Genomic DNA, 110,997 nt, shown 5'->3' with positions numbered 1-110,997 from the left:
AATTCCAGGATTATTACTAACAAATATTATTATTAAGTGCAGTTTGATTTTTTGCCATTTGTTTTTAAGATTTTATTTATTTATTTGACAGACACAGACATGGTGAGAGAGGGAACACAAGCAGGGGCAGTGGGAGAGGGAGAAGCAGGCTTCCCAAGGAGCAGGAAGCCCGATATGGGGCTTGATCCCAGGACTTTGGGATCGGGACCTGAGCCAAGGGCAGACACTCAATGACTGAGCCACCCAGGTGCCCAACTTTGCCTGGTTTTTTTTTTTTTTTTTTTTAATCCTGAGGATGTGTCACACAAAAGATATATAGTCCAAATAATGAGTTTTAAAGTCAGTTACTTATTTTTCCAGGTAGTTATGTCAGTAACTCCTGATACACCTTGATTAGTGGCCTTTTTTTTTTGAGAAATGCTTTGTTATTTACTTAAAAAAAAAAATAATCAGGGCACCTGGGTGGCTTAGTCATTAAGCATCTGCTTTTGGCTCAGGTCATGATCCCAGGAGCCTGGGTTAGGGTTCAGGCTCCCTGCTCGACAGGGAGCCTGCTTCTCCTTCTCCCACCCCCCCTGCTTGTGTTCCTGCTCTTGCTTTGTCTGTTAAATAAATAAATAAAACCTTAAAAAAAAATCATGTAAGCCATTTATATGATTCCAAAGCCAAACTATAAAACACAGTATATGAAAATAAGCCTAGCTTCCACTCCCATTCCCTTCATTCTGTTTTTTCCTTCTATGTGACCATTTTTATTAGTTTGTGTTTTACACTTCCATTGCCTCTTCTTGAAAATGTGAGCAAATGCACACATCTTTGATAGAAAAAATGCAACATATATGTGGTCCTAGGCTGGCTTTTTTTTACAGTTAATGTAACCTGGAGTCCTGTGGCCTTCCACAGAGACAGGCTTCATTCTTTTGTAAAGCTGCACAGAAGTGCATTGTGTGGATGGCCGGTGGTTTATTCAGCCCATCTTCTGTGGATAGACTTGTGGGTTCAACAAACATTTATTGCATGGCTAAATCGTGCCAGGCACTGGGATAAAGAGATGGTCTCTGGCCTCAGGAAACTCAGAGAGAAGAGGGGGAGACCCCCGCAATACAAGCGCTTTGCTCACAAGGCAGTGAGCTCTTGGATCCACTGAGCACAGAGGGTGCGTGGAACAGGACAGACAGGCTCACACACAGGCAGGACACAATGACACTGTTGATTGGCATCTTGCTCTCACACGGACCTTAATACGGGAGAATCCTCACGGGAGGAACTCTTTTTTTTTTTTTTAAATCAATGTTTGAAATTACTTAGAAAATCTTGAGTGCCACCAATTGGTCAGGGAAGGCAAGGCCAAATGAAAGAGGCAGAGAGGTAGGGTCCTAACCACAGAATTTCCTTAAAAGAGGAAACGTGAATTAATATATCAGCTGTGGTTTAACAATTAACGCCGGCATTCAATTCAACACTCACCCGAGATCGCTGTAAGCTGTGGACACACGCTTAAATTAACTCCTTTATTCTTAAATAACAATTCTGAGAAGTAGGGACTATGACGCCTTGCATTTTACCGCTGAAGAAATTGCGGCACAGAGAGGTTACTGAACTCGTCCCCCAAGGGCACGCAGCGAGGGGACGAGGAAGGGGGCACGGGAGGACAGAGCAGACAGGACACTCGCAAGCGGCGCCCTCTCCCCCCGGTGGGACAAAAGTATCATGATCACCCCCTGGGGAGGAGGAACTACCGTCGACACCTCCCTTCCCAGCCCCCCTTCCCCGCCCCCCAAATCGAAAAAATCCTGCAGAGCTTTCTCTGGCCCCGAGGGACGCAGGAATCCCAAGGCCTGTAGGCCACCTGGGGGGTGTGCGGCGGCGGCCCAGCCCGCCCCGCCCGCAGCGCGGATTTGAGCAGCGGCCGTGAGCTGCGGGGTTGCCCGCCGAGGGTCCCCCTCTGACTCTTCCAGGCGGGCGCTGCGCCGGTCAACTGGACGCAGCTTTACACTCAAGGAACCTGCAGCGGGGGTACAAGCAGCGCCGACGTAGCATGACACGGGCAAGGACAAGGTGTCGCACTGGGCAGTGGCTCTCCGCCCTGCTCCGCCTCGTCTCGTCTGTCGAACAGAACCAAAGACAGGCGGTTGTTCCCCCTGCCCCCGGCTTGGGACCTGCGGATCGCCTGCGCTCGCCCCGCGGGCCCCCAGCGTGGACCTGCGGATCGCCTCGGCGCGCCGGCTCCCTGCCGGCGCCACCTGCCGCCCAGGCCCAGTACTGCGCGGGGCTGCTCCAGAGCACAACGCTCTCACCCGCGGGCCCGCTGGGAGCGCTCGGATCACCCCTCCTTTCCCGGCGGCCCCGCGTCTGGGTGGGGGTCAGGTACCACAGGCCAAGTTTTCTCCCGACCCTGGCATCTGACTTGCAGCAGCCTATAGCTATCTGCTAAATTTAGGAAGCCGGGAGCTGGTTAAAAACCTACACGGTTGGGGCGCCTGGGTGGCTCAGTTGGTTGAGCAGCTGCCTTCGGCTCAGGTCATGATCCCCGCGTTCTAGGATCGAGTCCCACATCGGGCTCCTTGCTTGGCCGGGAGCCTGCTTCTCCCTGACATTCTGTCTGCCTGTGCTCGCTCTCGCCCTCTCTTTCTCTGATAAATAAATAAAAAAAACTAAAAAAAAAAAATTAAAAAACAAAACAAAACAAAACAAACCTACACCGTTTACACACCTGACTAGTAGCCCGGTGAACTAACGCTTCTTGAAAAACCGACCACGTTGCTTCAACAACTTGCAGATCAAACCTAAAAACACCAAAACTTCTACCTTTTCTTTCCATAAAACTTGAAAAAAAAGGATCCTACAAGTTCACGTCAGATGGGTAATGTGCCGAGGTCGTAACAAGGTTTAAAGGGTGGCACATATCACACAGACGCGTGAACACCCAATCATCACGCTTATGAACTACAAAAGGATCGTAGCTGCGCCATCACTAAGGGATACTGAGGATGTCCCACAGACTTTGCAGAAAGGGTGACAGACTTATGCTTATATATTCGGTCTCAACAGTAAAATAGTGTATACTTTTAAAATATCTTCGATATTTTTCTTTTGTTTCTACCTTCGTAAATTAAAACAGAACCAAATTAGCGAGAGCATATATATATGCAAATTTCTCCGCCCCAACTCCACCTTTTGGTGGGAAGCTGGGTGTCTGTTGCTTTACGACAAGCAGGTCGTGAAATGACGGAGTGTTGCCTGAGTATTGGCGGCCGCTAGCCATGTGCTTTGCGGCAGCGAGGCGAGCTAGGTCCGGATCCTAATAGGTAGAGCGGTACTGGAGGGTTTGGAGGCTCCTTTGGAGGTGCATGTGTCATGCCTTAAGGATTTATTTTTTTAAACTCGTAGGGTTTTTGTGTTTTTGGTTTGTTTTTAATCTTTTAGGAAGGCAAGGATAATTTATCTACTGTTGGGAGTCTGAGCTTCTGTTACTTCCAGAGAGGCTCCTTTCCGTTTCCTCCATCTTTTCCTTTACGCAGAGTGTACTCTCGCGGGTTAGACTCGCACCCCCCAGTCCCCAAGTCTTGCAGTTTTATTTGGTTTTAGTTGCGTTCTTCAGGAGAATTCCAGCCTCCGGGTGATCTTTTTTTCTCCAGCAGATCCCCATCAGCGTCCCATCTTGGCTCTCTGGAGGAGACCGGCTCCGCACTGCTGCCAGCTGAGGAATGGAGCAGGACAGCTCTCGGGAAAACCCATCGCGGGAAGGCGCTTCCTTGCCGGGAGATCCGCCTTCCTCCGCCCTTGGACCGTCTTTATCCCAGGTTTTGCACCGTCTTACCAGCGAGGAGTCCCGACGGGGCAAGGCCAGAAGTGCAGCAATTAAGGACCTCGGTGCTCTAATAGAAGCCGCAGAATGTGATCAGTTATTTGAGGGGAACGACACGTCGCTCCGCGGAATGCCCGAGATGCTGGGGCAGGTGGCAAAAGCCCTGGGGAAGTATGCAGCCCCACCCAAGGAGCAGGAAGGTAGAGCTCATGGCTACTCTGAAGTGGCTGAGAAGGGGGCAGCTGTTGGGGTACTGTTTCTTAAATTAATGGGGAAAATTGAGGCGGCCAAGAATTCCTTGCTTTGTCCTACGTGGAAGATAGGCCTACGTCACTTGGCAGGACCCATCTATATTTTCGCCGTTACACACAGCTTGGAGCAACCATGGACCAGCCCAAGATCCCGTGACGTTGCTGGAGAGGTGCTCTCCTTACTCCTCCGAGTTACTCAGTGTGTTTCCGTGGCAGGATTTCTGCACGGAGAAAATGAAGATGAGAAAGGGAGATTTACTTTAGTAATGGAGCTTCTCAAACCAGATTTGAATAAGTGAGTATTTTTGTCAAAGGGGCCACTAACTCGAGCTTCATCCTAACGTTTTAGAATTGTTAGAGCTCAAAGGAACCTGAGTTTCTTTGATGGTAAGATAAAGGTGTCCTGATAATAACGGGTCTCTTAAGGCCCAGGAAGGTGGCGATTTTCTATAAATGACATTATTGGGTATTGGCAAATTCGACATTAGAGCCCAGGTCTTCAGACTCCCATTTCCTGGTGCTCTTTCCGGTTCTCACAACTGCCCTGGACATTGGAAGTTCTGTCCCATTTATTTATACTCAAGTTTCTTAAGTTAGGTGAGGATGGGGATCTGGAGAGGATTTAAACTCAGAGTTTGAATTTAAAATTAGGGATGTTGAAACTCATCACTAATTATTAGATAAGGATAGTTATTAGATATGGAAGTGATGTTTGGGATGAAAAAAACCCTTCAGATTGCTATTAGCTAAAATATTTTATGTGAGTTCCACTTGCTACTTTATATGTTACTATTAGTAGGAGGAGAGTGATGAGAAAAAACTGTGTACGTAACTGTCATTTTACCAGGAACTTGAAGTTTTGGGGTAAGCTCATACTTCTTTTTATTGCTTCTGAGTAGGACCAGGTCGGAGAGCCTTTCTGAACCTGTTTCATTTTTCTGTAATATAAAGATATTATCTATTACACAGTTATTTTGAAGGTTGAGTAACGTGGTTAAGCCCACTTTATAAGCTGTAAATTGCTTTTGTTCAAATCTCGATTCACTTGCTCCCTTGTTATACTTACAATGATACTGAAGGTATTTCTTTTACTTCCTCTCCTCCCCCACCTTTTTAAAAGATTTTATTTATTAGACAGAGACAATGAGAGAGGGAACACAAGCAGGGAGAGTGGGAGAGGGAGAAGTAGGCTGCTCACTGAGCAGGGAGAAGCAGGCTCCCCACTGAGCAGGGAGCCCGGTGGTGGGACTCGATCCCAGGACCCTGGGATCACGACCTGAGCCAAAGGCAGACACTCAACTGACTGAGCCACCCAGACGCCCCACTCCTTTCTCTCTTCTTAGCAGGTCTTCCCTGTAACCCCCCACACCATCACCATAGATTCTTTACAAGCTACTGTTCTAAATGCCTCCTTTTCATTGGATAAGCTTTAGACCTAGAGCCCTGGCTGATTGATTGTTAAATGTATTTAGTATTGGGTTTTTTGTTTTTTGTTCTTTTAGTGCAAGTTCTATAAGTTATTTTGATCCAAATTTTAAAATATATAACACCAAGAGTTACATGTGATGTATTCTTTTCAAGGACAAGAAAATGGTCTGTTTAGCTTGAAGAGGTTGATTTTCTTTGCTAGTTAACACCACGTCACTTTACTTAATGTGGTTTCACATTTCCATGTAGGGAATCCTGGAAGAATAACCCAGCCACCAAACATGTTTTCTCATGGACTCTGCAACACGTCACCCGACCCTGGCTGAACCAACATCTGGAAAGGATACTTCCCCCATCACTGCTCATCTCGGATGACTATCAAACCGAGAACAAAATACTGGGTGTACACTGCCTCCATCACATTGTGCTGAATGTGGTAAGCAGCCTTGCACTGTATCATCTGTGTAGATGGGATGGGTTGAGTCATCATGATATCATTTTATCGTTGTCTTTTTATATCTTTTATTAACTTATATTAATGTTGTTATGGCTACATTCACTTATTTATATATTTTTTTCTTTATATTTTCTTTCTGCCAACCTAGTAGATTATACCTCATAGGTAACATGTATAAGACACCTGGGCCATCATCCTGCATGTCAAACTGAATAACCAGACCTTGAGTTGACTCAAGTTGACTTCCAAGAAGCAAAAAAAATCAGAAACTGAAAGAAGTTAAATCCAAATGTGCAAGCCATTATTATATTACTCAAGTAAACTTTTTTTTTAAACTGTGCATTACGGAGTTTTTAAAATACACACAGAAGTAGAGAGTGATATAATGAATCCTATGGCATGATCAATTCTCTGTATCCATACTTCAGTTTCAAAAATTACCAACATTGGGGGGGGTGCCTGGGTAGCTCTGCCAGTTAAAGTGTCTGCCTTTGGCTCAGGTCATGATCCTAGTGTCCTGGGATCCAGCCCCGCATGGGGCTCCCTGCTCAGTGAGGAGTCTGCTTCTTCCTCTGCCCTTCCCTCCTGCTTGTGGGCCCATGCGCTCTCTCACAAAAATAAGTAAAATCTGGGATGCCTGAGTGGCTCAGTCAGTAAAGCGTCTGCCTTCAGCTCAGGTCATGATCCCAGGGTCCTGGGATCGAGTCCCTCATTGGGCGCCTTGCTCCAAGGGGAGCCTGCTTCTCTCTCTGCCCCTCCCCCTGCTCTCTTTGTCTCTGACAAATAAATAAAATCTTATATAAATAAAATAGTTTTTAAAATTACCAACATTTTGCAATGTTGGGAGACTTTTAATTGGGTAATTTGTCTGCTCGCAGCCAGCTGCTGATTTGCTCCAGTATAACAGAGCCCAGGTCCTATACGATGCCCTTTTCAACCACCTCTACACACCAGAGTACAACCTCGTTCAGGTAATTGTACGGTTTGTTTACTCCTGTGACTCTCAGTTTTCAAATTTGAGTAGAAGTTGGTATTATATGAGTAAGAATAGTTGAGACACATTTTCTTCTTTTGGAAATTGAGGATGATGACTAAGTCATCGCCGACTTGAAAGTAAAGCAGTAGCAAATGAGTAGTGGAAATGTCTCAATACTAAGTAGGCATCCACATTTCTGAGTCTCCACAGAGCCAGTGTTTTGTCTCCATCTGGGTCAGTTTTATATCCGTTGAGGGCTGCTTTGTCTGAAGTTCTGTTTTTATTAACTTGTGTCCTTCTCTGCTTCTTTGTTTCAACACACACTTGAAACTCTTTGTATGTTGGGTATTACAGTGACATTCTTCCTTCCAAAAGACACTGAATATCTGCTGTGTGTGAGTAACCATTGTGGGTTCCAGGAGTGAATGGATCAGACAGAGCTTCTGGCTTTAAGAAACCCTTTGGAAAGACGTGTAATAAATGAGTACTTATACATGTCTGTAGTATAGCGTGATAAATCTGTTTAGAAGAGGTTTGTGTAGAGTGCAGTGGGTGTCCAGCAAAGGGTGGCTAACCAGGTTCGGTGGTGTTGGGATGGTTTTGGGAGCGTTTGGGAAGGAATGATATTTGAAGGATGAACAGAAGTTTTTGAGGACGGGCAAGAACATTCTGAAGACAGAAGAAACAAGTTATATAAACTCAGAGGTAGAAATAAACTTTCTTCTTATTCCTGTCCTCCCTTCCCCACGTCTCCATCCACCTTTCTTTTTAAATATTAATTTAAGTATTAAATTGAGAATCCAGGTACTGACAGCCAAGAAGTTTAGAGTTCTTTAGACGATGGTTTAAAAACAAAACTGAGGGGCGCCTGGGTGGCTCAGCCGTAAGGCGTCTGCATTCAGCTCAGGTCATGATCCCAGGGTCCTGGGATCGAACTCTGCATCGGGCTCCCTGCTCAGCGGGAAGCCTGCTTCTCCCTTTCACACTCCATTTGCTTGCTCTCTCTGTCAAATAAATAAATAAAATCTTAAAAAACAAAACAAAACAAAAAAACTAAGAGGAAAAAACAAAAATCCCAAGAGAGCTGGGAGTGCCTGCACACTGAAACTTCACATAGGGTGGTCCAGCTGGACACAGTTGAGGACCATTATAGATTCTTTCTAAGAGCAGTTTAATTGTGAGTACATGTAACTGCCAGTTAAGCTTAGAAACTTAGTGGCGATAGAGTTAGACTCCCACAATTTCGGTTAAAGTCCCAGCTGTACCCATAAGGTCCTGTTTCATAGCAAAGAGGAGTCTGGAAGAGAAGGTGTTAACTTGTTTGGAGATTATGTAAAACGCACTTGAAAATATAAAGTAAAATACCCTTCATGCATTACTTGTATCTTTCAGAATTCTGACACAGACTCCAAGGATGGATTGATAAAGTCGCAAGACCAGTCAGCGAATGTGAATGCAAATGGGCAAACAGTTCTTTTCTATTACTGCCTCCTAGGCTGTGCTCCTGTGTCTGCTGGATTTATTCCCCGTCCTGGAGAAAGGCCTGCACTGGAAAGGAGGTGCCGCTCGACCCACCACACACTGCGATGAGGTGCTGCGGTTGATCCTGACCCACATGGAGCCGGAACACCGCCTTCTCTTACGCAGGACCTATGCGAGAAACCTCCCAGCGTTTGTGAAGAGGTGAGTGCCCGGGCTGCTGGTCTGGCCTGCTCTTCAAGTTCATCTCCTTGGTGCCACCTTTTCTCTTTACTTTTTAGGTTGGGGATCCTAACTGTCCGGCACTTGAAGAGGCTGGAGCGAGTCATCGTTAGTTATCTGGAGGTTTATGACGGGCCAGAGGAGGAGGCTAGATTGAAGATATTGGAAACTCTGAAACTTCTCATGCAGTGTGCATGGCCCAGGTAAAGCAGCCAAGCAGGCAGGTGCGCCAAGAGGGACAGAGCTCCACCAGTTTTCTCTCCCGGGCTCGCCCATGTGTACTTTCAGTACAGTCTTAAGGACATGCCTTGTATTTGAATATTTCCCATGCTTACATTTCTATTAGGTTTTGAACTGAGGAAGTCACATTGAAAAGGTAAAATATACCCATTGTTACTGTAGGGGTACATCTCTCTAGATTTTTTTTTTTTTTTTAATTTTATTTATTTCTTTGACAGAGACAGATCACAAGTAGGCAGAGAGGCAGGCAGAGGGAGAGGGGGAATCAGGCTCCCCGCTGAGCAGAGAGCCCGATGCGGGGCTCGATCCCAGGACCCTAAGATCATGACCTGAGCCGAAGGCAGAGGCTTTAAACCACTGAGCCACCCAGGCACCCAATCTCTCTAGATTTATAATGCATATCAGAATTTCAAAGGCCGCTTAGAAGTGCTACGGTAGACACACTTAACTTTGTTCACCCTAAGAGTTTTTTAAATCTGAAAGTAGAAAACTTCATTGCACATTACTGAACACTTGCCGAGCAGTAACCAGGATGAATGAATTAGGATGAATGAGTCCTAATTGAGGATATGATTGCTTAGAAAGCATTCCAACTCCTGCTGGAGATTGGGGTCTGAACAAAAAACTGGAACCCAAACATGTTTTGTCAACAAACACTTTCTTGCTGGACAACAAAGTTCAGTTCACCTAGAGTCCAGTGTTTCAACATCTGTATCTTTTCTGAACTGTAGTTTTTACTTTTAGTTACATCTGTAACTGGACTGCCTTTGTTCACTTCCGGTCTTTCTCCCCTACTGAACTATAAGCCCACTCTGGGATATGGAGTATACAGAAGTTTACTCAGTACCTGGTTATTAAATACACCAGTATCAGAAGAATGAATGGACTGGAACAGACTGTGAATGGATGAACGAAACCGATTCCAGTTAATGCTGCCCGGCCTTTAAAGAGCAGACTAAGCGCCCAAGTCAAGATTGGCAGGCCTAAGTGGGAAGCTTAGAAGATGATATATTATGTGGAAGGAGGGGGGCTGGGGAGTGGGAAACAGCAGGTTTTATGTTGCGGACAGGTAGGAGAGCTGAGCAGCAAACAATGTAGGAAACCACTTAACATTTATTAGGTGAAGAGATGCAGACTGTTATTCTCCCAGTCACATTTCTGTCCAGAGATACAGTTTAGTTTGCATATTTCCCACTACAAATTATTTTTCAGCTCTGATTAAGGCTTTTAAGGTTTTTTTATTATTAAAAGAAGTACATACAATTAATCATTTAAAAGTGGACTCAGAAAAAAAAATAAGTGGACTCAGTGACATTAATTACCTTCACAGTTTTGTACAACCATCACCACTATAGTTTTCCAGAACTTTTTTTTAATCAAGATAAAAACCTTCAGAAAGACTAGTAAGTTGAAGTAAATATGCTGGGCTTAAGTGATGGTAAGCCAGGATCTGAACTAAATGACAGAAGATTCCAATTGACATTGAGGTCCCAGGTCCCAGAAACCAAGCTTATTTCTCCCACTTTAACTTCCAGGCCCAAGACTGCATAAAAGTTTAAGTACTGTGGACCATTTCCTCTTGGCCCAAAGTCTAAGCCCCTGGTAAGGGGAGATCCCACTTCTCCCTTTTCAGGAGGGATGACTTCTTTATAGTAGAACTAGGTTCTGGAAGGGAGGAAGGTATTCTTAGGCAGAGTGTGTGTATGAGTACACACTACACTGCAGGGAAAAAAGAGGGCTTGAAGTTAAGAAATCTGGTATCTGGCCTCTCGTTCTGCTTCTGGCTCCATGGTCTTTAAGTCATTGAGGAAATGAAGGCCTAGATGGCCTTTGGAATCTGCTTTAATATCCTGATTTAGAGTATGAACATAACTTTTTCTTTTTGATTCCAGAATTTCCTGTAGACTTGTGGTCTTGCTGAAGGCTCTTCTAAAACTGATATGCGATGTAGCAAGGGATCCAAATCTTACACCTGAGCCTGTTAAGAATGCCTTATTAGAGGAAGCCACAGATTGCCTGATTCTCCTGGACCACTGTTCTCAAGGACAGGTGAAGGTAGGAGAGTCTGTATCTGGTCCTTAAGTAATTCCTGTAACTGTTCACATGCCTGACCGTCTGTAAATGAACATGGAAGGTTCAGATCCCCACCTTGGAGACCGCTACCCTTCAACAGGGGGTTGATTAACACCTTAGTCTTATTTTAAAGCTATTCAGAACTATTTAGACCAAAAGGCAAGTGGGTTAGGAGAGGTCTCTGGGGGAGAAGACAGAAAATGTGCAAAATATTAAGTTTATAAAACTTAAGTTCTATTTTAGTCATCTGAATTTTTTTTTAAATGATGAAATAGTGAGCTGTAAGCCACCAAGGAGTGATATAAGTAGAGTGATTCAGATCCCAAAAATGTTTCTAGTTTTTCCGGGGCAACTGTATTTTTCCATATTCTTATTTATTCATATGGGAATTCTTCCTTTAGTTTCACGTTCCACAAAAGTTAACTTTTCAGCGCTAAAGCACATAATAACTATGTGTGTATTTATATATATTTAATAAACTATAGCCTCATTTCTTCCCCCATTTAATCTTCCCCAGAAATCTTCAATTTAAAGTTATAAAACAGCATGAGAAGAAATTCATATCCTAAAAATATTTAGAAATATTATTTGTTGTTTTACTAGTTTATTCAAATAACTTTGTGTCGGTTTTCATGTCAGGCAGTTTTCGAGCCCTGAATCCGATCTAATTTGCATGGGCTGGTATTAACCTGCTTCCTCCTGAGCCAGCAGGACACATGCACGCCAACACATTTTAACGTAACACCTGTTCCATGAACTGCTCTCTAGTCTCCTTTCTTCATTCATTCCTTGAGTATGGTACCAAGAAAGAAGAACCAAGGTAAAAGGAAAAGTAGCAAAAAAAAAATCAAAGCCTATCTGGTTTCATGTTGCAGGGTCTCCTGGCCAAAATTCTCCAAAGCTGTGAAGACAGCAAGGTGCAGAACTGTATCAGAAAAGTGCAACAGGTGTCTGAAGGCGCATCCTACGACAGAAATTAAATTTCTCGTACTTTTAAAGTAGGAAGGCTTTTCTTCTTGTTCCAACTGTGTAAACAGAATGATTTTAGAAAAAAGGTATTTTCATACTAAACATTATAATTTAGACCTTCTTCTTCCTACTTTTATTCCCACAGAAGTAGGGAAGAGAGAACAAGAAAAAAAATGAAGTCTGGACATTTCTAAATAAAGTTGTGGGGTGGGGGGAGAACGCCAAGGAAACGGGCGGATAGCATTTAAAATTTAGAAATATTTACACCCACAAATTCATCTGTTAAGCTTCTTGGGCTCAAGCTGTTACTTCAAAGCATATGCCAATGCTATAAAAATACTCTGTTCACAACTTAAGACTTCCTTCACTTTCTCCCAGATTTCCTGCCCCACAGAAGTAGCATAAATATTAAAAACACAAATATTGTGTTCAATGCCATATGAAAGAGCAAAAACTGGAGGTGTGTACATGTTTATGGTAAAAGAAAGGAGGATGTTGACAATGTTCAGTCCTGTTCATAAATGCCTGGGGCAAAGTCACGTTGTTTTGGCCTTGGCCGCAGGCTCTGTCTCCTCCTCATACTCTATCTCCACATAGGCTCTCTTTCTCCGCAAGGGTCCTTTCAAGGGTGTTTTGCCTTTATATCTGGCATCAAGGGCCTTTTCTTCCTCCACAGAGGATTTATCATCCTGATCTTCATCACTGCTGGCATCCAGTTTATCCATATCCTGATATGGGGAGGAAAAGAAAAGAGAAAATGCTAGATTTATGGCCCAGATTCCTTTCCCTGCACTCTTAATTTAGAACCAGAAAATTTATCTGCCTGTGTGTTCAGAAACCTTTTCCCCGAAGGCCCAAAATCTCACCTCAAAATCACTTATGTCACTCTCATCCACCTCATCATCTTCCACAAACTCTCTCTTGCCCATATCCTAAAATAAAACATAACTGTTAAGTTCAAAATACAGAATGAAAATTCCGCTTACATGTCCAGTACTATTGTTTGATAAGTAAGTGCATAAACAACGGACGGATTCATGGTCTACTTAGTAGGCTCAACCAAAATCTACTTACTTCCAAGCTCAGTACTTCTGATTTAAAAACATTTCAGGGACATCAATTCTCATGCCTAATACAAATTATTAGAAGTAAAACATCCTCATTTTAATTTGTTAGAAAAATCAGTTTATAGATAGAGCTTTACAAACATTATGTACATTTAATTAAACCTATTTTAATTTCAAAAATCAAAAAAGGGTTACTACCAGGAAAAGTACACCTATGTGCCTCTGTGAATGTTCCATGTGATTAAGCAACTACTTGTTAAATCTGGCCTTTTCCTAAAAATGCAATCATTCAAGTACCTCCCTCATATTAATAGTGAAATTAAATCCTATATAAATTTCGGTAGTTTTCTTTTTTTTTCTTTTTTTTTTTTAAATTTATTTATTTGACAGACAGAGATCACAAGCAGGCAGAGAGAGAGGAGGAAGCAGGCTCCCCGCCGAGCAGAGAGCCCAATGCGGGGCTCGATCCCAGGACCCTGAGATCATGACCTGAGCCGAAGGCAGCGGCTTAACCCACTGAGCCACCCAGGCGCCCCAATTTCGGTAGTTTTCTTAATGGTATATTCTATCAGCTAGGAAGGATTCTTCATTTGTCCCCTAGCAGGAAAAGTTTTAGAATTCCAATTAGCAAAACTGTCAATGTGTAGTTTGTTGGCTGAGTTAAAATTAACCTCACGATAGAAGAAAATGACCAAAGAATTATTTTTGGTTAGGGGAATGAAAATGATATTGTCTCTCAAGTACATGTAAAGAGATCTAGTTCTACAGATTCCTGCTCGCTGAAGCAAAAATAAACAAACAAGGCTTACTTCTTCATCTTCATCATCTTTTTCCTCAGAATCCGAAGAGCCACTGTCTGCCTCCTGCTGTTCCAGGGCCCTGTCGAAGGCGTGAATGGGGAAGTTGTAGATGTCGCCATACTGAAGAACAGAAACACCCGGCTTTAATGACATCTCAGTCTTACACTTGAAGTCCACGTCCAATAAGCATATTCCTCAGTGATCAAATGAGAATACTTAACTTGATACATAGTAGTATTTCTGTATTAATTTCAAGCCTAGAATCAACAATGTCTTTAAAAACACATTTTAAATAATCAGTGGTTAAAGTCAAATGGGTAACTTCCATGAAGAATAGAAGCACATCACTGAAAACGTAGTAGTGTGTAAAACCCATGGGTTAGAACACATGTAAATTTGCTGACAGACAGCAAATAATAAGGGAAAAGTAAGTTTTATTCATTTTTGTCTTGTAAATGACACTAATTTTTAAAGAGAGAACTAAAAACTCATTTTAAAGGGCCTAAGATGACTAGGGTAGTGTGCAGGAGGATCAAGACTGCCTTTTATACAGAGATCTGGACCTGTTGCACTGTGAACAGGACTGGCAGTTCGGTGCAGAGAGAAAGGTCTCTCACACTGAATGGAGTGTCAGGGGTGACCAGCACACTTCATGCATTTGTGTCAACCAAATGAAATGGGGAAGCCAAGGCCTATATATTTGTTCTATTCCAGGAACAAAATTAAAGTGAAGATCTTTCCAGCATCTTCGAAAATAAAACACATTTCTGTTTCCCAGCATGATTACTATTGGTCTGAAAAACAGTATTTTATCCCAAGGTTCGTAGCTTTCTCACCGTATCTTGTTTCAGTCTCTCCAGCAATTCCTTTTCAATAGCATTATCCAGCTGAGCTGCTATTAATGCCTTTTCCTGTAACAGAAAAATTTGAGTAAATCCATTTACTTCATTAATACTCATTTTTCAGCCTGTAGAAGTGGAAGAAACAGAGTTTTTATTTTAAAAAATCACTTTTTCCCACTCTTGCTATCACCAGGATTCATGCCTCTCCAGCCAGATATATTCCTGCCTTTAAACCTTGGGAACCTTTTAATTTTAAAAGTTCCAGTGGTTTTATAAATAGCATTCTGAATTAAATTCTAACAAAGCCTTTCATAGATCTACAAAGCATGCAGGTCTATATACATTTAAGTGTCTTAGAAAATGAGCAATCCTGAGGCGCCTGGGTGGCTCAGTTGTGTCTGCCTTCAGCTCAGGGCATGATCCCAGGGTCCTGGGATCAAGCCCCGAACTGGCTCCCTGCTCAGCAGGGAGTCTGTTTCCTCCTCTCCCCTGCTTTTTCACCCTCTGTCAAATAAATAAATCTTAAAAAAACAAAAAAAAATGAGCAATCCTTAAACAGATTTTGTAAAAGCTGAGAAAGGGAAATAGAGACTTACGCTTTTACTAAAACCATGCTAAATTCCATGTGACTGACAAAAATAGATTAAAAATCTCTTCCTCCAGTGATCTCATAAAAAACCATACATAGTATCAACCTGTAGCACCCACAATCAAAACATAAAAATCTAACCTCAGTCTATCTTTCTCGCCTAAGTCTGCATTAACTTAATATAAATATCATAAAAGATTTTAAAAGTCTTACATACTGACGCTTTGTTGGAATGATGTACAGTGTGCAGGATAAAATACAGGGAGACTGGGGCACGTGGTCAGTTACAAGGCTATCATGCACTGTTCTCTAAAGTGGGTGCTCACACCTCAAGGCTGATCCACTGACATGTAGGCAGAAAATAGATGAAATTGCTGTGTATGTACTTTTTCTTTAAAAATTAAGTGTTCTATTTCTTTATGAATACTAGCATTGATGCCTTAACTCTGGCTATAAAGCAGATAGCTGTGCGTGAGACAGGAAGATAACCAGAGGGAAAAATACTGTAGAGTCTGAATGTGGGAATCTCACTACTTTATTCACATGATTATAGCACGCATATGCAGTTGGATGTTTGCTTAAATGGATTTACAGATTATCGAACAGTTTGCAATACCATCGGAGATTATAAAGTTAAGCTATTTGTTTAGTACTTAAAAAGAGTTGTACAACTTAGAGTTATGTATTTTTCACAAAAAAATGTTCCAAATTTTCCAAGATGACAAATGACTGTAATATGTAACAATAGAAGCTTTAAAAAATAAATACACTTATTCTATTCTTTCAAGAGAAAAGCGTATTTTAACAGTGAGTCTAAAATGTTTTTAAACTTGTTCTGTGGATAGAACATTTGAAAAAGAAAAGTGATTACATCTATAAGTGACATTGTTAAAACCTACGTCTCCCACAAATGCAGCAAATCACACTCAAACAATCTGGAAACATAATCTTCCAGCACGTTTAAAAATCTTCCAAACTGACATTTTTCAGAAGGCTTCAAACTTACTTGGTGGAAGGAGAACAACTTAATTTCCTCTGAAAGGCTTGCAAGAACAACTGTTTAGCCATCAGGGAAGAAGCAAACTAGCTATATCTGAATAAAAACCTCTACAAAACTGCTGAAGAAGAATGAAAAATGCGGAGCCAGTACTTAACGCAAACCATCAACAATGCACTTTTTTTTTTTTAAGATTTTATTTATTTATTTATTTGACAGACAGAGATCACAAGTAGGCGGAGAGGCAGGCAGAGAGAGAGGGGAAGCAGGCTCCCCGCCGAGCAGAGAGCCCGATGCGGGGCTCGATCCCAGGACTCTGGGATCATGACCTGAGCGAAAGGCAGAGGCTTAAGCCACTGAGCCACCCAGGTGCCCCAACAATGCACTTCTTGATGTGTCTCTGAGGTACCTATCAGTCACGAGAGCCCTTAATTAAAAACAAATTCCTTCTCAGCGAAGAACCAGACCTTCATTTCACTATATCAATAGTAGGTATGTCAGTTATATACCTATTAGTGCAAGTACACGTGTATAATCTCATAAGTAATACAGGGGGCATATGTTCAAAGATTTCTTTGGTGAGGAATCAGAACAGTTCGGAGATGAATGTTATAATAGCTCTGAAGTCCAAAACTCTGTATGAGTAACAGGAACAAAAGCACCAAATTATTATCGTGATTTCTTGATAGACCATGACAAATGATCAGGGAAATGTCTGTTGGTAGAGGGGAAGTATGCAGAGCAAATACCCAGAATAACTGAAAATTTGAACTTGTAAGGAAGAGCTAATTCCTAGGTCTTGAAAAGCAGAAGAAAAGTCAACTTGAATGAGGTACCAGTGATGTGGGACAGGCAGACTTGCTCTCTGTGACAAAGGTTGGTGATTCCTGACTAGATTTTTCCCAGGATAGCATGGTAGTACCACCAGTATATATTAATCTGGTAACAAAGCCACCCAGTTGATCTCAAAGAAACAATCCCAGTCAATTCCTTAAAACCAATTTCAAAATCCAAAACACTGAATTTAGTGGTCTAATAATGAACTGAACTGACAAGTCTCCTTAAAAAGTTTTTTGACATTCCATTTAGTGTGACTCTTTTTATATTTCATTGCAGAGCTGCTGGTGCATCAGATTAGAATGCTCAAACCCTGGGGACCCAAATTACTAATGAAAGAGGAGAAATAACCACTAACCCCACAGAAATACAAATGTGACAGAACAGTATAAAAACCTACATGCTGGGGCGCCTGGGTGGCACGGTGGGTTAAAGCCTCTGCCTTCAGTTCAAGTCATGATCCCAGAGTCCTGGGATCGAGCCCCACATTGGGCTCTCTGCTCGGCGAGGAGCCTGCTTCCTCCTCTCTCTCTGCCTGCCTCTCTGCCTACTTGTGATCTCTGTCTGTCAAATAAATAAATAAAATCTTAAAAAAAATTAAAAATAAAAACTTATATGCCAACATTTGGACAACTTAGTATGAAATGGATAAATTTCTAGAAATCTATAGCCCATCAAAACTAAAACAAGACGAAACAGAAAATTTGAACAGACGAATTATCAGCAATGAAACTGAAGAAATAATCAAAATGTTCCACAAAACTGAAGTCCAAGCCCAGATGGCTTCATAGGCAAATTCTATCAAACATTTAAAGAAGAGTTAATACCCATTCTGAAACTTTTCCAAAAACTGTAAGAGGAAGGAAAACTGCTAAATTCATTCTATGAGGCCAATAATACCCTGATACCAAAACCAGAAAAAGACACCACAAAAAAAGAGAACTAAAGGCCAATATCTCTCATGAATACAGATGCAAAAATCATCAAGATACTAGCAAACCGAATCCAACAATATATTAAAAAAAATCATATACCATGATCAAGTGGGATTTATTTCCAGGATGCGAGGGTGGTTCAATATTCACAAAACAATCAACGTGATAAATCACATCTTTCAGAGAAAGGATAAAGACCACAGGATCATTTCAACAGATGCAGTAAAAGCAGTTCACAGAGTACAATATCCACTCTCTCTCTCTCGCTCTCTCTCTCTTTTTTTTAAGATTTTATTTATTTGACAGAGATCACAAGTAGGCAGAGAGGCAGGTGCGGCAGCGGGGTGGGGTGGAGGTGGGGGAGCAGGACCCCTGCTGAGCTGAGAGCCTGATGCGGGGCTTGATCCCAGGACCCTAAGATCATGACCTGAGCTGAAGGCAGAGGCTTAAACCACTGAGCTACCCAGGCGCCCCACAACATTCATTCTTGATAAAAACTCTGCAAAGTAGGTCTAGAGGGGACACAGCTCAACATAATACAGTCCTTATATGAAATATCTATAGCCAAAATCATCCTCAATGGGGAAAGAGCTTTTCCCCTATTGTCAAGAACTCGTCAGGGATGTCCACTCACCACTTTTCTTTAACATAGTACTGGAAGTCCTACCACAGCAATCAGACAATACAAAGAAATACAAGGCTTCCAAACTGGTAAAGAAGAGATTAAACTGGGAAGACATTCCATTCCATGTTCAAGGGATGGAAGAGCAAATACTATTAAAATGTCCATAGTACCCAAAGCAATCCACACATTAAATGCAATCTCTATCAAAAACACCCTAAAATTTTTATGGAACCACAAAAAACCTTGAATAGGCAAAGCAAACTTGAAAAAAGAAAAACAGAACTGGAGGTATCCCAGTTCCAGGTTTGGTTATATTACAAAGTGGTAGTAATTAAAACATGATGGTACTGGCATAAAAAGAGACACATAAATCAATGGAACAGAAAACCCAGAAATAAACTCACAATTACACGGTCAATTAATCTTTCACAAAGGAGGAATGAATATACAGTGGGAAAAAGGATCTTCAACAAATAGTGTTGGGAAAACTGGACAGACACAGGCAAAAGAATGAAACAGGACCACTTCCTTTCACCATATACAAATATAAACTCAAAATAGATTAAAGAGCTAAATAGGAGACCCAAAACCATAAAAATCCTTGAAGAGCGTACGGGGTCATCTCTCTGATATCCACCATAGCAACATTTTTCTAGATATGTGTCCTGAGAAAAGGGAAATAAGGGCAAAAATAAACTATTGAGACTGTATCAAAATAAAGTTTGTGCACAGCAAAGGAAACAATCAACACAACTAAAAGGCAACCTACTGAATGGGTTAAAGTATTTGCAAATGATGTATCTGACAAAGGGTTCATATCCAAGGTATATAAAGAAGTGATACAAAACTCAATACCCAAAATACAAATAAGCGAATTTAAAAATGGGTAGAGGACATGAACAAACATTTCTCCAAAGACGACACCCAGACGGCCAACAGACACATGAAAGGATGCTCAGCATCACTCGTCATCAGGGAGATGCAAGTCAAAACTACAATGAGGTATAACTTCACACCTGACAGAATGGCTAAAATCAACAACACAAGAAACTGTAGCAAATGTTGGTGAGGACGTGGAGCAAAAGAAACCCTCCTGCACTGTTAGTGCGAATGCGAACTGGGGCAGCCACTGTAGAACAGTGCGGAGGTTTCTCAGAAAGTTAAAAATAGAACTACCCTATGAGCCAGGCATCGTATACTGGCTATTTACTCAAAAAATACCAAAACACTTTAATTCAAAGGGATGCACGCACCCCTGTTTCCTGCAGCATTATTCCCAACAGCCAAAGTGTGGGAAGAGCCCAAGTGTCCACGGACCGATGAATGGATACAGAAGCGTATATATATGGTACAATGGAATAAATTACTCAGCCATAAAAAAAAAAAAAAAACACAACATCTTGCCATCTGCAACGACATGGATAGAGTATATAAGGCTAAATGAAATAAGTCAGAAAAGACAAATACCAAAGGTTTCACTCCTTATGTGGAGTTTAAGAAACAAAACAAGAAAAGGAAAAACAAGTCAAAAAGACAAACCAAGAAACAGTCTCTTAACTATAGAAAACAGATGGTTACCAGAGGGGAGGTGGGTGGGAAGATGGGGGAAATAGGGATTGGGAATTAAAGAGGCTTACCATGCTGGGTCGGGGGGGCAGGGGGTGGAGAGAAAAAAAGAAAGAAGAATGCTCAAACCCTGCCGAGAGTAGTACGTGATGTGCCAGAAAGGCAACATACCAAAGGTCTGATTTCTGAAACATTTAATTGCAAGAATTTCAGACAAGGTATTCCTTCTGTTCTCCGTTATATATATATATCCCCAAGAACCCTTATTTTAACCTGCCTTGAAAGTCGTAATCTTAAAATATGAATATCCGACATCTTACACAACTAATACAACAGTATTAGCCATTAGTGAACCCAAGGTCTGAACAGTTCATAGACAACAGTGACTGAATCTTTTTCATGATCCCTACTACACACCCCTACCCTCAGTGAGAATACAGAAGCTATGAATACCAAAATGATAAGTTACCTCTCTTCTTTTTTCCCTCCGTTCCACTTTCTTACTCAAGGGAACAAGTTTCCTCCTACGGAAAATAAAACACATTATCAGAAAACCCAAGTGTACACTCTGTGTGTTCCTTTAAAAAAAAAAAGAGAGAAGAGGGGCGCCTGGGTTACTTGGTTAGGTTAAGTGTCTGCCTTTGGCTCAGGTCATGATACCAGGGTCCTGGGATCGAGTCCCATGTGGGGCTCTTTGCTCAGCAGGGAGCCCACTTCTCCCTCTCCCTGCTATTCTCCCTGCTTGTGCGCTCACGGGCTCTCTCTCTCCAACAAATACATAAATAAAATCTTTTAAAAAAATAAGAAAAAAGGATTGGAGTTGATTTTGTAGGACTCAGCTCCATCTAGACAAGATTATATATTTAACAATTTTCTAAGTATTTAATGCTAGAAAAAGTCAGACATTTTCACATATTTTTTTTTTTAAGATTTTTTATTTATTTATTTGACAGAGAGATCACAAGCAGGCAGAGAGGCAGGCAGAGAGAGAGGAGGAAGCAGGCTCCCTGCTGAGCAGAGAGCCCGATGCGGGGCTCGATCCCAGGACCCTGAGATCATGACCCGAGCCGAAGGCAGCGGCTCAACCCACTGAGCCACCCAGGCGCCCCATTCACATGTGTTTTAATGTGTATTTCACTTTTTGTTTTCTGTAGGCATTCTGAGACTTCTGAGGGCATTCACTATGCCAAGATTAATGCTTCAGTTAACAAGGAAAAAGAATTTTTTTAAGAAAACTGCCATCTTTAGCTTTCTCTGTAGCTCACAATGAAAAATTATTAGGATCCATCACTCCTTAGGAAAATATTCAATTAATTCTGTGGATTTCATATTATTTTTAAAAATTAGTTTTCAGTAAACTCAAAGTTCTTTTATTCTTATTGATCCAAAATTTTTAGGTCATTACTAGAGATTTCATAATCTCTCATTTTTCTAACATGACCCATGGAAAAACAGACTTAAAAAATAAATATAATAAAAGAATCATCTAAATACTTACTGTCGCTTTAGTGTAAGTTTTCTAATTCGAATTAGGTACTGGGTGATCTTGGTGAATCTCTGCTTACACTTGTGTCGAATAAAACGGGGCCAGTAAATTAGATTTTCATCTATTTGCTCCAGTGCTTTCTCATAGTTTTTATGAAGCCGCACCTACCAAACAGAAAAAGAAAGCTTCAAGAGTTAAGAGTAAATTATGAGATCTTCACTGCTATGATACCCATGGGGCCTAATGAGGTTGGCTTCAAAAGCTTAATCCAGGGGCGCCCAGGTGGCTCAGCTGGTGAAGCATTTGACTCCTGATTTTGGCTCAGGTCATGATCTCAGGGTCCTGGGATCAAGCCCTGTGTTGGGCTCTGTGCTCAATAGGGAGTCTGCTTCACCCACTCCCCACTTCCAGGATTGCACTCTCTCTCTCTCTCTCATAAACAAATAAATCTTAATTAAATGTTTATTACAGCTATGGTCAAGGAAGACAAAAAAGCATGTGGCATTTTCGCTCTTAATGATCATTGTAATTTTTTGTCCCAAGTCTTACCCGTTCCCAGAGACGCCTAGGAAAAGCTGCTCGCTCTATAACCTTCATATACAAGTAGCACTGTCCTGCAGGATAAAGTAAATGCCATTAGTATTATTTACAGAGAGGCTAGGGAACATCCTTTTAAAAGCTGCTGAATAGTTCTCATGGAAGTTAAAACGAAGGACTTACCTTTCTCTTCTTTGATGGTGGCATACTGACTGTTTGCCAGAGGACAAGACGACCGATTACATAGTCCAGTCAGGCTATATTCATTTCTGCAAAAACTCTGAGTCTTCGTTCTACAAAGGGAGGAAAAGAGCAAAAGTTATAAAATGGGCTACCAAGAGGGCAACTGAAGGAATCTTTAAGTTGCAAATCTAGACTCACCTTATTTTAAAGGAACAAAACTGCTTGTTTCCTAGTGTATCCCAGATAACCTACAAGACAAAGAAAAAAACCCATTTCAGTTGCTCTGACCCAACAGATGGGAATATTAAGTCAAGAAAACAATGCGCTGGTTTACTGAGGAAGTCTCAAAAAGAGTCTGAGGAATGAGAGGAAGAAATGCTTTGTAAAATAGTCTATTTTCTAAGAACACAGGTTCTTGTAGAAAAAGTAAATACAAATTGGCAATAACCATCACCCCAAGACCCATAGATAAAATTTCATTAGAATTTTATGTATATTTTTGAATTTTTTCTATACACATACTTTCCACCAACCAGTATGCCTATATCTTTAACAAAAATGAGATGTATATGTATTTTGTAACATTCCTTTTTTTCTTAATATGTTCATTATCTATTGTAAAAGGCTGCAGAGCACTAGATTGCTGGATATACGTACCATAATTTGATCTTATCTGGCAAAAAAAATCATCCACTGGGGCGCCTGGATGGCTCAGTGAGTTAAGGCCTCTGCCTTTGGCTCAGGTCATGGTCTCAGGGTCTTGGGATCAATCCCCGCATCCAGCTCTCTGCTCAGGAGGGAACCTGCTTCCCCCCACCCCACACCGCCTGCCTCTCTGCCAACTTGTAATCTTTGTCTGTCAAATAAATAAATAAAATCTTAAAAAAAAAGAAAATAATCTACTGCTATCTTCTACTAATGTGTTCTTTATTCTTTCAGCATTGATTGTATATTTAATTTATTAAGGCACTGATATCTCTTAAGTCCTGACACACAGGAGGTACTGAAGTATTTGTTGAATCAAGGAAGGTAGAATCCTTGAACAGTTTTATCTATCTACTTGGGGGAAAGCACAAATCACCAGTCTAAGGGCCTCAAAAGAAGTTCATCAGAGCCTTTGAGTGAGCTGTGCTAAGGAACTGGGAAAGGCTTTAAAGAAGTTAAAGCAGTCAAAGCCCAAAACATAAATGTTAACAAACAGAGTAACATTTTTGGAATTTTACAGGATGTGTGTTTGGTGGGGGATGGCAGGAAACAGGTGAGAGGAACTCAAACTGGGAAAGTAGCTCATTCTAGCTTGTGGCTTTACATATCATCTTAAGTTGATGACTCCCAAATTGTCATCTCCTGGTCAAACTTCTCTCCCCAGAGGAAGTATATACACATCCAACCATCAACCTGACATCTCCACTTGGATGCTTGAAAGGCACGACACACATTAACGACCAAATGAAGCTCTCAATTCCACATCTCTCAAAATACTGTTTTCCTTCCTGCTCTCCACAAATATAACCACCACTGAATCACTTGTCCAAATCCAAAAATCCTTTGATTTCTCCTTTTCCCTTTTCACTGAAGGGATCATGTTGTGTTTTCAGTTACACCGATAACACAGATCTCAAATTCATCCCCTTCTTTTCCTCTCTCCCATTACTACCTTGGTTGAAACAACTTTCAACATATTCTAATCTCCTTGCTTTCATTCTTCCTCTCCTTCAAAAGCCTCTCACATAACTACACAATTTTTCACAAAATAAGTCAGATGTTATTTCCCATTAGAAGCCCTAAAAATACTTCCTACAAGACTCTACATGTTCTTGTCATGCAAGCATACCCAACTTCATTACCTCTCCCACTTCCCGTGATTCCTATAGCACAGGTCACACTGGTATTCCTGAGTATACTCCTCCTCTCTTACCTCCAGATCTTTGCATTTTACTGTTCCCATTGCCTGGATTTTTGGCTTTTCCCTCAGCCCCTCAATAACGGCTCATTCTCATCTTTTAGATGTCAGCTCAAACGTCTTCCACTCAAGAAACCTTCCCAGATCAGCTTTGTCTGAAGTAATCTCTGCTAATTACTCTCTACTTCATCAACCTTGGTCTTTCTTTCACAGTATTATTACACAGTACAGTGGTTTTCAATTTGTTCACGTGTTTACCATCTGTCTCCCCCACCGGAGTGCTCCAGGAAAACAGAGGTCTTTTGTTTGCTTATTAAAAACGAAATCTCCAGTAATTACCACAGTGCTTGGCACACCGTAAGCACTTTTATATTTCTCATACATGTAACTAAATAAATGAATCGAGTATGCTTCCAAAAAAATTACGACTTAGGCAGACAATGAAGCCAATGTAAAAAAAAAAAAACCTAACACGGAAAAAGCAGATTTAAAAGTAACATACACGTGGAAGAAAGGGATCCTTAAATTTCATATCCAAACTTGACCATACCATCCCCCACCTCCCCCCACCCGCGCCTGCCTCCACGTCCACACCACAGGCAAGCCCCTCATTGCTGGGTACCACAGACTGGAAGCCAACCCTGTGGACTGAAGTGACGGTGTTCCACACCCTTCACTCAGATAAGGCTGCGGGCTGGGGATCCCGGGTAGACACGTGAGAGCCCCCACGCTCGGAAATCGCGGTTCTGGAAGCTTCGGTTCTGTAGCAACGAGGCTAATCGCATGGGCCAGCTGAGTATGTGGTCTCCGAGTCTCCTAAAGCAGGAGAACCCAGGTGGCAGAGAAACACGACACTCACATCATCCGACTGCATGGCGTCCGCGGTTCAGCGTGCAAAGCCCGGCCAAATCTAGGGAGCAGCCATGCTTCTTCCGGAAAATCACTTCCGGAGAGCCTAGCCTCACCTATCGCGAGAGTTTTGACTTCTCGGGTTTGCCTAGCGCCTCTTGGCGGCGTAACTTTCGCGTGCACCTCTTGTCCACCGCCACGTCCCGTGCGTCTCCGCTAGCTCGCACCGCCCGCGTCCTGTCCCGGGTCTCGCTCTGAGACTGTAAACCGGGTGAGCGGCCCCCTGCCACTCCGCCCTCCTGGGCGTGCCCTTGGCTTTAGCACGGCCTATGACAGCGCATGAGGATTGGTTGGCCCACGCCGGCGGCGAGCCCTGTCCCGGGAAAGCGCGGTCTCCCGCCCTTAGCTTCTAGCCGCCAGGGCTGTGGGGCTCGAACTCGGTCCTTCTTCAACTGAGTCCCTCGCTTCCGCACTCACTTCCCCTCACTTAACCCTGCAGACACTGTGGTTTGGTGTGGCATTGGGTCTTGACTTTTGAAATTCATGGATTAGATAACATTAAAAGCAGAAGATATTTGGAGAATTAACAGAGTTGTCCCCTCTTTTTATTTTGACAGGAAAAAGAAGACGTTTAGGAGCTCGCACCGTTTTTCTAAAGAAAGGCCAGTTTCATACCGAGAGTAAAAAAGGCACAATCTCGGAATAAGGGTGGGCACTTAATTTGCATATCACATTATAAAATAATTAGGTTTATCGTAAGTAATGTAATTTTGTTGCATGCAGATAAAAACTATGAATTAGAACCACCCGGTTGGAGGGGTGGCTGGGTGGTTCAGTCAGCTAGGCTGAGGCTTAACTCTTGTTAACTAAGGACTCGGGTCATGATCTCAGGGTCCTGGGATCCAGCCCCTCTTGCTCACCAGGGAGCTGGCTTCCGTGTTCTCTTTACCTTTCCCTCCGCCTCTCCCCTCAGCGAGCTCTCTCTCCCTAAAAATAAATAAATACATCTTTTAAAAAAACAAAAAACAAACCCCTTGGAAACCATTGATTTGGCCCTGGTTTTTGGAGCCAAATTTAGGTTATAAAAACCAACTGCTTTTTACAAAGTATTTTGGGGTAAGTCACCCTTTAGCAAACTATCCCACTTGAAAAATGAGGGCATATAAGAACTGGAGGCATGTTAAATGCATAGTTTACATTGCTTCATAAAAAATTGTGATCGTTCTCACTCACCTGCTTGCTTTCCCTGGTTTAACGACCTAGAGGGCAGTCATCACACATACACATGCCCTTTTATGTTAATAAAATCAAGTTTAGAATAATGTGGAAGAGGGGTGCCTGGCTGGCTTAATAGTAGAGCACGGGACTCTTGATCTCCAGGTAGTGAGTTCAGCCCTAACTTGGGCATAGAGATTACTTAAAAAGTAAGTAAAAAGATGAAGCTTCTTAAGAAATAATAAAGTGGAAGAAATCAAAAGCTCGACAATAATCACCACATGTACCACGCCACACTCCCCAAATTGTTTTAAGTAGGGGAAGTGATGTATTTTTCGGTTAGGCTTAGAATAATACTCCTTCCCTGCTCACCACCCACAGGTGAATCCAGTAAATAATTTTTTTAAACTGATTTATTATTGACATTATTAGTTTAAGTAGTACAAAATAATGATCGATATATGTATATGCTGAGATGATCACCTCAGTGAGTCCAGTTAACATCTGTCACTATATAATTGCAATTTTTTTCTAATGATAAGATTACTCTCTTAGCAACTTTTTTTTAAAAATTTTTATTTACTTATTCATTTGCCAGAGACCAGATGAGAAGAGGGAGCAGCAGGAAGAGGGAGAGGTAGGCTCTGCACCAAGGCTGAGCCAGGAGCCTGATGTGAGACTCAGTCCCAGGACCCTGGAATCATGACGTCAGCTGAAGGCAGACACTTAAGCAACTGAGCCACCCAGGCGTTGCTCTTAGCAACTTTCAAATATGTAGTACATACTTTCTTTTTTTTAACTGTAATCACAATCTGCACATTAAATACCTATGACATTTTTAAAAAGGATTTTTAAAATTTATTTTAGAATGCACTCGTATCTGTGCATGCAAGAGAGTGAGAGAGAGAAGGGACTGCAGGGGGAGGGGGAGAGAGAGAATCTGGAGCCCACTCAGCGCTGAGTTCAGAGCCCAGGGCTTGATCTTGTGACCCTGAGATTATGACGGGAGCTGAAATCGAGAGCCAGATGCTTAACCCACTGAGCCACTCAGGTGCCCCACTGTGACATTTTTGTAACTAGAAGGGTGTGCCTTTTGACTGCCTTCACCCATTTCCCCCCTCCCCCAAACATTTTGTTCTCTATTTCTATGAGCTCCATTGTCTTTCTGGTTTTATTTTTATTTTTAAAAAGATTTATTTATGATTTTGAGTGCAGAGGGAAAGAATCTTGAAGCAGACTCCCCGCTGGGTGTGGAACCCAAGGTAGGGCTCAGTGTGGGGCTGAACCTCATGATCCAGAGATCACGACCTGAGCTGAAACCAAGACACTTAAGTGATTTAGCCACCCCGGTGCCCCTGTTTTTGTTTTTGTTTTTTAGTTTTTATTCTACATGGGAGTGAGATCATATGGTATTTGTCCTTTTCTGTCTGACTTAGTTCACTTAGCATAATGCCTCTACGTCCATCACAACACAAATGGCAAGATTCCATTTAAAAAAAATTTTTTTTTATAAAGGTTTTTTTTTTTTTAATTTATTTATTTGACAGTCACAAATCACAAGTAGGCAGAGAGGCAGGTGGGGCGGGGTGGGGGAAGCAGGCTTCCCGCGGAGCAGCGAGCCCGATGTAGGGCTTGATCCCAGGACCATGAGATCATGACCTGAGCTGAAGGCAAAGGCTCAACCCCCTGAGTCACCCAGGCGCCCCGAGATTCCATTTTTAATGACTGAATAATATTCCATTTTTTTTAAGATTTTATTTATTTATTTGTCAGAGAGAGAGAGAGAGGGAGAGAGAGCAAGCACAGGCAGACAGAGCAAGAATGGCAGGCAGAGGCAGAGGGAGAAGCAGGCTCCCTGCTGAGCAAGGAGCCCGATGTGGGACTCGATCCCAGGACACTGGGATCATGACCTGAGCCGAAGGCAGCTGCTTAACCAACTGAGCCACCCAGGCGTCCCTATTCCATTTTTTTTATCCACTCATCAGTTGGTAGACATTTAGGTTCTTACCATATCTTTGGGTGTTGTAAATTATGCTGCAATGAATGTGCGGGTGCATGCCATTAACCCTTCAACAACATGGGTTTGAATTGTGTGGATCCACTTATATGTGAATTTTTTTTTTCAATAAATAAAGTACGTAAAATGTAAAAGTATGTAAAAATATTGTAAATGTATTTTTTTCTTAGGATTTTTAACATTTTTTCCCCTAGCTTAGTTTATAGTAAGAATACAGTAGATGATAAATATGCCAACTATGTAACGGATGGAGGGTTGGTGTGCCCCTAACTCCCACATTGTTCAAAAGTCAACTGTAGGGGTGCCTGGGTGGCTCAGTGGGTTAAAGCCTCTGCCTTAGGCTCATGTCATGATCCCAGGGTCCTGGGATGGAGCCCCGCATCGGGCTCTCTGCTCAGCAGGGAGCTTGCTTCCCTTCCTCGCTCTCTGCCTACTTGTGATCTCTGCCTGTCAAATAAATAAATAAAATCTTAAAAAAAAAAGTTAAAAAAGAAGTCAACTCTGTATCTTTTTTTTTGGAGTTAATATTTCATTTTCTTCAGATAAAAGAAGTGGAATTACTGGGTCATAGGGCAGTACTATTTTTTTTTATTTTTTGAGGAACCTCCACACTGTTTACCATAGTGGCTGCACCAGTTTGCATTCCCACCAGTAGTGCACGGGGAGTCTTTTTTCTTCACAACCTAACCAACACTTTGGTTTCTTGTCTTTTTGATTCTGGTCTTTCTGACTGGTAATGGGGTGATGTCTCATTGTAGTTTTGATTTTTATTTCCCGAGCGATCAGTGATGTTGAACATTTTTTCATGTGTCCCAACATTTTTTTCATGTTGGCCATCTGGATGTCTCCTTTGGAAAACTGTCTATTCAGGTCCTCTGCCCGTTTTTTAATTGGATTGTTTGGTTTTTGGTGTTGAGTTGCATACGTTCTTTATATATTTTGGATATTAACCCCTTTTTGGACATACCATTTGCAAATATCTTCTGCATTTACTAGGTTCCCTTTTTGTTTTGTTGAGGATTTCCTTTGATATGCAAAGCTTTTTATTTTGATGTAGTCCCAGTCTTTATTTTCTGCTTTTGTTTCCCTTGCCTTAGGAGACATCTCCAAAAATGTGTTGCTAAGGGCAGTGTCCAAGAGATCGCTGCTTATGTTTTCTTTCAGGAGTTTTATGGTTTTGGGTCTCATATTTAGGTCTTCAATGCATTTCAAGTTTCTGTTTGTGTATGATGTAAGAAAGTGGTCCATCTTCATTGTTTTGTATGTAGCTGTCCAGTTTTCCCAACACCATATATTGATACAACTGTCTTTGCCCCATGTTATATCCTTGCCTCCTTTGTCATAAATTAATTGACCATATAGGAGTGGGGTTTATTTCTAGGCTTCCTATCCTGTTCCATTGATCTATGTGGCTATTTTTATGCTAATACCATACTGTTTTGGTTACAATAGCTTTTATATCTTGAAATCTGGGATTGTGATATCTCCAGTTTTGTTCTTCTCAAGATTGCTTTGGATACTCCAGGTCTTTTGTGCTTCCACACGAATTTTGGGGTGGATGGATGTAGTAATATATGATTGTTGTGTTAATCTGCATTTCTCTGATGACAAAAGAAGTTAAGCATCTTTTCACATACTTACTGGCCAGATTCTTCTTTGATGGAGTGCTGTGTAAGTCTTTGGTCCCTTCCTTCCCAGAGGAGATTTTTATTAAGTTGCTTTTTTGATTCTTTCTTACCACTTTATAGGCATTCTTGGCTATATCCTTTGGATATGAATTCTTTCTTAAATCTATTGCCAATATTTTCTACTCTGGCTTGTTTTCCCTTCTATCAATAGTGTCGTTGATGAACAGAATCTACTTTCAATGATACCAATTTATCAATCGTTTCCTTTGTGCTTGGTGTTCCTTGAAGTTGACACCATTATTAACAACCTGTTTTTACAGAGAAGTTAATTGAGGTTCTTGGCACTGGAACTCCAGAGGCCAGGACTACAGTGCGGCAGGCTTACGGCAGCGATGACTCCACTTCCTGCGAGTGTGCCCCACATGTAACATGGCTCAGTCGCTGTCTCCTCATATTTTGAGCCCTGGATGCCTTACTTGCCTCAACCTAGCCCTGGCCCTACCAAGGTCTTGAATTACCTAGGGAGTATCACCGCTCTGCAGGCTAGAGCAAAAAAATTCTAATTGGGTTCTCCGAGTTTGGAATTCAGGAGCTTGAACTAAGTTTTATTTCACTGGCAAATGGTCATCCTGCTCCAGCTACGAAACACGGTACCTGATGAAAGGTACTTAGGTCCCCGCTTACCGTGTTCTCAGTTTTCCTGAATAGGTGACTGAATTCGCTTTAGTCCTAGCAGTCTGAGACGCAGGCGGCGTCCCATGACTTACTTAGGAGAATTTCAGGAGCCTCCCAGGAACTTTCAAGAAGCGTGGTGACTCGCAAGTGTGGGGAGGGTCAGATGCTCCTGGGAATCCCTGTGGACTGGATGCTAAGCTGGGCGCCGGCGAAAACCTGGATTAAGGATCGCTGGGCCTGGGCGCGAGGAGAGTTATCCCCCCCTTTCCCGAACCTCCTTTCCGAGTCTTCGCCCCAGCTCAGGCAGGGCGCAAACTGGAAGTGGAAAACCGCGGGGCTGCCGGCGGCCCTGCGAGCCTCCTACCCCGGAACGAGGTGAGTGGGAGGCTCTGGGTCTTTTCTGTCTGGAGTGATACTTGGTGGGGACTGGGTCTCCACGGCGAGAAACCAAAGAGACTTCCTGGGGCGCACGGAAGCTGGGAAGCTGCCCGCCTGACTCCCAGCCGCTGGACACCTCCTCTTTGTGCCCAGAAGGGAGTGTGTGTCCGAGAAAGACGGAGTTGTGCGCTGAAAAAGAAGCCAAGTGTGTTTTGGGAAACCTTGGGCAGCGCTTTCCAGAGACACCGCCTGAGATTTAAACCCATCCGGGGCTGGAAAAGCACAGGTGGGAGGCGGGGGATGTGCCGGGGTCCCCGCAGGCAGCCGGGAAAGGCCCGCGGGTCCCCGCCGCCGGCCACTGGGGGATTGCACGTCCCTTCCCTCCGCCACGATCTTCCCAGCCCGGCCAGTTCCAGAACATCACTCTGCCCTGGTGTGTGGCGAATTGCATCCTTCTGCCCCACATCCTCGCTGAGAATCACTTGTTGCTGGAATGGTGTGCTGAAGTGGTAGCGATTCTGACCTCCCAGCTATAGCAGGCGATGCGTATTTCGTGGAGAAAATGCCTCGGGGGGAGCCCGCAGAACGGCAGGCTTTCGTTATCCATACGCAGTCCATTTCTTCGTTATTCTTGCACCCGATTAGAACTCATTTTGTGTAAGATGTAGAACTAACATCGATGTGATTTTCATTTTCTGGGCATCTTTTAATGATTCTTGAATATGTAGCAAATGTCACGCAAAATGACTGTTTTCCTTAACATCACAGCTCCCAACAGACTGCCCTCTAATCTCTGCCACATCTCCCTAAAACCCATGCGGTGACTTGGCTGGTTAATTTCATTTGCCGAGTGCCTGCGCTCTGGCTAGGTACAGGGCAAGTTGGTCTTCAGAACCTCATTCGCCTTGCATGCCCTTCCTTTCCTCAACAGGGGACAACCAGAAGCTCATGACCAATCTTGGGCTTGCTGGTGATGTCACACTACAACTAGGGCATTGTTTCTGGTCCATCCCGTGGTCTCTCAAAGGGAGGGCTTTCCGTTGGGTCCCGGCTATCCGCATTGAATAAGCAACCCAGGTTTTTGCACACTGAAGTAGCAGACCCACCAATCTAGAAGCACCCTCACTTCAATTTCAGAACTTTCTCTTCTCTCCTGCAAGCCACAGGCAATGTTGCGTCAGAGGTTCATTAACATCTGCTCCATTTTTGAAACTGCTGTAGTAACTCTTCCTTTGCTGGCTTCCTGCTAGATGGCAGTGTGTAACAGTGAATTAAACACACAGCCTTAACTGTTACTGTTATTATGGCTCATCTTTTATTCTTCATTAAAAAAAAAAAAACCTTTATCCTACAAACAGTACATTTAAAAAATTAAAGCTAGGGTTAAATATAGAAAATAAACAAGAACATAGTTTGGACAAACAGTAATGTTATTTGCATATGTGTTAAGTGTTGCTCAGATGCAGACTTTTCTAACCCATGTTTAAATGCTTTCTAAATGTGGAATGTAAAGTGTTGATTTCCATGGGAATGCAATACCTAATTCAATTACTGGCATTTTCCCATAAACATTATACTGTTTCTGAACATGCATTGTTAAACGTTAAAAAATATATACATATATGAGTCTGTCTTTATTTACAGTGTTTTTAAGATGTTTATTTCTTGGAGAATAAAATTTGAGTTTTCAAAAGTTAGTGCGGAATTACTAAAAAGCAGAATGAAGGTAAAGTAATGCTAAACTTGTTATACAGAAATATTTCTTTTTTTTTTTTAAAGATTTTATTTATTTATTTGACAGACAGAGATCACAAGTAGGCAGAGAGGCAGGCAGAGAGAGAGAGGAGGAAGCAGGCTCTCCAAGGAGCAGAGAGCCTGATGTGGGGCTCGATCCCAGGACCCTGGGATCATGACCTGAGCCGAAGGCAGAGGCTTTAACCCACTGAGCCACCCAAGCACCCCCAGAAATATTTCTTTATATTTACAGAACTCTTGGTTTATAATGACTCAAATGATCTTGATCAATGTCTCTTTAGTGGAGCAGTCTTTCTACTATGGAGAGTTTTTGCTCCCAGGCAGTATTTGTGGGATCAGAAAGCTTCATTTTGGAACCCCAGGAGATCCCCTGGTCCAGCCTTTAGTCTTTGGGCGCGTGAAGTGTTAGCCCCACTGTGTTAGTGTTATCTAACGTGTGCCTCACTCATTATTACTTAAGTGGTCAAAGCAGATGAGGGATTTCAATTCAGAGCTTTTGCCAGGTAGGAAGATTGTTACATCGTAGCCAAAAACTCTTCTTGGAGAAGAAACAGTTACTAAGAAGATCTTAGAAGGAGAAAGATGAGAAAATCTTGCCCTTCAAGAGCTGGCTAAATTCTTGTTGAGATACAGAATCTTCACAGTTTTGTGCCCTCACCTCCATTTAAAAAAAAAAAAATCTGTTCCCTTTGAATGCTTCTATTTTGGGCTGCATATCAGTCTTTTCGGTGTTTTGCTTCTTCTTCTTTTTTTTTTTTTTTTGGTCTGAAATGTTTTAATTTAGTTTCTGCATTAAGTAGCACCACTAAATGAAGTTATATAATTACTGCATAATTTGAATGCTTCAGCATGTCCAGAATTTAAGCGTTAAGAATGGCATCACCAGGGGCACCTGGGTGGCTCAGTGAGTTAAAGCCTCTGCCTTCAGCTCAGGTCATGATCCCAGGTCCTGGGATCAAGCCCCGCATTGGGCTCTCTGCTCAGCTTGCTTCCTCCTCTCTCTCTCTGCCTGCCTCTCTGCCTACTTGTGATCTCTGTCTGTCGAATAAATAAATAAAATCTTTAAAAAAAAAAAAAAGAATGGCATCACCAAAAAAAAAAAAAAAGAGAGGAAAAAAAAAGAATGGCATCACCTTCGGTTCTACAATAGAGATGTGAAGGTCTCAGGCTGCAAATTTCTCCCCCGCTCCCCATCCTTAATTACCAGCCTGGCCTCATGTGACTGCCAGTATCCCTTTACCTCTCCTTACTTATCTGTCTCACCTGAAATGTGTGCTTGGTAGAAGAGGATGGCCTTCTCAGATAATCTGCAACCCTAAGCTCTCTAGTAAAAATAAACGCTAAGCAAAATACAAAGTCTTTTTTAAAAGAGTGAGGAACATGAGCACTGATAAATGTCAATAAAGAAAATTGAAAAAAAAAATAAAAGAAAGAAAATTGGACGAGGGGTGCCTGGGTGACTTAGTGGGTTAAAGCCTCTGCCTTTGGCTCAAGTCATGATCCCAGAGTCCTGGGATCGAGTCCCGCATTGGGCTCTCTGCTCAGCAGGGAACCTGCTTCCCTCTCTCTCTCTGCCTGCCTCTCTGCCTACTTGTAATCTGTCAAATAAATACATAAAATCTTAAAAAAAAAACAAAAGAAAATTGGATGAAAGTGGAGACGAACCACCATGCCAGGTTTACCAGTTGCCCAAGGAACAGGTGCAGGTACTAAGGAAGTCTTTAGCAAATTAAGTATGTCAGCTTTTAGTGTTCAACTAGTGTTTTATATATATCCAATAAAGCAACTTTAGAAAGGTTCCTGAAATCTGCCAGCTTCCTGCATTCTTTCTGCTGCTGTGATAGAAACAAGCACGATATGGACCTAGATCTCCCAACTTGGCATTGGGAGGGGTAAGGCTGGCCAAAGCAGGGGGCCTGGAGAGTCTAGTAGAATGGCTGGGATAGTGAAGGTGGTGTGGTTGTGCTAGGCAGGGGTTAGGGCACAGAACAGGAAGCTACATTCCAGCAATAGTCGGAACAAAGGCCGTGCCTGGCGGAAGCTGGAGAAATAGGGCAAGATCCAGGGAATCTTGTTCTTGGAGCTAATACATTTGATCTTTATCTTGAAATCTGTGGGAAGCCACTGATGGATTGTAATCAGAGGAGAGAGATCACATTGACATCCCAGAAACAACCCTACAGCCAAATGGTGAGTGCAAGGGGTCAGACCGGTAGGAACACCAGTTGTCAGGTTTTGGAGAGACCAAACAGGAATGAAAGAGGAGTGTTGATGAGAACAAGTAGCTGAAGGGAGCGGCTGAAAAGCATCTGGAGAGTTGTCCAAAGCCCTCAGACCTTCCCACCTGCCTGCCATCATCTGTCTTTCTCAGGACAGCCATGTTTAAGGGTTGTTGTGAGGATTTACACATAATAAAATGAAAACATACTTTGGGAGAGTCAAGCCTACTTGAGAGATTGCACCTGAGTGGGTATAATTTAAGCTTGGTAATTAGATACGGTCCTTTTAAAGATGCTCCCTGGTCTAACCTTAAGCTCTCTTTATTTATTTATTTTTTTTAAGATTGTGTTTGTTTATTTATTTGAGAGAGAGTGAGAGAGAGCAGGAGAGGGGAGAAGGTCAGAGGGAGAAGCAGACTCCCCACGGAGCTGGGAGCCTGATGCAGGACGAGATCGAGGACTCTGGGATCATGACCTGAGCTGAAGGCAGTGGCTTAACCAACTGAGCCATCCAGCTGTCCCTTAAGCTCTCTTTAGATAGTCAGTTGCTTATTTATTTATTTATTTTTTAGACGTTATTTATTTGACAGACAGAGATCACAAGCAGGCAGAGAGGCAGGCAGAGAGAGAGGAGGAAGCAGGCTCCCCGCTGAGCAGAGAGCCCGATGTGGGGCTCGATCCCAGGACCCTGAGATCATGACCTGAGCCGAAAGCAGAGGCTTAACCCACTGAGCCACCCAGGCGCCCCAATAGTCAGTTGCTTATTAAGTCCATCGACACACAGGTGCCTAGACGAGAGATGATCAAAGGAGTCTTCCCAGGGCTCCCAGCCCCGGCCTCACCTCTTTCCCCTGCCATGGGGACAGGGAGGGAGAGGCAGAGACACATGAAGTATCAGGGTCAGAAAACCCCATGCGTCTCCCAGGGTTACCTTCTCATTTTATACTCAGGGCAGAAATCATCTTCTGGGTCCCATTTCTGAGACCCTTAACCCATACCTTGGACTGGCACTGCAAGGCTGAAATTTGAAGCTGGCATCCTCAGACTGCTAATTTGCTCTAAGATCCCTTCTCTGTCCATTTTAATTCAAAACAAAGTGGAGAAAGTTGAACTTATTTTAGGGTGAAGGGCTTGCTGGTATTGACGGACTAGTGCCTGCAGGAGTGTGGGCTGGTCACGCTCAGCTTCAGACCCCGCTCTGGGCAGCAGATGGCCGGCCCCAGGCAGTGCACATGAGCCAAAAAATGCATTTCAGAAGCTCAGCTCTAGGGTCAAGAGGGTTGGTTAGCGAGCGTCCGTTTCAGATGTTACCTACCATGCTTGTCTGAACAGGTACACATTGCTTCATCTGGGAAAGGAGCGTTCTGGGGCATCCTCTGGCGGACTCTGAGGTTCACCCTGCAGGCAGTGGTGAAACAGGAGGGAGCTTTCCTCCTGGAGTCCCATTGCATGGCGCTTACTGACTTTCGCCACACTCTCTGCAAGCCCGTCTGTCCCACCAGTGGGGGGACTGGTGACTGGATGACAAGCTCCTTGGTAATTGATACCATAAATTAGATTGATGTGCACCAAGGTCTGGTTGATGGCTGCATGCTATAAATCATAATACCGTCTATACTAACCTAGGCTCTGTTCTTTAGAATAGTAGCAGGCTCGGTCCCTGAGACCTCACTATACCTCTGGCTTTAGGAGTAAAACTAAATTGCGAATTTTTGGATGAAAGTCAATGTGTAACCTTAAATTCCTGTCATAGTTCGTACGGTCATGTAAAGACTCAAAATGGCCCTACCTAGGAAGGATGCTAGGACAGCATTGTGATAGCTGTAAAAATACCCCAAACTAGGTCCTTCCCATTTTCACCCTATCTTTTGTTTTCCTTTATTACTGGCCCTCCTGGACTCCTAACAAGTGGTCACTATTTCCCCCATCTCTTTCCTTTCCCATGAGCCTGGAGACAAGCCACCTGATTTCTAGACCCACTTCAACCTATAAAAGCTATGATCTTGGGCAAAGCACTTAAACTTGCTGAGGCTCAGTTTCCTTATTTGTGGGAGCTGAGACTAAAACCTGCCTCGCTTACTTTACAAGGTGGCTATCCATAAGATTGAGTGGAGTGATATACGGTAAAATCTTCTGAAGATGATAGAGTTTTATACCCACTTAAGGTGGTAATAATTCATTACCTAATCTGGATTACATTAATTATAGCTATAATAAATTGCTTTTGCATATAAAACAGAAATTGGATCATCTTCCTGTAACACAAAGGAAAGAAATAATGACAGTTAACGTTTATTCTTTACTGTGATGAAACTGAAGCTTAGAAAGATTTAGTAACTTGTCCAAATTTATATTCAATGTAAATGACAGAGCCAGGATTGAAACCCTAAGTGCTAGCTCCACATTTTAGGTAGTTAAGAGCTACTAGCATCACCTGAGTAGAAGGGAAGGCAGTTTTCAGGTTCTTACAGACTTTTGTAATTTTTTCTCTGGTTATACCAGGTCACTGAGAGCGATTGTATACAGGTTTTTCTCTGGTGAAGGCACATAATCTATGTTAGTATTATTGGGTGTGAATTTTATAGTCTTAAGTGTCAAAAATATAAAAGAATACATGAACCTCAGAGTCTGACTAGTTTCTGGTTGTCGTACTTACCAAAGTTGTAGTGTTGGGTAAGTTAATTTACTTTCTTCAAATTGGGTTTTCTCATCCTTAAAAATGAGGACAGCAATATTTTCTTCATAGAGTTGTGGGAGGATTGAATGATCTTATGCATGCTGAGCCCTGAGGAAGGGCCTCGCTTACAAGAGGTCACTCAACAAATATTAGTGATCTCCTTTTCTTTGCCAAAGAGAGTGTTTCTCCTTTTGAAGTTCCAGTGGCTGAGGCAGCAACATACCTTATATGAATTCAGCTTGTTTTACACTTAAAAGTATAATAAGAATGATAGTGAATATTTAAAAATAAGTTATCCAGTAATTATTGGACATTTACGTGCCACACTGTAAAACAAGTGTTTTAGTACTCTTATCTCATATATAATTCTCAATAACTTTCTGATTAGGCACCCTTATTATCTACATTTTGGAAAATGAGACTTTTTTAAAGATTTAAAAAAATCTTTAAAAATAAATTTAAAATTTATTTTTATTTTTTATTTATTTTTTTAAAAGATTGTATTTATTTATTTGACAGAGATCACAGATAGTCAGAGAGGCAGGCAGAGAGAGAGAGAGGGGGATGCAGGCTCCCCACGGAGCAGAGAGCCCGATGCGAGGCTTGATCCCGGGACCCCAAGATCATGACCTGAGCTGAAGACAGAGGCTTTAACCCACTGAGCCACCCAGGCGCCCCACAAATTTTTATTTATTTTTAAATATCTTATTTAGAGAGAGCACGAGTGAGTACAAGCAGGGGGAATAGCAGGCAGAGGGAGAGGGAGAAGCAGGCTCCCCGAAGAGCAGGGGATGTGGGACTCCCTCCCAGGATCCCCGGATCGTGACCTGAGCTGAAGGCAGATGCTTAACCAATTGAACCCCACAGGTGCCTGAGATTTTGAGAGGCTGGTTAGACCAGCTGGGCAGTTGAGATTTGAATTTTGGCAGGCTGAGTCTAGAGCTGTTCTCTTAGTTACTGTGGGTTGCAGAAGTTTCATGGATTGGAAAAGAGGAAAAACCCACCATCGGTGATGTCTGAAACCAAGATTCATTTTTTTTTTTTGCCAAGGGACTTAGCCTGGACTTAAAAGTAAATCAGGGTAGATGCACGAGAGGGGAGTCCACCTTAAGGCCTATGTTTTTCACCAGAATTCCACATCATTTTTATATTTCTAATTATATCTTTGATGCTGTATCTGAGAGATGTACAATCAGATCTCAGAACCAGATGTTTGGGGTACTGTAAAGCAGCGTCAGGAATGTTGATCCTTGGGGCTCCTGGGTGGCTCAGTGGGTTAAGCCTCTACCTTTGGCTCAGGTCCTGATCTCAGGGTCCTGGGATCGAGGCCTGCATCCGCTCTCTGCTCAGCAGGGAGCCTGCTTCTTGCTCTCTCTCTGCCTGCCTCTCAGCCTACTTGTGATCTCTCTCTGTCAAATAAAGGAATATAATCTTTAAAAAAAAAAAAAAGAATGTTGATCCTTGCTCTGTTCTGAAACTCCACCGGGTCATTTGACCAAGACATTGGCTGCACAGAGCCTTAGGAATAAAAAGGGCATTCTTTGGAACTGTTTAGTTCATTTTTAAAAAAGATTTTATTTATTTATAAATAAATAAGGCTTATTTATAAATAAATAAAAATTTCTATTTATAAATAAAATAAAAAGAGGCTTTAACCCACTGAGCCACCCAGGCGCCCCTGTTTAGTTCATTTTTAAAGCTTTTTGAAAAAATCATGTATTTCAGACAGATGGAAATCTTATTTCAGAACTTCCAGAGAATCATATTGTTTGCGCAACCCACTGCTTTGTTACACTTGCCACAGAAGACTGAACAAATGCATCAAAATTCCTTCTCTTGTGGTGAAAGAAGTTGTTTTCCTTAGGGAAAGTTTGGGTCAGTTGATCGTGATTTATTTTCAAACCAAGCCTGAAACTTTTATTTATTTTCTCCCTAATTTTTATAGGAGTGGGTGGGTAATCTTGGTAATTTTTTTTTGTCTTTTTTATTTTTAGAGAGAGAGCTGACGCATGGGGGAGGTAGAGGAAGAGAGAGAATCTTTTTTTTTTTTTTTAAAGATTTTATTTATTTATTTATATAACAGGGAGAGAGAGAGCACAAGTAGGCAGAGCAGCAGGCAGAGGGAGAGGGAGAAGCAGTGTCCCTGCTGAGCAGGGAGCCCCATACAGGGCTTAATCCCAGGACCCTGGGATCATGACCTGAGCTGAAGGCAGACGGGTAACCTACTGAGCTACCCAGGTGCCACGGAAGAGTGAGAATCTTAAGCAAACTCTGCGCTCAGCAGGGAGCCCAACCCAGGGCTTGGTCTCACAGCGCTGAGATGGTGACCTGAGCGGAAACCAATAGTCAGAAGCTTAACCAACCTAGCCACCCAGATACCCCAATTGTGGTAATTTTTATTCCACTTTTCTACTCCTTTGAAACCTAAGCAGAATAAAGTGACTACATGTATGTGACTTGTGGAATTCAATCTTCTGATGGCAGAGAAAATTAAGTGGAAACAGAATTTTAGACTCAGGACCTAGTTGTAGACCTGCCACGGCCCTCTAAGGGGGCGTGTGACCTTGGCCAAGTCACTTTACCTCTCTGATTTTGGTTTCCTTATCCAGGAGTGAGGTATCTAGGATCCCGAAGGTTTCTTTTAGTTTTAAATTGTGAGGTTTCTGTGTGATAACCCTGAAAGACTAACGTGTATTAAATTTTCTGCACTATGGCTATAAAATTATTCGTTTGTTACAGAATTTTTGGATGCCTTCTGGTTTGAAGACTCCAGCTGCTCTGATGATAGCTTAAGAAGACTGCATGCTGTTCCCTCTCGATGCCAAGCCAGGCCTGCACAGAACCTCGGATCTCAGTCCTTCATGGAGACCAGGTCCCAGCAGGAATGACAGTGGAAGAAATTGGCAACCAGATGGTTCCTCCGCGTGAAGCTGTCTTGGGCTGTGGGCCGGCTCGAGAACACCTGGTCACCAGGCTAGCCCTCTGTCAGTCACCCAGGGTCAGGCAGCATGGTGTGGATTCAGAGGAGGAAGCTTTTGGCATCTTGCCTATGCATCATGGCCACCGTCTTTCTGCTTGTCACACTCCAGGTAGCAAGAATTGGGTTGCTTGGTGTCGGTTCCTGAGCCATTCCACCGTGCCCGCCCTCCACCCACCCCTGTTCTCTCCAAGGACTTTACTCTTCGCTTAATCTCTCAGAATTGGGGGGTTCTCTGTCTAAGGCAGGGGAAATACTTTTTTTTTTTGTCAATAGATAAAACTGAGTTTTAGTGAGTGGGTGTGTCAGGTAGAAATGAAATCAGTGAGTACGGGATCAATTCGTGACTCTTGTAGGGTCCTGGTTCTAGAAGAAGAGAAAGTAGAGCTCCATTTGTCTTACTGGGTCAAATTTACATGGCTTTCTCAAAGCCCCATATTGTGATGACTTCTGAAAGATGGCATTCTTGAAGAAGCTGTGTGTATTCTAAGAATAAGGTCATCCATTTTGTGGAACACAAGCATCCGTGTTAATACATTTGCCATTCTTGACATATCGCTCAACCCAGGACTGAATGTGGGTGGTTTTTTGTTTTGTTTCTTTTAAGATTTTATTTATTTTATTTTTTTATTTTTTAAAGATTTTATTTATTTATTTGAGACAGAGAGAGAATGAGAGAGAGAAAGCATGAGAGGAGAGAGGTCAGTGGGAGAAGCAGACTCCCTCGTGAGTAGGTAGCCTGATGTGGGACTCGATCCTGGGACTCCAGGATCATGACCTGAGCCAAAGGCAGTTGCTTAGCCAACTGGGCCACCCAGGTGCCTGATGTTATTTATTTATCAGAGAGAGAGGGCACGAGCAGAGAGAACTGCAGGCAGGGGGAAGCAGGCTCCCTGCTGAGCAGGGAGCCCTGATGCGGGGCTCGATCCCAGGACCCCGAGATCATGACTTGAGCTGAAGGCAGAGGCTTAACCCACTGAGCCTCCCAGGCGCCCCTGCATGTGGGTGTTTGAACTGCAGCATTTTCTAGTCTTCTCATCTTGCATTTAGTTGGTGATTCTGAAGTTCATTACTGATTTCAAATTAAAATAAAAATGACACAGCGATGGAAAAAGTGTAGATATGAATCCACATATAGTGTAGACCCGTTCAAGCACCGGCTGTCCAGCTGGAAATTCAAAACACTTTTAAAGATTATTTATGGATGTGCCCACTTCAGGTGTGGGGTTGATGGAAACAGAGGTGTTCTCTGAGCTTTTTCCTCTCCATCAAGATTGAATGAGATAATGCATATAAAAGCACTTTGGCAGGGACGCCTGGGTGGCTCAGTTGGTTAAGCAGCTGCCTTCGGCTCAGGTCATGATCCCAGCGTCCTGGGATCGAGTCCCACATCGGGCTTCTTGCTCGGCAGGGAGCCTGCTTCTCCCTCTGCCTCTGCCTGCCATTCTGTCTGCCTGTGCTTGCTCTCTCTCCGAAAAAAAAAAAAAAAGCACTTTGGCAGACGGGCTGGCGCTGGACTTCTACCCCCCTCTGCTGCCAGATCGGGATCCTGGCTGGAGGAAATACTTGACCCCCTCTCGTCTGTCTTGTGGGCGTCCAGGACCTGCTTGTGCAGGAGGGGCTGGAGTTCCCTACTCCCTGTGGGAAGTTATGAGAGCTTTGATCCTACTAGACAATTACTTTGGCATTTTTCCAGTTATGAGGAATGGCTGTGTCAAAGCTAAGCACTTTTCTTTTTTTTTTTTTTTAAGACTTTATTTTATTTATTTGACAGAGGGAGAGAGAGAGATCACAAGGAGGCAGAGAGGCAGGCAGAGGGGGAGGGAGAATCAGGCTCCCTGCCAAGCAGAGAGTCCGGATGCAGGACTTGATCCCAGGACCCTGAGATCACGACCTGAGCTGAGGCAGAGGCTTCTGCCTGAGCCACCCAAGCACCCCTTTTTTCTTTTTTCTTAAGATTTTTTTTTAAATTTATGTATTTGAGAGAGCGAGAGAGAGAGAGAGAATGAGCAGGGGGAGGGGCAGAGGGAGAGGGAGAAGCAGACTCCCATCTGAGCAAGGAGCTCATCTCAGGGCTCGAACTCAGGACCCCAGGATCATGACCTGAGCCAAAGGCTGACGTTTAGCTGACTGAGCCATGCAGGGGCCCCTAAGAGCTTTTCTTTTGATGTCACAAGCCATTGCCATGTTTTTGTTATGCCTGTCATTTCTGAGCTTCCGTCACTCGTGGGGAACCACTGTCCCTCTGTGTCCGCTCTGCCTGCCCTGCCCTCTACACTTCTGTTACCGATGGCCTAGCTGTCCAGTGACCCAGACCATCCTGAAAGAAATAAATGTGGTTTTACAGGGAGGGGAGCCCAGTATTTGTAGTAGACTTCACTTGGTGCCACAGTAGAAATTATTAGACATAAAAGACCTGTGTTAGGACTCCTTTAACTGTAATAAAAAGAAACCAGTTGGCAATTTATGATGAATTCTCCCTAGAATGCAGTCTTGAGTAAGAGCCAGATAATAGCCTGACTCTCATGGGATTCATTAAGAGATAAAACTATTGAGACACCTGGGTGACTCAGTGGGTTAAGTCTCTGCCTTCTGCTCAGGTCATGATCTCAGGGTCCTGGGATCGAGCCCCGCATCGGGCTCCCTGCTCAGCGGGAGCCTGCTCCCCACCCCTCTGCCTGCCTCTTGGTCTACTTGTGATCTCTCTCTCTCTGTCTCTGTCAAATGAATAAATAAAATCTTTAAAAAAAAAAAAGGGAGAAAACTATTTCCAGGTACTCTATATGCCTATGAAATGCAGAAATGTAGCTGGCATGTGTTTAGTAGAAGGAAGCGTGCTTATTGGTAGACATTTTGTCAGCACCCCAGTCTCTGGAACTTGTGGGTATGTAAATTTACATGGCAGAAGGGCCCTTGCAGATGGGATTAGGTGAGACACTTCCAGATGAGGAGATTATCCAGAATTATCCATGTGAGCCCAGTGTCCTCACATGAGTCTTTAGAAGCTAAGAGTCTTCCGTGGCTGTGGTCATACAGAGATGTGACAATGGAATAAGCATCAGAGGGAAGCAACATTGCTGGGCTTGATGATGGAGAAGACGCGGCGAGCCAAGAGTGATGTGTGGCTCGAAAAGATAGGGGAGCAAGAAAATGCCGTCTCCAGAGCTTCCAGAGAAGACTGTGGTCCTGCTAACACCTTGCTTTTAGCCTAGTGAGACCAAGGTCAGCCTTCTCACCTCCAGAACTAGGCAATAATAAATGCATTGGTTACTTTCTTCTTTCTTTTTTTAAAAATGTATTTATCCAGTTTAGAGAGACAGCAGGGGGAGAGCCAGAGGGAGAAAGAATCTCAAGCAGACTCCTCACTGAACGCGGAGCCCCATGTGGGGCTCGATCCCATGATCCTAAGATCAGGACCCTGAGGTCATGACCCCAGTGGAAATCAAGAGTGAGACGCTCAACCAAGTCAGCCACCCAGACGCCCCAATAAATGTGTTGTTTTCCATTGCTGAGTTCATGGTAATTTGTTCTAGCTGCAGTAGAAAACTAATACGCAGCTTCATCATCAAGATGAACGAGGGGCACGCGAGAGGCGATGAGACAGTCTGATTCTGCAATACTTGTGTTCTCCTTCAGGTCGTGGTCGAGCTGGGAAAATTTGAAAGGAAGAAGTTTAAAATTTCCAGTTTGCAAAATGGACAGGCAAAAGTGGAAGAGGAGCCTGCAGGTCTCTATCCGTTCCCCGGGAGAGAAGCATGGATCTTGACTAGGAAACCCCAACGGGACACTGAGAGCTACCCCATCATGCTTTGGTGGTCCCCACTGACCGGGGAGACCGGAAGGCTCGGCCAGTGCGGGGCAGATGCGTGTTTCTTCACCATCAACAGGACCTTCCTACATCATCCCATGACCAAAGCCTTCCTCTTCTATGGTAAGTGGGGCATTTGCCTGTTTCCTATTGCTTGCTGACATCCTGCTGACTTTCTGCTCGCCTCCCAAGGAAGAGAAGGTGGCGCTGCCCTTGAACACACTTTGACACGCCTGACGTCCTTTGCACTTGCTCCATGTAAGGCCTGAGCTTTTAGCAGGTGCGATAAATAAACAAGCTTGACCAACATAAAGGTGGTTGGCCAGCTGTTTGGCAATTCTGGAAGAGAAGGGATGTTTCCTCTCACCCTTTCACAGCTAGATTCTGTGCTTACCAAATTTGGTATTTAGAGAACTGGGTATTGATTCTGTTGTTGGGATCCATTTAGAATGTCACCCGTGATAATAGCCAGGAGATTCTGATCACCATAGCAAGGGTTTAATTGGACATTAGCTAAGCACAGTGTTCTTTTATTTCATTAGATTAATCAGTAATAAAAATAAAAATATTGCTCAGCTTTGGCTGAACAATATCGAGAGTAAGTTGGTGTTCATTGCTTCCTGAGGCTGATTATATGTCCTGCTGGGATTGGGGGCAGCCAGACCCAGCGAGGGGAATTAGCAAACTGCCAGCAGTGGGGGAGATTCAGAGCTCCCGGGTGACGAGTGGAGGGGGCAAAGTGGCACACGTGAGCAGACTTGACCGAATATGTGCAAGGTCGATCAGTTGGGAAGTCCATGAAAGCCAATCTGCTTTAGAGTGGTGTGGATGTGTATCTGTATTTATGTGTGTGTGTCTGTGTGTGTGTGAGAGAGAGAGAGAAAGGAGAGAGAGAGGGAGACTTCACACTCTTCCTCTAGAGACAGGGCTGGAGTCTCTGCCTGAAACCAGTAGGAGAGTTTGTTCTCCCCTTGCCGTAGGCGAGAAGCAGCCATCACATCACTGCTGTACCCCCTTGCTACCAGCATCTGTTGATCACAATAGGGAGACGTTTCTTTGAGAGTATCTGGTGCTACTCAGGGCAAACAGGCTACAGGGCAAGGGTCATCTTAGTATATGACGTGGCTCACTGAGACGGCCTAATGATGTCAGCACTGAATACTAATCTATCTAAAATGATGCAACTTTTGGGGAAGGCTACAGGGATGAGGAATTGAGTGCGGCGGGCAGGGGCAAGGGAGAGTTAAATATACATCTTCTGTAGAAAGAATCAATATATACTGTCGAAAACTGAAAAGTCAAGAAGTAAAATCTAAGTCTGTTTTTTGGACATACTGGAGGTCTGTGTGCATGTATGACATGTTAAAAAGTTTCGTTTAGGGGCTCCTGGGTGGCTCAGTGGGTTAAAGCCTCTGCCTTCGGCTCAGGTCATGATCCCAGGGTCCAGGGAGCCTGCTTCCTCCTCTCTCTCTGCCTGCCTCTTTGTCTACTTGTGATCTCTCTCTGTCAAATAAATAAATAAAATCCTTAAAAAAAATATTTTTTTTTTTAAAGTTTCGTTTAGGGGTTTCTGGGTGGCTCAGTCGGTTGGACATCTGCCTTTGGCTTGGTCATGATCCTGGAGTCTGGGGGTTGAGCCCCTCCATTAGGCTCCCTGCTCAGTGGGAGAGTCTGCTTCTCCCTTTCCTGTGGCCTCTTTCCCTGCTCGTGCTTGGTCTCTTTCACTTACTCTCTCTTTCTCAAATAAATAAAATTTTAAAAAAGATAAGTTTTGTTTAAAAGGCCACCACTGTGATATGACCACTTTGGATAATGGTCTGGCAGTATCCAGTCAATGTAAATTCATACGAGATCATCCCACTGCCAGGTATGAAGCCTCACGGAATGTCACACACGCACAGGGATTGCTTACAGTAGCGTTGTTTGTCCTGAGCAAGGTTCTTTTTTTTTTTTTTTTTTAAGATTTTATTTATTTGCGAGAGAGAGACACACAGTGAGAGAGGGAATACAAGCAGGGGGAGTGGGAGAGGGAGAAGCAGGCTCCCCGCCGAGCAGGGAGCCCGATGGGGGGCTCGATTCCAGGACCCTGGAACCATGATCCGAGCAGAAGGCAGAGGCTTAATGACTGAGCCACCCAGGCGCCCCCTAAGTAAGGTTCTTAAAATCTCCTAAATGTCCAACAAGAGAAAAGTGGTCAAATGAAGTGTGATATATAGAAATTCAGTGTGATACCTCGCAACAGTGGAAATGGACGCCCAATGCCAATAGGACCTTGGAAACCATGTAAGAGGAAAAGCAAGTTAGAGAGCTGTGACAGAAAGTTAATACATCCGGTCTCCCCGAGGTTCCTGACCTGCTCCGGTCTCGAGTGCTTGCCCTTTTTGCTGGGTACACAGGTCCTGTGCTGACTCCCCGTTGTTCTGGGGGCTCCCTATGCCTTATTCTTGTGTTGTCTTCCCTTCTCCTCCTCCTTCCACTCCCCCTCCTCCTACCCCTCTTAAAAAGATTTATTTTTTAGAGAGAACATGGGGGAAAGGTTGGGGGCGTGAGAGAGAGAATCCCAAGCAGACTCCCCACTGAGCGGGCCTCAATCTCATGACCCTGAGATCAGAACCTGAGAGGAAATCAGGAGTCCAACACTTAACCGACTGAGCCCCACAGGCACCCCTCCTGTTTCTTTTAGGACTTATTTTTCTCTTTCCTGGTTTATATTTTTGTTTCAGTATTTTCTGAAGATAAGTTTTCAGTGACTTTGTATGTGTGAAAATGTGTTCCTTTTACTCTCACCTTCATTCGTGGTTTGGCTTAGCATAGAATTCTAGGTAAGAAATGCTTTTCTTTCTGAATTAAAAAAAAAAGATTTTATTTATTTATTTGACAGAGAGAGAGAGAATCACAAGTAGGCAGAGAGGCAGGCAGAGAGAGAGGGGGAAGCAGGCTCCCTGCTGAGCCGAGAACCCGATGTGGGGCTCAATGTGGGGCTCAATGCAGGGCTCGATCCCAGGACCCTGAGATCGTGACCTGAGGCGCTGAAAGCAGAGGCTTAACCCAATGAGCCACCCAGGCGCCCCTTCTTTCTGAATTTGAAAGACATTTTCCTGCTGTCTTCTAGCTTCTGCTGTTGTTGCTTGGGAAGCCAAAGCTATTTTAATTCCTCCTCCTTTGTATTTTGTTCCCCTCTTCCCTCTCTGGAAAAATATAGAATATTCTCTTTTCACTGGTTTCAAAACTTAGTATGATGCTTTGCTGTGGGCCTATTTTCCTTTTATTGAGGTGGATACTAAAATATCGATTGCCAGGAAGCCTACAGTATTTAGTATTTAGCTCAGTGACCTATCCAGGACTCACAGATCTACAGGTTCATGCACTTAATTTATGAGCACACCAAGACTCGATTCTTCTCTCAAGGATGGACTCACCTCCAACCCAGTTTCCAGGAGATGGTTGCGTCAACAGAAATGCTTCTGGCTTAATCTTCCTCTCTTGGGTTTTGTTACTCTCCAGCTCCGGAAACCATCTATGACTCTCATTGAGAGTTAAATATATGCCATTTTTACTATCCTGGCATTCAAGGCTCTGAAATCTGAATCCAGCCTGTCTTCTAAACTTAACCACTGGGATTCTATCCACTAAACCCTAGGTTCAAAAATCAAACTGCGATAGTCGCCATTTTAGGCAGAAACCACAAATGCACTAATTTACTGCCACTGTTTACTCAGTTTCTGAGTCCTACGTTGTCCTTTCTCTATTTGTCCTGTCAGAGACTCTCCCGAGTACCCACCATTTGTTTGGAAACATGGATGAATAATGGAGCGTCTGATGTCACAGATTATTATCTTGAGACAAAGACATTACCTGACCGTGATGCAGTTCTAAGTGGCATATATCTCACAGCAGAAGTGTCAGTAAATCTTGTGGAATTTCAAAGAAGGGAGAGAGAACATATGACTGGAGGGGTCAGGAAAGGCTTTATAAGACCTCCTTCATAAAAGAGGAGAAATTTGAAATTTTGAGAGAAAATGGAATTGGATTGTGTTGAGATTGGAGGACATTTCGTGAATGTGGGACGGCGTGAATGTGAGCAAAGAAGCGGAAAGTGATGGGTAATATCTGAGGTACAACAAGGCTGTAGCATAGTTCTGGGTAAGAGAGAAGTGGAGATTGAATGGTACATTGGGACCAGAACGTTGGAGAACCTTGAACGTTGGCTTTGGATCATTTTGGAGAATGGTCCCAGGGAGCCCCTGAGAATTGAATGGCCTTTTAAAAACCAACTCAGATATTAACACCTGTGAACCCTTCCGGATTCCCTCCCTTCAGAGGTAGCCTCTGCTGTGTGCCAAGCACAATGTCAATCCTGAGGAATAAAGAATAGAAATAAGGTAACGAAGGCATTTCGTTTTGTTCTGTATGATCTTCTCTTCTTTCATGGAGTGGAAAGTTCTGGATGATAGGGCAACATCAGTTCATCTTTGTACTTCCTTGACCCTTAAGTCTAGCACCTTTTCCGTGGTAGGTGTTCAGGTAATCTTCAACAAGACCTCAAGCCGAAGAGGATGCAGGGTCTAAACTTCTCCTCATCCACATGATAAGACGGAGGCTATGAAAGGTGAGGGATGTCCTGAGATGACACCGGGGTTAGCAGCGGAGTGGGACTCAGAGCCGATGTGTCCTGACGCCTGACCCATCCATTACCATTGTCAGCACCATATTTGAATGTACGCTCATGAGTATAATTAGATCTGGATATTTGGATTTGGGAATTACTTAAGATGTATGGTTTTTAACTGGCAGAATTAGAGATTCGGTTCATGAAGAAGGTCTGTTGAGCAAGATGGAATGAAGACACCACACGGTTCTGTCTGAGGGCTCCACAAACTCTAACTAAGTAGGTCACTCACAACGGCACATGGGACCCTGCTGCGGCAGGATTGGAAAAGAGAAAGCAGGGAAATGGTGCGCGTGTCCAAAGCTTCCCTAATTTAGTGAAATGGAAACTCAGAGGGTTATATAACCTCGAAGCTATTGTAAACCAGAATATTTTTGAGTTTGCTTGTTTCCTTGGCAGGCTACTTTCTTTTTCTTCTTCCTAGGTATGAGTCACTTACTTAATACGAACACAGTGACTGCTGTGTCTGGTTTAAGCCTCTTGAGAAGTGCAAGGCTTCAGCTTCATTAACAATTCTCTGAAACGAATATATAAAGCAGTCACAAGTAAATAAAGTGTTTTTTTTTTTTTAACCCAAAATCCAAGGGTTAGGGGAGTCTTTGAAGCTGTCACTGTAGTGATTTCAAAACACAACTTTGGGTTTTGAGAGTTCTCTGGAAAGATGTCTCTTCTGGAGGAGTGGTTGGAGTCATCCTGGACAAGAATGGGCTTAGTTAGAGCTGGGAACTGCTTCTGTTTTAGGTGAGCTTCTAAATAGAGGTTTCAGGGGTGCCTGGGTGGCTCAGTGGGTTAAGCCTCTGCCTTCGGCTCAGGTCATGATCTCAGGGTCCTGGGATCGAGCCCCGCATTGGGCTCTCTCTGCTCAGCAGGGAGCCTGCTTCCCCCTCTCTCTGCCTGCCTTTCTGACTACTTGTGATCTCTCTCTCTCTCTCTCTGTCAAATAAATAAATAAAATCTAAAAAAAAATAAAATAAATAGAGGTTTTAGTAAACAGAAGCACAGGGAGATAAAGAAACAAGGAGGCTTCTGAAATATTTACCCCTTTAGGGATGTGGAGATGAGCACATCTTGATGCAGTCTGGGGGTTATGAAGAGAAGAACATCATCAGGTTGGGCCTCCTGGAAGGACAGCTACAGTCCAGTTCTCAGGGACTGAGCACTTACTGCTTGCTGGGAGCTGCAATACCTTGCAGCCGGCTCCATGTTTCCCCTCTGGCTCCCTTGAACGCGATCTCCCTGCCTTCCCCAAACAGCCTCGTAGGTAGGGATTCTATCTCTTTTTCATGAAGAGGGAAGTAAAGCACAGCATGAGAAGGCTTGTCTTCAGTTACCTGTGTGGGTGGTAGGAGCCAGAACTTTCCCTTCATGAACAAGGGTGAGATAATAGAGTCCAAATTATATTTCCAACCTCGGAGAAGACTGAGAGTAAAGGAGTCCTCAGAAATGGGTGGTGTCATTCTAGGAGATTTCTTCAAGAACTGGAGTTACAAGGAAGGTCTTTAGCAGAGGACGAGTGTGGAGCGCCTCACAGGTATCATGAGCAAAGCAACAGAAATCAGCATTCTCGCTCACTCTGTGCCTGGCACGTTCAGGAGCAGGGGGTTCTGGTATTGAAAAGGGCTCCTGAGTGAGAAAGCGTTTCTGCTATAAGCCATCTACAGCTTACCAGTTCCTAGAGTGTTGTAATGAAAGACATTTAGGACGAATGATAACAAACACAGTAGATGATTTCCTTGTTTCAAGGGACACTTTGGGATTTCACTGCCATTATCAGTGCCCGCTCTGCCAGGCACCAAAGAGATACTCTCTGTGTATTCTCTTATTTAAAATCATGGTAACACTGTGTAGTTGCCTGGGTTTTATTTATAAAATATTTATATATATATTATATATTTATAAATATATTTATTTATTTATTACCGTTTTAGAGATGGGGAAACAGGCTCAGAGAATGTGAGCGACCTGCCCGAGGTCACACAGATGGAAAGTGCCTGATCACATACCCAAACCAGAATATCTGATTCACAATTCATACTCTGTTTATCACTATTTTACCACACTGTCTACACCACAGGCCGTGAGCCTGTACACCACATCCAGCATCTTTCTCCTTTGGAAATGCTAGCTCACCAGTGAACCCTGTTACCAGCCATCTCCCCATCTTCCGGGTTTCGTGCAAAGGTTTACTGGTTTGGAAGGCAGCTATGCTCACCACTATAGCACCAATGCTGCACAGCCCGGAAGGTTTACTAGTTTGTTTACTCCTCCCCCTTCAGACATTTCTTCCATTCATTCATTCATTCATTCATTCATTCGTCATTCATTCAAAGCCTGACGATGACCAAGCATGAGTTATAGAATGAGATCAACACATGGGGGTGTCTCACTGCCCTTTAAAACCTTATTCGGGAAGCGAATTCTCACCTTCCCCTAATTGGAAACGCTGGCAGATCTCTAGCCTTTGCGCTCCCTGTTAGGCAGTGGAGGATTTTATGGACATTTTCCATTGCAAGTGCGGTTTCAAGCTTACTAAGTGGCGTGTTCGGTCCCAGGTAGAATCCTTTCTGGACTCTGAGTGCACCTGGGGTAACGTTTGTTGCGTTCGTCAGCTTGGAGCTCTTTTCATGCCCCAAGCCGCTCCCCTGGGAAAGGCGCTCGTGTTCGTTCTGCTCTCTGCCCTCTGCTTGCTCCTTCTCCCCTGATCACCAGCTGTTTTGGGGAGCCTGGTGGCATTACAGTGAAGACAGGGAGGAGAATTAAGGAGATAGGACATTTTTTTTTTAATTTTATTTTTTATAAACATATAATGTATTTTTATCCCCAGGGGTACAGGTCTGTGAATCGCCAGGCTTACACACTTCACAGCACTCACCATAGCACATACCCTCCCCCATGTCCATAACCCCACCCCCCTCTTCCGACCCCCATCCCCCCAGCAACCCTCAGTTTGTTTTGTGAGATTAAGAGTCACTTATGGTTTGTCTCCCTCCCCACCCCATCTTGTTTCATTTACTCTTCTCCTACCCCCTTAACCCCCCATGTTGCAAGGAGATAGGACATTTTTTACTTGGCTGTGTGGCTGCATGTCTCCTGAACCAAGCACATGTTTCGAGCTGGTGTCCTTGAGTGGGTCGGGCAGAGGACAAAGTATACTTTTTTCTATTCTGGGGCATTTTCATGGCATTTGGAGTTTGCCTGTTGGACTTTCACAGTTTCCCTTCTCAGGGAGCTGCATCTCCTCTCTGTGCAGTCAGATGGCGTCCCAGTTCCTGGCATCCTGTAAAATATACCCAGCTTCTTTCTGCTGAGGTCTCTTTGTTCCTTGTAGGCTCTCATCGGAGGACCCGAGGCTGCCCACTGGCTCCCCACGAGTGTTAGGGGAAGTATCACCCACCTCTTGCCTTCACTGGCTTTGGGATCATGGGCAGCTGCTGTCCCCTTACCGTCTAGATTTTCCTAGCGAGATGGGTTGGGGGAGCCCAACCCTGGCCCACAGTCCTCCTGTGCCTCCTCAGGCTTGCGGTAGGCACTAGTCTTCTGTGTCTAAGTTGCAAGAACATATTACATACTTCAGAGTTCTCCAGGCAGCCCCATGGAAACGGGGTTCAGAGCAGGGCACGAGTGTTCATCGTACATACACTTCAGTGAGTGTCCCCCAACAGGCTCCTCTCTCTCCTCCCTTTCTGTATTCTCAACCTTGTTGTGGAATCCAAGAATCCTAAAACGGGTCAGCTTCATTCCATGCGTAAATTCAGCGAGCGGGGGCAAGGACGGGTTCTGTCTCACAGTTAACTTTGTATCTCCATCAGTATGTCCGGTCGGTTCTATCCCGACATGAAGTCGTACGGGGTTTCTGCAGAGGGGCACCGATTGCCAGGCCCCTTGCCAGGCCCTGGAGAAGCACAGAAGACAGACAAGTTTTCCATGATTATATCACGGTTGATGTGCTAACAGCCTGGATTTCCTTCTATGGCTATAACCCACGTCTGAGTGATACATCCATGAACCCCGCTCAGGACTAGAGATTTATGCTGATCTCATCCCTTACATGTTCGTTCTTAGTAATTTTTGTCTCCAGAGGCTGATCTTCTCTTGGGCCCTGTGCACTGAATTAGTGGGTAATTGTTCTTAATAGCATGGCAGGTTAAGACTTATTTGGGAGATGGGAAGGAAATGGACTTAATTGGACTGTGTGGGCAGTAATGAAGTTGAACATGAAAAGAACCTCATAATAACTGGGTGAAAGATTGTATGTTATGTACAGTGTATGTATACAGATGTATATATGTTTATATATGTGTGCATATATATATATCTTTGCTATCTTTGCTGTAATCAGACCTCGTATTTTATTTATTTATTTTTTAAAAGATTTTATTTATTTGGAGAGAGAGAGCACTTTCACAAGCAGGGGGAGACACAGAGGGAGAGGGAGAGAGAGAGAATCTCAAGCAGACTCCCCGCTGGGCATAGAGCCTGTCATGGGGCTCGATCTCACGACCCTGAGATCATGACCTGAGCCGAAACCAAGACTTGGGCGCTCAACCAACTGAGCGCCCAGGTGCCCCAAACCTCTTATTTAATTTTTAAATTTTTTTAAAAAGATGTTATTTATTTATTTGTCAGAGAGGGAGGGAGAGACAGAGAGAGAACAAGCAGGGGGAGCGGCAGGCAGAGGGAGAAGTGGGCTCCGTGGGCTCCCTGCTGAGCAAGGAGCCTGATGTGGGGCTTGATCCCAGGACCCTGAGATCATGACCTGAGCCGAAACCAAGACTTGGGCGCTCAACTAACTGAGCCCCTCAGGTGCCCCAAACCTCTTATTTTAAATAGATGTCTTATTTTTACTTACATAATTATTTGTGTGGTACTTTACAAAGGGTGAACCCAGTGGCCGGGCTCTGCTCAGACCCCCAGTGACATCTCCTCTGGTTAGAATTCCAGGTCCTTACTGTGGCCTCTGCCCTGCTGGGTTCTTCAGGCTCTCCATGCTCTCTCCTCTCTACCCAGGGCTGCTCTCAATCCCTCCTCACACTGGGGGGAGCCTTGCCAGCCTCAGAACCTGTCACTTGCTCTTTCTGTCCCTGGGATGTGCTCCCCCGGCTTGTTCCTTCCACCGGCCAGTGTCTGTGCGTGATGCTTCCTCAGAGGCCTCTTTCCCCATCTTCTTCTGAAAGTAGCGCTCCCCTCCCACGCCTCTCCCAGTGCCATCTACCCTGGCCCGACTTCATTTTCTCTTCATGATACCCATCACCCCCGAAGTTCACTTACTCTTCTGGGGCAAACATCCATGATCTCCCCACACTGGAATCTAAGTACGGGAAGACAAGGAACTTTGTTGTCTTCTGGGCTGTCATCCTACATCCTACAGCAGTGCCTGGCCCCTGGCAGGCTTCAGGGAGCCTTGGTGAATGAATGAGTTCGTGAAACTGGCCTGATGTCCTCATGTAGAGGTGGGGAGGAAATGAGAATGTTGGTGTTTTTTCTTTTAAGATTTATCCATTTGGAAACAAGATGAAACCAGAGAGGGAGACAAACCATAAGAGACTCTTAATCTCAGGAAACAAATTGACGGTTGCTGGAGAGGAGGGGGTGGAGGGGTGGGGTGGCTGGGTGATGGACATTGGGGAGGGTATGTGTTATGGGGAGTGCTGTGAATTGTGTAACACTGATGAATCACACACCTGAACCCCTGAAACAAAGAATACATTATATGTTAGTAAAAAAAGATTAAAAAAAATTTTCCGAACAACAACAACAACAACAAGATATTTCCATTTATTTAGAGACAGAGAGTGTGCATGTGTGCACAGGAAGGCAGGGAGGGACAGGGAGAGAGAATCCTCAACAGACTCCCCACGAGGGCAGAACCTGATGGTGGGGCTCCGTCTCATGTCGCAGGAGATCAGGACTTGAGCCGAGTCTGAGAGTCCTGCTCAACCAACCGAGCCACCCAGGAGCCCCAGAGAACGTTGGTATTTTTATCTTCACTGGGTCTTGAGATATTATATAACTTACCCACACTGTGCCTGGCATTCTTTTTGAATGTGTTCATTAGACCCTATGATTAACACACTGTTTTATTTAAATTATGTTATGTCAAATTTTTTTGTGTCCACGGCTGAATTAAACTTTCTGGTACAAAACTTCTTGCAAAGAAACAGCAAAATCTGTCCTCATTTTTAGTCCCTAGAAGCAATCACTTGCAGCTGTTTTAGCTATTTTCTTAAGGCCATGTTACTTCCTAATTTTGTAATCAGGAGGTAGTGAGTGCATTCACTCTGGCTGCATGCAGATTGGGACACACAGGGGGAAGCCACACTCCCGGTCCTGCCCTGCCCTGGGTCAGCGTGGTGGCTTGGGGGACCGGTGTGCTGTACCTTTTATCATGTCAGGTATGATTGATCCTTCCTGTAATTAGATGAGATCTGGCAGCCAGGGTTAACAGCAAGGGAAGAGCTGTCATGAGAACGAGGTGTTCAGTCTTACTAATGCCCAGTGTTCAGGTGTCAAGGCCATTGGTTGGAACGTGAAAGAACCATAGTCTCTGCTCACTTGGGCTTTTTCAGTGGGAGTTGTGGCAGTTTTCTCTCTCTCTCTCTTTTTTCTTTTCTTTTTTTTCTGGATCGTTCATGTAATATAATGTGTGGGACATCCTTTCAACTCCTGTCCAATTTGTTTGCATCTCTAAAAAGTTTCTTCAATTAATGCTGGAACGGTGGAGAACCAAACCCAAGTTCTCTGATTTAGATTTCTAAAACTTGAGAGTTTATGACCTTACTTATTCTGCTGTAGATGAGTGGTTTCCAACCCAGCTCACACCTAAGGTGACAGGTGAACAAGTAAACAAAACCCTAACTCCCTGCACTCTACTTCCAACATACTCAGAATCTCTTGGGCTGAAGACCCGTCATCTGCCACCTGTGTGGTCACGTTGGCTCAGGAGGCATTTTACAGGGCTTTGGGAAGGTGTGGGAAGAGTTGGCCAGAGATTTGAAAACAAAAGAAAACAAATTATCAAGAAAGAAAATGTAATAACACACTGGTTTGGCTCAGCAGTAAATAATACTTATTCCTACAATAATGAAAGCACTGGATATATCTTAATAAAAAATGAATGAGGGGTCAGAAGAGAGGTGGGTGAGGGGATGGGTTAAGTAGGTGATGGGCATGAAGGATGGCACTTGAGATGGGCACCGGGTGTTGTAGGGAAGTGTGCAATCTACTGTATACCTGAAACTAACATGACACGAATTGGAATAAAAACTTTATTAAAAAAAAAAAAACGGAAGAGGAGGGAAGACAAGTATGTAGGGGAAGGTTGATCTAGGGGAAGGGTGATCTAGGCAAGTTCAAGCTTCCCTCCGTAGTGGGAAGACAGTAGGTATTATCCAAAACTGAGAAGTCAAGCCCGAGCATGTTAAGCATGTTATTTGGATGTCTCTAAAGTGTGAGTAGAGAAGAAGCACCTGAAAAAATAGGTGTGGTGACTTGTGGTGCGTGGAAAGGGGGTGGGGGTGTGGGGCAGGACCCTGCTACCTGGTGTTGATGGCCTGAGAAAAGACCGATCTCACCTTTAAGGCCATATGCAGGTATTAATTTGGTATAAATAAAAATTTAATTAACAAGGATATTTTGTCTCCAGGGATATAGTTAAGTGCAAGGACAGTAGGAACAGTTATTAATAAATTATCCAATTCCTAGACTTTTCTGGCTTTCTTGGGATACCTTTGGGAAGAGTGTAAATTATGTAGAGGCATTCATATTTCTTCTAGCTAAGGTATTCATTCCCTGCCATGAAAACAAAGTTACATATTACTATTAGTTGATTTTCAATCTCTCCCCATAAAAAGGTAAATCAATGGAATCTTGCTAGATTTCGTTTGGTATAAGGACAAAGGCTTTAGTAAGCCTCATAATGTTTAGTTTTGAGGGTTGTTCCCGCAGGATGGGAATCCTCTCAGCCTTGTTTCTGACCTAGCCTCTTGCTTCTTTTTTAACCCTCTCTGTTCTTTTGGGAGGGTTTGGTTATATAAATATTAGAGGAAGAGCAAAAGGGCTGAAAACCTGAAAGCATTTCTCAGACTAACCTTACAAATTTGGAAGGAGGTGCGGAATTAAGTAGGGCCAGAGTCCAGTACTTTCCTTCTGACTGGTGTGAGGAGGTGGTAGACAGATCTCATGACAGCAGCTTCAGCAATTTGGGCCAGTGGATGGGTTGGCCCCGATCCAGTTCCTGGCGGATTCTCTGACAAGAGACAAGCTGGCAGTTCCCATCTGCAGAGCAGATAACCAGGGCTCATCGGCACCCCAAATAAAACCATGCCGCTCTCACCGACATGTTCTCTTCACTCTTAAAAATTAAAACAAAACCAAACAAAACCAAACCACTTAAACTGAAGAGAGTACGGCAGACGCTTTATTTTCACCGATGTGGTCCACCCCCTCTAGATCGTTCTAGGGCGTCGATCAAGCGTCCGGGCCTTTGAGAGAGGGGGTGCTGGGGAAAGTCCAATTCTGCGGGACAAGAACGGCCAGCATCCGTCTCTCAGCTGGCTCTGTGCTATCTACTTGTTGAACAAGCTGGAGATCTCTTGAACTATTAAAAACTTGTGTATTCGTGAAAAAGTGACCTCTGTGAAGGAAGCCAAATGCTAGTGCTGATGAGGAGAGTGAAGACAAATCAGTGTTCTAAGAAACAGTGGTTACTGGGCAGAAGATAGCTGTCTAAGTAGATCAAAGAGGAGAGCATTGGACTGATTTATGGTTTGGATCTGTGTGTAATAGTCCACTTGATTCCGTGTTTTGTTTTTGTTTTTTTTAAGATTTTATTTATTTATTTGACAGACAGAGATCACAAGCAGGCAGAGAGGCAGGCAGAGAGAGAGGAAGAAGCAGGCTCCTTGCTGAGCAGAGAGGCTGACGCGGGGCTCGATCCCAGGACCCTGAGATCATGACCTGAGCCGAAGGCAGCGGCTTAACCCACTGAGCCACCCAGGCGCCCCCTGATTCTGTGTTTTGAGGACATTGTGTGCTACTGGATTTATGGTTCGGGAGAGTTTGAGAATGTGTCAGGATGTATGCCCTACTGGTGTCAGGGTCTGCTCCTCGTTCATTTATACAGGACAGTTTTTTTTTTTTTTTAAATTCATGAGAGAGAGGCAGAGGCAGAGGGAGAAGCAGGCTTCCCGCAGAGCAGGGAGCCCGATGTGGGACTTGATGCCAGGACCCTGGGATCATGACCTGAGCGGAAGGCAGACACTTAACTGACTGAACCACTCAGGTGCCCTATTTAAGAAACCTTTATTATGGGGCTCCTGGGTGGCTCAGTGGGTTAAAGCCTCTGCCTTTGGCTCAGGTCATGATCCCGGGGTCCTGGAATCGAGCCCCGCATCGGGCTTTCTGCTTGGCGGGAGGCCTGCCTCCCCCCTCTCTCTGCCTGCCTCTCTGCCTACTTGTGATCTCTGTCTGCCAAATAAATAAAAAAATCTTTAACAACAACAACAAAATGAAACCTTTATTATAGGTGCAGCCCTGGGTTGGGTGCTGGGGTTTATAGCCGTGAACACAGCAGGCTCTGCCCTGGGGAACTATGAAGTATGTAAATAGGATTGCTACCAGCTAGGGATGAGTGTTTTGACTTTAGACAAGAGTAATTGGGGAGGCCTCTATGAGGGCATAACATTTGAGCCTGAGAACTGAAAGATGGGAGGAGGCGCACCTGTGTCCCAAGTGGAGGGAATTAATATCAGGTGGAGGGAGCGGCTGATGGATAGGAGAGGGGGGAGGGAGTGTCAGAAAGAAGGCTGTCGTGGCAGGAGCACCAGGTGTGTGAAGGGAGAGCATAGGAGATGGGATCCGAAGGGCAGACAGATGCCTGTGATGAAGGGCTCCAAGAGACAGGGTGGGAGGTCTGGATATAGTCTAAGTGCAATGGGAAAACACCAGAAGGTTTCAGGCAGAGTTGCTGTGATCTGATTTCAGTTTTGTTCTGTTCCGACTGATGTTTTAAAAAGATCCCTGATGGCTTCTCCATGGAGAATGGATTGGACTGTGAAGGTGGAAGCAAGACACAGTTTCATTAAAGAAGTGAAAATCAGGATCGCCTGGGTGGCTCAGTCATTAAGCGTCTGCCTTCCGCTCCGGTCGTGATCCCGGGGTCCTGGGATTTAGCACTGCGTCAGGCTCCTTGCTTCTCCCTCTCCAGGTCCCCCTGCTTGTGTTCCCATTCTCGCTGTCTCTCTCTCTGTCAAATAAATAAAATCTTAAAAAAAAAAAAAAAGTGAAAATCCTGGTGCTCTGGATTAGGGTGGGAGGTAGTGGAGAAAGAAATGGGTGGATTGGAGATGTGATTTGAAAATAGAATGGATGTCTCGATGTCTTAGCGGTATCTATTTTCATATATGCAGTGCCCAAAGAGAAAAATTAACTGTGCTTATTCATTTAACTCCTCAGCCTTTCAAATGCTTAGTTCAGCCTTACGTTACCAACTTACCACAACCGTGAAGCATAAACAGCGTAAATGCCACTGTTCATTTCCTTCCTGCTGGGTAAAAACAGTAGGTCATAAATTATTGATCATCAAATATTTTGCTTCCCTGGGCACATAAATATTTAATCCTCAAGGTTATTGACATGTGCCTATTTTACTTTCCTGAGTACAGACATCTAAATTTGATATCCAGATCATTGGTAACTGTATTTTTTTAGTTGCATGTGAACAGCTGTGTGCAAACCCTGTTAATTTCCAGCCGAAAACACTGACATTTGTTTACTGATGAAGCAGTTGGCATTTAGTTAAAAGATCTAGCAGAGAAACACCCATTTCTTATGGGTCCTTCTGCACTCTACCCCCTCCCCACCCCCACCCCCCCCACAAGTCTTTTGAGTCCCTTGGAAACGTTAAAAGAAAAATACAGTGTTTTCTTTTCCATTCTAGACCAAATCAACATCTCTGGAAATGAGGTCCAAGACTCTGTTCTTTATCAAACTTCCCAAGAAGTAATGATGTAGCTAGTCTTGGGGGTGGGGGGGCGGGTACTGGGAACAGCTCCGAGATGGTCTCTTAGGGAGCTTCCACTGCTAATGTTTTATGACTTAATATAAAATCTCTAAGTTCTAGCATGAGAATTTATAGATGTATCTTTGGTTTTATATCCTGTTGTTGCTTATGTAGGCTTATGATTTATTTCATGCTTTGGTCTTTGCTAACAGAATATCCAATTATAACGTTACGCCTTCAGGAAAATAAAATCCTCTCTAAGACATCTGCCTTGTGACAGTTTCCAAGAATGTCTCTTGTCGTAATTGGAAAACGGTTCGTAGCTGGACGTGTGAATTTTGACGATTCTTTCACGGGCGTTATGCAATGAGGGCATTCTTTCGGCCACATGGGCACAATTTGGTCTTTCAGGAGCACTTTGTTGTTGGACTAATAGAGCATCTGGTGATGTCTGAAGGCGTCAGAACCAGGGGCCTCTGCTTAGAAGATACTTATGGCTTAGCTGATGCTGAGCAAAAGCTTGGATCCAGGAGGGATGAGACAGAGTCTTCTTCTACTGTCCCCACTCAGCAGCACGCAGAGCCCAAACGCACATTCCCTGGGGGAGAACTGTGAATGCGTTCATGAAACTCTGCCGCTCTGGAGGCCGAGAAGCTTCAGGACCCAGCTGTCTGCTGCAGTGCACGTGTTAGAGCAGTCCCAGTGGATTCCCCTCTGGTCAGCGGCTGGAAAGCTCCTGGTTTTTCCGGCCTCGATACCTGATGGGCTAGGATGGCCCATCTTCTATTTACTTTCAAGGCAGCTAAGCTCTAGTGTTTCCTTTCATTCATGACATCAGGCAATCTGTGAGCTTGCTAGCTCAGTCATCCTGCGGTCTGAAGCGAAGTGGCCTATTTTCAACCTCTCGATTCAGTTTTCCAAACAGTCCTTGGTTTGGGTCAGCAGTGTGTGGAGAGGAATTGAAAGCATAGAGGTGACACGAGCATCTACGCTATTTGTGGCCACCGCTTTACTTCTGCTTTTGCTCCTCCTGCCACCGTGAACCCCTCGGCCAGGGCTCTGTCTTCATATTGACCTTGGTGCACAGGACACCATGCGGCCTGTACATGTGGGAGATGTTGTCAGTCACAGTGTATGAAATGGTGATTGGTAACTGGTGGGCATGCCCAGGGTGGTGAGTTTTGGCACATGGGAGAGATTTGCTCAGCTTTAGTACGAACTGGGTCATTTCTTTTCCATTTTAGTTAAGGTCAAGTGTTTTTCCTCCTTGTTGCCTATACTCATCATTCCTCTCCCTAATTTACTAGCCAACATGTTTGTTGTTGTCCCCTCCTCCTCCTCAATTGCTTGGCACATTTTTCTTTTTTTTTAAGATTTTATTTATTTGAAAGAGAGAGATCACAAGTAGGCAGAGAGGAAGACAGGGTGGGGGGAAAGTAGGCTCCCTGAGTGGGGAGCCTGATGTGGGACTCGATCCCAGGATTCCCGAGATCATGACCTGAGCCAAAGGCAGAGGCTCAACCCACTCAGCCACCCAGACACCCCGTGCTTGGCACATTTCTGTCATGAGTGAGAGAAAGCATATATCCACTTTGTAATGCCCATCATGCTCTATTTTATATCACGTTACTTCTTGGAAGAAAGAAGCTGAAAGTTGTTTTATATTAGCTAGACTATTCCAAAATACTCAGACTGACGGAACTTCTCTCCTCACCCACAAAGGCAGGTCTAGTTGTACAGATTTCCAGTCTTTGCAGAAGTATTGGTGGCCTGTTTTGGGCAGGGAGAGCCACACCATAACCAAACTATATATCTGCAAATTGCTTGAGAAACTCTGTGGTATAATGGAAAGAACTGTGTTCAGACAGTCAGTTGGAACAGGGCTGACTTGTTAGATGTGTGACATTAGCACTATTTCTGAACCTCATTAAGTTTCTTCTCTCATTTATAATATGAGGATAATTCCAATTTCTATAGAGTATTTGAGGAGTTTTGAGATAATTCATGTAAAGTGCAAAACATTGCTAGAGGCATGATCAAAGCTTAATAAGACATCAGAGACTTATTAATACTGAAAGTTAGCATAATGATTATGTTCCTGATATTCTTTTATTATCCTTTTAATGTCCATGGGATCTGTGGTGATGTCCCCTTCTTCATTTCATTTTTTTTTTTTAAAGATTTTATTTATTTATTTGACAGAGAGAGACAGTGAGAGAGGGAACACAGCAGGGGGAGTGGGAGAGGGAGAAGCAGGCTTCCTGCAGAGCAGGGAGCCCAATGTGGGACTCCATCCCAGGACCTTGAGATCATGACCAGAGCCGAAGATAGACACTGAATGACTGAGCCTCCCAGGTGCTCCCTCCTTTTTCATTTCTGATAAATAATTTTGTATTCTGTCTCTGTTTGTCTTAGCCTAACCAGAAGCTTATTGGTTTTACTGATCTTTTTCAAAGAAAACAGTTTTGGTTCTGTTGATTTTTCCCTATTGATTTCTTGTTTTCACGTTCATTGATTTCTGCTCTAATTTTTATTATTTCTTTGCTTCTGCTTATTATAGATTTAATTTGCTTTTCTTTTTATAGTTTCATAAACTTTCATAAGTCTCCACTTTATGTTATTGATTTTAGATCTTTCTTCTTTTTGAATATATGCTTTCTATGCTATAAATTTACCTCTAAGGGATGCCTGAGTGGCTCAGATGGTTAAGCATCTGATTCTTGGTTTCGGCTCAGGTCATGATCTCAGAGGCCTGGGATAGAGCTTTGTATCAGGCTCCACACTCAGTTGGGACTCTCCTTGTCCCTCTCTTCTCCTTCTGCCCCCTCCCTGCTTATGCTCCTTCTCTCTCTCTCAAATAAATAAGTATCATTAAAAAATTTTTTCTTCTAAGCACTGTTTTCTCTATATCCCACAAGTTTTGATAAGCTGCATTTTCATTTTCATGTAGTTCAAAAATGTCTACATTTCTCTTGTGTTTTTCTTTGACTGATGTGTTACTAGAAGTGTGATGTTTAACCTGCACATATTTGGAGATTTTCCAGTTATCTTTCTGTTCTTGATTTCTAGTTTCATTCCATTGTGGTCTGAGAGTAGACACTGTATGATTTCTATTTTTTAAAATTGTTAAGGTGTGTTTTATGGCCAGAGTATAGTCTGTCTTGATAAATGTTGCACGTGAACTTGAGAGGAGTGTGTATTTTGCTGGCGTTGGACACAGTAGGGCACAGATGTCCATTATATTCAGTTGGTGGATGGTGTTTAGTTCAAGTATGTTTGCTGATTTTCCACCTGCCAGATCTGTCCATTTCCAATAGAAGGGCGTTGAAGTCTCCAACTGTAATAATGAAGTCATGGTTTCCTCCCTGCAGTTCTACTGATTTTGCCTCATGTAGTTTGACAGTCTCTTGTTAAGTGTATGTATGTTTAGGATAGCTGTCATGGTTATATTCAGATGAGCTAATGTAAAGTCCAGGAGAAATGATAATAAGATTATAATAGATTTAATAGTAGACTGGGGCACCTAGATGCTCAGTTAAACATCCGACTCTTGATCTCAGCTCAAGTCTTGATCTCAGGGTCGTGAATTCAAGCCCTGGGTTGGGTTCCACACTGGGCGTAGGGCCTACTTAAAAAAATTAAATAAAAAATAAAAATAAATAAAAATAAAAGTAGACTCACAAAGACGGTTTTGGGGTAAAGAAGTTACTGTCTTCCTTGCTGGTCCAGGGACTCCATTCACTTTGGGAGAGGGTTGGACTGTTACAGAAGAAAAGTTTGATACTCCTGTGTAACTTTGATGTTCAACTTTTCTTATTTCCCATTATTTCTTTTCCTTTCCGAGGTCAGACTGCTCTCTTGAGGGGATTTTCCACATGTCTTTAGTTCCCACTCTACCATAGTAGAAACTAAGACTACAGTACTCAGCTCAGACTTCTCCTCTTGATAAGGTAGCCCTTCCAGTCATGACAGCTTGGTCACAGGCCTTGTTTCTCCATGGCAGAAGGAAGAGGAGAAAGCCTCATGTTTTCTAGCCCTCGGTGTTGTGGGACATGAACAAAGGGAGAAGAAAAGGAAGGTAGATACCAACATTTTGTATTTGCCCTTGCCGACCGCAAACCCTGCCTTCAGGTCACATTTTGAAGTAGAAATGTTAGAAATACCTTGATATGGGGCACTTGGGGGACTCAGTCAGTTGAGTGTCTGCCTTTTGTTATGGTCATGGTCCCAGTGTCCTGGGATCAAGCCCCATGTCCTCGGGCTCTCTGCTCAGCAGGGAGTCTGCTTCTCCCTCTCCCTCTGCTGGTGGCTCTGCCTGCTTGTGTGTGCTCATGCTCTCTCTCTCTCTGTCAAATAAATGAATCAAATCTTAAAAAGTAAAGGAAAGAAATACCTCAGCAAGTTGAGGAACACACAAAGGCAGGTGGGTCCTGAGCTAAAATGTGGGGTTCAGCATAGTTCATTGTTCAGACTGGTGTGGCCAGGCAGGGTCTTCTGGTGTGTTCTCTAAAGCTTGTGTGTTCTTGCGTTGGATGTGTGCTGAGCGTGAAGGTACAGAAGGTCCACTGGCCAAGGCCAGAGGTGAGCACCTGGCCCTGTTGCGGCAAAGCGTGTGCACAGACTTACATCCAGATGATCGTACACCTCATCCCGGACAGCCCTGCAGGGCCAGTGTCCTCTGCAGTTAATGCCCTCTGCCTCTCTCTCTCTCTCTCTCTCTTTTTTTCTAAGATTTTAATCATTTATTTTGAGAGAGAGCGAAAGTGAGAGAAATCACAGAGGGAGAGGGAGAAGCAGACTCCCTGCTGAGCAGAGAGCCTGATGTGGGACTTGATCCCAGGACCCTGAGATCATGACTCAAGCCAAAGGCAAATGCCTAACCCACTGAGGCATGCAGGCACCCCTGCCCTCTGCCTCTCTTAAAAGTGACCCAATTGTACCAGAAACGACGTAGTTGTCCTCAGAGAGGTATACTGTGAGCAGTGAGTGGGGCCGAGCCTTCAACGGAGCACCCCAGGCCCTGGCGGGACACCCCCCCGCCCCAGGACCAGACCACCCGTTACAGGTGCCACCCTCAGTGACAGAAGCAGCAGGATGTCACCTCGGAGGTCAGAGAGATCGGAGGACACCACACAGTCCCAGGGCTTCCTCTCTACTGTCACACAGGGTCACAGAAGAGAGAGAGAGAAGGAGGTAGAAGCTGAGAAACCAGACAGACTTTTTTCCTCCAGAGAACGAATAGCACGACTGTTGGGAGGTTTTGCATCAGATTGCGTTGTACCTATTGTTTTGTACTCGTGCCCAGCAGATGGGCACTTAGGAGCAGCCCTGAATTAGTTACACGGAAGGTACATTTCATTTCTTCTCTGACACATCTGAATTGCACTTACATGAGTACATTTTACAACCCAGTCACTGAACAATTAATTACCTTTTTCTGTAGCTTCTTTGCATCTTTGCGGGGCTTTCTTTTCTGAGGTCTTTCAAGCTGCTAAGACAGGATCCCTGTAAACCTCATAGTGAGTGCTTGAAACTTTTCTAAGAATATTTAGCCCCAAAATGGGATAGACACAGTCCCCATTTTCCACTGTGTCACGTTTTCCTACCCATTCAGGCCTGGCTACAGAAGTAGAAAAGACTTCCTGTGTGCTTGGAGTTCACCTTATATCTGCAATCCCTAGAGGTGATATTCAGGAATCCATTGTAGTATTTATAATTGGCAAATGTTTATAGGTAGTCTGTTTTTTAAATTTTTAAATTGAGGTATGGCATTCATAAATTTCACCAATCTTAAGCCTTTGTTTTTGGTTCTTTGCTTTGTTTTGTTTTGAGAGAGAGAAAGAGCGAGCAAGAAGGGGCGGGGTGGGTGGGGGCAGAGGGAGACCAAGAGACAGAATCTTAAGCAGGCTCTAGGCCCAGCACAGAGCCCAGTGCGGGGCTCAAGGTCACGACCCTGAGATCATGACCTGAGCCAAAGTCAAGAGTGGACGCTTAACTGACTGAGCCACCCAGGCACCCCATCTTAAGCCATAGTTTTAAAATTACTGGTCAGCTTTATGAATCGGTCAGTTTCTATGCAGTGTTTCTTAAACGACTTCCTTCTGTGTCGGGCAACAGGGTGAGTTAGGGCAGTCTCTGCCACTCCCTCACTTGTTCGTCTGCTTAGAGGAAGCTTGAATGTGAAGGATTAATTCAGAACTCACAGAGTTGCACTTAATTTCCTAAAATCCAATAAAGTGAATTTTGTGGGCTCTCTCTAAAATGTCTCATCCGATGAGAGGGGGACCTGGTGCTGCCCATGATCCCACCTTCCCTTTCTCTCCTGCCAACCTCAACCAGCCTGAGCTCCCCTGAGTGGGGAGGGTCGACGTTATCCATTTCCCCTGGAGAGACAAAGGTCATGTTAGCAAATCTGTGTAGACCGTAAACAGCCCCCTTACTCACCTTCTCAGCACCTTTTATCATTTCCCCTTTCTGACCTAAATCCTCTAAGAACCGTGTCAAGGCCAGCTCTGCCTTCTCCCTCCGCCCCTCCCTCACTTCCCAGCCCCCTGCTCCCGCCCCCACCCTCCCCTGAAACAGCCATTGCTAAATTGTCCGCGATATCCCCGCTGCCAGATCCTTCACGTTGCTAAGGAAGGTGAAGGCATTTTCTGGTCCTCATCCTGTTTGACTTCTCGGCAACGCTGGACATCATTAATGAGGTCTTCCTTCCCTATGTGTCCTCTCCTCTTTGCTTCCCCAGTTCGGCACTTCTGGGTTTCTCCTCTGCCCTTGCAAGGACCCCCTTCTCTGGCTGGCCATTAAATGTCAGAATTCACCAACCGGATGTGCTTCCTTCTCTGATTCTCACTCTAGATTCTGCCCACGGGCCTGTGGTTTACAGTCGCGTCAGTCTAAATGCCTCCTTCTTACAACCATATACGATCTACAACAAAAACGTATATTGCCCTATCTGTAATTTACAGGAAAATCATTTGTTGGGTGGGCGTTCCGATACATGTGTGCTCCTGGTCATGTGGAAGGCAGAATGAAGTCTCTGTATGCTTGTGCCTCTGTGTCGAAGCAGTGATTGCAATCGTGGTTATTCCATATGGGGCGTCCGCAGTGTAGACCGACAGAGGAGTGTTGACCTGGCGCTAGGTTGCTGGGAGCAGTGATGTGATTTTCTTAAGATGGGGAGTAGCTCTGGGTAGATACTGAAAGCAGTCCACTCTTCCCTTAATTTACATGGTCCTTACATGCCTAGAAGATTCCATGTAAATTGAAACGAGGCAGGAAATAAAACCCTTGGTGTTTATACAGAAGATAAAGAGAATTAAAAACAGGGTTTTTGGGGTGCCTGGGTGGCTCAGTGGGTTGAAGCCTCTGCCTATGGCTTGGGTAGTGGTTCCAGGGTCCTGGGATTGAGCTCTGCATCGGGCTTTCTGCTCAGCGGGGAGCCTGCTTCTGTTCCTCTCTCTCTGCCTGCCTCTCTGCCTACTTGTGATCTCTGTCAGGTGGATAAATAAAATCTAAAACACAACAACAGGGTTTTCACTTTCTTGACATGTGGGACATGGGATGTTTCTTCTCTGTGAACTGTGCTGTGCTTTTCAAGGTGTCTCGTGTTTTGGGGTCCCCTCCCATCGAATGGCAGTAGCAATCCCAAGTCACTGTGGGACACCTGTCCCCATCTCTCCACCCTGAAAAGTTCCAGAAATCTCCCTGGGGGTCCTCCTCAGTGGTGGAGAACAACTGCCCTCGGGTCACACTGTAGCCCCTGTGGAGGCAGTGCATGCATGTGTCTTTCCTCCAGCCCTCTCTTCCGACCTTGACACCTAAGTAACCTGCCATCTGCTTGGTATCCATTTTATGGGGCCCAAAGTCACCTCCAAACTCAGATAACGGCTGCAGTGTCTGTTTATGCAGGTCGGGAAACTAGGTCTCCCTTGGAGACTTCCTCCCGCTTATCCTCCATGGGTGTCCGACTCATCACAAAATTCTTTTGTTTTTATTTCCTAAATACTGAAACTATTTTCTAAATTTATTTTTTCTCCACTCTCCCGGGCTCTACCTTAACATTTTACTCCAGGCTGCCATAACCACTTCCGTGGCCCCCACAGCAGCCTCGGGCTCATCCAGCTGCTTCCACTCAGCCTCTTCTCTGCCCCCTCAGGCCACAATGATTTCCCGAGGTCCCTTGTGTTACCATGTTGCCTCCATATACTGAACGCATGTGGCCTCCCTTCTGGAATGTTCTTCCTCCTTCTTCCTTCTGCATGTTACGGCCATCCTTCAGTGCGTCGCTACCTCCAGAAAGCCGTCCTTGACCTCTCTGACAAGGTCAAGTCCCTTACTACAGGCACTCACTGTATTTCCTAACCCATGTTTGAGTCTGGCATTACTTTCACTTCTGAGTTGATTAATGCCTGCCTTTTTCATTGAACTGTGAGCTCCTCGAGAGCAGGGACATCTTCTGATTTTGCTCACTACTGTGTCTCCAATACCTACCACAGTGCCCCGTACGTAGTAGGTCCTCAATAAACCCTGAGCCTTCCTAAATCTTGGGAGAATTTTTTTTTTTTTGGCCAGAGCGTGACCTGCTCCATTTTGTGACGACAGGGGGCAGCAGAGAGCCACCAGAGGAGAGGTTAGAAAATCAGTCCTCAGGCTTTTTAACCAGGAGTGGAGAAAGGGAGGGAAACGCGTCCAAGTGGACACAGAGAAGTAAAAGAACAGAATTCGCAGAAGAAAAATGGAGCCAGAGCCAGGAAATTGGAGTTAGGTGGAGGGGGTTGGAAAGGAATCTCTGATGTGATGTGGGCAGCGGTCTTTGGCGGGTCCTATCGCTTCTCCCCAGGCCTTGGCTGGGATTGGAAAGACTCCTTCCACCAGAAGGCCATAATGATGCCATAGGGAGGGAAGGACGGGAGGTGCCAGTTTCTTCTTGTGGGCACAGCTTTGTTTTGAAAGCTTCGGGCTCTGCAGGTGGTAACAGTTCTGTCCCTTGAGTGGGGTATGGGACTGCCTGGAGGGGCTTGTGGGGTGCTGGAAAGAAGGGAAGGAAACTAACATTTCCCTAGTTACCTTCTCTCTGTGTTACAGGCACAAAATAGTCCTAGAAGGTCAATATTTTCCTTATTGGAAAGGCGAGGTGCTGTGGCTCAGAGGGTTACAACAGCACGCTCCATGTCATACTCATGGGGCTAAACTGAGTTTTCAGCCCTAACCCCCTTGACTCTGAAACCCGTGTTCTTTCTCAGATACTCTGGTGCCTTCTGAAAGATTTTGGTCATGGCTGGTTTTTTTTTTTTTTTTTTAAACTCCTGTTTCTAAAGAGAAATACACACTTTCCAATTTTGTGCCATATTGGTTAGACTCAAAAGTTACCCTAGAAACTATTATCCCTGTTTATGGACTTATTGGTTCTTGGGAAACGAAATGTACCACAAATATAAAATATATTGCCTCTTCAGTGGGCAGCTAATAATCCCTAATTGCTGACAAAGACTCAGAATTTGAAATGTGCAGGGTTTTTTTGTGGCATGTCTGTAAGGATCAAAAATTACGAGAACTCTCATCCTGATTTTGTGTTGAAGGATACAAACTAACTGTGAGGTTTCTTTAGTCACACTGTTAATGAAGGGAAGGCTCGTGGAGGAAATAGGACCCTGCTCACGCATCAAGAGCCTGAATTAAAATGACCTTAGAGCTAGTTAAACAATTTCTCACCTGAGATTTAACTACCAGAGATGGAAAATTCGGGTGGAAGTTTCCACTTCGCCGTGGAACACAGGCCACGCTAGTGTAGATATGGAAGCCAGTGTGACTTGAGCACCCTCGTCCAAGCCCGTCTCTCTGGGATTAGCAAAGCCAAGTGTGCCGCAGGGCTGAGGAGTAATGGTGCAGGGAGAGAATGTTCCAAGTCTGGGGAGCCACAGGGATCTTTCCCTGTTACCTAGTAGCAGAGGAAGAACATCATGGAACTGAATGTACATCAACATTTTGGCAGGGAGAAATGTGTGATTTTATCAACTAGTAAATACCTAGGAAGAAAATGTAAAGAAAGAAGTGTGGTGAAAAGTGGATTTTTTTGTTTGTTTGTTTGTTTGTTTATTTTTCCTTTTAGGAGGGAATGGAAGGCATCAAGGTGGACCTTTGGTCTTAGATGCTATCATCTGTGTTGCCTTGTCCATATTCGTTAAATAATTTGGTTCAAGCAGTTGTTAGTCACCATGATAGCTTTCCTCTGTGCCTACTTCATCCCTTCAGATGGCCCACAGACAGCAGAATGCGTTCTGAGACCAGGCATGCACCAGACTCAGTGTTTTTCGAGCATCTATGTATCCAGCTTCCTATGTCCAACTGTGTCTGATTCTGTAGGCGTAAACCCTCAGGGAATCATGGAGATGAAATGCAGATGGGTTTCGTCTCCCCAACTGAATAAACAGCTGTTTAGAACTAAGGACACATTTCCCCCCTTTGTCATGACCAGGTTCCAAGGCCCTTCCATCAAAATCTTTTGAATCCATAATGAAGCCATACTATAAAACTAATGATCCAAGCCTGAATTCTTGGACCTCAAACTGGGAGGCTGACATTTGAAGAGGTCAGTGAATGCCTAGTTTACGAAATGTAAGATGCTTTCCCATGAGGTGACGCTAGAGGGCAGTGTATACAGTGAAATCTCATAATGGAGCAGATGGCTGAATTCTTACTATTTCCAGCTAGGCTTTTTTTAATGTTCAAATATCACTCCTTAATTCTGTTCCTTTCGTTGCATCAACAGAGGGGAAAAGACAATGGAATTCTATGCCATCATAACAAAAAAATATTAAGGGGATTAAGAATTTTGTGAATGTGATTTTTATCAAAGTTAAAATTAGTTAAATTTTGGTTAACTATGGTTAACCTTAGCTTAAAAAAATCAAGTAGTAGCAAAAAGCTTTTTCTTTTTTAATTTGGATTTAAAAATAAAACAGTCCTGGGGCACCTGGGTGGCTCAGTGGGTTAAGCCTCTGCCTTTGGCTCAGGTTATGATCTTAGGGTCCTGGGATTGAGCCCTGCCTAGGGCTCTCTGCTCAGCAGGGAGCCTGCTTCCTCCTCTCTCTCTGCCTGCCTTTCTGCCTACCTGTGATCTCTCTCTCTCTCTCTGTCAAATAAATAAATAAATAAATAAAATCTTAAAAAACAAAAACAAACTGTCCTCTTCCCCTATCCTCTGTATCTTTTTTTCCTGGAATTCTAAATAATACGTGCTTACTTGTATTTCTGGATACAGACGGTTATGAGGTTATTTATTTTTTTTTAAAGATTTTATTCATTTACTTGATAGAGAGATCACAAGTAGGCATAGAGACAGGCAGACAGAGAAGCGGGGGAAAGCAGGCTCCCTGCCGAGCAGAGAGCCCAACTCAGGCCTCGATCCCAGGACCCCCAGATCATGAGCCGAGCCAAAGGCAGAGGCCCAACCCGCTGAGCCACCCAGGCGCCCTATGAGGTTATTTTTAATGAATTACCCCAGACACTCATATTTACTCTCCCCCACCCCCGGATCTATCTAACATAGTAAAATTTTCTTTCATAAGACATTATTGTTTACTGTGTCATTGTTATGATTTCAGGTTTTCATCACGGCGCTCTCGCCCAGCTTCCACCACCATCCGCCTTGTCTCCTATGTGTCTGATTATCTCTGCATTCCTCCTCCCTCTCCTAATTACGTGAAACAATTCTTGAACATCACATCATCTCACTAGCATGGTTTATATTATCATGAGTATGAAACATGGCTCCACATGGGGCCAGTGATTACATTTCCTTTTCTGATACTTGATTTACCTGAGCTAATTAATAATGGTCTTTAAAAAATTGCCTAGCTTTTCTGAATTACTTCCCATTAACTTTAACTTTATTTTAGCAGTATTTTATCAGCTGTATCCAATAGCTGTGTGTGGATATGGCATTTTTACATGTGAGTGTATAAGATACATTTTAGGTACATAAATAGAGCTTAAGTGAAGTGGTCTCATGTATCAGGTAATCTGTCGGTTTTACTTAAACCCCCAGGGAACATTTGTTCTGCTGCTCCCTCCTGCTTTAAACTGGACTTGTCTCTGGGTGCTGGGGTGGCTCATTCAGTTGAGTGTCTGCCTTCCGCTCAGGTCCTGATCTCGGGGTCCTGGGATCAAGCCCACCTTCCCCCTCCCTGCTCAGCTACAAGCCTGCTTCTCCCTCTGCCCCTCCCTCTTGCTTGTGTTGTGCTCTCTCACTCTCTCTGACAAATAAGTAAATAAAATCTTAAAAAAATAACAAAAAACAAAACTGGACTTGTCACTCTCATTAGTCCTGCTGAGTGTTCTCATCCCAGGGCTTCAAATAGCCTGAGGAATGATCCCCCCCCCCCCCCCGCCGCCTCGTTTTATAAGGGATTCCCTATTTCCTAGCTCTGTTTTCAGCTTTCTTGATCTACTCCTTAGAATGGCCACAGCCCATTTTCTAAGGTGGGTACGAGGGTACTTTGGAATTCCAGGCTTAACATCTTCCCTCAGGCTTTTGAAGGGTTTGCTCCATTGTTTTCTAGAAGTCTGATGTCCTTGTGATTCCTGCTCCTTTGGTAGTGAACCTTGTGACCAAGCACTCAGGCCAGTTTGACTAAGGGACCTCGGATTGCCGATTTGGGTTAGGGACTCTACAGCTGTGCATCTTTGAGGCGAAGCTACCATAAATACAAACAGAAGAATGTTGGCATCCGGAGTTGGCTTCATCTTTATATCAAGGTATGACTCTTTGGGTCTGGTAGTGTTTTGCTTTTCATTCCTTTACAGATAACCAGTTTTCTGTAAATTTTGATGACCTGCATTGGTGTAGATTTTTTTCTTTCATGGGACTGGCACTTACTACCCTTTTTAGTCTGGAGGCTCGTGTCGTTCCGTTCTGAAAACGTATCTCATACCATTGGTCATCTTTTCTGATCTCTCTGTTCTTTCTCTCCTTTCTTTTTTTCTTTCTTTCAAGATTTTATTCATTTGCCTGACAGAGAGCGAGAGAGCACAAGCAGAAGGAGTGGCAGAGGGAGAGGGAGAAGCAGACTCCCCGCTGAGTAAGGAGCCCATCTGGGGACTTGATTCCGGAATCCTGAGATCATGACCTGAGCTGAAGGTAGATGCTTAACCAACTGAGCCACCCAGGCGCCCCTCTCATGTCTATTTTTGAAACTACTATTAAGTGGAGAGTGGGTCTCCTAGATTTTGTACGTTTTAAATTTTTTCTTTTTCCTATCGCTGTGTCATTCTATTCTGCTTTTGGGAGATTTCTGTTTGATGTTCTAACTATCCCATTACACTTAAAAGTTTTGTTATGCTGCTTTTAATTTTATTTCTTTCTTATGCTGTTTCTGTTTTATGGATGCACTGATGTAACTAACTAGTGTGGTAAACATGGGCCATTTCTTGGGAGCTGCTCAGTTTCTGAGGGGAAGTGTTTGAGTGACCTAAACCTAGCTGTCCACATTCTGGGAGCTGGTAGAAATAGGTCCAGGGGCTCTACCTCCCCACTCCACATTTTCCTCAGATCCTCCTTATTATAGCTCCGAATGCCACTCCCCTCTATTGTGCCTGATGTGAGCAAGTGTGAACACTCTCATTTCGAGAATATGGGCAGAACGGGTCTGCAGTGGCCTGGCAGGGGTGTGTGTTGGTCACAGGCTCAGTGAGAGAGAGAGGGAACCTGGACTTCTCCTGCTCCATCATTAGATTCTTCAGTAATCCCAGTCTTTCTGTCCCTCACCCCCACCTTCCACAGTCCAGTGGTGGCTGCCCAGTCATGGGTTTGAAGCCCCATGGGCTCGGGAAGCTTCCCCCTAACCCACCCCCTCACTTCCTGCCAAGCACCTTCCTCCATGTGTCCCCTGCTCCACATTTAAATCCCCCACCTGACTCAGCCTTTTCTCCCAATTTTTTGCCCTTGTAGGTTTGTAACTGTTGTTTGTTTGTTTGTTTGTTTCTGGTCCGTTTAGTGGGATTTGAGGATGGGGAAGAGGTGATCTTGTGTTTAGCCGGGTCAGAGAGCAGTTACCATATAGTGAGCCAGGCCCTGAGCTCTGTTTTGCTTACTCTGCCCATGAGTTGAGGTGTTGGCTAAAGAAAAGATTATTCGGGGCACCTGGGTGGCTCAGTTGGTGAAGTGTCTGGCTCTTGACTTTGGCTCAGGTCATGATCTCAGGGATGTGAGATGGAGCCCCACGTCAGGCTTCATGCTCAGTGGGGGTTGGGGGTGGGGGATGGGGTGGGTGCTGGAGATTCTCTCTCTCTCCCCCTCTGCCCCTCCCCCAACGTTTTCTCTCAAATAAATAATTCTTTTTTTTTTTGGGAGAAAAGATTATGCATGATGCTTCTGCTAAAGGTGGTAAGGAAGACTTGATTCAAGGGAGTACATGCTTTATTCAAGATGTGGGGACCATGGCAATGGGGACTTGTGGTGAGAGAGATTGGGCTCAACTCCAGATACAGCCTGAGCGAGTGGGAATTTACAGCCCAGGGAACAGGTGGGTGTCCATGAAAGGAAAATTCCGAACATGAAATGGCAGGGTGAGGAGAGTTCTGGGCCTGCCAAGTGAACAGGGTTCTTGCTGAGGGCTGGCCGGGGTGATCACACCATCTGGGGGATGGGGGAGGATGAGGAACCCAGTCAGACATCAAGGGTGATCGATCTGGAGGATCCTGGTGGAGGGATTCTTGCTAAAACTGGGCAATGCAGGGACAAACCCAGATGCTGAGAGGTCAGAGCCTGGTTTCCAAAGCGCTCAGTGGAGCACAATTAAAATCCAGTCAAGGCAAGACTCTGTCAGTGTCCAAGTCTACTTTGGGAGAATTATTTTTTTTTTATAGGAGAAAGAAATCAGGTAAGGTGTTGTATGGGAATAAAGAAGGGAGAATATAGCTAAACTAAGGAAGATTTGTTTTATTTGATTTTGGTTGATAGCTACGGAGCTTATGCCCTTTGAAGGAAAGATACTTGCTAAATATGTCAGGTTATTCTATTTAGCTCATTTTATTTTTATTATTTTTTTATTTTTAAATTTTTAAAAAAAGATTTTATTTATTTATTTGACAGAGATCACAAGTAATCAGAGAGGCGGGCAGAGAGAGGGGAAGGGAAGCAGGCTCCCCGCTGAGCAGAGAGCCCGACGCAGGGCTCGATCCCAAGACCCTGGGATCATGACCTGAGCCGAAGGCAGAGGCTTAACCTACTGAGCCACCCAGGAGCCCCTATTTAGCTCATTTTAGAGAGTGCAATCTACTTATGGTATATATACATTGATGGCGTGTATTTGATTTACTGATTCCACGTATTGGATTGATTGCACTGATTACATGTGTGAGAACCCACTTTCCATTGATGTGCTGTTCTGGCAAAGTGTCCTGATGTCTTTCTACACATCGTTGGGGCATTGCTCACTGCAATTCTCCCTGCCTTATTTGATGCAATTGGTACGTTTGCCTGAGCGGAGCAAGACAGAGATGGTGGTGGAGAAGAGAGATGTTTGATAGTTTTCCAAGATCTGTGTGCCAGCACCTTTTTTTTTTTCCCCCAAAATAAATATAAATGAAGAAACAAATGAATACATAGAATAAACAAAGCTATTGTGGTTTTGTATACCTAAGAAGTGAAATGTTTCTTGTTCCGTGCTTCTCCACTCCCTGTGCATGACCCTTCACTCCTCTGTCTTTGTGCCCCAGGGTCTCCGAAGACGGCAAAGCCGAGGTGTGATGTGTGGTGTGAGAGGCTAGAGAGTACTTCCCAGTGGTTAGGTTGAGGGGCTGGGCGGCTGCAGCCTGGCCCGCGAATCAGGCCCAGGATGTTCAGTCTGGCCTGGCGTGGCTCTGTAGTTGGAGGGAATTGGCCAACTCAAACCGCAGCTCTCACTGTCTCATCACCGTTGCTGAGGGTCTGTTGTTGACGCCTTTGTGAGGGTTGCACTGGCTCACTGTTGATTCCCAGGGCTTCGCTTTTGTTTTCTTTGGCCCTGTAATCTAATGCCTCTGAAGACATTTTGAGACCCTTTTCAAAAAGGTGACTTGGTAATCTTGATCTCAAAGGTTGTAAGTCTCACTCCTGGTAAGGATTTTGCTGTCCCGCTTGTTTAGAGGAAAGAACTTGAAAATGTTCATTGAATAAGGATGGGCCTTCCCCCCAATGCGTTGTTACTTAGTCAGTGCGCCTCTATTAACTGCGTCAAAATGGGCTGTGTTCCCGGCAGGGTGTGTGCAAGATTTTTGACTTTTGTGGTCCAAGCAGTGAACGAGAACTCAGGAACTGTCAGATGCCTATCCTGAGCCCAGATGTTGAAAGCCCTGGCAGGTATAATGAAGAGTTTCTGAGATTCAGAGCTCTGCTACCCAGGAAAATTCACAGGTGCTTTATTTAGAGCCGGTCCTAAGATGGTGTTCCAGATGACTCTGTCTTCATGTGGCCTGTTGTTCTCGATCCAAAATGAAGATCTTTCCTTAAAGAATCTTTTTCTTATTAACTAATGGTCCTAGACAATTTTTCATTTTGAGAGAGAGAGAGTGAGAGAGAGAGAGAGAGAGAGAGAGCCATTCAGTAAAGTCGAAACCAGCCCATCCTCTTCAGCGTATCTACTAAGAAACAGATTAATAGAAAACAAAAATATTACTCTGTGGTTCATTTTGGCCCCATTCCAGCTGCGCTGTAGATGAAAACTACTGAGCATTTCCCCGTCTCGCCCCTTCATCCTGATTCTGTGTTATTCTATCTTAATTTTCTTATGTACCTTGGATCCGTGGATGTGCTAGTTTTCTCATTACGTCATTCACCAGTTCTAATCCTCTGATTCCTTTCATGCAAGCTCCAGGATATCTCTGTGGTGCCATTACTTTTCCTGAGCACTAGCTCCAAGTTACTGTGGGAGGATTTATTTTCAAGCCTTGGCACCTGAATGGCCGGGACCAGAATACCCAGCGGCTAGCCCCTGCTCCTTATTAGACAGGGGGGTTGGCGGGATGGTAGGAAGCCAGAGTGAAGTGGCTTCTCAGGGTGGGGGTCAGGAACAGGCGGTTGGCCTGAAGGATCTGGTTTGGGCAGATGGCACTGTGTCGGACTACCCCCACCCCCCATGCCAGCTCAGCTTTCGAGCTGCAGAAGGAGGAATTGGCCCTGATGCTTCGCTGAACCAGGATCTCAGCTATGTACTGGACCTCATTACATACCATCAGATGGGAGAGTCAACCCAATAACTTTCCATTTCCCAGTCGGGAAATAATTCTGAGAAGATGTTTGGCTCTATTGGCGCTGTGCAAGGGCTGCTTTACTGGGCTAACAGGAACCAGCAGACATTTGGCACATGGAAGTGTACAAGCATGCATATACCCAAAGGCTCATGAGTCTTAACTTAGTCTTTGCCAAATATGTACCCGGTGGGAGAGTCTGGATTTTCACTTGAGAAATTTCCAGTGTTAAGTTCATGGACGCTTCCCTACAGGCCTTTTGAAGACTGATCTGCTCTCGCTCTCACAGTCACCACTAGGAGGCAGCACCCTTCCCCCCTGCGGGTGCTACCTGCTGTCTCAGGCCTGCTTAGCAACCGAGCTGATTCCATCATTGCCCGCCTGGCAGGCCAACTATTTGCAGTGCATACCAATCCTCTGGGCAGCGTTAGAGTCACAGAAGAGGCAGGAAACGGAAAAGTGATCGTTTCCTTGGATCAGGGCGAGATAACACTCTAAAAATCAAATATTCAAGGACTATTTCCCTAGTGAAGGGTCACTTAATGATACGTGGAAGGACATCTGTTTGGGACTTCTGGTCCCCTCCTGGGTACTTGGGTCCTGGAAGCGTGTGCCCCTGTTCCCTAGTATGCAGCCAACTCTCAGACATTTCCCTGAAGTGAGTAAATAAGGCCCCAAGGTCAGAACGGAGACTACCTCCTGAACCAAAGCCACTTCACACGTTTTTGTGAGATTAGGTTCCCGCTGCTGGGATTATCTCTGTACCAGAAGCTGTTTGTGTTGGACGCCCCGAAATGTGCACCGCCTCCCTCTCTACCCACTATGCTTCTGGTCCGCCAGTCGTTTGATGAGTTTATAGTTGTAACAAGGATAAAACATCGTAAAAGGGCACAACAGTAGCTGTGCTTTTCTTTTGATTATTTCCAGAGAAGGAATCTGTACAGTTTCCTGTGATGGATGACTGCACACATTCCGAGTGAATTTTGAGTGTATTTTACATGAGGGGCAATGCCCTGCGCCCTCAGCATCCTCCAGGCAGAGAGCTCAAAGTGACCCCAGCACGCATCTGCCCCACGCCCCCGAAATCCCTCTGACAGCATCCTTGAAACATATTGTGCCCATCTCCTGACTCTTTTGGGTATAGTGGAAGATCTCACGCTTACTATTTATGTTATTTTATTTTAATTAATTTATTTTTTAAAGATGTATTGGTTTATTTTAGAGAGAGTGAGCACAAGCCGGGGGGACAGAGGGACAGGGAGAGAGAATCGCAAGCCGACTCCCTTCTGAGCGGGAAGCACTACTCGGGGCTGGATCTCAGAACTGTGAAATCATGACCTGAGCCGAAACTAAGAGTCAGTTGGGCGCTTAACTGATTGAGACCCCCAGGCGCCCCTCACTCTTATTTTTAAAATCAACTCCTGAAAGACGAAGTTTACATATCGTAAGTGCGCACATTTTAGGTCAGCTGTTGGTGAGTTTTGACAAATGTAGGAATCCAGATATAGAGCATTTAGTCACTCCAGAAGGTTCCCTTGTGCCCCTGTTCCTCAGCCTCCCCTTACTCCCCACTCACCACCTCCCCAGGAAACCACTGATCTGATTTCTATCACCATAGGTTAATTTTGCTTGTTTAGTGGCTTTATGTATTGAATTGCACACTAAGCACTCTGTTTTGTCTGCCTTCTGTCACACAGCGTATTTTCCAGATTTCTCTATTTTCCAATCAAAAAGAGACGAAACTCCAATTTTTTTTTTTAAAGATTTTTTTTATTTATTTGACAGACAGATCACAAGTAGGCAGAGAGGCAGGCAGAGAGAGAGAGGAGGAGGAGGCAGGCTCCCTGCTGAGCAGAGAGCCCGATGTGAGGCTCGATCCCAGGACCCCAGGATCATGACCTGAGCCGAAGGCAGAGGCCTTAACCACTGAGCCACCCAGGCGCCCCCGAAACTCCAATTTTTAACCCCTAATGTACATGACAAGGAAAAGACTTGGCTGAGTTTGGTCCGTGCCTCTTCTGCCCTGATGGAGCCTGGAAGGGTGGGCTGGGGGTTGTTTTCCTTTGATAGGATTGTGGCCCTGGGGGGATTACCAACTGTCCTGCATTGCCCTGGGCTCAGCGAGTTCCTCAAGTACAGGATTTTCAGTGGTAAAACCCAGCAGGTCCCAGGCAGATGGGAGGTTGGTCACCCTAACCCCCTCTGGTAGGCACTCTGTTGGGGTTAATGTAGAGCATGAAATTAGCCATAATACCTGGCCTACTGAAGTGCAACTTGGAGGCAGCTGGGGCGATTGAAGTTTTCAGAGAAGGAGGAAGAGCTTCGAAATGCGGAGGCTGGTGTGACCACTCTGCCCTAGGAATGCTGTGGGGAGTTGCCTTCCCCCAAGCTTTCTTAGCCCAAACAGCGGGCCTGTGATCTCAGAGCTGTATGCATTGTCCCTTAGTCTCTGTTTAGCAGAACTGGTAGAACATGCAGATTAGCAGATCCTATTTTTCCAGTAAACAGATCCTCCTAGTTCCAGTAAGACCCCTTGTCACACATCACGTGCTTGAGAAACAGTGATAAGGATTTGTGAGTCTCCTGCAGGATGAATAAGGCGAGAGCAGAGCAGAACAACGGGTCTTCGTCTCTGACCGCTGACCTCCTTGCCTTCTCCTCTCTTTCACAGCAAAGTTTGGAGTGATCTTTCATCTGCTAGTACAGGGATTGCTGGCCATTCCCGGCAATATATATATGTAATGTGTGTTGTATGTATATAATATGTATATAATATGTATATAATACATGTTATATGCAACCATGTGTGTAACGTATAATATATATTGTGTAAATGGCGTATATAGAGTAGTACTCTAAAGCATCTGGGGTATGAGCTTCAGAACAGTAGAGAAAGGGCAAGAAAAATGGATGTTTTATGTTTCTTCACCATGAGGCTTTCAGTGACTCTCCCAACTTGGGGAGAGTCCCTCTGGAAAACCAACTGTGGGGGTGGCTGAGACTTGCATCAGTTGAAATCCGTTGACTTCAACGAATGAGTTTTTTCTAATACTTTGGTTACCTAATTTATTCAGGTCATACTGTGTTTTATTACTGTTCTGTTTTCCAGAATACTATTTAAAGAGTACTGACATTTGAAAGTTTAAATGTAATCAAGATTACAAGGTATGTATTTGAAAGCACCAAGATTAGCTAGTCATCATTACTGTGTCAAGGTGCTTGGTTTGATGGACTCCTGGCTTGATTATTTTGATGTGCTTAATTTTAAAAAACCCACCCAGCTGAATTACAAGGCAGTGCTCTAGCAGAGCTTCTCTGAGGATGTATGCTTCTGTGTCATTTACATCTGAAGTAATTACTTAGCTGGATGTTAGCACAACATACTCACCTGTTGATGTTCGAGTAACTCGTAATCTGCCAGCTTTCCTTTTGGGGTGGATAAAATGCCTGGCGGTTAACTGTGCCATATAATTTTCCACATAAATTCTGAAATATGATACCCTTAAGAAAGCATGCAGGCTTCCAAGGGTAGTATTTTCTCAGTAGCACCAGGGATGTTAGGGAGTTTGTGAGGACACTTGCGAGCTTTTATGTATCCTACAAAGTTTGCGAGATTGTTTTTAATGCTTCTTTTCAGAGAGGTGCCTTTTTTTTTCCGTTAATTTTTTGATCTTTTAAAAATAACAAAAGTAGGGGCCTCTGGGTGGCTCAGTCAGTTAAGTGTCTGCCTTCAGCTCAGGTCATGATGGGATCAGGCCTTGCATGGGGCTCCCTGCTCAGTGGAGAGTCTGCTTCTCCTTCTTCTTCTGCCTGCCCTTCCCCCTGTTTGTTCTCTCTCTTTCAAATAAATAAATAAATAAATCTTTAAAAAAATACATAAAATTACACAAGTAATGCATTAATATATCACTAAAAACAGTAAAGAAGTGAAAAATAAAATTTTACCTTTACTTTCGCAATCCCTGTCCCAGTCAGATTAATGGCTCTCCTACTAGAATTTTAATGTATAATCGAATTCAGCCTGTAGTTCTCTGTAGTTTTTTTTTTTTCTTACACTGAGTCATATCATAGATATATATTGTTTTTCCCATTTAAACATATGCTTTAAAATTTTTTTCAGGTTAGAATATATCAGTTTACTTCATTATTTTTTAAGCTATGTTGATTCAGTAGTGTAATGGCACCTAAATTCATTTAATTAATCATCCCCCTGTCCATGGTTAAGTTACTGCTGTTTTTTTGTCATGTTCCTATAAACTTACTTCTTTGTCTCTGTTCATATGTGTTATTATTTCTCCAAATATCTGAGAATGGAGTTGCTGTGTCAGTGGATAAATTAAATTAAGATTTTGCTACATACTGCCAAATTGGCCTCAAAAAGGCTGTACCTTCCTCCTCAAAGTTTGAATTCTTTTTACATGTGAAAAATTTGAGACAAAACAGAAAGGGATAATTGAATTTTTCAAGCTCAAACTGCAAATTGGGAATTTGCTCTGCTTTTAATAAAATCTTATTTATTGATTACTTATACATTTGACTTGTATAAAACTCAGAAAAACCTGCCACTTGATTATTGATTTATCATCAAGTTATAATTTCATGGACTTCACATGCATTCAGGTTTAGAATGAATTTTAATGTTTTCCATTACTGACTGCTAAGAGGTCTCCATGTCACAGACACTGAAGGAAATGTGGTCCTCACGGAATGTCAAGACATTACCTCTACCTACAAGGTCTTCCACATCAAAGCTCACGTTAAGAGTCTACTTCTTTAGCAGTTCCTTAACATCCCTTTTTCCATTTTTATAACTCACTAATTCCTTCTCAAATCATTGACTCTGTCAAGAGAAAAAAAAATTTTTTTTGCAAAGAATTAGTAACCCGATGCCAAAGTGTTGCTAAGAATTCACATTCTTTTTTATGAGGTGGGAGTATCACTAACTAGTCCACCCTGAGGTCTTATCATAAGTAACTAAAATAAAACCACTACACCTGTCAGAGTAAATGAGGCAGAAGAGTGTTTCCAAGGTGAAGTAGGGGATTTTCTTTTCAATTCATTTCACCCGCTTCTCTCTAACTTAACATGTCCCTTTATGGCTGTGGAAACCTATCGGCCTCACCGGGTGGAGATCAAGTCATGAAATGGAACAGCTAGGAATGTGAACTGAAATCCCTATTTTGTGATAGGACTGAAAAAATTTGCAGATGACATATATATGAAGGGCTTTTGAGGCTTTGATTTAATTCTAAGACTTATTTAGAATTCTTACCGGTTCCGCATTTGAGCTCCATCCCTCTGGCATACGCTTGCCGTTAGCACCACTTTCTACTTTTACTTCTTGCTCTTTCTTTACCTCTTCCTGCCAAAGTAAGCGAAGTCCTGACTTCTGCAAAATAAGATCCGAAAATGCATTTGTTTATTTTCCAAGTATCTTTGAGTACGTACTACATCCTGGGCATGATGTTGGGTTCTGCAGGCAGAGATTAACAAGGCATGGGTCCAGAAAAGTCTCCGTGTCTGGTGGGGGGGCTACATGGGGGCACCCCTAATTGCAGTTGAGGACAATGAATGCTGGAGTCCAGACCAAAAGCCACGAGATAACTGAATAGGGAACAATGGACACGAGGAGGTGGGCAACTTGGAAAGCTCTTCTTTGAACAGTCTTCATCTCCTGGAAGTCCACTGGCAGTAGCAACGTAGTTAGGGAAAGAGTGGGAAAGATCTCATCGGACTCACTGCTTCTCAGTACACTAGCATACACACTTCCTAAACATCAGTCCCAGACTAACGCCAATGACATTCAACCGCATTAGGCTGTAAATATCCAAAACCCGACCAAAAGAGGCTTTGCAATCAAGTCATTAATTTATTCAATGGGCTGGAAATCTAGGGCAGGTGGACCTGTTTTGTTCAGCAGCCCAGCATGTCACGCGGTCCTTTTCCCACACTGTCATTTCTGTCATTTCCCACACTGTCATTTTCCCACACGGTCATCAGCCGTGTGGCCGGTGGCAGCCGAAAGCCTGTGACCTCACCTGCCTGAGCACGTCCAACAACCCACAAACTCTGAATGATGGTATCCCTCCCTGAGCACGTCTCGTGCTTCTGTTCTGTGCACCTGCTCCTTGCTGGTGACCTGCTCACAGGGCCTGCAGCTTGGGACGGCAGGGATCACCGAGCCGTGAGGCAAGGCGCCTTGCACACTAGGTTTAGAGTTCCCGAGGAAGTTTTCATTTCCGATTTTGGGGTTCTGTTCTTCGAGCCATTGTTTCTACAGGATAGAGTGTTTGGCGACAGATTTCATCCTTCTTTGAGTATGAGTAATAGAGCATAAATATCACTGTAAATTCTTTTTTTTTTCTTCATCAAGACATGGGTAGTGACTGGACTCAAGTGTTGTAATAAGTGTGTTCTTCTTTGACTCTTTCATGCTCTGACACACTGATACACTTCAATAAACTCAAACACCCCCTGACATTAAACATTGCTTTTCTTTGGGAATATGGGTGATATTTCTACTCCTCTTCCATCTCCCCTCTACTCTCTGTTTGTTCTTTTATTTTTTATATTTTTTTTAAGATTTTATTTATTTATTTGAGAGAGAGACAGTGAAAGCATGAGCAAGGAGAAGGTCAGAGGGAGAAGCAGACTCCCATGGAGCTGTGAGCCCGATGCGGGACTCGACCCCGGGACTCCGGGATCATGACCTGAGCCGAAGGCAGTCGTCCAACCAACTGAGCCACCCAGGTGTCCCTGTTCTTTTATTTTTAAAAAAGAATTTATTTGAGAGAGAGAGAGCAAGCGAGAGAGAGCACAAGGAGGGAGAGGGGCAGAGGGAAAGGGAGAAGCAGACTCTCTGCTGAGCGGAGAGCCTGATGTGGGGCTTGATCCCAGGACCCATGCCCCAAGCCGAAGGCAGAGTGGAGTGACTGCTCCACTCAGGCGCCTCTCTCCTCCTTCTTTTATTTATTTATTTTTTTAGCACAGGAAAATTTCTTGTATCAAGCATATATTTACTACAAGTTTGATGAAAAACTTAAATAAAATAAATATTAGAGGAAAATGTTTAGGTCCTTTGCCGTTTTACTCTTTTTGACTGTCTTAGTGAGAGAGAGGTGGATCTCACCTGTTTATAGTATTAAACGGGGGCCCATAAAATATAATTTATACATCGTACCCCTAAGGGCTCCTAATGTGGACCTAAAATTCTTGACCCAGTTTGTCGTTTTCTTGGTGTTTACGTGATGAGACACATACATCAGAAAGCCAAACTAGGAGTGTGTTAGGCATGATGAACTTTGGAGGGCGGTGCTTTCTTCTGCACTGTTTCTCTCTTGGAGAGAGAAACTCTAAGATGATTAAATGGAGTGGGACACTGGAGGTTTTGAGAGTGAGGAGAGTTTATTTCCCTAGGTCCTAGCTTAAGGTCAAATGTGGCCCAAATGCTAAGAGGAATGCAACGATTTGGCAGTCCCATATCCACCAGGTGGTTAGACTTGCTTTGGAAAAAAGCACTCGGTTGTCTTGATCTTTGGTTTCAGAGGATGTAATTAACTTGGAGGTTGATTTCTGTACTGAGGACTGACTTCTGTCGAATGTCCTCCAGCTGAGAGCCTAAGGACAGACTCATGGACGGTGTGCACTGAAGTCTTAGTTGCTAGTGAAGATGTCAGCGGGAACAAGTGATTTGGGATGCAATTCACCCAACTCAAGAAAACAGCAATTTCGTACCTCAGTGTTCAGAGTTCAGCTTTTGACCCATAAAGTAGAACAGTGGGGAGAGGACTGAAGTGACTACGTTCACACGCTAAATGGGGTAATGCTATGTGATCATGAAAAAGAACTGGGCAGGTCTGCATTCATGGACAAGGAAATAGCATCATGCAGGTTTCATGGATCCTGCCAGGCTCACGCAGTGTATATAGTGTGTTTTCACTTATGTAAAAAAGATTTACTTTGTTCTAAAAAGCGTTTGCCTGTTCAGATTTTGACATCTCAACAATCACCATGTATCTTGTAGTTGGTGGTGTCCCTTCAGTCACCGTCAGCAACAGGAGGGATGTGGTTGCGACAGGCTATGTGGCTGTGAACTGGGACCGTTTGAGGAAAATGAATGTAAGCCAAGTTAATGTCTGAAAACTTTCTTTCTTATTTTTTTTTAGAGAGGGGAGAGAAAGGAGGGGCAGATTGACAATCTCAAGTAGGCTCCATGCCCATGGAGCCTGAACCAGGGCTCGATCTCACAACCCTGAAATCCTGACCTGAGCCATAATCAAGACAGACATTTAACCAACTGAACCACCCAGGTGCCTCTAATTTTTTTTTTTTTTTTTAAGATTTTCCTTATTTAGTGGTGCCTGGGTGGCTCAGTCAGTTAAGCCACTGCCTTTGGCTCAGGTCATGATCCCAGGGTCCTGGGATCGAGTCCTGCATCGGGCTCTCTGCTCAACAGGGAGCCTGCTTCTCCCTCTGCCTCTGCCTGCCACTCTGCCTGCTTGTGATCTCTCTCTCTCTTTGACAAATAAATAAATAAAATAAAATAAAAAAGATTTTACTTATTTATCTTATAGAGAGAGAGAGAGAGAGCTCAAACAGGGGGAGGGCCAGAGAGAGAGAGAGAGGGAATCTAGAGCAGACTTCCTCCTGAGCATGGAGCCCAACTCAGGGTTCAGTCTCATGACTCTGAGATCATGACCTGAGCGAAATCAAGAGTTGGACACTTAACCGACTGAGCCACGCAGGCGCCCCAGTCTGAAAACTTCTTTCTTCTGGTAATGCCAAGAAAGCATTGGCATCAAAACTTGGGGGATGGGGTCAGTGGTTTGGAAGAAAATCCCAGAGATGAGGTGCTGCATACTTTTAAGCAACGTTATATGGCTAACAGCCTTGATGGCCCAGAGTGAAACATTGTGTAGAAAACCACAGACACCAAAGATTCAAAAGTAGTTCAAAGAGCTGGATTCTGTATCTGAAGACATTTTGGATACTTTAACCAATATAACATGTATTTTTCTAAGTATTCAGAAGAGTGATAAATGACAAAAATCGATAAGCAAATCTAAAAGAGCTCTTTTAATCAGTATAAATAAAAATTCTAAGAAAGCACTAGATCATAGTTTAATTGGAAATAATTTTCTTAGTGACACAAAAAACAATAGTACATCTTACAATTGATTTTTCCTAGATGTAGTTAAATGTGGTATTTCCCTCCTTCCCTCCCCTTTCCTTCCTTCCTTTTTGCTTCCATCTATGTATTTCTATTTTTTTTAATGCAGAACATACAAGAAACTATTAACGGAAGGAAGGGACCTGGGTTTCTGGTACATGGGAGAGGGAGACAGTTATCCTATACAATCTTCTGTTTATTTTAGTCTTTATCAAAGCTACAGATACTCCAGGTTTGAGTAACAAGTGGTCAGCTCTTTAAGTGATCGCTTAAGGCTTGTACCTGATGACTCTTTCGGTTGTTACCCCCAGATCTCAAAATAACATGGTAGCATTCCCTTTAATGATTTTTCAGCATTAGGCATTATTAACTCTCTGTCTTGGAAGATGAGGGTTTATTCTTGTACCGTCTCCTAGTCACTCACTCACCCTTCTTGAATCTCCGCCATCCACTTATGTTATCAGATTGGCTAGATCAGTATTCACCCTACAGTTTTACGGCTGTGCAAATGATATTTGTAGATGAACCATCTAGCTCACTGATGACTTGTTTGCCCTGAGTTAATACTTGAGTCTTATTTATTTTTTTAATTGCTTTTTTTTTTTTTAATGTACTTATAAGCAGTGCAGCCCCAAACTCTGGCCAGCGAGAAATAATTATTCCGTTCTTTCTCCTGCTATGGCTATTTGACTGCTGCTACTCTACTTTGAATTTCAGCTAATGGCTTAATATTTACATTCATAATCATGAGATCCCTGGAGCTTATTTTATTCATCTTTGAAGCCCCAGAGTTCCCAGTTTAATGCTTTCCAAATAGCAGGACTCGGTAAAACCTCGCTTTATAGGAGTGGCCCTGCTTCTCCGGAGTCAGTGGTTTTGTCTCCATCAGAATCAGAATGTGAGCCCCAGAGACGCCCTAATGTGGCTTTTAATAACGAAGAATAAATTTTTCACGTGCCTTGAGAGAGATCACGAACCCTAATCCAGGGTTAAGTAGCCTTGCCATGGAAGAATCAAGTGAGGGCTTCAGCAGAACATTCTAGAACTCTTTGAAGTGGCTTCGTCAGCAAGCCCTGGGTGACACCGCAGATCCTGTCTCCCTGGGGGCGGGGAGGGCAGTGGCTCAGGCTGTCCTGCAGACTGTCACTCTGCTCTGCTTCCTTCTTCCTCTTCTCTCCCGTCCTAATCATTATCGTGGGAGAAATGGAATTCCCTTTTGCGTTTAGGGTTAGACGCGGTCAGAGGTGCAGTTTGCTGTTAAGCTTATCGCAGGCAGAAGGAGTAGGGAGGTAGCAATGGTAAGAAGAGTTCTCTCAAACCCTGGAAGTCGTTTGAGCTTCATGAAGCCAATAATTTAATCCGAGGCAGGAAATGAGAATACACTTGGTGAGGCCGCTGGGTTTGGCCGGCTGAGGCGATTAGCACTATGGGTGATTTATGAGCCATGGTGTTTCGCCCATTGTTTCTTGAGCTTTAACATCTTTTAGCCACAGAGACTTTCATTTCCGACGGGTAAAAGGCTCCATAGTTAGATCTTTAAGCAGTAAGAAAGTCTTCATCTCTTTCGTACATTCAAGGTCAAGAAACACAGTGGAGAGGATTTAGAGTTGGTGACAAAATGGAGAGTTTGGTCAAATGCAGTTGTACAGGAGGCCTTCACTTCTGCGTCACCCTCCTTGTAGCTCCATAGTGATCACTACTCCGTATGTTTTAGTTAGCAGCTCAGAGAACGAGACGGTACAACACGGTACCTGAAGGAGCCGCGTGCTTTTGGTTTCGAATAATCAGATCCTTCCTCTCGTCAAGGGAGCCTCCTTTTCTGATTTTGTATTTTCCCTTCTTAAACGGGAGGCTTGCGGTTTTTTTCTCCTTCCCCATTCTCACCAGATGGACTGAGAGAGAAATAAATGGAGACGGAGAACTAGAAGCCTGGGATGGTGATAACAAGGGGGTGAGAATTGTGAAGGAACATAGTATTTTTAGGAAAATCAGGAGTTCAGGGAACAAGAAAAAAAAAAAAACCTGCCACAGAACCTGGAATAATAAATTACCGTCAGATGGAAGTCTTAAGATTTTGAAATGGGCTTCTGTGTTCATCACAGTTTGATAGGGAAAAAGAAATTGTTCTAGGTGTTTCAGACAGTGGGAATTTACTATGGGGATTGGTTGTGGAGGCTTTGAAGGGCCAGTGGAGCAAAAGAAGGGAGGGCAAGTTACGCACAATGAATAACAGGAGAGCGCTGCCCTCCCTGGGCTGGAGAAGCTCAGGGGGAGATTGGTTTACCCAGAGTGCAGGACGAAGGTCTCTGAGGCTCCGCTGTTGAAGGTGAGCAGAAACCTGTGAGCTGACACCCCCAAGTCGTTGCTACTGCCTCTGTGGCTGGTGTCTCCCCTACAGCTGCCATGGTCATGTTCCCAGGTGCTTCTGCTCTCTGTGCCACAGGGGAAGCCTTTAGGCTCCTTCTTCCCCTTCTACTTCCCAGTCCCCCTACAGTGCCCCATTGGCAGGACCTAAATGCAAGCCAGTCAGCAAGGGATCCTGAGAGATGAAGTTTGCAGGGTCTCTGCCCCCTTCACTGACTCGGAATGGAGCCGAGAAACTAACAAGCCAGCAACTAACATGACCTCCTTTTAGAAAAAAGAGCTCAGGTTCCTCTGTGCTTGAACCCTGCTGAGCTGAGAGTACTGTAATCTTGGGAAAAACCCATTGTAATACTAAGCCCAGTGTTTGAATTCCCAAAAGAATGTATGTTCTGTTGGGGGACATTGGTGTATTTGGAAGAAACTAGTCTATCCTGGAGAGAGGGTCTTTGCTTAAATTCTCTGCTTTCAAGGGGCACAGGGGTGGCTCAGTTGGTTGTCTGACTCCTGATTTCAGCTCAGGTCATGATCTCAGGATTGTGAGATCGAGTCCCACCTTGGGCTCTGCTTTCATCGGGAACTCTGCTTGGGATTCTCTCTCTCCCTCTCCCTCTACCCTCCCCACCCCACCACCACTTGGGTGCACTCTCTCTCTCTAAAAATAAATAAACAAAAAAAATATTTAAATTCTTTGCTTCCGTGAGAGATTTATATAAAGCATTGAGTCCAGTAGCCTGCCCGCGACCCCCAACTTGGCGGGAACCCGGCCACCTACAGAGGTGCCTGTATGGTATGGGTGGGCCTCCACGGCCGGTGGTTAGAATTTCTCCTGGGGGTGCCTGGGTGGCTCAGTCATTAAGTGTCTGCCTTCAGTTCAGGTCATGATCCCAGGGTCCTGGGATCGAATCCTTCATCTGGCTCCCTGCTGTGTGGGAAGCCTGCTTCTCCCTCTCCTGCTCCCCCTGCTTCTGTTCCCCCTCTTGCTGTGTCTCTCTCTGACAAATAAATAAAATCTTAAAAAAAAAAAAAAAAGAATTTTTCCTGGGGTGATCAGGGTCTTTCCCAGCAGCCAGCACCATTCCTTACCATTTTCAGTTAACACACAGAACCTTAGAGAAAATAAATGACCTGATGGGGATTGTGTGGGTATGTTGAGAAAATTCATATGACATGGGCTTTAAAAAGAACCATGAACCACGCAAATTCTGGATGGTAATATATGGCCTAAATTGTTTTCTCCCCAAAGTTTTAGTTTCCTTTACTGGGGTATTCTTTTTTTTTTTTTTTTTTTAAGATTTTATCTATTTATTTGAGAGAGAGAGAGATCATAAGCAGGCAGAGAGGCAGGCAGAGAGAGAGGGGGAAGCAAGCTCCCTGCCGAGCAGGGAGCCCGATGCGGAGCTCAATCTCAGGACCCTGGATCATGACCTGAGCTGAAGGCAGATGCTTAATGAGGTGCCCCTTTACTCAGGTATTCTTTGTGTGGTACACAGTTTTAGGACAGAATTCTTTTTAAAATCAAGGATTATTTCTGGAGGACATTTTGGGGTGGGGGGCATTTTTCTTTTCCTGATGAAGGCATGTGTCTTCCTGGGTGGGCTGGGTTTAAGCTGGGTCACGTTTTGGTAGGTGTGCCTGGGAGTGCCAGGAGCAAGTCATTCAAAAGAATCAGCATTGCAGCAGGGACCAGTGATCTTTCTGGTCCTTTAGCACCAGCCTTTTTGAAAATTCTGGTCCCAACCAGGGATTTTGGGTTCCAGATAAATGACTCCCAACTTTGTTAGTAAAGTGGGGTGACAAACATGTTGCCTTCTGTTTTCACCAGTCTGGGTGGGAATAATAAAAAAGGAATCTATGCCCTTGCAGAAGAAAAGGAGCCCACAAACCTATCATAAAGTATTGTCGCTCTTCTGCTCGTCTGCCGCTTCAAATTCCGTCTCCACAGTTAGCAATCTGGCATCCTTTGCCGGCATTAATTTTATTCCATTTGTATTCAAGTCGCAGTTCCCTTTACAGTGCACGTTAGTGCTTAAGATCTTGTGCGTCAGCTGTTCAATGTCAAGGGACAAATGATTTTGTCAGTATTCAGTAAACACAAAATCACCCCGAGAAATGAACATTTGAATCCAAAGTTGTTACATGTAAGAGCGGGTGAAGATGACTGTGGAAACGAGTGAACGGATCGCCTGCCAGTTAGTCACATTTTTTAGGGATTTTCCATAGTGTCATTGACTTTTATTTCTTTCAGGGTTCCAACTCTTGTTATCGTGGGCAGTGCCCTGGAGCTGGAGGGAGCGAAATCACTCAGTTGTCTCTTGAGCCACATACAGAAATTGTCCCGTATCATCACTCACATTCTAGGCCACAATCCCCTCAGTGGAGAACAGTGTGGGTTCCTGAACAGTGCTGAAGCTAGGAGCGCCAACCCCCTGACACAGTCAAAAACCTGAGTCTAGGGGCGCCTGAGTGGCTCAGTGGGTTAAGCCTCTGCCTTTGGCTCGGGTCATGATCCCAGGGTCCTGGGATCGAGCCCCACATCGGGCTCTCTGCTCAGCAGGGAGCTTGCATCCCTTCCTCTCTCTGCCTGCCTCTCTGCCTACTTGTGATCTCTGTCTGTCAAATAAATAAATAAAATCTTAAAAAAAAAAAAAAAAACTGAGTCTAACTTTGGACCCCCAAAGCTTAACTACTAATAGCTTTCCTGATAATATCAGTAGTCAGTTAATACATATTTTGTATATGTGTTATATACTATATTCTTACAATAAAGTTAACTAAAAATAGAAAATGTTGTTAAGAAAAACATAAAAGAAAATACATTTATGGTACTGTATTCTATATTGATTGGAAAAAAAAAAAAACCCACATGTAAGGACCCCTGAAGTTCAGGTCTGTGTTATGCAAAGGTCAACTGTATTTTAGGTCTGTTATGGTTCTCATGTCACTGTTCTCTGGTGCTGACAATCTGAAACTGTAGGTTTAGGGGAGGAGCTCACTGGGCAAAACGCCATATTTTTTTAAATCTTTCCCAGAAAATTTTGGTTTGGAAGAATCTGATAAAAAACCCCTATTTTAATGTGATTTGGGGTGTGTCTGTGTGTCTGTGTGTGTTATGCGTGCATTGTGGGGAAGTAACTAGGAAATACTTTTTAAGGTAACAAATGGAAGATGTTTCTGGAAAGTTAGGTCTTTCTGACTTGCCTCTTTGTTAAAGAGGCATTCCCCCACTTTAAGATGGCCCCCCTCCTACAAGCTAAACAGAATTCAGAGGAATGTGCTAGAACCTTACACTCTCATTTTTAAAAAAGCTGTGTTCTTTTTTAGAGCATGAATATAAATAAACTTTTCTTGCTTAGATCTGCAGGCTTCTCTTACTACTATAGATTGCATATGCAGGGACCCTATGCTCTTCTCCCCTTCCTTCCAACATCGAGGTTCCAGAAACAACTTGGCTGAAGGTATAATGAGCCGATAAGACTTCATCTCCTAGTTCTAATGAATGAAGGGCTCATGGCTCAAATTGGTACCAGGTGCGAGGCCCATTCACGTTATTAAACACAATCTGAGTGGACCTAGAAACTGGCCGCAGACAGGTCTACACATAGCCATTGTTGGTGCCTGTTTTGCTTCACTGATATGGATGAGCAGAGATGGAAGTCAGGCCCTCTCCATTCTCCGAAGCACAGGAGGTGGGTGTTGTCTTGCTGTTTCTCTGTTCCACGTCTTGGCTCTTTGCAGCGGCACATCCAGGGTGAGGCAAATGAAAAATCACCCACGTGCCATACAGTAGCAGCAGACAGCCACTGGGGTCCGAGTCCCTTGCTCAAGACACCTGTGCCCGGCCCTGCCATTAATTCTAGACCCACTTTTGTTTTACTCAATACTCCTCCTATCTTTTTTTTTTTTTTTAAGATTATTTATTTAGGGGCGCCTGGGTGGCTCAGTGGGTTAGGCCGCTGCCTTCGGCTCGGGTCATGATCTCGGGGTCCTGGGATCGAGCCCCGCATCGGGCTTTCTGCTCAGTGGGGAGCCTGCTTCCTCCTCTCTCTCTGCCTGCCTCTCTGCCTGCTTGTGATCTCTCTCTGTCAAATAAATAAATAAAATCTTTAAAAAAAAAAAAGATTATTTATTTATTTATTTGACAGACAGAGATCACAAATAGGCAGAGAGGCAGGCAGAGAGAGAGGAGGAAGCAGGATCCCTGCTAATCAGAGAGCCCGATGTGGGTCTCGATTCCAGGACTCTGGGGTCATGACCTGAGCTGAAGGCAGAAGCTTAACCCACTAAGCCACCTAGGTGTCTGTCCTACCCCTCCTATCTTAATCTTATGTCTTGACCCCTGCCCCCGACGCCTGTGGACTCTAGTTCTTTCTCTCCCAGGCAAACAGCCTTGATTCTTGTTCTGCCTCCAGTGGAAACTTTCTGTTCTAACTCAAGCGGGTAGGTTCCCATTCCCATCCTTGGCCAGTTAAAGCAGCAACCACTTCCTGCGATAAATTGCCTTGCTCCTCAAATTCGCTTCTCTTTCACATCTTCACGTTTGTCTGTGAACCTTTCTGACCACCTAACACGATATGCCATTCCATTTTGGGCATGTAGATGAGCGTTCCTTTTTTTCTTTTTTTTTTTTTAAGATTTTATTTATGTACTTTTCAGGCAGCGATCACAAGTAGGCAGAGAGGCAGGCGGAGAAAGAGAGAGGAGGAAGCAGCCTGATGCGGGGCTCGATCCCAGGACCCTGAAATCATGACCTGAGCCGAAGGCAGAGGCTTTAACCCACTGAGCCACCCAGGCGCCCCGATATAACCATTTTTATAAATGTTCGTCTTTTATTACTGTTCACTGAGAATAAAAGCCTGGTATCGAGACAGGAGTACTTTGTCCAGCAACTTCCCTGGGCTCAGTAGATATCCTGCAACATAATCTTGATTCTGTCTTTGTTTAAAAGCCTTTCTTGATTAATTGATTTCTCATTTAATATGTACTGTTGGCACCAAAGAGTACATATTTATTTGAGACAGTGTACACTGGCATGAAATAATTAATTGCTATGAATTTTACCGGAGAATATGTTTTATTCCATGGGAAGCATCTATTTGCACTACCCCCCCCACCGCCGCCCCCAATGAATGGTGGAAAATGGAGTCTTTTTTTTTTTTTTTTTGCCATTTCCTTACATTTGAAAAGTCAAAACTTAAAAACTCTAATCGTGGGCCACAAAATCATCAGTGTTAGAAACACAGAAATTTGGTGTCCCATCCTGTGGTATTGTCTTAATCATTTCTCTGTTCTAGGAATAACTCCTTCCTGATCGAGTCTCCATCCACACTGTCAGGAAACAACTTGCTCCCCACATCTGTCACTTCTGTCTGCCCATGATCGTGTTTCAGAGGTTTCCCAATTAATCCTGTGGAGGCTAGAATCACTCATAATTATAATCCTGTTATGCCTTCTTCATTTCTTGATGTGCTGGTTAATTCATGTCCATCCTGTAGCTGTCTGTAACATAGTGCTGTTATCAGCCGTTTTGTCTTTAAAAAGCCTCTTGTCTACCATTTTGAGGATGATTGAGTCACTGCACTTTGTTGAAATCGATCATTTTGGGTGAAAAAAATATCTATCTTGCATATTTGTTCTGGCGACTTTTGCATGATTTCCCTTTTTCTTCGGGGCATCAGTCTGCCAAGCTGGTTGCTTTCCCCTTTTCTGGCTTCCTTTCTCCTGCTCTTTTCTTTTTTGAAGAATCATCTATCTCTTTATTTCTCCTGTGCTCTCTTAGACAACACGTCTGGGAAGAAAAGCCAATTGCTAGAGGCAGTGGAATGAATTCTCCCTTTAGAACCAGGCTAGACACTGCTCCCATTTCTCTGAACATAAAATCAGAAGGAGGGTCCCTCTCCTTGGTGCCAGGGTGACAGCGTCATGATTGACTGCCAGGCATTTTGCAACCACTGTGACATGCTTCTTTGTAGCCTCGGACTTCTCCATATTCTCATCTTACCAGGTAGACTCCAAGTCGGACACTAAAATTCTCTTGGACATACTAATATTTTCTTTTCTTCTTCTAGGCACTGACTTTAATATAAATAGCTTACCTCTGCCTCGGAAAGCCCATCATGACTGGGCCCTTTTTCACGAAGAGTCTCCGAAAAACAATTACAAGCTCTTCCACGAGCCAGTCATCACCTTGTTCAACTACACTGCCACGTTCAGCCGGCATTCCCACTTGCCCCTGACCACCCAGTACTTGGAGGGCGTAGAAGTCCTGAAGTCACTCCGATACCTGGTCCCCTTGAGGTCCAAAAACAACCTTCGAAGCAGACTTGCTCCGCTAGTGTACGTCCAGTCAGACTGTGACCCACCGTCAGACAGGGACAGCTATGTCCGAGAGCTGATGACTTACATCGAGGTCGATTCCTACGGGGAGTGTTTACGAAACAAAGATCTCCCTCAGCAGCTGAAAAACCCAGCCTCTATGGATGCCGATGGCTTTTACAGGATCATTGCACAGTACAAGTTTATCCTTGCTTTCGAGAACGCGGTGTGTGACGACTACATCACTGAGAAGTTCTGGAGACCCCTGAAGCTAGGGGTAGTCCCTGTGTACTACGGGTCCCCCAGCATTGCAGACTGGCTCCCGAGTAATAGAAGTGCTATTCTCGTATCGGAATTTGCTCACCCTAGAGAGCTGGCAAGTTACATCAGACACCTGGACCACGACGACCGCCTGTACGAGGCCTACATAGAGTGGAAGCTGAAGGGTGAGGTCTCCAATCAGCGACTTCTCGCAGCGCTCAGGGAACGGAAATGGGGTGTGCAAGATGTCCGCCAGGACAACTACATCGATGCCTTCGAGTGTATGGTGTGCAGCAAGGTGTGGGATAACATCCGGCTTCGGGAAAAGGTGAGCAAATCGAGGTTTGGCAAAGAGGCGCTGGGAGGGCCATCTTGATGGTCTCTGCCATTGTGCATCCTTCTGTCCTAACCACTCAGTACAGCTCCTCATTCCCGTTCCAGAGCCCAGGAGCTGCAGGGAGGTGACTGTTTCATTACCCTCCTGGGAGGACTGTCATGAGGTTTATGAGTCATGTCCTTCTTCTCGAAGGCCCCTTTCTGGTTTCTTGGAGAACACGGTGCTGCAGGTGCTTGCTGGGCAGTGGAGAAGCAGGATGCAGAGGTGGGAAGAAGAATAAAAAAGTTGGAAGTTCTGAATCTTACCCACATGGTCAGTCTTTTAACTTTTCTATCGCTGCTCTGGTTTCTGCTAGACCCTTACACGCTTGCTTCACAGGTGCTGCTTTGAAACTTATATTCAGGGACGCCTGGTGGCTCAGTCGGTTAAGCATCTGCCTTCGGCTCAGGTCATGATCCCGGGGTCCTGGGATTGAGTCCCTTCATGGTGCTTCCTGCTCAGGGGGAGTCTGCTTCTTCCTCTCCCTCTGCTCTTCCCCCGCTTGTGCTCTCTCTCTCTCTCTGCCAAATAAGTAAATAAAATCTTAGAAAAAAAAAAAAGAAACTTACTTTCATTTCACATATGCAGTCAGTTAATCTCTCTCTCTCTCATTCTTGCTCTTTATCTTTCTAGCACACACAGGCTTATTAATACAGAGAAAATGTTCAAATAATGATGGATAACACTTAAAAGATTTCTTTTTCTTAAATTATTATAAAGAAATTTCTGGGGCCTCTGGGTGGTTCAGTTGGTTAAACGTCTGACACTTGATCTCCACTCAGATGTTGATCTCAGGGTCATGAGTTCAAGCCCCGCATCACAGGCTGCTTAAAAAAAAATAAAAATGGGGCACCTGGGTGGCTCAGTGGGTTAAAGCCTCTGCCTTCGGCTCAGGTCATGATCCTGGGGTCCTGGGATTGAGCCCCTCATCGGGCTCTCTGCTCAGTAGGGAGCCTGCTTCCTCCTCTCTCTCTGCCTGCCTTTCTGCCTACTTGTGATCTCTCTCTGTCAAATAAATAAATAAAATCTTTAAAAAATAAAATAAAAATTAAAAAAAGAAGGAAAGAAATTTCTTAGTAATGTCTTCAAATTTCTTAATTCTCTTAACATTTGGTTATTTACTTACTTTACTTATTTTTGCCAGGAATGACCCCACTTTGTATATAACTAAATTTGTTAAAAGGTAGTTTACTGAAAGAAAAAGAAAGATTAGTTTCAATTACTTTTGAAATTAAAAAAAAAACCAGGATTGCCCACATGTACTACTTGGCCATCATCCATCATTCTCTTGCCTGACTCCCATATACACATAACGTTTATCTACATTCTCTGAAGGCAAACAATTTTTATTAAATATTGAAATGTGTTTTGTTTTGTTTTTTTTTTTTTGGCTAGCATATTAATTTCAGGCCAGACATAAGCCTACGCAGTATGTGGAATTATTTTTGTGTATTGTATGTATACTATACAAGGCTTTCATAGGCTAAATAGATGTTTATTTAGATGACTTAAAAGTGTTTGCAAGATCCTTTTCCTCATTTCAATTATTATAAAAATTTAAGTTACTTTATCTGGTTTTATATAACAAATTTTTATTCATAAAATCATTTATTTTAAGCCAAGTGTGTTGGTCAGTGGCACAAACACTAAATTTGACATCATTTTTCTCAGACACAGCCTGATTTCCAGTGACTTCCCTTCTGACCTAATTTATAAGGCCACAGTACAGCAAAAATCAAAATCCACACACTGCAAAAAACAAGAGAGAAGGTAGAGACCACATCAGTTGTCCATGCTATCCCCATTATTTCTTCTGAAAGTCTACCAAAGCAGAAAACAGAATGTCTGAGGGTGATGATTGCCTGGGCTACGTATCACCATCCTTGCCAGGCTTGGGGATTGTAGTCATAGAAAACCCGAGAACTACACAAACCCTCACTGCTTCTGCACCTCACAGACGGCCTGTTGGAATGATTGCTGGGAACTGGAAAAGAGTGTAGGAGCTGGTAGCTAGCTTTTTAAAAATCATAGGAGAGTACATATATTCCTGCATTTCCAGAGAGACAGCTGACTGTGGTGTTTCAGAGTGCCTGAAGGTGGTGTGATTGAATGTCTTCTCTTTGGAGTCTTTGAAGAGAAAGAGAGGGAAAGGGTTGTCCTCTGACGAACTCCTGTTCCTCCCAGAAGGGTGGTCAGTGAAGATGATTAAAGGGCTTTGCTTGCATTTCAGTGATTGTGCTACAATTCTTAAATGGTGATGTCCTCATTATTGAAAAGCAGAATGAAATATATTGTGAAAGTAAGTTAAAGGGTTTTTGACCAGTTCTTTTTACTTGCATTTATTCATTGGTTGTACAAGATGTGTTAGAGCTTACATATGGCACGTTTCTTCACGTTTTCTCCTTCAGCCAAAGAAAAGCTGGAAGAAATAATTTGTTTGCCTCTAACTCTGATCATTTTTTGTCTTGTGGTTGATAATAATTTATCATTGTATTTAGATGTAGGAAATACTATAAGAATATCAAATGCATTTCCCCTTTCTCTACTCTGCTCCTTCCCTGCTCTCCCTCCACACAGACCCAGGGAATTATCTGTTGCTGTGTAAACAATATTGTCACAGACTTAGTGGCTTAAAACAACACACATTTGTCATCTCACAGTCTCTGTGGGTTACGTAGCTCATGGCTTAGGCGGGTCCGCTGGAAGCCTGGTATCGAAGGATCCTTCAGGGCTGGAGGTTCATCAGGAGGCTCATCTGGGGACAGGTCTGTTCTAAGCTCACGTTTGTTGCCAGATTCAATTTCTTGAGGCTGTAGGACTGAGGGCTTCAGCTTCTTACTGGTCTGAGGCTGGAGGCTGCCCTCAGCCTTTAGAGGCCACTTGTAGTTCCTTTCATAGGGGCTTCCCCAACATGGCTGCCTGATTCCTCAAAGCCAGCGAGGGAGAGAGAGAGTCCAGCGAGACCGGCATATGTTACCATGTATACATAATCACATACATTTTCTCACCCTTGCTGTATTTTATGGCCTAGAAGCAAGTGACAATTAACATGCACACGCGAGTGGGAAGGATTACAAAGGTGTGAATACCAGCAGGCGGGAATGCTGGGGGCCATCTGTAGTCTGTCCACCACACAGACTGAATCCGAGTATGCCTGTGCTCTGTGTTGTACACTTTATTTATGTAGGGAAAAGTCTTTCAATATTAATTTAGTCAGTTAAAGAATATTTACTGATGAACAATCCTCTCCTCAAAAAGGCTATCATAGGAGATATAACATGGAATCATTATAGATACAACTTTACACAATTGGGATAAACTTTTAAAAAATTAGCTTTGAGGTATAATTGATGTAGAATAAACTGTACATATTTAAACTGCGTATTTATTGTGGCATAGACTTGTGAAACCATCATCACAATCAAGATAAGAAACATTTCTATCCTCCTCAAGAGTTTCCGCATGTCCTTTTCTAATCCATCCCTCTGACCCCTTCCTTGGGCAACCATACATCTGCTTTTTGTCACTTTTGTGAAAGAACCTAAGTCAGTTTTCTAAAATTCTATTAAATGGAATCATGTCGTGATTCTTTTTTGTGCCTGGCTTCTTTCACTCCACGTCATAACATTGACCTTCATCCACAACACTGCGTGTATCAATAATTTCTCTTTATTGTTGAAGTTTGCATGTACCAAAATGTCCTTATCCATTCACCTGCTGATGGACATTTGAGTTGTTTCCAGTTTCTGGCTGTTACAAATAAAGCTGCTAAGTCTTTGTATGAAAATAGGCTTTCATATCTCTTCTGTAAATACCTAGGAGCAAAATAGCTCCTAGGTATTTACAAAAAAAATTGCAAAGATGTACATTTCACATTTTGAGAAATTACCAAACTGTTTTCCAGAGTTACTCTATCTTATCTTCCCACCAGCATTGTATGTGAGTTCCATTCATTAACAGTTGGTATCATCAGTCTTAGTTTTTACTATTGTGGTGGGAGCATACTGGTATTTCACTGTGAGTTAATTTGTGTATCTCTAGTAACTAATGATTTTGAGTATCTTTTAAGGACTTATTTGCCATCGATGTCTGGTGATATGTCTCTTCAGATCTTCCCTCATTTAAAAAAAATTGAGTTGTTAATCTTGAGTTCTAAGAATCCTTTATACAGCAAATGTTTTCTTTCAGTTTAGGGGTTGTTTTTCCATTTTCTTTTTTCTTTTCTTTTTTTTTTTTTTTAAATATTTTATTTATAAAATCAAACAGGGGACACAGCACAAACAGCAGGCAGAAGGAGAGAGAGAAGCAGCCTCCCTGGGAGCTTGACATGGGACTGGGATCATGACCTGAGCTGAAGGCAGACACTTAACCCAACTGAACCACCTGGGCACGTTGTTTTTCCATTTCTTAACAGTATCTTTTGAAGTGTGTAGTTTTTAATTTTGATGAAGTCCCACTCATCATTTTTTTCTTTCGTTGTTTGGTTTTTGTGTCCTGTTTGAAAATCTTTGTGTCACCCAGGGTCACTAAGATATGCTTCTCTTATTCTAGACATTTTGTCCCGCAAGACACTTAGGTCTATAGTCTAATTACAGTTAATTTTTGTGAGGCAGCACGTTGTAAGAGTTGAGGTTTGTTTATTTGGATATTCAACAGTATTGGCACTGTTTATTGGAAAGATTTTTTTTTTTTCATGATTGAATTACCTTGGCTTTTTTTTCAAAACTCAATTGGTCTTATATATGGGATAATTTTTAGACTGGTAAATATGCCTATATTTAAGTACTGTAGCTTCATAATAAGTTTTGAAATGAGATCGTGTCAATCTTCCAACTTGGTTCTTTTTCAAAATTATTTTCATCATTTTAGGTCTTTTGCTTTTCCATATAAATTTTAAAGTCCCTTTGCCAATTTATATGAGAATGTTTGATAGCATTTTCACTGGGATTGTGTTGAATGTATGTATTAATTTGGGGGAGAATTGACAATATTGAGACATTTAATCCATAAGAATGATAGATCTATCCATATATTTAGGTTTTCTTTAATTTCTCTATACATTATTGTATACAGGTTTTTTATAACTCTGGTCAAATTTATCCCTAAGTAGCTCACATTTTTTAATGCTATAATAAATGCTATTTTATTTTTATTTTTGTTTTTAAAAATTTAAAAAAGATTTTATTTATTTATTTGATAGACAGAAATCACAAGTTGGCAGAGAGCCCGATGTGGGGCTCCATCCCAGGACCCTGAGATCATGACCTGAGCCAAAGGCAGAGGCTTAACCTACTGAGCCACCCAGGCGCCCCAATGCTATTTTTTAATTAAAAACTTAATTTAAGGGGCGCCTGGGTGGCTCAGTGGGTTGGGCCGCTGCCTTCTGCTCGGGTCATGATCTCGGGGTCCTGGAATCGAGTCCCGCGTCGGGCTCTCTGCTCAGCGGGGGGCCTGCTTCCCTCTCTCTCTCTGCCTGCCTCTCTGTCTGCTTGTGGTCTCTCTCTGTCAAAAAAATAAAAATAAAATCTTTAAAAAAAAAAAAAACTTAATTTAAAAAAAAACAACTTAATTTTCTGATTGTTTGTTGCTAGTAGATAGAAGTAAAATTGATTTTGTATGTTGACTTTGTAGACTACAACCTTATTAATTACACTGATTAATTCTGTATCTTTTTAATAGATTTCTTAGGATTTTTTTTACATATATGATCATATCATTTACCAAAAAAAGATGATATTACCCAGACTTCCAATCTATTTGCCTTTTTTTAAAATTAATTTTTAATTTTTTTATAAACATATAATGTATTATTAGCCCCAGCGGTACAGGTCTGTGAATCACCAGGTTTACATACTTCACAGCACTCACCATTCTATTTGTCTTTTATTTCTTCTCTTTTTTCCCCTTACTGCACAGAAACCTTCATTAAAATTTTGAATAGTACTGTTGGGACCATATGTCTTCACCTTGTTCCAAGTCATAAAGAGAAAACATTGTTTTTCATTATTGTTTACGATGTTAACTGTAGGACTTTGGTTGACACCCTTTATCAAATTGAGAAAGTTTCTTCCTGTTCTTACTTTTATGAGGATTTTTATCATGAGTGGACATGGAATTGTCAAATGATTTTCTGTATCCATTGAGACGATCATATGGTTTTTCTTTTTTAGTTTATTTAATGGTGAGTTATAGTGATGATTTTTGAAGATTAAACTGACTTTGATTTGTGAGCTAAACTTCACTTGGTTATAGTGTATTATCCTTCTTATTTATTGTTGGATTTGAATTGCTAAAAATTTTTGTTAGGTATTTTTGCTTCTATATTCATGAGGTATACTGTTCCATATTTTTCCTCCTAATGCCTTGGCTAGTTTTCTTATGTGGTAATGCTGGTCTCGTGTTCCCTTTTCTTGTGTTTTCTAAAAGAGTTTGTCTAGAATTGGTATCATTTTTTTCTTACATATTTTGCTGAATTTACCAGTAAGTCATCAAACACCTAGGTGTTTTTTTTGTTTTTTGTTTCTTCTGTGGAAGGTTTTAAAATATAAATTGAATTGTTTTTAATAGATATAAAGCTACTCCTGTTATTCATTTCTTTTTGAGTGAACTTTGGTAGATTGCGTCTTCTAAGGAATGTTTTTTTCATTTTACCCAAGTTGTGAAGTTGACTGACATATCATTATTAGTATTCCTTTATTCTTTTAATGTCTGTAATATCTATATGTCACCTCTGTTATGTTTGATATTAGTTTGTGTCTGTTTTATGGTTAATCTAAATAGAGGTTTATCCATTTCATTGATCTATTCTAATTAACTTTTGATTTCATTGATTTTTTTAAATTTTGCTTTATATCTTTTGTTTTGTTTTTTAAACTTTCTTGTATTATGTTATGTCACCATAAAATACATAATTAGTTTTTGATGTAGTGTTCCAAGATTCATTGTTTATGTATAAGATCCAGTGCTCCATGCAATACGTGCCCTTCTTAATACCTGTCACTGGGCTCACCCACCCTCCTTACCCCCCTCCCCTCTAAACCTCTCAAAGTCCACAATCTCTTATGGTTCATCTCTCCTTCCGATTTAACCCCCTTCACTTTTCCTTTCCTTCTCCTAATATTTTGCTTTATATCTTAATGATTTCTGTTCTTTATTATTTTAATTATTATTAATTTGGACTTAATTTGCTCTTCTCAAATTTAAGGTAGAAACTTGGGTCATTGATTTTAAACCTTCATACTTTTATAATATACATGTTTAATGCTATAAAATTGCCTCTAATCACTGCTTGCGCTATCTCCTACAAATTTAGATTATTATGTTAATGTTGATTCAGTTTAAAATATTTTCAGTCTTCTGTTCTGCTCCTAATTTTCCTCCTGGGCAACTGGTGAATGTCCATGGGAAAGAGCTTTAGAGTGGGTTTGAATTCTTCTTTTCTATCTGGGGCTCCTAGGGATTCTAAACCAGCATGGTAACTCCTACTTCACCTCTAAAAATTTGTTAAAAATTTAACTGATTTCTTATTACCTCTTTGTATGATGACTACTTCTTTCTCCATGTTGTGTCAAAGGTTAAACAGATCATGTATCCATCTCTCCTTAAAGGGTCTTGTCATGAAATTCAGTTTTCTTTGTTGCCGGGTGATTTCAGTTCCCTGAGGGGCTCAAGAAAAGTTATGAATTTATAGATTGTTTGACTTTGTCCTTATTGTTGGAATAGGAGCCATGTCCTCTTTGGAAGCAAAATATTTGCTAATCATACTTTAGAAACAGCTTGTTTTTCTGCCCAGAACCCCAGCTGGAAAGTCAATTTGGGAGGCTGAAATTTATTTAGTTACTTCTAAAATGTCATAACTATTTCATCAAACACACTTCCTTCAGGTCATACTCTGAAATATTTCTACAAGAACACTGGAGTTAAGAGTCCATTTCATGAGATTCTTTTCCTTGTGATATCATTTCAGACATAACTTTGTGGTACACTGTTGAATGGACCCTTGCGTGGGCAGGCAAGGAAACAGAGTATTGTTACGGGCTTTCTCATATAAACAGTTATGCAAGGTCAGGGTTGGGAAGGCCATCCAATGGCATGTGGTCAGTATGGCTACCAGATGACTCACATATCATGAACAAGTCATCTGCTAATGATCTTGGAACATTTCCAATGTTGGCATCTTCATTATTTCTTAAGGCAGCCTATTTTATCTTTTCTTAGTTTTGACAGTTATATCGTTCTTTGTTTTGAACTGGCACTTTCCCTTCTCTAGTCCATTCTTAGCTACCTGCCTCTGACTCTTTAGTTCAGTGGGTTATAATGTGAGATGGTAATGTGAGTGGGTTATAATGTTTCATGGTAATCACTTTGGGTCCTCCTCACTTGATTCTGTTCTGCTCTTGCTCCAGATACAATCTCTACCTAGCCATGAACTCTGGCCAAAGTGGCTGGAGTTGAGCCTATTTTTGGTTTTCTGAAAAAAACAAAAAAACCTTTTTTGTATTATTTTATATTATTGTTCAGACTTCCCAGATTTTAAGTCTTAGCATTTCCTAGTGGTTTGTTATTTAGATTTGTGTTCTGGTTGTCTGTGCTCAGTGTTGTCTTGGTAAAGAAACTTTGCACTAGTTCCAGGCCCTTTGAAGCCAAGCTCCATAATCATTTGTCAGTGGTCCCCAAGAGCAGGGAGGATTTGGGCAACTGTGTCCTTGTCCCTCTTCTAAACACGTTAATTCACTCTTCTACTTAAAGTCCATTCAGATGCTTGAAGAAAGCTTTATATGCATTCTAGGTCATCTCTTTTTCAGGCTACACCCTAATATTTTCTTATATGGTTCTAATGGGAGGTTTAACAAAGAGAATAAATTGATCCAACTGTAGGTAGGTACCCAAATTATTGTATTTCCAAATTGATTTTCCTACTCTGCTTTCTAAATTCCTGCTGAAGATTCTAATTATTCTAATTATTACAAAACCAACACATTTAAACCCTAATATCTTCACATTAAAAGTATTTAAAAATATTTTTTGAAAAAAAATATAAAAAATAGTTTAAACTATTAAATTTAGTTAATTTTAAACTTAAATTTAAACTGAACTTAAATTTAAAACTAATTTATTAAACTAATAAATTTAATATTAAAACTATATTAAATAATTCTGCAAAGTTAGTTTAAAAAAAAAGAGCAGTCTTTTATTTTCCCCTTTTCCCCCTCCCCAGTAGAATCTCTTACCATCACATTAAGCTAATTATTTTGGTACTTATTCATTGTTTCTAAATAAAATGCTTATACATTCACCGTTTTTTTTTTTTTTTTTTTTTGATGTTCAGTGTTTCTGTGATCATGACTGTGCACCTGCTATTCTGGGACGAGCCATGTAGTGTACTGTGATTTATCTCCCTCGCCTGGACAGATCTTTGTTTCCCTCTCGTTTGCCATCTTGTTTGATTATTTTTCTATGGATGTACCACTCATTCAATCCTTGTTGATTATTTAATTCTCCTTTGAAGATGTTCAGATCTACCAGGCATCCAGTTCATTTCGTCTTGTTGAAAAAAATCACTCACAGAGCCTTCTGAGCCTCGCCAGCGTGCCGGCTGCCCTTGCCACCTCGAGTGCCTGAGAGCTCCCTTCTGCAGCACTTGGGGATTTTCCTTTCTTACCTTTTTGTGACAGATCTCTTGTATGCTGGTCTCCTTTTCCTTAGTTTTGCCCCTTAGTTGGATCCTACCCTCGTACAGCTTCCCGAGAAGGGATATGCGAGGAAGTCTGAAACGTCTTCATTCTACTCTATTTAAGCAATAGTTTGGCTGAGTGTAAACTGTCCATTTTCCTTGGAATTGGGAGGCATTTTGCGTCGCTTTCTAAAAGACTTTTAGTTTTGAAATGATTTTACATTGACAGAAGAGTTACAAAGATCGTACAGAGTTCCTCTATAGCCGGCACCTGGCCCCCCTATTGTTGACATTGTACATCACCATGGTACATTTGTCAACACTTATGAAATTAATGCTGGCTCACAGCTCTTAACTGACCTGCAGACTTTAGTCATATTTCACCAGTTTTTCCACTAACATCCTTTGTTATCCTTTGTTCCAGGATCAAATCCAAGATACAAAATTGAAATTAGCTCTCATGTCTCCCTAGTCTCTTCCAAACAGTGATCAGCCGTTCGGTTTCCTTATTTTTACAAACTTTGATACTTTGGAAGAGCACTGGTCAATATTTGTGTGGACTGTCCCTCCATGGATTTGTCTGATGTCTTCTCATGTTAAAACGTAGGTTATGGATTTGGGGGAATATTACCGCAAGGGTGAAAGGGCCTTTCTCTTCACACTGTATCAGAGGACACATCATATCAATGTGAACTATTACTGGTGATGTTAACTTTGATCATTTGGTTGAGGTGAAATCTGCTAGGTTTTCTCTGTGAGTTTACTCGTTTAACCTTTCCATTAAGCGAGTCACTAAGTCCCGGCCATGTTCAAAGGGCAAGGAAGTTATCTCCACCTTCTTGAGGAATATCAAATCTTTTGTGGATTTATGTCAAATCCACCACAAAAATGAATAAATATGTGGGGGGAAGTATTTTGAGGCTATGCAAGTATTCTTTTCCTCCTTAAAGTTTTACTCACTAATGTTCACATTCATCAGTTAGTCTTACCGTTGCCTTTTAGCTTCAATGTTACTGTCAAGAGATGTAAACCATCCTAACTGCTGATCCTCAGAATTAGACGATTCCTCTCCGGGAGCTCGTAGAATCTCTTCCTTCTTTCCTGTGTTCTGGAATTTCATAAAGTTACTTGGCAGGGGACTGTGTTACTATGGAGTGAAGATATTTGCTGTAAAAGGAAAAGTATATGTTGGGTTCTGTTCCTCTTGAGGCAGGAACCCAAGACTTTGTGCTTTCTTAAATTTTTCATTCTTTTTTCCTTTCTCTCAACACAGGGTTTACCACCCAAAAGATGGCAGGCCGATGTGATGCACCTGAGTTGCCCGGAGCCTGCGGTGTTTGCTTTCTCACCTCTGGCTCCTCGCTGGAGCTCTTTGCGGGAGATGTGGATACCAAGCTTTGAGCAATCCAAGAAGGAAGCCCAGGCACTAAGGTGGCTGGTTGATAGGAATAAAAATTTTTCAGCTCAAGAGTTTTGGGCCCTGGTTTTCAAGGACTAATTTCTAGAAGGATCAGAATGATACAGACTAGTGCTCTCCTGAGGTTCATTTTCTAGGTTGCCTTAATACATGAGTATCATAGCTACTTGGTTGACTATCCTTTAGGATAAGGAGTACTTGCTGCAGTACTCATAATGAGCCCTCTCAGATAATGGATGTGAATTACCCTTAGGGGTCACCTCTGTATTTTTTATACTAAAAAAATAAATATTTCTTATGGTCACCTTCCACTGACATGTCTGGACCGATGTACCTGCTGCCTTTTGTGGACATTCAGCTAATGTGGAGTGAATGTTTCCCTCCCTGCATGGGAGGCAGAGGGTGGAGCTGTGGATTCTTGATACTCACCTCACTGTCTGCAGTTTATTAGTGTCTGGCAAGCCCAGGGTCCTGATGCTGAAGCATGAACATGAAATGCATTAGAACTTGGCAATGAGAGATTCCATCTGTTGGTTTCCAGGGATGTAAGTGAGTAATAAAAGCTGTGTGCATTTTATCCGCTTTTTCTCTTCAAGTCAGAAGAACGTATGCCTGTCTGCCTTCTCCTTACTCTTACTACCTCTTTCTTTCCGTCTTGCCCTGCCCCCGCCCCCACTCCCCTCCGCCCCTGAAGTGGAATGTCTTATGAAGATGTGCCTCCTCCTTGTTTGTTTTGAACAGTGAGATGTTCTCAATGGTCCCTTCTCCTGCAGAGCAGAATAATGATCTTGAGATCGGACACCCTGTATCCTCTGATCAATGTGAGAAGGGAAGTGGGTGGCCCCCGGGAACTCCGGTTGTGTTGAAGGTGATTTGTCTTCTCTTAGGCTGATGTACAGCCTGTAGTAATGGGCAGCCCGCTCTGGTAGGTGAGCCTTCCTGTCATTTCTGATCCTGGCACAGAGAAGTTGTGGCTGTCCTGTCAGGAGCACCTATTGGAACTCCATGATAGACAAAGAGACAGCGCTGGCTAGTGTTTTCTCCCCATGTGGAGGTGGGGAGGCTGTTAGAGGATCCTAAAGCCTGTTGCCACCAGATGTGTCCTGGCTTTAGTGCTCTTTACTGTGGAAAGATATCAGCTCCTGAGGACAGGAAGGGTCTCTGATTCTTATGTCCCTGACATGGCATGTGGGTGAAACTCAAGATGGCTCCCGTGGTGCCAGCTCTCCCTTGACCCCAGGGCAGTGCCTTTATGAGCCAGCCGTGCCCAGTCTCTTCCATGAGGAGCTCTCTCCCTGGCTGTGTGCAGGGGTAAGGAGGAAACTGGGTTCATTCATTCAGGAGCAAGAAAGTTCACATTGCTGGATGGGATGCGGTTCTGTGACTGGGTTTTTCTCAATCCCAGCACTGCCATTAACTGAACATGATTCAGTACAACTCTCTTAACTTCCCTGGCCCTTCGTTTTTGTACCTAAAAAGAAGCGATTGGGCTGGTCATTGAAGCTCTTCTCTGTGTAATGTTCTTTGTTTATCAAAATTAAGAAGTTTCATTTTGTAGATGTTTTTACTCAGGCAGTAGTAAATCATTAAGTGCCACTTCATGGTTTTCAAGAAGAAAGCTCTTTGAAGGAAGAAGTACACTTCTTGGGTAGTATTAGGGGTAGAAAGTAGGTGATCTCTGCCATTTTTTTTCTTTTCTTTTTTTTTTTTAATTTTATTTATTTCTTTGACAGAGACAGATCACAAGTAGGCAGAGAGGCAGGCAGAGAGAGGAAGAAGCAGGCTCCCCACTGAGCAGAGAGCCCGATGTGGGACTCAATCCCAGGACCCTGAGATCATGACCTGAGCCAAAGGCAGAGGCTTTAAACCACTGAGCCACCCAGGCACCCTGCCATTTTTTTTCTAATAATGTCCAAAGGGAAGGCATAGGTAAGGGGGATTGTGTGTTACACACCAGATTTTAAATTGTATATTAAATGAGTTTTGTTGTTGTACCCTTAATAAAAAGCCCAGGATGTGATTTGTGCATCTGGTGGGGTATTATCCAGTAGATCCAGTCCTCCATAAAAGCCTTAAACAAATCCCCAGTGCTCATATGCTTCTCGTATGTTTTAAGCCTCAACATTGCATGTAGTTTTGTTCTACTCGGTTTTTCATTAAGACTCTGTAGACAAAATTCTGCCTAGACTTTTCTGAAGTAGCCCTGAACAAATTGAGTGAAATGAAATAATTGGTTGTTTAATGGGGCATCAACTTCTTGTGGGGGAAGAAGATGGAGGAGAGGGAATTCCATGGGATTGAAAATGAGGTATGTTTCAGAGAAAATAAATTAAAAGTTCTTTGGGACTCTTGGAATACACATAGATTTGAGACTTTATTCACACACGTCTTCTGTAATAGGATTTTTATTAATAAGATGGTACCCTTGTCTGTGATAATTGCTGTCATGGAGGGAGAGGCGTGGCCCCAAGGTAGAAGGATTCTTATCTGTAAATAGGGAGCTGTGTGTTTTGAGTTCCGTGTAGGTCCCCTCAGTGACATTGTGTCTGTTGAGCCCATCAGACCACACCTTTCTCTTTACCTCACTCTCCCCACTTGTGAAATATGATTAAGAGAGAGTCCTCTCTCACTGGGATGCCGTGAGGAATGGCTCATGGCTGTGGAAGATTTGTTGTAACATTCTGTTTAGGGCATCAGCACATTTTGCTTGGGTTGCTTTTGGAGACCGAGTCTCTAAGTGATATGACAAGGTGGATAGAAACCTTTTCAGAAATGTTGAAGAAAGGGCTCACTTATGCTAGTCAATAGTCTTCACATCTTCACCTGAAAATGAGATCATTTTGATCCTGTAGCAGTGACAAAATTTCAGAACCTGATCGTGGACTGGCTTTGTTGCTGTTAAGAGCTAGAGTCCAGTAACTAGAGTATCCATTGAGATTCTTGTCATTATTAGTAACAAATTGAATGCAGTGTTGTAGGCGCTACTGGGAAGTAGAAGACATAAGCGAAAATGAACGTCCTTGCTTTGAGTCACACATTGTAGATTACACATAGGAGAACAAGCCTAATATCTATAGAACACTGTATGAATCCCAGCACGGCACAGACCTGAAATTGAAATGCCCAGTGTTATACTGTGCATTAAAAAAAAAAACTGTTAGTGTAGCTCATAATTCCTGCTAAGGATGACAAGGCATTAGGGGGACTCCAAAGGAGAGTTAGTTTTCAGTGAATGATATTATCTGAAGCATCATGGGCACAACTCTACATAAATAACATATGTCTTTCTTGGAATCTTCAAAGTATAAAATGTAAAAGTTCACAGGCCAAGAATAATGGTGGTTAGTTTATGTTTCAAATAATTTTGCAATCCTGAATGTTCTATAAAGCACTTTCTTACCCTTCTTTAGGGAGTGTCTTTGTTTTCATTTTTATTGTTGCCATTATTGATAGTTGTCTTTACTGTGATAATTGTCTTTACTTTTTAAAAAAGATTTTATTTATTTATTTGACAGAGAGAGAGGGAACACAAGTAGGGGGAGTGGGAGAGAGAGAAGCAGCCCCCCCACCCCCCCACCCCCTGCCGAGCAGGGAGCCCGATGTAGGGCTTGATCCCAGGACTCTGGGATCATGACTGGAGCTGAAGGCAGACACTCAACTACTGAGCCACCCAGGTGCCCCTTTACTGCATAATTCTAATGTCACCTTTATCTTTTATTTTCTTCTGATTACAGAAATAAAAATGCTTACAAAACTTGGAAAATTGAACTATGAACTATGACTTCAGAATAAGAAGAGCAGGTTTTAGTCCCTACTCTCCAGTATACCGTCTAAAGATGATATCTTGGGGGCACCTGGTTGGCTCGGTCAGTTAAGTGTGAGACTCTTAATTTCAGCTCAGCTCATGATCTCATGGTCATGGTCATGGGATCGAGTCCTGTGTTGGGCTCTGCACTCAAGGTGGAGTCTACTGGAGATTCTTCCTCTCCCCCTCTCTCTGCCCCTCCCTCTCATGCTCTCTGTCTCTCTCAAATAAATAACTAAATCTTTAAACAAAAAG

The 110,997-nt window shown here is 43.3% G+C and overlaps 3 protein-coding genes across 5 annotated transcripts; 2 read left to right on the top strand and 1 right to left on the bottom strand.

Annotated features, from left to right (window-relative positions):
• Positions 1 to 3,398: 3,398 nt before the first annotated feature.
• Positions 3,399 to 14,534, top strand: LOC111144441 (TELO2 interacting protein 2). 2 transcript variants are annotated; one of them, XM_022498751.1, is made up of 8 exons: positions 3,399 to 4,354; positions 5,737 to 5,923; positions 6,823 to 6,915; positions 8,416 to 8,603; positions 8,681 to 8,824; positions 10,754 to 10,916; positions 11,810 to 11,989; positions 13,809 to 14,534. In XM_022498751.1, exons 1-7 carry the CDS (start codon positions 3,708 to 3,710, stop codon positions 11,912 to 11,914), a joined length of 1,527 nt encoding a protein of 508 aa, XP_022354459.1. In that variant the 5' UTR covers positions 3,399 to 3,707; the 3' UTR covers positions 11,915 to 11,989; positions 13,809 to 14,534. The 2 variants fall into 2 exon arrangements, with proteins under 2 accessions (XP_022354459.1, XP_022354460.1); XM_022498752.1 differs by lacking the exons at positions 6,823 to 6,915; positions 13,809 to 14,534 and having other exon boundaries at positions 3,432 to 4,354; positions 11,810 to 11,924.
• Positions 12,392 to 25,243, bottom strand: LOC111144442 (MAK16 homolog). 2 transcript variants are annotated; one of them, XM_022498753.1, is made up of 10 exons: positions 25,130 to 25,243; positions 22,566 to 22,615; positions 22,368 to 22,477; positions 22,197 to 22,261; positions 21,660 to 21,811; positions 20,631 to 20,685; positions 14,607 to 14,681; positions 13,780 to 13,890; positions 12,770 to 12,835; positions 12,392 to 12,631 (listed from the first exon to the last, which is right to left on the bottom strand). In XM_022498753.1, exons 1-10 carry the CDS (start codon positions 25,142 to 25,144, stop codon positions 12,440 to 12,442), a joined length of 891 nt encoding a protein of 296 aa, XP_022354461.1. In that variant the 5' UTR covers positions 25,145 to 25,243; the 3' UTR covers positions 12,392 to 12,439. The 2 variants fall into 2 exon arrangements, with proteins under 2 accessions (XP_022354461.1, XP_022354462.1); XM_022498754.1 differs by lacking the exon at positions 25,130 to 25,243 and adding an exon at positions 23,025 to 23,062.
• Positions 25,244 to 30,979: 5,736 nt separating this feature from the next.
• On the top strand, positions 30,980 to 107,616 carry LOC111144556 (fucosyltransferase 10). Its single transcript, XM_022498891.1, has 5 exons — positions 30,980 to 31,029; positions 40,423 to 40,772; positions 44,297 to 44,591; positions 94,964 to 95,799; positions 106,794 to 107,616. The coding sequence occupies exons 2-5, from the start codon at positions 40,692 to 40,694 to the stop codon at positions 107,016 to 107,018; spliced, it is 1,437 nt and encodes a 478-aa protein (XP_022354599.1). The 5' UTR covers positions 30,980 to 31,029; positions 40,423 to 40,691; the 3' UTR covers positions 107,019 to 107,616.
• The last annotated feature ends 3,381 nt before the right edge of the window (positions 107,617 to 110,997 follow it).

This window comes from Enhydra lutris, unplaced genomic scaffold, assembly GCF_002288905.1.
Source record: "Enhydra lutris kenyoni isolate GAN:26980312 unplaced genomic scaffold, ASM228890v2 scaffoldscaffold11, whole genome shotgun sequence".
Classification (NCBI taxonomy): Eukaryota; Metazoa; Chordata; class Mammalia; order Carnivora; family Mustelidae; genus Enhydra; species Enhydra lutris.
This window is presented reverse-complemented; position numbering and strand designations above follow the sequence as displayed.

Bases quoted from the DNA above. Each gene is read 5' to 3' on its own strand.
- LOC111144441 (XM_022498751.1), top strand. From the start codon at position 3,708: ATGGAGCAGGACAGCTCTCGGGAAAACCCATCGCGGGAAGGCGCTTCC. The intron at 4,355-5,736 runs GTGAGTATTTTT...ATTTCCATGTAG, and splicing joins CTCAAACCAGATTTGAATAA to GGAATCCTGGAAGAATAACC. The intron at 8,604-8,680 runs GTGAGTGCCCGG...TTTACTTTTTAG, and splicing joins CTCCCAGCGTTTGTGAAGAG to GTTGGGGATCCTAACTGTCC.
- LOC111144442 (XM_022498753.1), bottom strand. The intron at 22,478-22,565 runs GTGAGTCTAGAT...CTCCCTTTGTAG, and splicing joins TTTTGTTCCTTTAAAATAAG to AACGAAGACTCAGAGTTTTT. The intron at 22,262-22,367 runs GTAAGTCCTTCG...TTTATCCTGCAG, and splicing joins CACCATCAAAGAAGAGAAAG to GACAGTGCTACTTGTATATG.
- LOC111144556 (XM_022498891.1), top strand. From the start codon at position 40,692: ATGGTGTGGATTCAGAGGAGGAAGCTTTTGGCATCTTGCCTATGCATC. The intron at 40,773-44,296 runs GTAGCAAGAATT...GTTCTCCTTCAG, and splicing joins TTCTGCTTGTCACACTCCAG to GTCGTGGTCGAGCTGGGAAA. The intron at 95,800-106,793 runs GTGAGCAAATCG...CTCTCAACACAG, and splicing joins ACATCCGGCTTCGGGAAAAG to GGTTTACCACCCAAAAGATG.